General features: G+C 51.9%; 4 protein-coding genes and 2 non-coding genes across 9 annotated transcripts; 3 read left to right on the top strand and 3 right to left on the bottom strand.

Annotated features, from left to right (window-relative positions):
- Nucleotides 1-14,010: 14,010 nt before the first annotated feature.
- On the top strand, nt 14,011-38,759 carry CYB5R3 (cytochrome b5 reductase 3). The gene is made up of 9 exons (XM_065945044.1): nt 14,011-14,141; nt 23,363-23,494; nt 26,897-26,969; nt 27,349-27,455; nt 29,595-29,724; nt 30,175-30,258; nt 30,441-30,526; nt 34,052-34,151; nt 37,638-38,759. Exons 1-9 carry the CDS (start codon nt 14,121-14,123, stop codon nt 37,808-37,810), a joined length of 906 nt encoding a protein of 301 aa, XP_065801116.1. The 5' UTR covers nt 14,011-14,120; the 3' UTR covers nt 37,811-38,759.
- A 2,719-nt stretch (nt 38,760-41,478) lies between these two features.
- LOC136156556 (U12 minor spliceosomal RNA) lies at nt 41,479-41,628 on the bottom strand. Its single transcript, XR_010661072.1, has one exon. It is a non-coding gene; the product is annotated as a U12 minor spliceosomal RNA (small nuclear RNA).
- A 290-nt stretch (nt 41,629-41,918) lies between these two features.
- On the top strand, nt 41,919-62,771 carry POLDIP3 (DNA polymerase delta interacting protein 3). Of its 4 annotated transcripts, XM_065945007.1 has the most exons (9): nt 41,920-42,069; nt 51,931-52,321; nt 53,076-53,162; nt 54,108-54,203; nt 55,986-56,165; nt 56,769-56,846; nt 58,352-58,481; nt 59,556-59,622; nt 60,538-62,771. In XM_065945007.1, the coding sequence occupies exons 1-9, from the start codon at nt 42,011-42,013 to the stop codon at nt 60,713-60,715; spliced, it is 1,266 nt and encodes a 421-aa protein (XP_065801079.1). In that variant the 5' UTR covers nt 41,920-42,010; the 3' UTR covers nt 60,716-62,771. The 4 variants fall into 4 exon arrangements, with proteins under 4 accessions (XP_065801096.1, XP_065801102.1, XP_065801079.1 ...); XM_065945024.1 differs by lacking the exon at nt 55,986-56,165 and having other exon boundaries at nt 41,919-42,069; XM_065945017.1 differs by lacking the exon at nt 53,076-53,162.
- Nucleotides 62,772-65,974: 3,203 nt separating this feature from the next.
- RRP7A (ribosomal RNA processing 7 homolog A) lies at nt 65,975-74,607 on the top strand. Its single transcript, XM_065944988.1, has 7 exons — nt 65,975-66,147; nt 68,070-68,212; nt 70,603-70,728; nt 71,421-71,538; nt 71,812-71,909; nt 72,185-72,383; nt 73,087-74,607. The coding sequence occupies exons 1-7, from the start codon at nt 66,075-66,077 to the stop codon at nt 73,170-73,172; spliced, it is 843 nt and encodes a 280-aa protein (XP_065801060.1). The 5' UTR covers nt 65,975-66,074; the 3' UTR covers nt 73,173-74,607.
- On the bottom strand, nt 73,756-94,743 carry SERHL2 (serine hydrolase like 2). Its single transcript, XM_065944998.1, has 12 exons — nt 94,653-94,743; nt 93,700-93,849; nt 93,468-93,581; nt 93,132-93,173; nt 92,728-92,747; nt 92,238-92,312; nt 90,497-90,606; nt 89,976-90,055; nt 83,913-83,947; nt 76,460-76,542; nt 74,768-74,864; nt 73,756-74,003 (listed from the first exon to the last, which is right to left on the bottom strand). Exons 1-12 carry the CDS (start codon nt 94,654-94,656, stop codon nt 73,884-73,886), a joined length of 930 nt encoding a protein of 309 aa, XP_065801070.1. The 5' UTR covers nt 94,657-94,743; the 3' UTR covers nt 73,756-73,883.
- Nucleotides 94,744-100,721: 5,978 nt separating this feature from the next.
- LOC136156700 (U6 spliceosomal RNA) lies at nt 100,722-100,826 on the bottom strand. Its single transcript, XR_010661187.1, has one exon. It is a non-coding gene; the product is annotated as a U6 spliceosomal RNA (small nuclear RNA).
- Between the last annotated feature and the right edge of the window lie 10,616 nt (nt 100,827-111,442).

The raw sequence follows: 111,442 nt of genomic DNA, 5'->3' as shown, positions 1-111,442 counted from the left end.
ATGCAGAATGAGCCTAGAGCACTTTGTAATGCCAGAAACTACAGAAAGACTCAAACACACACATACAAACACATATACTGTGTTAAAGGGACACGGGCCAACTGAAAGAGCTCCCAACAGGCAAAGGTTGAACTATCTGAAGAAGATAAGAAAGGAAGGGAGGGAGGGAAGAAGTTTCAGATGAGGGGTTGGGTGGGGCTTGCCTTGGTCAGCGGTCCTCAGAGGCTTCTGCTGGTCACCTGTCTTCACCAATCAGCGTGGGGGCTGAAACCGAGCAGCTCTTTGCTTCTTCCCCACCCCCGTGTGCCCAAGAGGCTTCTCTGGGGAGACTGCCTGGGTCCCGGTGGCCCATGTACACCAGGAGGACCCCTGCGCTATAGCGACATAGCCCACCAGGAAGCAGGTGCAGTCAGAACCATCTTGTCTTGTCGTGCGGGAACCCAGCGGAGGTGGGAGTGGAAACCCAGCTCGACACCCAGTGTGGTCACTCACCAGGCCCTGGATCCCAGCATGGGGCCGAGGTAGGGGACTCCCCCAGAGAGACGCCTTTCCCTAACTCACACAAGGCGTCCCTGGACCAGCACCAGTGCTGGACACAGACCCCTCGGCCCCAGGATCTGCATTCTCACTTAGCCTCTCCCCTCTTGGTCCAGCCCTGGGTCCATCTCTCCAGGCAGGGCTGGGAGCCTTCCCTCCTCCACGTGTCCTCAGGGAGCCCTGTCCATGCCGGGAACCCTCCCCCTGGCCCAGACTGCTGGCTTTCCGCTCTCCCGGCCTTTCCCCTGGGGCAGTAAGCACATGGAAAGGGAAGGAGAAAAGTACAGGGGAAACTAGAGAAAGCAGAGCCCCAATCAACGTCTCGGGTCCAATTGCTCCACACAGGCAAAGTGCCTGACACCAGGGGCTGGCCCCCTTCCCCTTTGGATTGCACAAAATCACAGTGTTTTTTGGTTTTTAATTTATTGATCGATTATATTTGACTGTGCTGGGTCTTTGCTGTTGTGTGTGGTCGGTCTCTAGTTGTGGCAAGCAGGGGCTACTCTTCGCTGCAGTCTTCAGGCTTCTCATTCCAATGGTTTCTCTGGTTTCTGATCATGGGCTCTAGGTGCACAGGCTTCAGGAGTTGTGACGTGTGGGCTTAGCATATGGGGTCTTCACGGATCAGAGATCAAACCCATGTCTCCTGCGTTGGGGGTGGATTCTTTACCACTGAGCCACCACGGAAGCCCAACAACAATAGTCTTTTAATTTGCTTACTGTTGTGAAATTTGAGCGGAGCTTGGGGGGGGTATGGCTTCATCTGCTCCACAAGGTGTCAGCTGGGGTGCTTAATGGGGGGGGTAGGGTGGGGGGAGGAGGGGTTGGAGGACCTGCTTCCGGGATGACACACTCACATGGCTGGCAAATTGGCAAATTGGTGTTGACTGTTGGCTGGGGAGCTCAGCTGCGCTGAGGGTCAGAGACCTTGGTTCTTCTCTACACGGACCTCTCTATGGACTGCTTGGGCTTTCTCACAGCATGGAGGCTGGGTTTCAAGAACTAGCTCCCTAGTGGGTGGGGTGGGGGATATATTGGAAGATTGCGATTGACAAAAACACACAATTATATATAAAATTTATAACTAATCAGGACCTACTGTATAGCCCAGGGAACTCTACTCAATACTCTGTAATAGTCTACATGGGCAAAGAATCTAAAAAAGAGTGAGCGTGTGTGTACGCATAATAAATTCAATTTGCTGTACACCTAAAACTAACACAATGTTGTAAATCAACTATACCACGGTAAGAGTCTGAAAAAAGAGCAAGCATCCCAAGAGACAGAAAGTGGAAGCCACCAATCTCTTATGGTCTGGCCCCCACCGCAATGGCAGCAGGTCACTCAGTCAACAGAGCTTCTATTGGTCAAGAAGTCACAGAACCCAGATTCAAGGGGAGGGGACACAGACTCCCATGGATTGAAAGTCAAAGAGTTTACAGGCATTTTTTTTTTCCATTTATTTTTATTAGTTGGAGGCTAATTACTTTACAATATTGTAGTGGTTTTTGCCATACATTGACATGAATCAGCCATGGATTTACATGTGTTCCCCATCCCGATCCCCACTCCCGCCTCCCTCTCCATCCCATCCCTCTGGGTCTTCCCAGCGCACCAGCCCTGAGCACTTGTACAGACATGTTTTAAAACTGCTTTAGGGTTGCTATGAGGATTAAGTCAAATCATGCAATCACAGTCTCAAAAGAGCACCCCATGGATGACATTAAATGCCAAGAGGGTGGGAAAAAGACCTTTATAGGGAGAAGACTGACAGATGAGGCTGGGCCAAGTGGTCAAAGTTGGCTTCACACTCAAGGAACAAACTGACGTCACTGCTGCTTCTTAAAGGAGCCCAACGCCCCCCTGCCTCAGGGCGTTTGCACTTGCTATTCTCACTGTGTGGAACGCTCTTTCCCCGTTATCCACAGGGCTTGCTTATTGACTTCCTGCAGGTCTCTGCTTTAATAGCATCACCTCTGGAAGGCCTCCCTGGCTACTAAATAAAACAGCAACTCCCCCACTACCACCTGTGTTCCTGTGACTCTGGTCTGCTGTTCCTTTTCCCAGTGAAGTCACATGTCTATTTTTAAAAATTATTTTTTATTTACTCTCCACCTACCCCCAATGTCAGCTCTTCCAAGGCACTTTTGTCTGTCTTGCTCACTGCTCCAGCACCTAGAATAGTGCCTGGAACAGAGAAGGGACTCAGTAAAGATACGGGAATGAGGGAATTCCCTGGTGGTCCAGTGGCCCCAAAGCTCCATGCTTTTGCTGCCGAAGGCATGGGTTCAATCTCTGATCGGGAACTAAGATCCTGTAAGCCACACAGCATAGCTTCCCCCACCCAAAAAAAGATACGAGGAATGAATGAATGAATCTGGCAGCAGCAGCTCAATGTCACCTCCTCGATGAGGTCTCCCTTGATTTCACTCATAAGTGAAAGACCCAGACCCGGGGTTCCTCCCCACTGTTCTCAGCTCGGTCCTTCTCTGTGTCTCTGGGGATGAAGCCGCATTCAGGTATGATTCCTCAGCCTAGCATTCAGCATAACATAAACATTCAGGCAATGCTGCTTCTAATTTCCACCTGTCCATAGAACTGGTTTTGTAAAGCAGGTTGACAGCTGACATCTCAGTCCATCCTCCCTATAGACTTTTAAGAGGGGTGTGTCACCCCTGTTCACAGTTGTGACCTGGAGAGGGCTGGTGACTGGCTCAAGATGAGACAGCTGATTGGGTTCTGAGCCATGCCTAGAACCCGTCTCCCGCTTCCCCGGAAGCAAAGACTCTGGAAATTATGTTGTGGGAGCACCTTGGGAGGATCTTAGAATGAGCAGCACCAGAGGCTGAGACCGCAGCACCTGCAAGGCCTGCAGCTGGGAGCTGGTGCGGCAGGAGCCTCAGATTTGTCACAAGAAGCCAGAAATCCTAACTTGGCAATTGACTCAAATGAAGCTCAAACCCAGAACAGACTCTTACGTGGGCAGGATGCCAACCTTCGACCAACAATTTGCCACCTTTGCTCTATCGGATTCTACTAGATTCTAGATAATCCCTCACTTCACAGCCGATAAAACTGAGGCCCAGAAAGGAGAGGAATTTGCCCAAGGTCACCCAGCAAGAGTCAAGATTTGAAAATCTCTGATCTCGAGAAGGCAAGCTTTGGAGGAAGCGACACAGACCCCCTCACCACCTAGTCAGTCTCTGACCTTCTCTGGAAGGTGGCTCAGGCCAGCAGGGAATAGGAAAACAGATGCCTGATTCCAGGGGCAGGAGGATATGGGGTGAACTGAGTTTCAGAAGCCAACAGGCCTGGGTTCAAACTGCATTCCCAGCCCTCGCCAGCTTTGTGACTTTGGGCCAGGCTCTTCCCTCTCTGAGCCACGGCCTCTCCTCTCTAAGATGGAGACAGGATGCCCTGATGACTCACTGTCAGCCTCGCTGGCCCGGGGTGCTGGCCGGACGCCACTGGCTGCATGGGGTTTGGGATCCTGCCGGCCGGGCCTGTGCTGTGAATCCCTCTGGAGAACTTGGCGCGGGTGCCACAGCGCACGCAGGGCATCAGTTCCTGTTGCATCAACACTCCAGCCCCGCTGGCACAGGTTCTGCGCCAGAGCAGACTGTGTGGCTTCCAGAAAGGCCTCCACAGGACAGGCTCGGTGACACCGGAGCCGCCCTCCGCTCCCAGCGCCCACTCCCTGCTGAAGCCCGCTCGCAGCCTGAACAGGTGCTTAATTCTACCAGTAAAGCCTCAGTCACTGGCTAAACAGCGATTCCAGTCCCTGCTGCCCTTCTTTTTTTAAAAACGAACTATCTCCAAGGACAGAGGAAACTGGTGGGCTATAGTCCCTGGGATCGCAAAGAATTGGACACACCTGAGCGACTGAGCATGCACGTTCTCTTCGGATTGCAAATGCACAAGGGGATTAGTACATCCTCTCCCAACATATCATCTCCCCAGTCTCTCCAGACACTCAGCTCTGAGTGCAGGTAGGCGGGTGGTGAGGCTGGTTCTGGTTGCACCCGCTCCCGCCTCCAGGAGCCAGGAGACACAGCCCTCCTCTCCCAGGGCCCTTAGGTCCTGCCAGTTCCTCCTACAGCAGAAATGTGGCGGGGGAATACTTCAGGCAGAAATGCCTCCTTGGCGGTCACTCCACAGTCCCCCACCTGCCCCAGCCTCGTGTCCCTCCTTCCTGGCCGCCGGGCCACTCTCTCCTCCTTCTGAACTTCAGATTCTGGTCTCTACTGCCTCTCAGACTTTCCCCACCCCCTCCCAAAGTCCCCCCGAAACTTGCCCCCCTCCCATGCCAGGCCAGAAACCTCCTGCCTACTCGCTCCAGCTGGGGGGCCTCAGGCCCCATCAGTCCTGCCTCCTGAATGCTCTCTGCATCCCCTGACCACTGGCCTGTGCCTCCTAGCATGTCGCCGGCCACCGTAGTCTCCCCTGACTGGTCCCTGGCCTTTAGTTTGGCTTCCCTCTGCCCATGCTCCATAGCCAGAGAACTTTCTAGAACTGTTTGGCAGCAGACCTCCAAGCTTTCATCCCTTCTTTCAAAGCTGTCAGTTACTATCAGAAGCGCAGCTCAGCCCAGCATTCAAGGCCCCACTGACTTTACCTGCCTCATTTCCTAAACGTGGTAACACAGGCTATGCATTTTTAAAGCTTATTTATTTTACCAAAATTTATGAGATCACCCTCTGCCCCTTTTGAAAGTGCTTTTTTTAAAAAAAGAAAAAGAAAAACATTTATTTGGCTTCCTCGGGTCTTCGTTACAGCAGGTAGGATCTTTCATTGAACAGCCATGACACGCAGGCTTGCTCCTTCACAACATGTGGAATCTTAGTTCCCCGACCAGGGATTGAACCTGCGCCCCCAGCATTTCAAGGCAGATTCCTAACCCCTGGGCCTCTGGGGAAGTTCCTTAAAAAGTGCTTTTGACTCTGATTTCTTCCTGATGATTTTTTTTCTTTCTTTTTAAATTGAGGTATAGCTGCTTTCCAGTGTTGTATTACTTTCTGCTGTGTAACTAGGGGAATCAGCTCTATGTGCCACACATTATTTATTTATTTATTTATGTGGCCATTCGGACCGGCATGTGAAACCTTAGTTACCCAACCAGGGGTCAACCCATGCCCCCTGCAGTGGAAGCCTGGAGTTTTAGCCAATGGACCATCAGGGAAGTCCCATATGGGCCATACATTTTTTTTTTAATTTCCCATACCCAGGTGAAAAAAATCATCCATTGTTTCTCTGAAATTAAATTTGAACAGTGTCCCATATTTTACCTAGCAACCCTAATGTCAGTCCAAACACCCTGGACATCTTGAGGTTTTAGTTTAATTTTTTTTTAATATAGGTATGTTTAAGTGCATAGGTATGTATAGGTATGTTTAAGGCTTCCCAGGTGGTGATAGTGGTAAAGAACCCATCTGCCAATGCAGAAGACATAAGAGACTCAGATTCGATCCCTGGGTTGGGAAGATCCCCTGGAGTAGGAAATGGCAACCCACTCCAGTATTCTTACCTGGAGAATTCCATGGACAGAGGAGCCTGGTGGGCTGCAGTCCATGAGGTGTCAAACAAGTCAGACACGACTGAGCGACTTTCACTTCACGTATAAGTGCAATATCTTGGAATACTTGAACTAAAAAATGACTCTTCCTTTAGCCTAAATTCAAATCTAATTGAGCATCCTGAATTTTTATTTGCCAAACCTGGCAACCTAGGTCCTACACAGGTAACAGAGACCACGGCGCTGGCAGGGGTTGGGTAGTCCCGACCTGGACCCCGATGCTCTGCCCCACAGTTGGCCTGAAAGCCTCCTTCCCAGACTCCTGCCTTGGTCCATGGAAGGGATGGGAACCCAGAGACCCTTGGGAGGAATTATTCCACAGCTTCCCACTTCTCTCCTCTCTCTGGACCTAGGTTCCTCCTATATAAAAGTTTCCTCCTATACAAAAAGAAACTCATGGTTTCTCTGTCCTGTTTCCCCGCCTCTCCTAGGGATCTGAGAGCTGAGTAGAGCAGGGGATGCTCAGCCTACCCCAAAGGCAAACAGGCTTGTGAGTTTCTGTTCTTTGGCTCAATGAAGGGCCTTGAGGAATGACTAAGACAAAGGTCCTTTCTTTTTTTCCCCCCAAAGTACCTTGTAAACCTGGCTTCCCAGGTGGCTCAGTGGTCAAGAATTCATCTGCCAAGCAGGAGTCATGGGTTCTATCCCTAGATAGGGAAGATCCCCTAGAGGAGGAAATGGCAACCCACTCCAGTATTCTTGCCTGGAGAATTCCATGGACAGAGAAGCCTGGTGGGCTACAGTCCATGGGGTTGCAAAGAGTTGGACATGATTTAGCAACTAAACAACAACCTTGTAAACCAATTAAACCACCTTAACGAGAACTGTTTTAGACAAAGATAATCAACGGATGCTAAAACCATTGGATGAAAGTTTTGGGAATTAGGACATTCACATGGTATCAAAGGAAAAGTTACCTTTACAATAGGGAGACCAGGCAGGCGCCAACAGACCCGTCACCTGCCCTGTGATCCAATCTGTCCACTGGTTAAAGGAGACTAAAGACATCTGCTAAGTAAATGCCAAGCCTGACCTGGGATTAGAGCCTGGACCAGAAAAAACAATGGCTAGAAAGGACATTAGGGAGCAACCGGGACAAGTGGAATGTAGACTGGAGATAAGATAATTGTGTTGTTTCAGCGTTACATTCCCTGAATTTGATGCTTGCATAGTGGTATGTAGGAGAATGGCCTCATTCTTGGGAGATGCGTGGTGAACGGTTCAGAGGTGAAGGGCCATTTATCTGCAGCTAACTCTCCAAGGTTGAGCCAAAGCAAACAGATAGATAGGGAAGAAAGAAGGAAGACGTCAAATGATGATGTTGTCATTCACTCGCTAAGCTATGTCCGACTCTTTGTGACCCTGTGGACTGTAGCACCAGGCTCCTCTGTCTGCCGGGGTCTAGCCCCAGCAGGATCCAGGGGAATGGATGAACGGCGTCGGCGAGAGAGAGACACGTAGGACCGGCCTTGACGGGGCCAAGTCTGCGAGGGGGAGAGAGACAGACAGACAGACAGACAGACAGAGACCAGACCAGGAATGCGCAGCAGAGTCTGGCAGTTGCTTTATTTTTCACCGTAGCCTTTATACCCTAAGTTGGTACATTTCTAAGGGGCAGATAAGCATACAGACTTAGTTTAACATTACATCAGCTTGTCCTTCATGAAACCAGGTATGCTGTGTATATTTTTGTTTATGAGAGTCTTTTCCCATAGATTTTTTGTACATTATCTTCTGGCCTTGAGGTTAGCAGAAAACAGAAAAGTGGCAGTCTCATGGTACAGCAGGTTGCAACATAATAGAAATACAATCCTGTTAACATAAAAGTCAGTCTTTTTGCAGAAGTTTTCAGCTAAATTTATCTAAAAAGTTTAACACAAAAAGACTCTGTGGCTCTGGAGAGGCAGCCCCTGTTTAGCACTCCTGGTTAAAATTAACAATTATCTTATTGTTTTTACACTAGGGCTAAACTCTTATTTTACTAGATCTCCAACTATATTAACAATAGTTTCCACTGCACAACCTCAGCACATTAACATCAATCAAACGTTGATCCAATAAACACTTTTTAAACAATATGTTTTGTATTTTCTAATAGGGCTTCCTCACCCCCAAAGGGCTCTGTGCCTTTTAGGGCCTTTCTTAATGGTTAATCTCTATGTATAATATCTTTTGACTTTTAGGCCTGTTGACAATTTATGGTTTGCACCTGGTGCAACTTTAAGCAACTTCAGTAGCCGACCCTGTCTTTTTTTGTGGTTAATCTATTTTCTTTCTATTAGGTGTCATCTCCATGGGAACTAGATTGGATTACAGTTTTTATAGAACAGAAATACAAAGGATTGCAAAAGCAGCAGATATGGCACAAAATAGGCTCTTAGTCTAAAAGTTAATTACCTGCAAGAAGTCACCAACTAATCTGTATCTAAACTATTTTTTATTAGGCACATTTGTGGCTATAATATTTGTGGGGCTTTTCTCACCTCATGGAGGGACCTATGCTTAATAGTTTCTTTTGTTAGCGTACTGTGCTTAGGATGTTTAGAACAATCAAGAGCATTTTTTGCAATGAGAGCACATATTTATCACACAAGCCAGAATGCCAGCAAAAGGGTTTGAATTGAAGCATTTCTTTCATCCCTGGCCCCTTCATAGGGTACCAGCGTCCAGGAGATTTATCAATTAGGGTTTTAAGTTGGTCTTTATTCAGTGAAAGAGGAGCAGGAGAGCTCTCGGCAGGCAACACAAGAATCCGCAGCAGGGTAAACAAGAACAACAGCAGAAAAAGGGGGAGACACAGGGTGGGGTAGAGGCCGAGGCCAACCTGGAGGGTCCCTCATCCTAGACGGCCTTGCCTGCCCGGTATTTTCTTCATGACCTCGTCACGGGCGGGACCTCCCATAACAGCTCCCAGCATCGGTCCACTACTATCTCCTGGGGTTCGCTCAAATTCATATCCATTGAGTCAGTGATGGCATCCAATCATCTTATCTCTCACCCCTTTCTTTTCCTGCCCTCAATCTTTCTCAGAATTAGGGTCTTTTCCACCGAGCCGGATCTTAGAATCAAGTAGCCAAAGTATTGGAGCTTTAGCATCACAACAGTCCTTCCAGTGAATATTCAGGACTGATTTCTTTTAGGATGGAGTGGTTGGATCTCCTTGTAGTCCAAGGGACTCTCAAGAGTCTTCTCCAGCACCACAATTTGAAAGCATCGATTCTTTGGTGATCAGTCTTTACAGACCAGCTCTCACATCCATACATGACTACTGGAAAAACCACATGATAACAGTTGGTGAATCTGTCCACTTTACCGTATTGTTCTTGCAACTTCTCTGTATGTTGAACAATTTTCCAAATACAAAGCCTGAAGGAGGACTTCCCTGGTGGTCCAATGGTTAAAACACAGGGGACACGGGTTTGATCCCTGGTCTGGGAAGATTTTACATGCCCCGGGGCAACTAAGCCAGCGTGCCACAACTACGGAAGCCAGCTTGCCCTTTGCGCTCTGCAGCAAAAGAAGCTGCTGCAATGAAAAGCCTGCACTCGACAACGAAGAGTAGCTCCCATTCGCCTCAACTAGACAAAGTCCATGTGCAGCAATAAAGACCCAGTGCAGCCAAAATAAATAAATAAAACAAAATTCGAAAAAGCCTGAAGGAACGCCCACACAGAATAAAATATCAGACGTAGGCCTTTCCCAGAGAGAGAAAGGTCTTGGCCTGTGGTCATATAGTGAATTGGCTGCTGAACCTGCCCCACTGGGTTTGCGTCCCCAGAGTAGGGATGGGCCACCTAATCAAGGTCACCCCTTGTTCTTCTCATCGCTCCCTCTCACTTGCCAACATTCTGCCACTGAGGCCTCCCTACAGTCAAGCAAGAGGTGAACAGGCCCTTTGGAGTCTGGGGAGAAATTTACCCTGTAACCCTACAAAGAAACTGGGCCACAACTCGCGCCTGTGAGGCCAAGCCTGGCATGTGGGTTACTTTCTAGAGAAGCCTTCAGATATAAGCAGAAGTGAAATCCCCTTTTGCACTTTACACATAGAAGTATGTCAGTGGGGTGAGGTGTAAACACAACAGGTTTTACTGTGGTGAAAGTAAAATGCTTCAGTAATTTATATTGATTGTTATCGTGTAAATTTTATATATCAAAACAATTATGAAAAGGCTCAAAAAGATAAACAGGAAAAGAAATGGGCAGTTAATATGACCTTAAGAGAGGCAACCACAGCAATGATAACTTTAAGAGGGAGGCTATTTCCTTTTTGAGTCTACAAGTGCATATAATAATTTAAATGAGAATATAAGACAGAAGCCAGGCTTCAGCTATACGTGAACTGTGAACTTCCAGATGTTCAAGCTGGTTTTAGAAAAGGCAGAGGAACCAGAGATCAAATTGCCAACATCCGCTGGATCATGGAAAAAGCAAGAGAGTTCTAGAAAAACATCTATTTCTGCTTTATGACTATGCCAAAGCCTTTGACTGTGTGGATCACAATAAACTGTGGAAAATTCTTAAAGAGATGGGAATACCAGACCATCTGACCTGTCTCTTGAGAAACCTGTATGCAGGTCAGGAAGCAACAGTTAGAACTGGACATGGAACAACAGACTGGTTCCAAATAGGAAAAGGAGTATGTCAAGGCTGTATATTGTCACCCTGCTTATTTAACTTATATGCAGAGTATGTCATGAGGAACACTGGGCTGGAGGAAGCACAAGCTGGAATCAAGATTTCCGGGAGAAATATCAATAACCTCAGATATGCAGACGACACCACCCTTATGGCAGAAAGTGAAGAGGAATTTAAAAACCTCTTGATGAAACTGAAAGAGAAGAGTGAAAAAGTTGACTTAAAGCTCAACATTCAGAAAACTAAGATCATGGCATCTGGTCCCATCACTTCATGGCAAATAGATGGGGAAACAGTGTCAGACTTTATTTTTCTGGGCTTTGAAATCACTGTAGATGGTGATTGCAGTCATGAAATTAAAAGACGCTTACTCCTTGGAAGGAAAGTTATGACCAACCTGGATAGCATATTTAAAAGCAGAGACATTACTTTGCCAACAAAGGTCCATCTAGTCAAGGCTATGGTTTTCCCAGTAGTCATGTATGGATGTGAGAGTTGATGGTGAAGAAAGCTGAGTACCAAAGAATTGATGCTTTTGAACTGTGGTGTTGGAGAAGACTCTTGAGAGTCCCTTGGACTGCAAGAAGATCCAACCAGTCCATCCTAAAGGAGGTCAGTCCTGGGTGTTCATTGGAAGGACTGATGTTGAAGCTGAAGCTCCAATACTTTGGCCACCTCATGTGAAGAGCTGACTCATTGGAAAACATCCTAATGTTGGGAAGGACTGGGGGCAGGAGGAGAAGGGGACGACAGAGGATGAGATGGCTGAATGGCATCACTGACTCGATGGACATGGGTTTGGGTAGACTCCGGGAGTTGGTGACGGACAGGGAGGCCTGGCGTGCTGCGATACATGGGGTTGCAGAGTCGGACACGACTGAGCGACTGAACTGAACTGAACTGAACTGATAAGACAGAAAAAGAGACTCAATCTTAATTGTAACTCTGTAGGATTTTTTCGTTGGACTAGTGTCTATAGCTTTGATCCAAATAGGATTTAAGTTTTGTTGATTTAATGCCACTTAGGTGATGAGTCTTTAGAGGAAAAGCCCTGTGGGAATACTTCACGGCTTGTGAGAGAATGATTAAAAGGAGAAAGCCAACTTAGTCACCTCCAAATTACACAAGGAGAAGAAAACCCAGCATCACATATCCACATTCGCCAGAGCCGTCATCGATCCAGGTGTGACAATAAACAGGGAGAAAATTTGAAGTGACTGGGGGAGACACAGAGGTTGGGGGTGACCTGCTGCTCTCCCGGCCTCCGTGGAAGGTGGCTCTGGAGAGGGTACCTGTGCCGTGGATAGCCTAGGAAGCACCTAGCCCTGGGAACTTAGTGGCTGCACACGCTGCTGTCAAGCTTTCCTATTTGTAATATGAAAACCGTGATCCTCAAAACTGAAAGAATACCTAACTGACCTGCGGTGACATTTACCCGTGTGTTCTGTGGTAAGACGTCTCTCTCCCTGTCTCTCTCACCATGCTGTGCCCAGGGTTTTATTCTTGAAAATGATTTACTCATTCATTTATTTATTTTTGACTGTGCTGGGTCTTTGTTGCTGAGTGCTGGCTTTCTCTGTTTGCGGGTGGTGTGGGCTTCTCATTGCAGTGGCTTTTCTTGTTGTGGAGCACGGGCTCTAGGCGCATGGACTTCAGTCGTTGCAGCATGCAGCCTCGGTAGTTGTGGCTCATGGGGTTAATTGCTCCATCGCATTATGGACTCTTCCCAGATCAACCAGGGATTGAACCCATGTAGCCTGCATTGGCAGGCGAACTCCTAACCACTGGACCACCAGGGAAGTCCCAGTTTCCCCTTTCAAAACCAGCTGGTCTCTCTCCCACCTGCCTAAATCCTCCAGGGCTCCCCACAACCCCCTCCATCCCAGTTCCCTCCACCTGGGTCCCCACACTGCCTCACCCTGACCTCACATCACACCAGTGCCTCCAGGTCCCACTGTCTCAGCCCCTCTGGTCTTGCTGACCCTGCATCTGTCCACCTCTTCCCCAGGCTCTGCCCAGTTCCTTCTGCCAGGCGGGCCCAGCTGTCCTCTGCCTGGCCAGCTCCACACTGCAGGAACACACTGCCTGCCGCAGGCTGCTGGTCACAGTACCAGGAGCTCACATTCCGGTCCAAGACTATTCCAGAAGAGCAAGGCTAGAGAGCCCCGTGGGGCCTGCATGGGTTTATCCAGAACAGGTGCCCACTGCCTGTTTTCAAGTCACTCAGTAAACAAGTATTTATTGAGCACCAACTATATGCGACTGGGCTTCCTAGGTGGTTCAGACGGTAAAGAATCTGCCTGCAATGTGGGAGATGTGGGTTCGATCCCTGGGTTAGGCAGATCCCCCTGGAAAAGGGAATGGCTACCCATTCCAGCGTTCTTGCCTGGAGAATCCCTATGGACAGAGGAGCCTGGTGGGCTTCAGTGCATGGGGGGAGGGGTCACAAAGAGTTGGACAGGACTGAGCGAGTAACAGAACTCTTTCCCTTTTTTTCTGCCCCCACCCCGCCCCGCCCCCCTTTGCTACCATATGCTCTGTGCTATGGCAACCCACTCCAGTAATCTTGCCTGGAGAATTCCATGAACAGAGGAGTTTGGCAGGCTACAGTCCATGGGGGTGCAAAGAGTCAGGCATGACTGAGCAACTATCACTCACAACTATCACTCTCTCAGGCTCCAGGCATGCAGGCAGCCCAGAGTTCACCGTGATGGGGTAGGACAAGGGGCAGGCCACCCTTGAGGAAACGCACCGGACGACTTCGGCTCAATGCTGAGTGCTGGGAAGACCACCAGGGGCGGCCTGCAGGGGGCGGGCGGGTCAGGGCAGGTCTCACTGACCTGATGCCCGAGCAGTAAGGCGGGACTGACCCTGAGGCAAGTGGGGATGGTCTTCCAGGCAGAGAAAAAGACCTGGAGGTGGGAGCCAGCCAGTTTGAGGAACGAGAAGGCCCTGGGGAGGCTCAGGAGTGCGACCAGAATCAGGCCAAGCGGGGGCTTCCTCCTGCCAGCCTGGGAAGCCACAGTTTCCGGATTTTATTTTAGAGCCCAACAATGGGGGTGGGGCGCCATCTTCTCCCCTTTGGGGACGGCCAACGAGGCCCAGAGACCGCCCGCGTCCTACTGGAGGCCACACAGCGGGGCGGTGGGTGGGCTTTGGTGGGGGCGGTGGCCGGCAGCGCCGGCCCCTCTCCGGGTGTCTTCTGGCAGCGGACGGAAGCGGGCGGGCCGGGGCGGGGCCTGGAGGCCGGCCTCCCGCCCCCCGAGCGCCGCCACTGGGCCGAGCTCGGCGCGCCCCTCCTCCGGGGTGACGCGGCCGCGGGCGGGCCCCGGGCGCGGCGGTGTCGGCGGCGGAGCGAGCGCAGCGCGGCGCCAACATGGGGGCCCAGCTGAGCACGGTAGGCGCGGAGCGGGGCGCCGGCCGCCGCGGGCCGGGGGGCATCGCTGCGGACTGGAGTCGCGGGCGCCGGGCCTCCATCCCGGGCAGCGACGACTGCGGCTGGCCTCGGGGTCGGGGGCGGGGGGCGCCCGGCTCGGCCGTGGGGCGCAGGACCCCACCCGGCCCCGCCCTGCCCGCCGCGCCCCACCGTCCCCTGGCGGCCGTGACTCAGGCCCCGGGCTCCTGCCCTCCGGCCCGGCCCTCCCGGCCGAGGGGCGTCGCCCGGAGCCGGGGCTGGGGTGGCGGGGGTGGCCGAGCGTTCCGGGGGAGCCCCGCCCCTCTGCCGGGCCCAGGAGTGCGGGTGTGCGCGCCAGGGATGGGAGAGTGCGGGGTGGGGGCGATGAAAGAGACTGATGACCCCGCCTGTGAGTTCATGAGTGTGAACACGTGTAAAGTGTGAACGGTCGCCTCTGTGCGCGTGTGAGATGTGTGTGTGACCGGGGTGCGGTGCGACGTGTGTGCATGTGCAACCGTGTGTTTAGGGGTGTGTTTAGGGGCGCTGAGTGTGCATGTGTGCGGCAGTGTGAACAGGTGCGTACCTGCGCGTGCGTGCGTGTGGAGTGGGTGTGTGTGTGCACACGTGTGATGTTGCTGGATCACGGAGTGTTTTTTTTTTTTTTTAACCACCCACCACCCTCGAGCCCTGTCCTGGGTTGCACCCTGGGCTCTCGTTTTCTCCTAACCCAACAAACTGGCGAGGCCCCATTTTACAGATGAAGAAAATGCCGCCGGGGCCTTGGCCTCCCGCCCAGCTGGCTGAGTCTGAACTCCCGCGGCCGCAAAGTCCACTGTCATGCTGTCACGTTGGCCGGGCCCAGGGCTGCCTCCTTTGGGATTCCTCAAGCCGCAGTGGGGGTGGGCGGCCTGTGTTCCCCCTGGAGGCTGTGGCCAGGTCCGCCCCCCACACCGGTCCCTGGGGCTGGCTGGGGTTCTCTGGGAGCCCGAGGCCCAGAGCCTCTTGTCTGGCCTCCTCCCCCACCTCCGCCCTCCGGCTCTGTGCCGCTCCCCCTTGGGGATGGAGGCAGAAAGCCTCCTGGCCTGGCCACGTTGCTCCTGGGTGAATGGCCTGGGACTCTGGGGGCCATTCAGACGGAGGGGCAGCTTTGCTCAGGGCGAGCCTGGGGGCATCACCCCAGCTCAGTGGAACATCCTGACGGTGTTCCCAGAAATCGTCTTCCTCCCTCACGGCTCAGCCTCCCACCCCCCAGCCCAGACACCTCCCACCTCTGCTGTGTTTCCCACAGGGCTTCTCACCTTCTAGCCATCCACATTGCCTGGATTTGTCTCTGCGTCCCTTCAATGGGCTTTCCTGGTGGCTCAGATAGTAAAGAATCCGCCTGCAATGCAGGAGACCTGGGTTCCATCCCTGGATTAGGAGGATCCCCTGGAGGAGGGCATGGCAACCCACTCCAGTACTCTTGCCTGGAGAATCCCACGGACAGAGGAGCCTGGCGGGCTGCAGTGCACGGGGTCACAGAGTCAGACACGACTGAGTGACTAGGCGCTCACTCTGGGACGTGGCTGCTCAGTATTTTTGCCGAGCTGCCAAGGATCCCTCGTAGCCCCTCCGTGAGGGACAGAGCCCCATGTGAGCGTCAGGAGACCTGCCCCAACTCCTGAGCCTCCTCTGCCCAAGGGGTGGTGGGATGGCCTCTTCCTCGTGGGTCCTTTTGGGGTCCCCGCTTGGCCCAGAATACCCAGAGCAGACTCCAGTCCTGCCTCTGGGCACAGAGGCTCCACGCAGTCTGCAGGAGGCCCGCTCAGGCTCGGGGCACCAGACTTCTTATCTGGGATGTGCAGGCCCTGCAAGAGGCCTCCTCCCACTCGCGGAAGAGGGGTTAGCTCTGGAGTCTGCCAGCCACCTGGGGTACATGCTGGGTGGCTTAGCCGGCCAGCCCCAACCCTGACTCCCCTGCCCCCAGCACAGACGTGAGCGCCCAGTGGACCCGGACAGGACCCAGGTAGAGTCCAAGGCTTTCTCCTGCCCTGGCAGCTCTGTGCCTCCTCTGTGGTCCCAGCCCCCCCGCCCCTGGGCAGCAGGGCTGGGTCTCCCTCGTGGAGGGCGGATCGGCTCTGCACCCGCCCCTCCTCCTGGGTTCCCTTCACCCCAAGCCCTGAGCCAGGAGCCCTTCGCTGCAGCACTTCCTCTGCTCCCTCCTCCTTCCTGAGAAGGGGGCTATGAGGGAGGTGAACGCCCAGATCCCAGCCAGACAGCTGGCGGGCGGGCAGCAGGCAGGTAAGCCTCAGCACAGGGGGCTGGCACCTGGGGAGGAACACGCCTGCCAGGTGGAGGTCCTGGCAGGTCCCTTTGCCCGCTGGGATCTGACCTGGGTAGAGAGGATGGCAGGGTCCCGGGGTGGCATGGGGGGAATTCCAGGGGGGAGCAGTTGGCAGGGTGCCACCTAAGGGTGGCACGGCTCCCCAGCCTCTCTGCTCTGTTGGGCAGGCTGGGGGCTCCCTGGAGACACCCACCCCATTTTCCTCTCCCCGTCCTATGTTATCAGAAGCGGGGAAAGGCAGGTGGGTTCCCTCATGGGCAGAGTGTGACCTTTGGGGCGCCAGGTTAAGGCCTGGGAGGCAGCGGTCCCCTGGTCCCCCGGGTGGGTGGGGGGAGGTGGTGTGCGTGTGCACGTGTGTGTGCAGTGCACTCAGGAGCTGGGATGGGGCCGTAGCCTCATCCCTGTTTACTCTGCCCACTGTTTGCAGGGGCGGCAGGGCGCCTTGTGAGTCTGGTGAAGCCTACGATTTCCCAGACACAAAGCTTTGACCTTTCCACGGCACCCTTTTCTCCACCAGCTGTACCCACTGGGGTTTGGGTCCTGAAGGACCGACTGATGGCGAGAGTCTGCCCACAGCTGCCCTTTAGAAAGGAGTCTGTGCAGAGTCCACCCTGGTCTCTTCAGTGGCCACACTGTCCGCGGGGGCAGAGATGTGGCCGCGGGGCTCAGGGCACAGACCGAGCTGGCTGCCAGTTCTCACCCTGCCTCAGTGTCCTCACTGAAGTAGGGTGGCCGCAGCCCCGCGTGCTGGGCTCAAGGACCCGTGCTCACGCGGGGCGCCCGGCGCGGGGTCTGGAGGAAAGGCCGCTGATGTTTACCCATCCGTCCCTGGTCAGCCCCTTCCAGCAGCGGCTCCAGCCCCTCCTCACCTCTGGGAGGCAGGTGCGGAAAGAGCCAGGAATTCAGGATCCACCCATCTGGCCAGTGCCCCCTGGGGGCATCTGGTCTCCTGTCCTGGTTACTGAAACGTTCAAAGTGAGAGAAGTCAGACTGCAGGGTAGGCTTGTCCCCGCGTGAATTTATCCACAGATGTTTACCAAGTCTCTGCTCTGACTGCTGGAGATGAGACACCAAGGCCCCCGCCTCCCTGTGTCTGCCATTCTGCATTGTGATCGCGCGTGGGGAGCTGGCCCAGCCGTGTGAGCCCCAGGCTGGCATCCAGGGCACACGGAGCTCATGTCTGGAATGTGCAAGTTCTGTGGGAGGGCCAAAGTCAGTGTTGAGGGCTCGCCTTCAGAGCTGTTGACGAATGAGCCTTTTTCATGGCTCAGCACCTGCCCTGGGTTGGCATTTGGGGCAGGTGAGAAATTGGAGGGGAGAGACAGAAATTGGGGAACCAGAGCCCAGACTCTACCCTGGGCCTCGCCGAGCCGGTGAGGAAGGCAGCTGGCCCGTCTCCCACAGCTGAGGGTCAATGAGGAAACAGAGGAAGGTGCTCTGCAGACTGCGCAGCAAACTGCAGGCCAGGGGTGTGTGTGAGTCACTCAGTCGTGTCTGACTCTTTGTGACCCCACGGAAGCCCGCCAGGCTTCTCTGGTCCATGGAATTCTCCAGGCAAGAATACTGGAGTGGGTTGCCATTTCCTTCTCCGGGGATCTTCCCAAACCAGGGATCAAACCAGGGTCTCCTGCATCACGGGCAGATTCCTTACCTCCCAGCCAGAGATCTTCGTTATCCAACCTGGCTCTGCATGCACTTAGATAGCTGTGCTGGGAGGAAGTAAAACTCCAGGGAGCACAGTTCCACTTGGCTCTTAATGTCATTTAAGTTTATTTCCAGGGCTGCCAACAATAGTGATTTCCTGCAAATGTAACTTGGCTCAATTTTTTTCCTAAACAATGTTCCCGGTGGATATGCCTTCCCTGATAGACGTGGAAGGGGCCTGGAGCAGAGGAATCATCAGAGTGCCCCACCCTCATCCCCGGGGAGTTGGCAGAGGGCAGTAGAGGCCCCGGAAGTCTGTTAAGGACTTGATTAGCCAGGGAGGGGCCAGGCAGGTGAGATTTGAGGTTTGAGCCAGACTCTTGGAAGCTAAATAGGAAAGGAATGTGCTGGTTGGATGAGGGAAGAGTGTGCAGAGGCCTGAGGCAAAAAAGGCTGGTGACCGGCTGGTAGGGACCTTGAGTGTAGGCAGTGGGGAGCCGTGGTGGGGGGTGTTTGGGGGTCGGGGGGAGCAGCTGGGGCCTGGCTGCGGGAGGTAGGAGATGGGATTTCAGTGGAGCCCGGGATTTGGGCTGTGAGCTCCAGGGTATCTGTCTTGGGAGGCGCCTCCAGAAGAACCAGACTATACAGGACTGGGTTTCATGGCCTTGGGCAAGTCACTTAACCTCTCTGAATAATGAGGGCAGCAGTCTCACTTGTTTTGAGTGTGGTCCCTTGAGGACAGACTTTGCTTATTCTTAACTGGATGACAGTCACGGTGCTGCAGCCTGCGGTTGAAGTGAGGATTAGCTCAGAGGATTCACAGCCCACTCGTGGAGCAGTGCCAGCTCGGGGCCACGCGTGCTCTGTGCAGGGCCTTTGCCAGCCTCGAGTCCCCCCCAGCCTTAGGTGGGACCTTCCTGAGGAAGGTGGAGCCTGGAGAGGTGAAGATTCTCTACTGAAGTCCTGAGCTGGGTCTCAAACCCGGGTCTCCTGACCCTGGAGTCCTGGGCTGCCAACGGGCCTTTTTTTTGATACTTATCTTATTCATTGATTTATTTGGCTGTGTCTGGTCTTAGTTGTGGCACATGGGATCTAGGACCCCCTGCATTGGGAGCGAGGAGTCTTAGCCACTGGACTGCCAGGGAAGTCCCCCCAGTGGGCCCTAAATGAAATTCAGCATGGGAGAAATAGCACGTGGTGGTCAGGACATGGTAGGTGCTGGGTTAGTGAGCAGGAGGCCAGAGACCCTGTGGTGTGGCCCTGGGCAGGCCAGGGGCTGGGGAGTGCGTGTGCTGGGGCCAGCTCCGTCGGGCCTTCCCTTTACACCCACTGGTACAGACCAGGGGCCCCGTGGGATGAGGCCTTGGCTGCACGCAGCCTGGAGGCCCTGTCTGCCGGAGAGGCACAGTCGATGGAGTTCTGAGCCCAACAAAAGGCCTGTAACCAAAGCTGCAGCTACGCAACTTGAAGCCGCTGGGCCGGTTTGGGGGCAGGGCCAGGCCTGGTTTGGAATCCGGGTACCTGTGTTCTTCCTTGGCTTGTGGTGGGGGCCCCATGAGGGGGGTAGAGAAAGCTCCTGTGTGTGTGTGTGCACGCGCGCACGCACACGTGCCCACATTCTGCAGGTTGTAGACCCCTTGGTGACCTCAGCCCCCTACCTCATCTCATGTCCCAGCTCCCGTGTGGTAGGCCAGTCAGTGGCCCTGACCTCTTTCCATAGATAAGAACACCAAGGTTCAGAGAGGCCTCAGGTGCTGGCAGGGCTTCCAGGAAGGGAGGGAGCAGTGAGGCTCGGCCTAGAGAGGGGAGGATCTTCTCTAGAGGTCTGCAGAGGAAGCAGAGAGGCCTCCCTGCAGGCAAGGAACTTGGCTGTGAGCTTCCTGGCGGCCAAGGAAAAAGGGGAACTCATGTGGGTGTGATGAGAAGAATACGTACAGTACAGTCGTCTACCATGAGAACTAAACTCAGGGAGGTACCTTGGGGAGGACAAGTGAATAAGCTGTGAGGCTGTTTTCTTGAGAACCAGTGTTTTGGGAGAACTTTCGGTTCTTGACCTCGCTGTTTTAACTGCCAGTATGGACTCCCTTCTTCACTTTTTATTTTGAAATAATTTCAAACCTACAGTAAGTTTGGAAGAATGCATAAAAGCCGTTATATACTCTTGACCAAAATATACCAGGTGTTAACATTTGCATGTATTTACTTTATTATTGTATGTGTGTATTTTAACCCGTTTGAGAGTAAATAACATTATGTTAATTCTTTGCCTCTAAATCCTTGCGTCTGTCTCCTAAGAACAAGGACTTTCTTCTGCACAACTGCAGGACGATGATCAAATCATAAACATACGGTGCTATTGTCTAATCCCTGGGCCTTAATGCATATTCCGCCAGTTGTCTCAGGATTGGCCTTCACAGCTGTGTTGTTTTTCTTCCCCCCGGCCCAGAATCAAATTCAGAACCACACATTGCATTCAGTTTTTCTGTCCCTTTGGCCTCTGTACAGTGTCTCCTCCACACGAACCTTGTCCCTGTCCCTTGGGGGAAGTGGAGGTTTTCACAGAAAACACAGGGGTGTAGAGTACGTCCCTTACACACGAACCTTCAAGTTGCAAACTTGCAAAGATACGAACGTGTGTTCCATCAACGTGAGGCGTGCATGAAATCACCTTATCTTGCTCGGCCTCCGTCTCCTCTTGCTGACGATCCTTCAGTTCCGCCGTCTCCCACCTCTTCTCCCACCTCCAGTCCGTAACTCTTCTTGTCTGTTGACTCAATGCCAGACCCTGTGTGCCAGCTGTTGTCCTGGACCACTGTATTTATCAAGGTACTCTACTGTAAGCCTAAAAAACGTTGTCTTTATTTTTTGTTTGTGTATCATTTGTGTGAGAAGTATTATAAGCCTATTAGAATAGAGTACTACGTAGCCGCTTGTGCGAATTGGGTGCCTGTGTCAGACTTAAGAACAAATTGGACTTAACAAAGGCGCTCTCGGGACGGAACTTGTTTGTAGGTATGGGACTTCCCTGTTTTCATTTCCTGTGACTGCATATAAATTGTCACAAACTGGGTGGCGTAAAGCGATGGAAATTCCTTCTCTCACACTCTGGAGGCCCAAAGTCTGAAATGGGGGTATTGCAGGGCGTGCTCTGGAGGCCGAGGGGAGGGTCCTTTCCTCCTTCATGCAGCCCTCTCCCCTCAATCTTCTCTCTCTTAGAAGGAACTTGTCATGGGATTTGGGGCCTACTGGCAAAATCCAGGAGGATCTCACGTCCAGATCCTTAGTTTGTTTTTTTTTCAGTTAATTAATTTCAGGGGCACTGGGTCTTTGTGTCTGTGAGAGCTTTCTCTTGTCGTGGCGAGCGGGGCTCCCCTTCCCTGGGATGCCCAGGCTTCTCATTGCGGCGGCTTCTCTCGTCGTGGACGGGCTCTAGGTGTGCGGTGCAGGGACTCCAGTAGGTGCAGCTTGTGGGCTTTAGGGTGCAGGCTCAGTATTTGTGGCATTTGGGCTTTCGTTACCCTGCGACATGTGGAATCTTAGTTCCCTGACCAGGGATCGAACCCATGTCCCCTGCATCAGCAGGCAGATTCTCATACACTGTATCACCAGGGAAGTCCTCCTTGGTTTAATTACAGCTGCAAAACCATCCCCTGGTTCTGGGTGGACAGGTCTTTTGGGGGCCACCCTGCAACCCACCAGAGCGTCCTTTAATCTGGAACCTGTTCCTCAGCCTTCGTTTCTCGTGGCTTTGATATCTTTGAAGCGTCATGCCAGTGACCCCAGAGGACGGCCCCTCGGTGTTTCCTCGTGTCAGAGGCGGGTCCTGAAGAAGGCACAGGGCGGTGCTGGCCCCTCGCTCTGTGTCAGGAGCTGCCTGGTGTTGACTGGCCCCTTTCCTGTGCTGCTCGCTGGTCAGGGTGGGTCTGCCAGCTTCTCTACTGCAGAGTGGTCTGAGCGGTCTTGAGGCTGTTCTTGTCTTCTCCTTGGGTCTCGCTTGTGGTCCAGTTTGTGGAGGCTGCCGAGGACACGACTTCCGGATGGCCCCGGGTAGCCGCTGCACCCACATACCTGCCCAGTGAGGTCACATGCCTGCTGGCGGACAGCCCGGGTTAGCCGTTTGCCATGGCTGATTTCCATCTTGACAACCAGGCAGTGTGGTTTCCACAGATGGAGAAGCAGAGCAGAGAGGCTCAGGGGGTTTCCTTCCCAGGGACAAACATAGCTAGAAAGAGCAGCAGGCTAGTTGCCTTTCTTTGCAAATCCTTGGATTTGCAAGTCCTCTCCAGGTAAAACCTAAGCAGTTTTATATGGCCATGTGATTTGAGTTTTCTCTGTTTTCAAAGTATCCAGACCACCTCTGAGGGTCTTTGTGAGGCTGAGAGTACGGGGCAGGGGGTGCAGGGGGCTGGCAAGGAAGAGCCTCTTAGAGCCACATAGCAGGGTGAGTGTGATGTTGAGGGTGAGGACTGATGTGTGCCTGTGGGTGAGTTGCTTCACCTCTCTGAGCCGTTCCCTTGTCTGTAAAGCGGCATTGATGTTAGCACCTTCTTCAGGGTCATCGTGAGGTTAACCCCCGTGTGGGGCTCAGCACGGTGCGGAGAGCTTCAGGGACCTTGCCGATCACCTTTGTCCAGTTCAGTTCGGAGTTGGGGAAAGGACTCGCCCAGGGTCACCCAGCCAGCAAGGAGCAGATCTTCCCAGCATCCAGCTCAGTGCCCCGGCTGCCCCTCACACCTGAAGGCAGAACCCCAGGGCTCAGGGGTTTGTCTGTAGAGAACTACCACTTCGCATCACTTAATGGGGTCAGGGAGATTGACTTGAGGAGGGAGGAGGGGAGCTCCTCAGATTGACTTGAGGAGGGAGGAGGGGAGCTCCTCAAGGTTAAGCACTCCTCCTCAGTGCTCAAGGTTAAGCACAGGTACTTGAGAACTTTGTGCTGAGCTTCTTGGCAGCCAAAGTGAAAAGGGCCACATGCTCGGTTACATAACTTTCTTTGTCCCTGTTCCTCAGGGGAAATGGAGCTTTTCCAGTGACTCAGTAACACAGTGATGGGTTTCATGAGTTTGAGTTTTGTATTAATAGCGTCTCCCAGCTGGCACCAAGATGGTGCCAGGGTCCCTGGATGAACTGGGGAGAGGGTGTTCCTGGCAGAGGAGCGGTCCGGAGGTGTGGACCAAGTGGTGTGTTTGGGGGAAGGGCAGGGGGCAGGCCCTCGGCGGGGCCGAGCTGACCTCTTGGGTCTGCCCTGTCGTTTCAGTTGGGCCACGTGGTCCTCTCCCCAGTCTGGTTCGTGTACAGCCTGCTCATGAAACTGTTCCGGCGCTCCACCCCGGCCATCACGCTCGAGAATCCAGACATCAAGTACCCGCTGCGGCTGATCGACAAGGAGGTCAGTGCGGGGCCCGAGGGTCATGGGGCACGGGCACCTCTCTCTCCTTCTCAGCATCACAGCATTTCGTGGGCACCTACTGTGTGCTCAGGGCACGGCCACTCTTGAAGTAGATCCCATTATTTGCCCATTTTACAGATGGGGAAAGTGAGGTGATGTCCATTTCTAAGGTCTTCCCAGGTGGCACTAGTGATAAAGAACCTGCCTGCCAATGCAGGAGACATAAGAGATGTGGTTTCAATTCCCTGGAGGAGGGCCTGGCAACCCACTCCAGTATTCTTGCCTGGAGAACCCCATGGACAGAGGAGCCTGGCAGGCTACAGTCCATAGGGTCACAAAGAGTCGGACACGACTGAAGTGACTTGGCATGCATGCACGCATGTCCATTTCTAAGGCCACCAGTAAATTACTGAGGAATTTGAACCCGGGTCTTTGATCACAGAGCAAGTTCTCTGAGCCACACTTACTATCCCACAGAAAATCAGAGTGGGAGGGATGCTGTAAGGACTTTTGGGTCCAGGTACCCATTTAACAGATGTGAAAACAGGGCAAGAGAGGAGTAACTCGGGTCACATTGTGAGTTAGGGCTGGGTTAGGACTCAGGCCTAGGCCCCGTGGTCATCCGGGGTGCCGCATCCCAGAGCCCCTTCCTTAAAGACAAGGTTTCCTCCCTTCTCCTACCCTCACTCCCAGGCCCACACACTCAGGGCCCCTAGAGTCCTGCTTCCCTGCGTGTTCCCGTGATCTCACATGTGGCTCGGTCTGCACCTCCGGCAGGCTCACTCCTGCTCTTTCCCTCCAATGCTTTTCCGTTTTCAAACCTCCGATCGAGGTTTTGATTTCAAACCATCCCCTCCCCATCTTCGCCCAGCCGCCCACCCTGTAAGGCCGCCTCCCTCCTCGCTGTCCCCCACCAAAGCCCCTCCCCCGTGCTATTTCTGGCCACAGGCAGCTGCCTCAGAAGGGGCGTGGCAGGGAGGACTGAGTCATGGGGCAGAGAAAGCCAGTCACCTGCTGCCAGCCTGAACCCCGGGCTCTGGTCTCTGCGCTGGGCTCCACGTTAGCGCTGGAGCGTCTGTGACCGTGGTCGTACCAGGAGTTCTCGGAAGTCGAAAACCAGAAAGAGGCCAAAAAAAAAAATGACCACTTCCCAGATGAGGCCAGACTTATACACAGTTTTTTCTTACTAAAATAAAACCACAACGTTTTGAATCCTTCTCCTTTCGTAAAGTTCTTTTTCCTTGTTTTTTTCACCACGTGGTTTGTGGGATCTTAGTTTCCCATCCAGGGATTGAACCCTGGCCATGGCAGTGAAAGCCCAGAATTCTAACCACTAGGCCACTAGGGAATGCCCTTGTTACTGTTTTTTAAACCCAGAAGTAGCGTATGATTTACATGTGCTCACTATAAAAACGGTACTTTTATAAAAGAAAAGCGCAGATTTATCCATGCTCTGTTCTCGAGCTGTGACTGTTCCCCTCCCCCACTGTGACCCCTGTGCAGAGGGTCCCATTCCCGGGCCATCGTGAGCCTTTTCAGGTGTCACATTTGTTACGTACATGACGTGTGGACGTTCAGGTGTGTCTATCCTTAGTTTCTCTTCTTAAATAACCTGATGTTTCTACCTGGCTGTGCAACGTGGACTTCCCTGGTGGCTCAGACGGTAAAGAACCCACCTGTAATGCAGGAGATGCGGATTCGATCCCTGGGTCGGGAAGACCCCCTGGAGGAGGAAATGGCAACCCACTCCAGTGTTCTTGCCTGGAGAATCCCCATGGACAGAGGAGCCTGGCGGGATACAGTCCAAGGGGTCGCAAAGAGTCAGACAACTGAGCGACTAACACTTTCACTTTCACACACAGCACAGACACCTTTTCAGGTCTGACCCAAAGCCGATTCGTTCTGTGTGACGACTCTCTGCTCTTCTGTCACGGGGATGTCCGCAGTGGACCCTCCAGGCCCCTTCGATTGAGCAGGTGGCGAATGTCCTAGCCGTTACCCTCCCCCGTTGTAGCCTCCTGGTGGCTTTGCAGGGTCAGCAGGTGGACTTGCTCTTGCTACTTGCTGTGGTGCAGGGAGGGGTCCCAGCTGCCCGCCCTTCCCTTCTCCGAACGGGACTGGACCAACTGATGGGCAGGGTCACCCTGAGCTCTGAGAGTCCACTGCTCAGCTTGTCTTGGCCAGCAGCTTCCTGGAAGCAGCAGCGTGCCAAGCCCTCACAGACGTTAGCCTTGTGACTTTTGCTGTCCTGGGCTAGAGATTGTCGAACACAGTAATCATCAGGGTCTTTGCCTCATTTCTGTTCTTCCTCCAAAAATGTCTGGCATGTGGGTTTCTGACCTCGAACCTCAGGACTGCTTGATAGTCCTGGAATCCACTTGCGGGAGGCCTTGGGCTTCTGTTTGCAGCTGGACTGTGGGGCAGAGAGACCCGCCAGCTGCCAACAAGCCCTGCATCCTGAGTCGGGGCTGGGCGCCATCTTTCCTGAGATCCAGGCCTCCTGCCCCAGCTTGCTCACTCCAGTGATGCTCTGGCCCTTTGGAGAGGTCTCTTGACCCTCCCTGGGTGGTAGCACTGTCCATCACTGGACCTTGCCTCATGTGAGCATGAATACAAGTGCTGGACCACTAGCTGCCTGTCTTTCTAACAGCCCTTCCGCAACCACCGTCCCGCAGCGCCTGGTGCAGGGGAGACCCCCCCAGGGGCCTTATGGAGCCCAGTCAGGGTCTGGGCACTGGGTTCACGTCCTAGCTCTGACACTGTGGGATGCTTGCCTCCCTGGCCTCTGTTAAGACCAGGCCCCGTCCTTGGCCCAGCCTTGGTCCTAAGCCACCTCTGCCCCACCCTGGAGAAGAAATGACCTTTGCCCATTGACATGCCCTGGATGCACATGGCCATGTCCACCTCCCAGGCAGTGAGGCTGCCATGCCTCCTGCCCTCTGTAGCCCCGCCACAGTCACGCCATCCTGCCTTTGGGGGCTTTTAGTTTAGTGGCTTCTGGAGCCCCTCTCTCGGGCCCAAGACTCACATGGAGCCTTGTCTCCGCCCTCCCCCACTCTGCAGCCAACCCCCAAGCTCTTCCCGCCACCCCAGGACAGGACACTTCTCAAGCTGTGGCAGAGGTGGGTCCTTCCCTCCTGCCCCTGGAAGCCCTGGAATTTTCTGGGCCATTTGGCAGCCTCCCTTTGGGTCTGGAGCTCGCGGCTGCGGGTCCCTGCCCGTCTCCGGGCCAGCGAGAACAGAGCACTTGCAGTGCTGTTTACCTCTGTGTTCTCTCACACGAGTGTGCAGGGCGTGTGTCCACCTGTCAGTGTCGTCTCTTAGTGCTGGGGCAGGGTGGGGGCTCTGGGTCCGGTGGCCCCTCTGGCCTGGGTGCCATTCAGCAGCTCGGCCTCCTTGCAGGTCATCAGCCATGACACCCGGCGGTTCCGCTTCGCGCTGCCGTCGCCCGATCACATCCTGGGCCTCCCAGTCGGTGAGTGCAGCCCAGACCCAGCCCACATGGAGCCAGCCAGCCAGCGCCGGGAAAGGGAGGCAGGGCGGGGCTTTGCATTTCAGTGAGAGCCGGGAGGGCTTCAAGGAGGAGGTGTCAGCCATCCGGGCCTTCAGGGGTGAGTGTCAGAAAGAGAGGGCAGAATACCCCAGTGTTCCTGGCAGTGGCCCCAACAGGAGCAAAGGCAGAGAGCTGGGACGTGATGGGAGTCCCTGGGGTGGGAGGCGGTGAAGGGTACAGTGGGAGCCAGGGTCAGTCCAGGCTGTGGATGCTGGGTAGCTTGCAGGGAAGTGGGTTGACAAGACCCAGGGGACGCTGCAGGGATGGTCCCTGGCCTAGACTCACCCCCACCGCCCTGCAGGCCAGCACATCTACCTCTCGGCTCGAATTGATGGGAACCTGGTCATTCGGCCCTACACGCCCGTCTCCAGCGATGACGACAAGGGCTTTGTGGACCTGGTCATCAAGGTGAGGCCCTGGGGCCCACAGCTGGGTGGGACGGGGGTGACCACATGGGCAGCCCAGGTCTCCACGGGGCCCACGCGCCCGAGCCTGGCCTCTGCAGGCCCTGTGCTCACTGAGCCCGATCTCGGAGTGAGGGGCACCCCGTGGTTCTCAGCACAAGCCAAGCATGGGGGTCTCAGCAGAGGGCAGGGGGGCTGGGTTCGGGATCAGTGTCTTCAAACCAGGACAGATGGTCTGTGGAGAGGAAGCAGGCAGGCCCACCAGCTCACACGGGGAAGCCTGGGGAGCTGGGTGCCCGTTCACCCTGGAGAAGCACCCCAGAGGCCCACTGGGGCTGCAGTGTGGGGCTCGTGGGTCCTTGTCTGGGCGCTGGGGTGAGGGGCTCTCTGGGGTCCCCCACCAGTCAGGGGCTGGGTGCACACCACGGGGAAGATACAGCCGTTAGATGCAACAGATCAGAGAGACACAGACCACCCAGAAAGGCTCTTAAAAACCAAGACACGTGGAAGGAGAAGTGATGCCTCTAAGCCAGCACATTTTTGTGAAAGTTAGAAACACAAGCTTTACGGCGGTGAGTCACTTTCTCTGATTACACACCCCAAAAGCGGGAAGCTGCCAGAGCTGCTGATGGGCGTGGGGTATTAGACACCTTCCCTAGTCAAGGCCCAAACCACACCCCTACCCACAGCCACCCTCGTTCAGAACCCCCCCGGGCACCAGGCTTATTGTCCAACACCGCTGTGCAGGCCCCAAGCCCCCTCTCTGGACCTCAGGGTGGAGGGTGCAGAAACAGACCCCTGCTGGGCCGCAGCTTCAGCCCCGGGGGTTTCATGGTCCCGGGCCGGGCGTTGGGTCTGTGAGGGCAGGAAGGGAGTGGCCTGGCAGTCCCGGCTCTGGCCTGGTTCCCTTCTTCACTCGGTGTCACGCAGACCGCACGCCGAGTGCCCAGCCCACCGGGCCTTGGGAGCCTGTCTTTGGCTGGAGAGTGGACACTGAACAGGTGGGCACACAGAGGTCAGTGTTTGTTCAGGGGACGGACCCCGGAGCTGGGTCGGGGTGATGACAGCTGTGCTTCCCACCCCCTGCCCCAAGCAGGCAACCGTGAGGCGAGCAGGTGGAGATAGAGGGAAAGGACCCTCCCGGTGCAGAGGCCCTGGGGTCAAGAGGAAGCCTGAGGACTTGAGGGTCAAGAAGGGGAGAGGTCAGCGGGGCCCGGCAGAACCTTGGAGGCCCTGCAGGAAGGGGGGCTTTGTCCAGAAGGAACGGGAAGGTGGTGAGGGTTCCTGCATCTCTTCTTGCTGAACTCACCCCAGCTGGTTGTGGAGGAGGTGTTGGGGGGGGGATTCAAGTAGAGGATGAAACACGAGGACCAGGTCCTTCCTGGCCTGGAGACCTCGTGGCCCCCTTGGTTCGCCCTCGCTAAAAGTCAGAACGCTGGCCTGGGACACAGTGGGCTTGCCCACTCTCCTCCCCAACCCCAGACACACAGACACACCCGCTGTCCTGCAGCCACACGTTCTCCCCTCCCCACCCCCGAGGCTGCAAGCTGTGTGAGGCCCCCGGCCTTGGCACACCCTGCCCCTGCCCCCTTTCTGCCTGTCGGTCCTGCTTGCCCTTCAAGGCCCAGCACAATGCCCCCAGTGTAGCCCCCTCTGTCCTGGAGCTGCTCCTCCATCTGCCCATATCTTTGTCGAGAGTTGAAGCTGCATCCCTTTTTCCCAAAGCTGAAATCCCAAAGGGCACAGAGAAGGAAGTTGTTCCAAGATTGACATTTTCATGGCAGCACAAAGCGGAAAGAACTGAACACCCACCAGCAGGGCCTGCCCTGGGCTGACAGCCGTGGGAATCTCCTGCCGGGAGGGGTCACAGACACGGGTCTCGGCAGAACATTATACATCAAGCCCTCGGGTCAGCTGCTGTGGACACCGGGCTGATGCTTTTCCCTCCAAGGGGACGTCACGGGGAAGGCAGGCCCCGGGGGGACGGGACACAGACAGGTAAGTTTCGATGGGTGGGAGCAGCACCGAGTGAGCAGGGCACACGCGGCCGCAGAAGACCCCAGAAGAGGGTCTTCCCGCTGTGCCCAGAGCTCTTCCCGGCACCCTGGGGACGGGGGCTGAGGATGGTGCATGTGTCTTGCAGGTTTACTTCAAAGACACGCATCCCAAGTTTCCTGCTGGAGGGAAGATGTCCCAGTACCTGGAAAGCATGAAGATTGGCGACACGATTGAGTTCCGGGGCCCCAACGGGCTGCTGGTCTACCAGGGCAAAGGTGATCTGGGTTGGACTCCCCGAGGACCTGGCGGGTGCGGTGGAATTGGTGCAGGTCCCGCCCCTGCTGCTGCCTGGAGGGGTGACTCCTGTAGGGCAGGCCACCTCCTCTCCGGGGCCTCAGTTTCCCCAGCTGCTAGGGATCAAGGTGGCCAGCGCAGGAGTTGCAGACCAGTCTTGGGAGGCACATCCGGTCGACAGACTAGCTTTGTTAGGGTGGAAACAAACCAGGGGAGGGCTGAGCTGGGATCCCCTGCTTCTCCAGCCTCCTGCTCCTCTTGGCATTTGAGCTGGTCCTAGTCCCCCCTTCCCATCCCCCTCACTGACTGGCTGGAGCGGGTATGGTGGTCGCCACACCCAAACCCTTGAGATAGGGACAGGGTCTCAGCCTGTCTGACCCCCAAGCACAGTGTGTTTGAGAGCTGGACCTCACCCCGTCTGCTCTCCCCAGGAAAGTTTGCCATCCGTCCAGACAAGAAGTCCGACCCTGTCATCAAGACGGTGAAGTCTGTGGGCATGATCGCGGGAGGAACGGGTATGTGGAGCTGGAGCCCCGCCCCAGTCCCGGTGGGCGGAGGGCTCGAGTTGGGGGGCAGGGTGTGGGGCGCCACACAGGTTAGGAGCGCCCGGGGGCTGCCTGAGGTCAGGGTTGTCCTGCCTGGCACCGTGTGTATGCAGCAGGCGCTCACACGGCGTGCGGGGCGGCTTGTTTTGCAGGCATCACCCCGATGCTGCAGGTGATCCGCGCCATCATGAAGGACCCCGACGACCACACCGTGTGCCACCTGCTCTTTGCCAACCAGGTCAGCGGGTGGTCCTGAGGTCTGCAGGCCCGAGGGTGGGGTGCCAGGCGGGCACTGCGGAGACGCTCAGGGTGGCCGGAAGGTGTGCTGAGTGCTCTGTGCACAGCGGCCTTGCAGCAGCTGGTGAGGTTGGGCAGAGCTAGAGCGTCTGACCCGAGCCGGCCGCTTCGGTGGTGGGGGTGAGGCCCCTGGAGCACCCCCACACCAAGACTGGCTCCCCTGGCCGCTTCCTCGGCACCTCAGCGCTCCCTCCACTGCACGTGGAATTTGGGACTCAGCAGGGACGTGGGAAGAGCCTGAGGGTGCGTCTGCATAGATGCGGTGCAGAGAACACACCCGCACGAGGTCCCTGAGCTGGCGGCGTTGGGATTGGGTTCGGACCTGGGCACTCTGGCTCCCGAGCACATGTCCTTCTCCCCATGCCTGCCGCTTGCCTGCCTGCCCTGGCCTGCTGTGTAGCCTTGGACAAGTCATTCTCCCTCTCTGGGCTTCCCTGTCTCCCTGAGGAATGAGCTGATGAAGGCAGGTCATCACGAGGATCTCTCCAGGCTCAGCATTTCATGACTGAATATGTGGATTTTGCAGTGAGGCCCCTTTGTGGGGAGGCTCAGGTGGGACACCCCCTGCCTGCGTGGGGGCGTTCACTAGGCCCCCTGCACCTCTCAGATACGGTTCAGGTCAGCCTGCCTCTGGGTCCGTCTGCCCTAGGCTCTGCCCTGTCCATCTGTGAGGACGCTGAGCCAGGAGGGAAAAGTTCGCCTGCGGTCCCCGGACTCCCACACAGCTGCAGAAAACTGCCCTGAGGTCAACCAGTGCGGCCTTGACCAGGCCCGGGGTGGGTGGAAAGAGCCAGAAATTCCAGGCTGGCTGGTGGGGTGAGAGAGTGGGCTGCACTCAGCTTGGTGGTGCTGGGTGGTCTCCATGGAGGCCCTCCGTCGCTTGAAGCGGCATCTTTTTGCCCATTGGCAGGGGCGGTGGCTTCCGTTATCTATTTCTGCATTTAGTCAGTGCAGTATCACAAGTCATGTAGCCTCTGAAAGTTCCACTCCACACTTTCGAGGGAGCGAGAGTGAAAAAAGTGCAAAAAAAAAGTATCATGTGAAAATCGTTCTGACCTCAGGGTCCCGCTGGAGGGTCTCAGGGACCCCAAGGGTCCGCAGGGAGCCGCACACTGGGAACCCTGGCTTTGTTACAATCGAGTTGTTGCCTCTCCCTCCTTCCCCCTGAGTGACGTGTGTGCTCGGCTGGGATGGGGGCCAGAGCCCCTTCAATTCCCCATCTGCAATGTAGGGTAACGGGGGTCCACCTCTCCGGACCATGTGAGTACTGAGGTGGCCTGGAATCGGAGCACTTAACATTGCAGACGTGTGTGTTCTTCCTGGAGGGACCGGGTGGCCAGGAATGCAGGCCGGTGGGGGCCCAGGGTGAGGAGGGTGTCCTGGGTCAGCCAAAAGCTCAGGCTCTGCTCCCAGTCTCAGCCTAAGGGAAGCCCCACTTTCAGAAGGGCGTCAGGGAGACAATAAACAGCAGGGCAGCCTGGTTCTTGGGCAGGGAGACTGATGTTTGAAGGCGTCTGTTCTGCAGAAAGTAATACTCAGAAGTCCCAGTGGGATCATTTTTTTCCTGTTATAATGTGACAAAATGATGCACTATGGCCTGAAAGACCAAGTATACATGCACAGCCAAGATAGTTTTGGAAAAGAAGAGTGACAAGGAAGGAATACTAAAAAGTGTTGGTGATAAAAATAGCTCTGGAGCCACACGTGAGACCTGGGTTTACTGGACTGGCTGTGTTTCTGGGTAATAGAGCAGGAAGTCTGGACTGTGCTGGAACATGGTAGAATATGTGGCTATTTACACTGAGGTTAGTTAAGACTAAATAAAATTAAAAACTCACTTTCCCAGTCTCTCTAGGCACCTTTTGTTGGTTCCATAGTCTCATATGACCAGTGGTTACCCTGTTGGATAACACAGATCTAGAACATTCCCATCATTGTAGAAGGCTCGGTTGAACAGCCCTGGCCTAGAAGCAGACCTGAATGTAAATGAGACTCTGTATCTGATGCAGGTGACATGTCAAACCTGAGGAGATGAAAAGGAGTGTTGGGTTAGTTGCTGTGCACTTGGGAAAAATGTAGATCCCTACCTTACCTTATAGAAAAATGAAGTGTAGGTTAAGGACGTATGTATAACAAAGTGAAGCTTTAAAAGTTAAGGGTGAGCATTTTTAAATACAAGAAGTTACGTGTAACTATATGGCTGATTCATGTCAATGTATGACAAAACCCACTGAAATGTTGTAAAGTGATTGGCCTCCAACTAATAAAATAATATTAAAAAAAAAAAAAAAAAACTATACATACGAAAAAAAATAAATAAATAAATACAAGAAGTATCATTGAATGAGTGAACAAAGATGGTCAAGCTAAGCAAGACACTGAAGGAAAGCCCGTCAAGAAGGCTGATGGAGCCATCTGCTTGAAAATGAAAAGCTCCTCTGGGGAAAAAACACAAACTGTAAATAAGGTAGAAAGATAAACAACTGAGGGTGAGACACATAATATATCATCAATAAAAATTAATATCCTTCATATAAAAAGAGGTGTTACAAATAGTAGGAAAAAATATGAGCAAACAAGCTTACTAATAATAAAAGATAAAACACAAGCCTTACTTTCCATCAGTCTGATTGGCAAAGCTTAAATGATTATTACCCAGTCCTGGTAGAGGTGTAGAGGGGTGAGTACCCCAGGAGTCCCTGCTGGCCTCTGGGTTGGTTGTAACCTACATGGGGAATAAAGCAGCGGCTTGTATCGAATGCCCTAACCATGTGGAATTTTCTGCCCTGGACTCCACTTCCTCAGGTTGATCCTAAGGAATTGACAGGGCACAGGATGGTCAGAGAGATGTTCACAAAGGGGGATGTTCAGAACAATTTCCATGCCTCTCTCGTTGCCTGCCTGTCCCAGCGGGGGGCTCAGGAGAGGTCGGTGAGCGGGTGACCTTTGCTGGTTGACAGAGCTCTTTGGCCCCAGTTTCACAACAGTCCTGTGAGTCCGTCATACTGCCCACTGACCGGAGGAGCCAGGTCTGTGAGTGACCTTCAAACATTCCAGGCAAAGTCTGTGCTTAGGAATGGAAAGGGGATGTTTCCGGAGTAGATTGCTGACACTCCCTGGGGGTCTAGGAAGGCTTCCCGGAAGAGGTGACACAAGCTGAACTCTACAGGGCCACGTGGGGCTGGCTGAGTGAAATCAGTGGGGGTGAAGGTGGGGAGCTGCAGGCCAAGCAGAGGGATCGATGTGGGCAAGGTTGCAGGTTGTGTGATTTGGGGAGTCGCATCTATATTTCCTAAATTATGAACCTATTGATACAGCCTGAGATGCCAGAACAGAAAAAGACTTGGACTTTCCCTGGAAGCTTTGCCAAGCGTGTGGCCCATGGGTGGGCGGGATGACGAGGGTCTCCAAGGGCAGTCCCTGTCGCTGTCCCTCCTGACCACTGGGCCCTGTCCGCCCCCCGCAGACTGAGAAAGACATCCTACTGCGGCCTGAGCTGGAGGAACTGAGGAATGAGCACTCTGCGCGCTTCAAGCTCTGGTACACAGTGGACAAAGCCCCTGAAGGTGAGCGTGCCCGGGCCGGCGGGCGGGCTGGGGTGGGGGCGCTGGCCCACGCCCGCCTGTGCTCTGAGCCCTCTACCAGGTGGAGCCTTCCGTCTGCGTGGTCTCCCTTGGTCCAGCTCACCGTGGCCCTGGGAGAGGAGGGTGGTAAGGAAAGAGGGATCAGAGGGGGGAGCTAAGTGCCCCACAGCACACAGCGAGAAAACCCCAGAGCTGGGACTCGAACTCGTGTCCACCTCTTACGGAGCCCTAGGCCGCCCCCTGCCTGCACTGCTGGACACAGAAGGCCAGCATTCTCCCCTGGAGCTGGGGCCGGTGCTAGGGGCGGAGGGTGATCGTTTCCACACACAGTGCAGTCATCAGCCCTGGGGGGTGGGCTGCACTAATGTACACTTACCTTCACTCTACCTGTCCAGCAGTTTGGGCTGTTTGCCAAGGACATATCGGAGGCAGGGGGTGAAGGCTGCCCCCAAAACTTGAAACAAGGTTGTCCTCTGGGAGCTAGACCCTGCTCCAGTCTCCTGCCGGCGAAAGGCCCGGCCGCGCTGTTAGTTGGAGAAGGGCATGGCATCCCACTCCAGTATTCTTGCCTGGAGAATCCCATGGACAGAGGAGCCTGGAGGGCTACGGTCCATGGGGTCACAAAGAGTCAGCTGAAAAAGACGACTGAAGCGACTTAGGGTGCATAGGATGCATGCATGCACTGTTCGTAGACGCTGCCCTCTGCTGGTGGCACCTGGCAACGCCGGAACCAAAGTGCCTCCTCCTGGGGACAGTTTGAAGAGGAGCCAAGTAGTCCGGGCCAGGAAGAGATACAGTTGGGTAGTTTTCTGGTATTTTGCACTTATATTTATTATTACCCTGTCCGCGACTCGAGAGTAGTTGGAGGGCTGCTGAACCATCGGGTATAAACTGGAAAAGGTAGATGCTGAAAAAGAAGACGGTACCAGGCCAGCGTGGCGATTGTGGAGCTAGAGGAGTGGGGGCAGGGGCCTGCTGACTGTTTCCCCCACAAAGTCTCCTTCAGTATACATGTAAAGAAAGACTTACCCAAAAACAATCCTTGTCAAACTGAGATGTCTCTTATACACCTGTACATTTCATACACTAGCAAATAGGGTTTAATCCCATGAAGTTTTTTTACAAAGTACTTTGAGATCTGTTGATAACACGTGATCTACCTGCCTACATCCTGCCCCGTTCCAGAGAGATTTTAGGCAGTTTAGGGAGACTCTGTGGAGTGAGTCAGAATGGAACCAATGGAAAGTGGGAGTGAAAGAAAAAACCAAGGGCAGACCCATAAAATGGAACCTAGAGTGAGGTTTGTACAGGAGCATGGGCGGTGGTGCACCCTTACCAGGACTGACCATGCGTATCCCTCTGAGCTTCCCAGCAGCCAGTTACTGAGCACAGTACCTGTGCGGTAGAGAATATACCCCGTTTCTCGGCACAGTGGAGGCTTCCTCATCCAGGACCAGCTGAGACTGACTCGCTCCCCCTCCCCCAAGGGACCTCCCCCTCCCTCGTGGGGCGTGCACAGTGTGACACGGCGCAGTGTCCATCTAGACAAGGCCCCTCAACCTCCGCGTGACCTTGGACTTCGCAGCTGCGTTTCTGTTGGTGTCAAAGGCTTTAGTGAGGCTCTTCCAGATTGTGAAGGACAGAGAGAAGCCAGATAAGTGGGTGTTTGGAGCTGGAGGTACTCAGGGTACAGGGCCCGTCCCCCAGCCTCAGGCGGGCCTGGTGGACCCTGCTGGCCTGATAGACGCAGTGTTGCTCTGTCGGCTGCTTGCACGGCCCTCGGCCTGCTGTCTCGCCGGAGCCAAACCAGAGGGCTGGCCTGGGTAGGCCCCCCACTCATTGGCTGGGGCTCAGAGACTGGCCTGGGGTCAGGCGCCTACTGTGGGATCAGGAGGTGGCTGACGGAGGCTTCTTGGAGGGGAGGGAGCAGGTGGCAAGTATCTGGCGGGTCCCTCTGTCCCTCTGGGGTTGAGATCCTGCTGAGCTGCTCGGCACAGGGGTCACTTGAGGGGCCAGCATGTGCCCTCAGTCCCCAAGCAGTGTTTGTCCCAACTGACCATTGAAGAACTGTGGAGCAAGGTGAGCTTCAGACTGGGTCGCTCCTCACACATCTGCAAAAGGGGGTCACATTGTTGGGCAGGACAGATGATGGGGGCAGGGAACTGCACACCAGGACCGGCTGGTCCCCTGTCCCTGAGCAGCCCCCATCAGTGGGTCAGTCCTGAGGGTCTGTGTGGGACTAGAGTCCTGCTGGCCCCAGGGTGCCGGGTTCTCAACATGGGCACCGGCAGTCACTGGGAGGAATAAAAGGCAGCTCTGGATCTCAGGTGAAATCTGGAGACACAACTGCGCATGTGTGTGTGCAAGACAGGGAAGCAAGCAGGACTTCGAGGAGCTGAGGCTGCTCTTTTGAGGACCCTGCATCTGGAACTTCAGCCTGTGTCCTGGCTTTGCTGTTTTCCGGCTCAGTTCAGTTCAGTTCAATTGCTCAGTCGTGTCCGACTCTGCGACCTCATGGGGAGAAGCACACCAGGCCTCCCTGTCCATCACCAACTCCCAGGGTCCACCCAAACCCATGTCCTTTGAGTTGGTGATGCCATCCAACCATCTCATCCTCTGTCGTCCACTTCTCCTGCCTTCAATCTTTCCCAGCATCAGGGTCTTTTCCAATGAGTCAGTTCTTCACATCAGATGGCCAAAGTATTGGAGTTTCAGCTTCAGGTGAATATATTCCAGTGAATATTCAGGACTGATTTCCTTTAGGATGGACTGGTCGGATCTCCTTGCAGTCCAAGGGACTCTCAGGAGTCTCCTCCAACACCACAGTTCAAAAGCATCTGATGCTTATTTGGGACACATTCCTTTGTTCATTATTTATTGAGCTGCTACTCTGTGCTTGGCTATCTAGGCACTGGGACTGCAGCTGTGCATCAGACACGGCTCCTCGTGGGCTGACGCCCAGCGGAGGGAAGAGTCAGACAGTAGGCATGGGACTCTCAGGTAGCAAGGTGGTGGGGGGGGGTAGGCAGTGTCACCCTGACCAGCCTGGCTCTGAGCACTGGCTGGGGGGACCTCTGGGACCTGAGGTTGATGTTCCAGGCCTGTCCATGCCTTGCTGTGTGACCTGAGACAGTTCTGGGTGCTCTGGGCTCGGATTCCACATCTGTAAAATGGGATCAGTAGGTCCCGCCCTGTCCATCCACAAGGGTCACACAAGAGGCAAGTAGAAATGAAAGGCTTTGCAAACTGTAAAGTGTGGTTAGGGAACCGTGACAGGCTTGCATTTGTGGTCCAGGTGAGCCAGGCACGGGGGCAGGGGATCAGGGCTGAGGTCTGCTCCATTCTAACGTGTTTGTTGAAAGGAGGAATTCATGGGCACAACAGCTTCGGCATGGAGGAGGGGGCGGTGGGCAGTTGGTGGTCGGTCACACGGCCACCCTCGGGCTCACCTGGTTTCCTGCCCCGCAGCCTGGGACTACAGCCAGGGCTTCGTGAACGAGGAGATGATCCGGGACCACCTGCCGCCCCCAGAGGAAGAACCGCTGGTGCTGATGTGCGGACCCCCCCCCATGATCCAGTACGCCTGCCTGCCCAACCTGGACCGCGTGGGCCACCCCAAGGAGCGCTGCTTCGCCTTCTGATGGACGGGCCCTGGCCGCCAGGCCTGCCCGCTCTCACTGTGCCCTGGCCGCGCCCACCCCTCCTGCCACTGTTCGTTAACACCACCCGCCCTGTGTCTCCTGCCGCGGCCGGGTTCAGCCTGGCCTGCCCGTGCCTGGGAGGTCACCCCGCTGGGCTGGCCCCTGAGGGGCCCCTTTGGGAGCAGGTGTCTGTTACAGGTGCGCCGCCGTTGGCCACCTTTAAGGCAGATCCCTGTCTAGGCCTCGCTGGAGATGTTCCTGCCCTTCCTCCCACCCCAACATACACACTACTAGGCAGAGGCTACCAGCACCACGCTCCCCAACCTCCCCAGAGCATCCCACACCCTGGAAATAAGTAGAAATGTACAGGCATCCCTTAGCTACCGGTCCCAGACCCTCGCCTGCTGCCCCTGCCTGCTTCAGGGCCACGGCCAGACTTCCACACCTGATACTACGTGGTAGCTGATACCAGTAAGTCCCTTTGGCAGGGGCTGCTGGGGTGAGAGGTTACCCCCACCCACCCAGGGCCCAGCAGGTCCGGTCAGCCGGGAGGTAGGCTGTCCCTGGGGCTGGTGTGGGAGGAGGGGGCTGGCCAAGGGCCCTTCCAGCTGGCACATGGGCCCTCCCAAAGCCTCAGCAAAAACATCCAAACATTCGGACAGCTTTGGAAGTTCCAAGCAGTCCACCTCCCATCGACTGCCTTAGTGTCCCGGGCAGCCAGCCCTGATGGCAGAGCTGAGATGGTATGCATTTATTCATCCGTCCCAGAGCCCCCATTGCTGCTCCTGGCCCAAGTCAGGGAGATTTCGAACAGAGCCCCTTGTCTGAAGGACATTCACAGTGGCCTCGATGTTGCCTTAGACACAGCGTGTTAGCCTCTTGCATATCGGCTTTTTCAGAATCATTTATGAGCAAACATAACATTGAAGTAAAACTTTGCTAGTTTGAACCCTTTTGGAACTCCTAGAGGCTCTGTGACCTACGTTGTTGGGGGTGGGGGGTGGGGAAGGGACTGTGCAAGACCTGGCATTTATTTCTGAGGTTTGTTTGTGTTTGTAGTAGAACTCTGGGGGACTCCTTGACTGTTTTTCTACTCCATGCTTCCACTGCAGGGGGCACAGGTTCTATCCCTGGTCAGGGAACTAAGATTCCACAGGCTCTGCAGCATGGCCAAAAGAGAGAAAGAAAATTTGTGGAGAGTACAGAAAAATATACACAGGAAAAGAAATATTCACAGGAAAAAATATACATGCAGGAAAAATATAAACTATACCAAGGAAAATAGCGGACGTCCAGAGGTAAACAATTATAACTTAGATGAAACCACACGGTCCACTGTGCGGCCGCTGCTTGCCCTAATGGCAGGTATGCTTTCCCTCTGCGGTCAGAAACTTGCCATAGGCCTGCTGGATCATGGCTTTTTGGTAGCAGATCCCTGCTGTTGGACAGTTGGGCTGTTTCCAGTTTGCAGATTTGTAAATAACAGTGGCTATCTTCAGCCTCCTCTCTGGTGGTTTCTTTTAGGTTAGACTCCTGGAAAACAGAGTGTGGGCACTGGGAGTTCAGCATCTGTCACACCCAGTCTTGCACAGATCATCTCCGCCATGTCAGAAGGTGTCCCCAGTCCTAACTTCAGACAACCCCATGTGACCCGTCTTTTCCATTGTACACTCTCTGGACACCCTGAAAGAAGTAGAAAGAAGTTAGTAGCCCCCCCTCCCACAGAGAGACTGAGGCTGAGGGCAGTGAGTGGCTTTCAGGGTGGGGGGGAGGTGGCCCGAGGTGAGGCAGGTGTCACCGTGTCCTGTGGAGGCTACAGGTAGAGAAGGGAGTTCCTTCATTGAGGGTCCAGGTAAAGAATCTGCCTGCAACGCAGGAGACCTGGGTTTGATCCCTGGGTCAGGAAGATCCCCTGGAGAAGGGCATGGCAACTCACTCCAGTATTCCTGCCTGGAGAATCCCTTGGACAGAGGAGACTGGCAGGCTACAGTCCATGGGGTTGCAAAGAGTCAGACACGATTGAGCAACTTCCACTTTTAACAGCCCCTTTACTCACCTGAGGTGAATTCACAGGGTGATAGATATCACCTACCCATACAGAATTTTTAAGAAATCAACGCAAAGATCCACCTATATTATAAAAGCAGAAAAAAAAAAGCAAAGGAGGCGATCTAGGTTAAGACTTAGTGCTTCCACTACAGTGGGTAACGTTTCATCTCTGCTCGGGGAACGAAGACCTCACATGCCGTTGGGCCATAAGAAAAGAAAGAAAGGAATGTATAAAGCTATGCACATTTCAGCAAGTCAGTGCTGGGCGCAGGCCCGGAGGAAGCACCGCCTGTGCCCAGACACGGGCTCCGCCCAGCGCAGCCTCGCCTCCCGGGCTCTGCCTCCCGATGCAGTTCGCCCAGGCCCAGGCCCAATCCTCGCCTAGTCACCAAGGAAGGCAGGACCCAGGACTTTTGGCTACAGCGCAGCTGCACTGCTGGCAATCCATGTGTGTTCTCACCAGACAAAAAGCCCTGCGTGTTCGTACAAGAAACGGAGCGAAACCCCGGCCCAGAGAATCGTAACCGGCGCCTCCGGCCCCCGGACGTCTGGGGCATGGGAGGGCCAGCGGGACGCCCCACCCTGTGGCCGGATCCCCGCCGCCAAGTGCGACCCCAGAGTTGCGAAATCTCCCTGGTGGAGGGCCATCCCGCTCACTGTCACAGATACGGTATCAGTTAAGGACCCTATTGTAGTAGTTTAGGGGGGCGGTACCCAGTTTCGGCAGTGCAGAGGCGACCTGGATTTTCCCCCTCCGTCTGGAGCCCAATCTCAGACCCCCTCCGGCTTCACCAGCTCGTTTTTCCAGTGACCTTCCAATGCCGGATTTTTTATTGTGTTGTGGTGCTCTGTCAAGAGTAACTAACTCCACTGGCAGGACTTAGAAAAGATTAACAGTAGTGACTCTGGGCACTTAATCCGTGCCTGGCACTGTGCTCAAAGCATTGCCTGTATTTTCCATTGATTGTGTGTGTTAATGTTTCAGTCGTGTCCGACTCTGCGACTCCATGGACTGCGGCCCACCAGGCTCCTCTGTCCTTGAGATTCTCCGGGCAAGAATACTAGAGTGGGTTGCCTTGCCCTCCCTCCTCCACGGGAGCTTCCCAACCCAGACAAAGACTGAACTGAACGCGCGTCTCCGGCATTAAACGCAGATTCTTTACCGTCTGAGCCACACGGGACCCGGGTTTCACTAACTCCTCAGATACGACTGAATACCCATCTCATGCCAGGGTCAGTGCAGGAGGTTCAATGAAAAGGTAATTCCACATGTTGTCCACTTAAGTCACAAAAGCCTGTCTTGCTTGCCCCACTTTCACACTACAGACCAGCAAGACACAAGCACAAACATACACATGAAGGAAAAACGGCTGGCTTCTGAAGATTATACAGCATGGAAGTGTGACACGTGAGACTGGAAACTGTTTGAATCCCATGCGCTGTACTCAAACAGTTAACGTTAAAAACATTAGCCGCCTACGCGATCATCTTTGAAAAACAGGAGCAAGTTGGTCGCCGCAAACTTAATCCGTAACAAACACACCAACAGTGATTACTTTCGGCTTTAATCCCGTATTATACACATCCAAACTGTTCTATTTTTTAAAGCAAAAGGGGGACGGGCAGATCGCGACTCCCAGGCATCCCGCAAAGTAGGCGGGTCACCTTAGGGGCAACCTTTACCCGCTCAAAAATTCGTCTCACATTAGCAGTGAGGATTCGGGCGTCACCCCGAATCGTTATTTTCCTTACTCATAAGTTTAAGGCATAAAGACGTACCTGTCTTACTTCCTAGGTAATGAATCCCATTCTCATTAGCGATACGGTGAGTATAAAAGTGGAACGTTAAAGGTCGCACTTTGTTCGGTGAAGGTTGCCTTATTCATTTCATTGTTTTGTGTCGCTTTTCATTTTACTATTTTTTTGTTGTGAGAGAGGGGGAACGGTAGGGCCACAATATGCAGATGAGCAACCGGTTCGCAAAGGTTCACGGGGAGAGCCCCGCCCCTTCCGGTTCCTTTCCTAGTCTGAACTGTCGCGAGAGTTCATCTGCCGAACGCCGGAAGCCGCTAGTCGCTCCACAGCGGCCGAAGGGGCGGGCTCGAAGGCTGGGGGAACCTAAGCTGCTCTCGGCTCGCTCGGCGGTGCAAGATGGCCGACATCTCTCTGGACGAGCTCATCCGAAAGCGAGGAGCTGCAGCGAAGGGGCGGTGAGTGGCCTTTTTCCCTTCGGGTTTCGGGGTCCTGGTCTTAGCGGGGCTTGGGGCGGAGGAGGGAGCGCCCCGGGAGCTACGCGGAGGGCCGGTCTGCGCCCGCCCCCTACCTCAGCCGCGCTCCTCATTGGCCCGGCCGCCGTCGCCGCCGCGGGCCAGGTCGCCCTACTCCCCTCCTGGCTGCAGGCGCAGTCGCTCCTGCTGGCCGGAGGAGGCTGGTGGGGCCGCCGCTGATGAAGGGGTAGGACTGCTGGGCTTGTGCGAGCGGCTCGAGGGGCGGCCCGCCGAGGGCGGAGCTGCGGCCGCGGACGGGACATGTTGCCCCGCGGCCTGCCTGGGGTCCGGAGGGTCTCCCCGGCCCACCCCCCTCCTCCTCTGAGTAGACGGGCGCGGCGCCAAGGTCTTAGCGCGGCCTTCGAGTTAGGACGACTGGAGTTTCTCGGAGAAGTGACTTGCTCAGACACTCCGGGTCTGTTCCTACCGAAACCGCGACTCAAAGCCAGACCTTTAAAATTTTCCAATTCTTCGCCCGGCTCCCCGCTGTTCACACTCGCGGCATTGTGTGAGGCATTTCAGGTTCTCGGGGGTCGCTTTGCCGCCGGCTCGCAGTCCTGTCAGCCAGCTATTAATGTTTTCCAAATGAGGGGCTTGAGGTGGAATTTGCCCGCGGCCGCGGAGAGCTCAGAGCGGGGCCGAGTGCGCTCTGAGAGTTGGCCTCAGGCTTGGGCAAGACAAACTGGCGGGACGGGGCGGGAGGCCGGCTGTTTCTTGATGACTCTCAGAGAACCCTGTTCAGTGTCGGGGTGAACAGTCGCGGAGCTGGTTTGCAGTTCTGTGACCCAAACTTCCTCTGGACCCTCAAAATAATGGTAGTCATTTCCAGACTCAATAGGGGCTCCAGTTCATTTGTGTGAAAGAGATGGGAAACCTGGGCCAGTGGTTTTCTAGCACGCGTTAGATTAGTTCAGATGTCCTTGTGGAGAAGCCAGGCTGTAAAGAAGGATGTTTTCTCAGACAGTCGTTCACCCGGCAGATGTTTATTAATACCGCCTGTGTGCCCGTGGCTGGAAAATGGTTTCTTTTCATTGTGTAAGGTATCGCCCACCCTCAACCTGCACACACAGATCCACCACAACTGCTCCCGCCCCCGCCTCATTCCCCAGCCAGCCCTTCACGAGGTTTCTGGTTCATAATAGGCACACATCATTAATTTTCTCTCTCCTTGTTGTGGTTGTGTTGTGTGCTCAGTCGTATGCAATTCTTGGCGACCCCATAGACTATAGCCTTCCAGGCTCCTCTGGTCCATGGGATTTTCCAGGCAAGAATATTGGAGTGTGTTGCCACTTCCTTCTCCAGGGGTTCTTCCCCACCCAGGGATCGAACTCGCATCTCTTGTGTGCCCTGCATTGGCCAGCAGATTTTTTTTACGCCACCTGGGAAGCCCTCTTTTAGGTCTTCCCTCTAGTAACTGGCATGTAATTGGTAGTGGGTCCTCTGGTCACTTCTAAGCCCATCCAAGTTTCACAGGTTTGCTGGACAGTTGCTGAGGAAGCCAGCTTCCCAGGACCTGGGCTTCCTGCAGACTCTCCCCATAGTTTCTGACTGCAGGCAGTCTGTACCTGCAGTTGGTGTTGATGTGTGCAGTGTCTTGTGTTAGGCCTTGGATGGGACTGCAGGGAAGGGAGGATGTGTGGATCCATGACAAGAGCGGAGACTCTGCAGCCAGGCAGACCTGGTCCCTTGGTGGGCCCCTGTGGGGTTCTGTGCTTCTTTGGCCTGATGACCTCTGATTTAGGCAGTTTCCTCATTTGTAATAATGGTTCCAGGTAGGTGGTTGAGAAGATTAAATATGAGAATGTAAGAGTGTATGTTTTAAAGTTTGTGTTAGTAAGTTTTCAGCAGATGGCTTTAAAGGAGTAGAAGCCCAAATCCCTCCTCTAGGGGACATAATAAGTAGGCATTGGGGTCCTAGAGTCAGACTGCCAAGTTTCAATCCCACTTGCCACATGAAAGTTGCTTAACCTTGCCATGCTTCTCTTTTCTTATCTGTAAAACATGGATAATGTTTACTGGGTATTGTCAGGACTAAGTGAATTAATGTGTCTGAAGTACTTCAGAAAGCATCTAATGGATACTAAGTGCCCAGTAGATGTTAGCTCTCATCATTATTGTTAATGAAGGCTTTTAGGGAAAGAAGTAATATCCAGTCTTCAGTGTGAGAATATTGCATTGCTATTATGTAAAGATTGAATTGGGGGACATGCAGGCCAAGAGACACTGTGAAAGAAACTGGACCACATGCTGGGTTTGGATTAAACCTACTGGAAACTCCATTTTGCTTGCACAGCCAACAGAGAAAAACTAGATAGGGGGTGAGGAGGTAAGGGTTCTCGTCAAGAACTGTGAAAGGTCTGAACAAATGGCATTTCCTACAGTAAATAAATGCTGTTCTACTTGCTTCTTAGAAGAAATCTCCTTACTGGCACCTTGGTGTAGTGTAGGGATGTCGCAGAGAGAACTTTGTGCATAATAATTTAGGAAGAGCCTGTGACCATCTCAGAAAACTTCTTTCCTCTTCTTAAAGGAAATAGCAAAGGACTGAACCTCTGCAAGTGTAAATAACCCCCTTCTCAAAAGTCGTGGAATGTCCTTGTTCTTCAGAACAGCCATTCTGTTTTGTGTTCATTGTACAGTGTAAGTCAAGAAAGGTGTCATTACCATCATTATTATTTGGCCCTCAGTCAATCATCAGAAAGTTCTTTAATTAATATGAGATTCGAGAAAGTGGGGAATTCTTTTATGATGCTTCACCCAGGCTGTGGTGAGGTGCTGTCCTTCCTCCCACACAGCATGTCTCTAGTGATTTCGGTTGTTCAAGACCCATAGATGAGTCTCCCCAGGTAGCACTGGGCACCAGCTGCAGTGTGGGCCTGCCTCTCTTGTCAGTTTCTTTCTTTGGATGTAATTGGTTAGTCAAGGCACCCTCCTCTTTGGTTTGCTTAGTTCAGCCCTGGGAGGGTAGCTGTCACTGCTTCCATGCAGGTAGATGGTGACCGGCAGTCTTAGCGGGGAAGTTGGGCCTAGAGTGTGCTGGAGGTGAGTGGCTCTAAGCTGTATACATATGTGGAGAATCCTTGAAGCTGTGGGGAGAGGAGGTTAGGGAATTTTCCAGTTCAGACCGGGGCTCTGCTCCTGGTACTCTGCTGGTTTCCTTATTGAAATAAGGTAAAAGAAATTAGACCTAAAATAAAGAGGAGGGAAATGAGTTGTTACATTAGCTTGGAAGGGAAGAATTGTAATTTAAAATGAAACATCTGCACAAAGGTAAGGGGATCCTGCCTTGTTTTTTCTTGTGTTTCTAAAGCACATCGTTCAGAATTGACCCTCAGTAATTGTTAGAACTAAACTCTGTTTTCTAAGATGACCTCAACACACACATTCTAGAGACCCCATGGGTTAAAACCCACTTTGAACAATTCAGGGTCCCTCCAAATCCTTTGGACTGTACATCTGTCCAGAGCCAGGGGCCACTGTGCCCTCCACAGGCAGATCCAAGAGGGTGAGGCATTCCTAGCCCCGGACAGACCTTCCCTGGTCATGTGTCTGCCAGGTTCCAGTGAAGGGGGTTTCTGGGGGAGAGGGCTCAGGCTCCAGTAAGTGTCTGCTCTCTTGCCCACACCACTCTTCCTAGGACCTGGTGAGCGCCTGGAAGCAGTGCACAGTTGCACTGTTACAGGTATCATGAGGCAGGGCAGTAAAGAGACTTGCTCAAAACCTTCCTCTCTCCCCCTCCCAAACATTTACTGAGGCCAAAAACCCAGAATGTGTTCAGGAACATCAGATAGTCTGCAGTGGGAAGGGAGGCTGCAGTCAGTGGGAGACAGACTGGGGGTTCCACTGGGGGGTTGCACTTTTTTTAGGGAGTGCTTATCAGTTAATTGAAGCCAGGAGGGGAACAGAATTGTCTCTGTTTTATTAGATACCTGCTCCTAGCAGGAGTGTTTACTTGAAAAATTCCTGATGACTAATGCCTGCCATATAAGCTGCCTGCTGGGATGAATAGCTGTCTTCTCATGCAGGGAGAGGAGCAGTGATTAGAAAAATCCTGAACACTGAAACGCCCTAAAGCTGCTCATGAAAGGAGTTGAAAGAAGTGATGTAACCAGGGAACCAAATATATGTAATTGAGGGAAAGTAGCTTACTTAGGCTTCTACATCCACAACTGTATCACCTCCCTCCTGAAAGTTTACCTTTTGTGCTGTTCAAGTAGATAAAAATACCAGCATGGACCATCATGGTGGTTATTCTTGCCAGACAAGCAGTATGGTGTGTCTCTGGTGAGTCCACCATCCTTAGTGTGTGTGTTCACCCTCTGGTCACTAGAGGGTGCACTGTGTTCCTGGATGTAACTGGAGTCATCATTTTTTTCTTAGTTTGAAGACAGTATTCACACTTCCTTAACTTTTCTAGTCTTGTTCTTTGTTTTTGACCCATGCTTGATTTATTGCTATTTTAACTAGGTGTGGTGGTGGTTGTGGTTTTGTCGCTAAGTTGTGTCCGACTCTTGGGACCCCATGGACTGTAGCCCACCAGGCTCCTCTGTCCATTGGATTTCCCAGGCAAGAATACTGGAGTGGGTTGCCATTTCCTTTTCCAGGGGACCCAGGGATCCAATTAGCATCTCCTGCATTGTAGGCAGATTCTTTACTGACTGAGCCACCAGAGAAACCCTTAATTAGGTATAGTGAAGTTCCAATCACATAGCTCTATGATTTGAAATAAGTTACTCTACTTGAATCTCAGTTTCCCCATCTATAAAATGTGGATAATAATCTAATTCTCAGAGTTGTGAGGGTTAAAAGAGGTATGTCACAGTTTATAAATCTGCAGTTAAGTGCTCAAAATGATTAGTTGAGAGTGCCTTCATTGTAAAATCTTTTCATAAACCGTGGTAGCCAGTTGCCCCTCATGTGCCCATGGTAGACATTGCTTATCAAGCATAAACTCCTGTGAATTCTCGTTACTAACATTTCAAACAGCCATTACAGCTTATCAGAGAAGGGAAATTGTTGAGGAATATGAATAAATTAAGGTTGCAGAAACCTAATCTTCCTTGCTCCTCCTACTTCGGAGGCGTACTGTTCAGACCCAATTGGAATGAACCAGAAAAGTTTTGAATCTGCCCCTCTCCTCATTTTTTGTCCAGGGATGTGAATTTTGTTTTCAAGAATCTCATTGTTCCTTTAATTATTCAAAATAGTTGCTTTCAATAGGCTTCTCTTTTCCTTTGTTTCTTTTTTTGGCAGTAATGCTTAATTGATTAAATAGTGAAATTGGGTAACTAGATTTTTTGAAAGCATAATTTATGCCATGGTGTCTAGATTTGCCCAGTTTTACCCTATGGTAAGATCATTTGGCCACCTGATGTGAAGAACTGACTCATTGGAAACGACCCTGATGCTGGGAAAGATTGAAGGCAGGAGGAGAAGAAGACAACAGAGGATGAGATGGTTGGATGGCATCACCAACTCGGTGGACATGGGTTTGAGCAAGCTCCAGGAGCTGGTGGTGAACAGGGAGGCCTGGTGTGCTGCAGTCCATGGGGTTGCAAAGAGTGGGACATGACTGAGCAACTGAACTGAACTGACGATTATGGTGTATTATATGATAAGATCAGCTCACTTCCTATAGTTATAAATATCAGGAGCCTTTGGTAAGGGTACCCTGGTGATGGGAGAAGACATATGAAGACAGGAAATTTTCATTCAGGACCTGCTGACATTTGGATGTGGATGCGTCTGACCCCTCCTGTGTGGTGGACCTGGTCATCAGTGATGCCTTCATTGTCCGTGTTTATGTAGCTTGGTTCCCTTTGTAATGTCCACTCAGTCAGAGACTAGCTGCTTTCTCTTCTAGAAGGCCTTTCCTGAAGCTCCTGCAGTTCAGCAGGATCCTTGTGGGTTCACTTTTGGGGTAAGGGCCAGAGGGGCCCCTGTGCCATGGCTCTGTGGGTGCCCTCTCTCAGTTGGGAGAGCAATTGGTGGCCAGGATCCTAGGGCACTGGACCAGTTGTTGAGGGCTGGTGGAGGACTGCCTTTGCAGAGGCAGTCTTCTCTAGGAGAATCCCTTCCAGGGCAGCCATCCTTTCTCCCATCTTAACTCCCCTGAGGCTTGGAGTAAGAAAGAGGGAAGCTTGAAATCTGCTGTTGGAAGGACTGTGCTCTTTGATTTGGTTTCTCCCCTATAAGGTGGAACTGATGGCAGGTAATCTCAGAGATGGCGAGCCTAAAAGGAGAAGGTAAAATAGGAGCCCTGTGGGGTCCGTGACAGAGCTCTTAGAGCCTTTGTCATTCCCGTGGGGCAGTATTGAGGTGGAGGAGGATACCTAGGATCTACCCTCAGAAGCTCTTAGTCCTGTGGGAGTTGCAGGCTTGTAAACAAATCATTGTGATGCTGCATGGTAAGTGCTTTGATAGAAGCTTTGTCCAGTGCTTTGAGGGCTCCAAGAGCAAAGAAACTGCAAGCCCTGGGCTGTTGGGGATGCTTTCCATATTTGGTTTGCCTAGGATGTCCTTTGACACTACTCTTTCCAGAAATCCTGGAAGCCCGCCCACAGACCTTGGCCCTTCCTCTCCTAGAGTGGGAGCATGCTGATTATTTGTTGCTCTGTGTATCCCATCCGCTCCACCCCACCCCACCCCATAGTTTGGCATCCTGTTCCTCACTGTGCTCCTTTTGGTACCCAAGGCCTCTGCCTTCAGAGGGTTCCAGTGCTTGATGAGTGAGGAATTTCATCTGGAATGCTTTCCACTAACTCAGGTTTCATCTGGATGTGCCTGTAAATGTTGATCTAAATCTTTTCCCCCATTTTATGAGTAGACTTTCAGTAGTAGCCCCTGGTCTGAACCGATAGCCTGTTGCTTTTCTTTGATGGGCATCATCAACAGATACAGGGAGTTGAAAGCATTAAAAAACAAAAACAAGCAAACCTTAGTGGAGGCCTTACCTGCCAGTTGGTCCTGGGGACAAGGCTTTGTTACGAAGTTTCTCCATAAATACCAAGGGCCCCTCTGTAGCTACAGGTTTCTGTGGTCACCACAGAGCACAGCCTCACTATTTCCTGTGGCTTCACCGGCTACAAAGCCTAGGGTAGCCCAGTTCAGGGACGAATAGATGCTCCTGCTGCACACAGCTGTTTCCCTCTCCCTGATTGTGTTTACTGGTCTCCCTAAACACCTCATTCCTTTGGGCCTTGCTTTTTCTAGCACCTCAGTCTCCCAGAGACTACATGGGAAAATAGAGCAGGGATGCACAAGCAGTCCCACCCACCTTCAGCCTAATCTAATCGATTCTGTAAATGACCCCTTCCACTGTCCCACCTGTTTTTTGTGTAAACCCACTGGAAAGTACTTAAATCTTAAATTTGTCGATTTTCAAAGAAAAATATTACTGTGCATCACTGACTTAGGTCTGGCTCTGGCCTAGCAGAGGCAGCAGGTGTTTTTCTGCTGTGCTTAGGATAATAAGATGAAGGTCCAGATTTTCTTTTACTGGTGCTGGGAAGACTCACCTTTGGGTGTGCTCCTGCTGTCAGCAGAAGAGCTGAGAAACAGTCTCATTCCAGCTTCCAGCTGAGGAAGAATGAGGCAGTAAGAGAACCCAAAGGCTTGCCGATGATGAAGAATGCCTCCTGGGAGGTGTGGGCTATGATGTGGGACATGACGTAGGAGCTTGTTTATTCAGCAGTTTTACATTAAAACTCCAGGTTAGAGATTCTCAGCACTGCTATACTCCAGGATCACCTGTGGAGTGAAAAATGCATATGCTCAGGCCTTTACACAAATTTTGGACTCAGTAGCTCTGGAGTGGGGTTTGGAGAGCTGTATCTTTTTGTTTCTTTCTTGCTTTTTTTTTTTTTTTTTTAAGAGAGTTGTATTTTAAGAAGCTCTTTAGACATTTCTGATGCTGAGCCAGGTCTTAGCAACACTTAACAAAGCACAGGGCTCTGAAATAGGAGCGATCCCCATCTGCCCCTTCCCTCCCATTCCAGGGTGGGGAGAGAAAAGAACAACACAAACGATCATGATAATAGGTACAAAGGAGGGCTGTCCTGGAAGGATCAGCGGTTTCCCAAAAAAACCACGGATGCTGCCATGGGAGTCTGTCACCAGGCAGGGCACCTGCCACGGGAGGAAGTGTCTATGTGGCTGGAGGCTTTGTGGTGGAGTGGGCAGGTGGGGCGAAGCAGAAGCCCACAGACCCCAGGGAGGGCTTTAAGGGTTGGATTTGAAGGGCTCTTCTGTTTCCTCTCACGTCACTGAAGAGCCAGCAAGGAGCCCCAGAGGAGAATGGGGCTTGTGTAATGGAGTTTTGTTCCTTTTCAGTTTTAAGTTTCTGAACTTGATGTTTTTGTTGTTTCAGAGTGTAATAAAAATATATATTTGGTCTTTGTCCCTGGCATACAGTTTCTAAAACCCTTGGAATTTCCTGAGTGGTAAGGTTGTTAGGAGTATCTTTTGTTCTAATGAGGCAGCTCTCAGTGGGCCCCTTGATCGCTTCAGGACAGGCTGGCCTCCAGAAAGATGGAGACCTGCTTAGCTTGTTGGAACTTGCAACTCCACTTGCAACCGCCACTCTCTGCCCTGGACCTCCAGGGAGAAAAGAGGATCTAGAGATTAAGCGATTATCATCTGTGGCCAGTGTTCTGATCAATTATGCTAGGTAATGGACTCCATAGAAACCCTTATACAGTTGAGTTTGAAGAAATTTTGGGTTGGTGAACAAAAACACATCCATGTACCGGGAGGGTGGTGTTACCATACCCTTTCTCCATACCATGCCTTATACATCTCTTCTATTTGCTTGAGTTGTATTGTTTGTAATAAATTGGTAACAATAATAAATAAAGTGTTTTCCGGAGTCCTATGAGCTACCCTAGCAAATTATCTAACTTGGGGGGAAGGTCCTGTGAACCCTCCATTTTATAACCTGTTGTCAAATGAATAGGAAGCCTAGGACTTGAAATTGTTATCTGAAGTGAGGGCGGTCTTGTGGGACTGAGCCTTTAACCCGTGGAGTCTGTGCTAGCTCTGGTCGGCAGTGTCAGAATCAGGCTGTCAGACACCCATTTCGTGTCTTGAGAGTTGGAGAATTGGTTGGCATGAGGAAAAAACCTACACATTTGAAGTCACAATGTTATGAATAGAAACAGTTCAGACAGAGTGATTATTTTTCTTTTCTTCCGAGTCTTTATGTCTTTATTAGACGTCAGACTCCGAGACAGACCCATGTGTTGACTTTCTTGGCCGCAGCCCATTGGGGGTGTCTACCTGCCCTGGAGGCACGAGACTGTCGTAGGCCAGCTGGGTACCCTTTGTTGATCATTGAACCTCTCTGGGCCTGTGTCTTCCACTGTAAAATGGGCACAATACTGCTCGCTTCGCAGGGTGTTGAGAGGGCTGATGGAGAGCAAGGATATGAAAGAATTTTAGAAACTGAAGTTACTCTTTGACCGTGTGGGGTTACGATATCTGGGAAATATGCTTTTTTTATTTGGTATTGTCTAGAGGTTATTGTCCATGATACTGTCTCAAAACACCTGGTCTGGGGTGTAAAGCAGTCTTGCCTAATGATAGAAACCACCAGGCCCTCCTCCCTTACTTTGTTTACCATGCAGACTTAAAAGGCATAAAACTATGAAGGAAGTCTCTGTATAGACTTAATTGTTTCCTCTAAGAGGAAGCAGCTTTCTGGTTTCTCCAGGATCTCCTTTGTTCCCAGTATTACCACAACTCTACTACTACCACAGGCTACTGTTGATATCCAGATCTTCTTAATATTGCAGTTTTTATTTGCAGGCTCAATGCCAGACCAGGAGTGGGAGGTGTCCGATCTCGTGTTGGGATCCAACAGAGCCTTCTTAGCCAGCCAGCACGCACAGCCACCTTCCAGCAGAGGTTTGATGCCCGGCAGAAAATTGGTCTCTCAGATGCCCGCCTCAAGCTGGGAGTCAAGGATGCCAGGGAAAAGCTTTTGCAGAAAGATGCTCGGTTCCGGATCAAAGGGAAAGTGCAGGATGCCAGAGAGATGCTGAACTCGCGCAAGCAACAGAGCACAGTGCCCCAGAAGCCCCACCAGGTCGCTGATGCCCGTGAGAAAATCAGCTTGAAGCGGAATTCCCCTGCTGCCTTCATGAGCCCACCCATCGGAACAGTGACCCCTGCTCTGAAACTCACTAAAACCATCCAGGTAGGTTGAGACTCCTGCCAGAAACTCCTCGAAACCAGTAACAACTGGAATCAGGCAGAGACCAGGTGTGTTTAAGCAAAATGACAGTCCCCCCAACTGTTTGAAGAGTAACCATATGTGGAGGCAAGATATCATCTCAGTTTTCGTGTAAAAGAAAATGGGCGGGGTGGTGGTGGGGATTTGTCCAGAGAAATTAAGTGACTTTCCAGGTGAAATAATGGTAGAGGGAAGAGAGAAGAGGACAGATATTTGTTGAGCTAGTGCTATGTGCAGGCACTGAATATTTATTCCTCATGCAACCCCAGTTATTACCACAGTTTATAAAAGAAGAATCTCAGTCTCAAAGATGTGAATCATTGTGTGCAGCTATACAGCTGGTCAGTGGAAGCAACAGGATGGAAGCCCGGTCAGACCTGGCTCTTAGTGCAGGGTCCTGGCCACCTGCAGAGCCATTGCCCCAAAGGGAGTGGAAACAGTATCGTTTAATCTTCGCAGCAACTTTGGTCATAGGAACTGCTGGCGCAGTGAACATTGATTAAGCCAGGTTCATTGAGCCCTGCAGGAGCATCGTTACATGATCTCTGGGATGATGAGTCTCCTGTCGCTTTCCTGCTTTGCGGATGAAGCACTCTCTGGGGCCTTTTACCACAGACCAAAACTGAATGCCCACCATATTTGAAGTTCATTTATCCCCTACTTGTAGAGAACGCATGTAGGCCAAGTGGGATGAATTGTGACCACTGGGTGTTTCTAGGTTCCACAGCAGAAGGCCATGGCACCAATTCATGCTCATCCTGCTGGAATGAGGATCAATGTCGTCAATAACCACCAGGCCAAACAGGTGGAGTGTGTGTGTGTGAGAGAGAGAGAGACTGCACACAAGTGTGTGTTTCGATGTGGTCTTCCAAGTGGATTAACTGAGGCCTGGCCCAGGGTTCCAATTTGAAGAGTTGGAGGTTGACACGTTTTTCAGTTTATGAGTTTTAAGAAGAAATTTCTTAAATGCATGGAAGCAGAGAGGCAAATTGAAAATTTTTTTATTTCTTTAAAGTAAAAGTAGTGTGTGCTTACTATAGAAAATTAGCAAAACAGAAAGATTGGGGGGGATGGGGGTAGTTCTTATGCTGTGGCTCTCCATAGCGAGCCCCTGTTGAAATTCTGCCCTGAATTCTTCCTGTGTTTTTCTTCTTTGTGTGTGTGTATATGTGAGAGAGATTATTATTTATTTAATGCATAGCTGTAGTTGTGATTATGTTATTATCCAGTTTGATATTGTTCTATTTTCACTTTATAACTCAAACATTTTTCTGTGATTCACATTTACTGTAAACATTTTAATAACTGCTTGATCCATTGAATAGACATTTAGTTAATTTCAACCATTTTCCTGTAATTTTCACTGTTAGATATCCTTCTCTGAACATCTTGGAGGATAAAGCTCTTTCTACAGTTTCAGTTTATTTCTATAGACCAGATTGCCCAGCACAGACTTGCTAACCAAAGGATATAAACAGGCATTTTAGGGATCCGTAATAGATATTGCCCACTTGTAGAAAGGTACTTCTGATGTACCTGAAATTTCACAGCATTTGCATTCAGCTCTCGTGGGCAGGGAGCCTGCCAGAACTGAGCTACAGTCGCCCAGGCCAGCTTGCCCAGGCACTCCATGTGTACCCACTTCTCCCTCCACCTCGCTTAATTCCAGCTCTCATCTCCCTGCTGTCCTTACTCCAAAGGTCTGCTGAGAGCCTGCATGCTACATTAGCATGTATTTCTTTATTTTCAGAATTTATATGACCTGGATGATGACGACGATGTTGTAGCTCCCATTCCCACTAAACAGATGAAATTTGCAGCCTCAGGCAGCTTTCTCCACCACATGGTATGTTATCTTACATTCTTATTATACACTCTCTATATGTCTGATCAGGTACATGGGAGATGTGGTGGAGAGTAGGATCTTTCAATTCAGAAATATTTCCTCATTTGGGTCCTAAGATTATCAGAACCGGAACTAATCCAACCCCTGGTTTTTATAAATACTGAGGCTTAGCATGTCTGCAGACTTGTTCAAGACCCGACAAGACAGTGAAGTGCAGGCTCTAGTTCCCAATTGCTGTGTTTGGAGACTTCAGGGGAAATGTGAGTGATCCCACAGGACAGAATCACATTTTATTTCCTTTAGGGCAGGACATTCTGCTGGTTCCCTTTCTTCTGTGGTCATCAGCTCTGGCCTCATTCTTGAATCTGGATTCCCTTGGTTGGTGTGTTAGCAAGAATAAACTGAACCTTTCCTGAAAGCTCTACCAGGTGCCTCCTGCGTGGAGGGAAAGTTTGATGGATGTTCTGCCATGCAGAGAAGGAAAGAAAGCAGTATATCAGGGAACTCTGCATTGCTCGGCTCAGTGCATGCGACCAAATCACACATAGGAGGCGAGTGGGTAACCAAGCTAAGTGCCTTTGTTTGGTCTTCAGGCACCCAAAGACTCAGTTTTAGTCACTGCACTGAATATGTGGACCAATTTCCTGGTTACCCTTGAAGCTCTTAACTTTGAAATATGAAGCTGAATGATGCCAGTTTGTTACAAAGGGGCTGAGCCTTTCTAGTCATTAGAGTGCTTGTGTATGTTACCAGGCGGGCTGTCAGCTAACTCAGTCAGTGGCTAACCCTAATTGGAAAAATCTGTTTATATTAACTTATTTAAGAGTTCCCTTTCTCCCCACCCTGTGAGATGGGTACTGTTACTACCCCTATTGTATGGACTAGGAGTTAGACACGGAGAGGTTAAATAAATCTGCTCAGTTTGTAAGTAGTGGATCTAGGATTTAAGCCTCAGCAATCTGGCTCCCAGGCCACGTTTTAACCACTGCACTCTGCTGGCTCTTGAGACTCAGAAAACAGCTTGAGAAGTGTGGGGTCCACACTGAAGTCACCTGGGTTGGTGAATTAACCCTTTTCCATCATCTGTCTCTCTGGCTGCTGCATTCATCCTTTCTCCATGAATCAGTGGCTGGTAGACACTGTCCTCAGTCAACCAGACCACTAACCACTTCTGCCTCATGCATCTTTTTTCTCCAGACACATTAAAACTGGTTTATATTTCTAAGGGGTCACTTGCCCAGTTAAGGGTAGCAGGGGAGGGAGGGAGGGAATGGTTTCTGCTGGTTTGCACGTGCTGACTCTGCTAGCATGCACCTGACCACCTGGGAGTTGCAAAGGTGAGCTACTTGTGGTTCCTCTTTATGACCAGAACAGGGACCAAAAAGCGGGGGTCTGGTCCTTCTTAAGAGTGACTTCCTAGTCCCATCCAGCCCGTGGTGATAGAAGACTATCTGGGAATGAACTTGACTCCAAGCTTTTGGACTCTGACTAACTTCCAGACTGTAAAACCAATTCTAAATGGTATGGCTGAGCTGTGGCTCCTGTTCGGGAACTGCCTGGATGCTCCTTGCCAAGGGCTCCTGACATTGGAACGTGGCTTCTGTGAGCACGTGTACAGTCTGCTTTTCTCTCCTCCTGTCCCTTCCCTGGCAGCTGGTACCTTTCTGGCTTTAGATCAGTAATGGAACTGGGGAGGTAGGAGGCCTTGAGATTGGGGATCGTCAGTCCCCTAGGGTATCTGGGTCCCTGGCTTCTCAGATTCCTATCTGCCTCTTTGTTTAGGCCGGGGTGAGCAGTTCCAAGCTCTCCATGTCCAAGGCCCTTCCTCTCACCAAAGTGGTTCAGAATGATGCGTACACTGCTCCTGCTTTCTCCTCCTCTGTTCGGACAAAAGCCTTGACCAACATGTCCCGGACATTAGTGAACAAGGAGGAGCCCCCCAAAGAGCTGCCGCCTGCAGAGGTGAGGTGAAGGCGAAGGAGAAGTGTTCACACTAGTCTAGAGTTAGCCTGAGCTGGGTGGGCAGCGTGTATCCCGTTGGGTCCTCAACGGGAGGACCTCTGTGCCTCGGTGAGGTAGGTGTTGCCACCCGTGTTTTACAAATGAACAAACCAAGATCCAGTAGCCCCCGCCCTCAGAGAGCCCACAGGCAAGCAAGTAGGGAGAAGAGAGCTGTAGACAGAGCACTGTGTCTGTGGGACAGAAGAGGGCTGCCAGAGCACTGATGAAGGAACATCTCATTCTGCTGGGGAAGTAGAGGAAGGCTTTAAGGAGAAGGTGCCATCTGAGCCAGATGGGTCTTGAAACATGAGTGGCATTCTGTGCAGAGGTTCAGGCCTGAAAGGACCTGGAATATTTGGGAAACATGAGAGGTTCCATTCTGTAGCATAAGATGACGGGGACATGAATAGAGGGGCCCAGCTGTGATAGGAAACCCTCCATAGAGGTTTCCTCTGGGCCTTCCTGGTCATTTGCTGAAGTGAGTTCTGACGTTCGAGCACAGCAGTTCTCTGGTAACGTTCTGTTGTCTGGTAACTTCTGGTAACGTTCTTCTATCTGTGGCAGCCTGTCCTCAGCCCTTTGGAAGGCACCAAGATGACCGTGAATAATCTGCACCCTCGAGTCACCGAGGAGGACATTGTTGTGAGTACTGTGGCCTGCCAGAATTTCAGATCTCAAGCCACTTCTGTTCCAAGGGTCCCCAAGACCACCCCCAGGTTAGCTGATTGTCTAAGAGGACTCACAGGACTTAGCATAGAGTTGTGTCAGGGCTGAGATGCATTACAGAATGCAAAGCAAAATCAGCAGAGGGAGACAACTTGTGGACGAAAAGCTAGAGGAAAGCAGACTCTCTCCTAGGGGAGTCACACAGAATGTACTTAGTCCCCCAGCAACCAGTTGTAAAGACATGTGTAAAACCAGGGAAGCTCATTAGAGACTCAGTCCCCAGAGCTTTTCTCAGGGACTAATCACATATGCACCCTCTGCCACGTACCAAAATTCCAGACACAGAAGGAAATCAGGTGTTTGGCATGAACCACATTGTTGGCACAGTTTAGGCGCAGGGTGCCACTCTTACCGGTTACAGTGATGAGAGCCCTCCCAGAATCCAAGATCCCAGACGCGAGCTAAGGGTCAACCTTGGAAGCAGGCCTTCCAAGGGAGAGCAGACAGGCCAGATACGTTAACCCCTTTTCCTCATAGCCTGTAAACTAGAGCCAGGGGAATTCCCTGGTGGCCAGTGGTTAGGACTTGGAATTTTCACTGCTGGGGTCTGGGTTCAATCCCTGCTTGGAAAACTAAGATCCCACATGCTGCACAGCATGGCCTAAAGTAGATCTTTAAAGACAATAATAAAATTAGGATCACACTTAGTATTCAGTTTTATGTCTTGGTTTTGATATGTACCATTTTCCCTTTTATCGTTGGAAATCATTTCAACGACCTTTTCACAAATCTTCTCTTTGTCCTCATTACAACCTTGTGAAGGCAGTTGCAGGTGAAGAAATGGTATGGTTGTTAGTTAGCCTTTGCAGTCTGTATCCATACTGTGTTCCCTCTCTGACTTCAGTCTCTTCATCTGAGAAATGAGGGATTGGAGTAAAGGATGATGACGACACGTGTACAGAGCACTGCCTTGAAAATAGTTTCAGTTGAAACCCCTCAATCTAGCCAACCAGGATGATTGGTCACCCTGCATTGAACTGCGGAATTTGTGTTTCTGACTGATTCCCGGGTGATATGTTAGCCACTGTTTGTCCATCCATGTGGACATCCAGTGGAGCCTACATGTCCATCCATTTTCATGACACAGCAGTCTTGACAGAAATTCCATATTCCATTATCCTTGTTGAGGAAGTGGGCACTGAGGCAGGAGGACTTTGGGGTTGACTTGGAGTCATAGGGATCCTAGGCTTATGAGCCCAGCACAACTCGTTCCCTCATCTGGCCCCAGGTTGAGGCCTCTGGATGTCCCAGAAATACTACCTGACATGGAGCCTTCCTGAAATCTTGGCTGCTTGGCATGTTCAATCAGAGTGAAGCTACCACCTGTCAACCCAGAGCCCTGTCTGAAGTATGTGAATTGCAGGCAGGGAGGACGACCGCGTGAAATTCTTCCCCGACTCAAGCCCTCTTGCTCTTCATAGGAGCTTTTTTGTGTTTGTGGAGCCCTGAAGCGAGCTCGGCTGGTCCATCCTGGGGTAGCAGAGGTGGTGTTTGTGAAGAAGGACGATGCCATCACCGCGTATAAGAAGTATAATAACCGGTGTCTGGATGGTAAGTCAGAGAAAGCAGCCTCCTCACCTCGATGCTCTTCGCCACACACAGCAGGCCTTCTGGGGAAGCCCTTCTCTGGGAGGAATGGGTGGACATCCTAGTGCTTTAAACTCTCCAGGGCCTCCTGTGTACTAAGAACAAGCAGTGATGTTTTGTTTTTAATTGAAGTGTGGTTGATTTACAATGCTGTGTTAGTTTCAGATGTACAGCACAGTGATTCAGTTATATATATCTTTTTTTTCAGATTCTTATCCCTTAAAGGTCATTACAAAATACTGAGAAGTTCCCTGTGCTATGCTATGCAGTAAATCCTTGTTGGTTATCACAGCCTTTGCCTTCTGATTGTATTATTTAATCCATTTACATTTTATGTGGCCTTTTTTGCATTATATAAGTTTTTTTTATATATAAGTATTTTTTTAGTGTAGCATTTTAGTTCCTTTAATGATTTTTTCCACTATTTTTTGAGTCACTTTTCTTAACAGTTGCTCAAGGACTTATAGTATGTACTGTAGGTTATCAGAGTCTATTTCAGATTAATATTAATGTAGCTACAGTGACATTTAGAAATGTTACTCTAATAAGGCTCTATTCCCATTTTCCCCTTTTTTTGTGCTGTTATTATACTTACTACATAAAATGCAAAGTGGGAGTCTGGTACTTGTGAGGTTAATCTTTCATGGACAAAGTAGAAATCTGAACATACACTTTCGAGTTTTTTTTCACTTAATTTTGTACCATAAACATTTCCTCTTTCTACTTGTTTCACAATCAGTTTGGGTTGTTTCATGCTGTGTGTACTTTCTTCCTTACTTTGATTCTGATCTCCTCCTGCATGAAGCAGGGTCTGTTGCCAGTTTGCTTCTTGACACTGTCATTACCAGAGTTTCATGGACCTCATAACCCTCGTAGTCTCTGGGCTTTGCTGAAACCTGACAGCCCCAGCACTAGCTGTGAAACCAGAGCTGCCAGTGGTGGGTGCTTGGACTCCTGGTAATGAAAGTGGCAGCCCCTTTCCTTCCATGTGAGGAGCTGAGGGCTCATGGCAGAGCTTTTTCTCTTTTGGTTTTTCAGGGCAACCAATGAAGTGCAACCTCCACATGAATGGGAACGTTATCACCTCAGACCAGCCCATCCTGCTGTGAGTTCCAGAGGCAGAGGTGCTGGGGACCATGAGGGGCTTTGCTGCTTGCTTACTGGGCATGACCGTCTCTGTGTTCAGAGGGGTGAAATGCCTGCATCACAGCTCCATTCCATTTCCTCTGCTCTGAGAGCAGGCAGCCGACTAGGAAACTTAAATTTGTACAGAGTGGGTTGTTACATCATTTCTTCAGGAGATTGACCCCACAGGGGCTAACTTAACCTCATTCCCTGACTTACAATTTAGAAAGTAGAGAGCAGGCTGGTTGTGTCCCTGTTTGCATGATTGGGTGTGCATCGTCAGATGAGCAGAAAACCCACCTCCTCATGATTGACTCTGATGGGGACTGTGCTGGGTGCTCCCCCTTGTTTTGTTACACACCCAGTGTACATGCCTGGCCCAGGACTGAGGACTTTTTGAAGCCTGAGATGCAGAAAATGTCTAGATTGATATGTAAAAGAAGTTCCTTTTGAGGAGGAGACAGAGACCCAGGGAGAATAAAGACTGCAGTTTGAACCCTGGATATTGAATTGTATGGTTTAGATAAGTTTCTTAAACTGTGTTCCAGGATTAAGTTGTATTCTGAAAAATGAGGGTTTTATGACCTTAGTGGATTTGGGAACCACTGGGCTAGACCCAGTAAAATCTACTGGACTTCTCAGAATGTGTGATATGCTGATGTGTGTTTGGCTATCTTTGAGGCTTAAACTTAAAACCCCAGATCTTAGCAGGCTGCATCTTAACTTTCTTAGCAAATTTAAAGAATGGTAAGTTTGCTATAAGAAATGGGGTAAAAGCGTAGGGAAAGCATTATGTTTGGTGCCTAGCTTATAACAGATCTCCAGCTAATGGTGGGACCCTTCTCCACTGAAGCGGGACCCGACGAGGATCTTAACTCTTCTCTGGTCTCTACAGACGGCTGAGTGATAGCCCCTCAGTGAAAAAGGAGAGTGAGCTGCCTCGCAGAGTGAATTCTGTTGCCTCATCCAACCCTCCAGCCGAAGTGGATCCTGACACCATCCTGAAGGCGCTTTTCAAGTCATCGGGGGCCTCTGTGACCACACAGCCCACAGAATTCAAAATCAAACTTTGAGCGGGGGAGCAAGACAGCCAGATGCGGGGGCAGAGGAGGGTGGCTGTGTTTCCCTAAACAAAGGTTGTGACCAATGGGCCGCTGGCTGGGGGCGCCCGAGTGCAGGAAGGGTCCCTGGGGGTAGAAGCCTCCTCACGGGACGGCACCCGCCCTTCTGTGTTGTGTTCTGCCTTGTGCTCTTCTGTATGTTAGCATTTCCTGTAGTACGTTTCTTCTCTCTCCACCTCATCACCAAGGTAGACTTGTGTTGTTCAGAGTGTTTCCCCCTAAACTCAGCCCCAGATAGACTTTTTAAAATCTGGAAATGGTGCCCTAAATTCTCTGGGTGGCCTTCTTGTGTCCCCACAGAATGCAGGGCAGGGGCTGTTTGAAGGATACTGCTTTCTTCAGGGTGAGAGTTTGACTCCCCTTTCTCTTTTTAAAACTTTTCAAACAAAGTAGGGAATGGAAGCCCCTGCCATCCTAATAGGAACCACATCAGCTCAAAAGCTCTGCCACTCACTCTACTGGTCAGTGGAGATGGCCTAGGTGAGGATCAGGTCACGGGCTTCTTGTCCAGTGCTTTCTGGAGAGAGCCTTGTGGCGAGGGCAGGGTGAGGCTACTGCTCTGCTAGGAAGAGTGTACCCTAGCTCTTGGTTTGGGGCACCCTACTGTCTCACTTGGCCCAGAGTAAATTCTCGAGCTCACATTTCCCCTTCCCCTGAGTTGTGCCGAGTGGCCCAGCCCAGCTTTCTTGACCTTCTGAGTGTCACTGCTGGGCGGGGCTGCCTTGTTAGTCCCATTTCTCACCCAGCCTAGCACTTGTCACACTTGGTTTTGGTGCAAATGCCAGCTCTCTGCTAGTTGAGTTTTCGAAGGGTCTGCCTCCTGTTCTGTGACACTGAGGACCTTGGGGGTTGTTTGAAGAGGAGATGGCTTGCTCCAAGATGTTTTTTTCCTGGCCTCAGGTTCATGTGATAGTCAGGGATGCTGAGAGGTGGCAAATGCCCAGCAGCCACCAGGGGGCACTGTCTCCACTATTGTGAGCGACCCATCCATCCTGACCAGTGGGGCATTTTCCTGCCTTGACAGGTGGGAGAGGAGCAGGGGGCAGTAGGGAGGAGTTGAGAGAGCAGAGCAGCCTTTCCAGGCAAGTGGACAGGTTGTCCCCTCAGCGTGGTTCCAGGCATTGGGGGCACAACTCTAGAACCAAGGGGGCAGCCCTGAATACACCAGGACAGCATTACTCCAGGGGCGTTCATCCTCCGTTTCTTGCTGGTTAGTTGGGACTGTAGAGGGGATCCAGCCTAACAGAGCTGGCACGTCTTGGGGAGCAAGAATCTGTAAGTAAATAGTGTGAAAGGCACAAACCTAGAAAGTGTAAGGGGGGCCTGACACAGAGTGTCTCATGGCCTACTAGGGGCCAGTCTAGCGAAGAAAACCTGGAAACTCACATTTCCACAGAGTTAGATCAAGTAGCAAGGACCTAGGGTTTGAACTCAGCTCAGTCCTCCAGCTCTGAGGTTGCCCAGGCCTGGGAAGTCCAGGGAACGTGCCTGATGGTGGTCCACTTTCCAGTACTTCAAAGAAGGCTGCTTTTATTCCCTTCTCCCTCTTTGAATGGGTGCAAACTAAGTTCTCTTCATCAGCTAAAAGACATTCCTCCTACACTTTCCCCTTCTTGACCCCAGAGAGTGTCCATAAGACACTAGGAGCTGACTTCTCAGGTCTGGAGACAGTCAGATCACTGTTTGGACTCTGTGTTCAGTAGGGAAGGTAACTACGTTGCCTGTATGCCTTTATCCTCCCACTGGCCCTCTGGACCTTGTCCTCTGGGTAGCCATGTGGTCCATTGCTGGGTAGAGTGTTTGCCCCCCTGTTCTACAGGTGTCATTATGGGAAACTGAAGAGAAGGTGGTAGGCCAGTCCTTGTGTCCCTCTTCACCTCCCACTCCCCTACATTCCCCGTCTGTCTCTTTTTTTTTTTTTTTCCCCAAAAGGAGAGGAAGAGGCATTAAGGGATGGAGGAGATTATGTGTTACTTACCCATTTCTGAATAAACATTTGTTATTCCTACTTTGAGCTATCATTTCTTAAAAGATTATGTTTTTAAAAAAAAGATTATGTTAAGGGGCCTCTTGGAATTTGGCACCAGAAAACAGAGATTTGCCTCTGTTTTGCTGCTCACCATCTATGACCTTCAGACAGTTCCTCACAGGACTCTTTGAACTTCGGTCTCCACAGTTGAGAGAATATGAGCATGAATGTCTGGGAAGGACCTAGCATAAGAACTTAGTACCGCCTGGCCCTACAGTGCCTCACTGAGTATAAGCATGGTCAATTCAAACATAGTTAAGTCTATTCATAGGGAACAGGGGAGTCTATGTGTTGAAGTTACACTTATGGGTAAAATTTACCTCTTAGATCAACTATGCACTAGAAAAAAATTAGTTGGTAGGTTTTTTGATTTTGTGTTAAAATATACATAAAGTTTATCATGTTAACTACTTTTAAGTTTACAGTTCAGTGGTGTTAAATACATTCACAGAGTTGCACAACCACCACCATCCATCCATCTTCAGAGCTTTTTCATCTTGTGGAGCTGAAACTGTTTCCTTCAAACCCCAGCCCCTGGCAACTACTAGTCTACATCCTGGCCTCATGATTATAACTACTCACGAAAGTGGAATTATACAATATTTGTCTTTCTGTGACTTTATTTTCTTGGGCTCCAAAATCACTGCAGATGGTGACTGCAGCTATGAAATTAAAAGACGCTTGCTCCTTGGAAGAAAAGCTATGACAAACCTAGACAGCATATTAAAAAGCAGAATCATTACTTTGCCAACGAAGGTCCCTATAGTCAAAGCAATGGTTTTTCTAGTAGTCATGTATGGATGTGGGAGTTGGACCATAAAGCTGAGCGCCGAAGAACTGATGCTTTTGAACTGTGGTGTTGGAGAAGACTCTTGAGAGAGTCCCTTGGACTGCAAGGAGATCAAACCAGTCCATCCTAAAGGAAATCAGTCCTTAGTATTCATTGGAAGGACTGATGTTGAAGCTGAAACTCCAATACTTTGGCCATCTGATGTGAAGAAACTGATTCATTTGAAAAGACCCTGGTGCTGGGAAAGATTGAAGTTGGGAGGAGAAGGGGACAACAGAGGATGAGATGATTGGATGGCATCATTGACTAGATGGACATGAGTTTGAGTAAGCTCCGGGAGTTGGTGATGGACAGGGAAGCCTGGCATGCTCCAGGCTTCCCTGTCCATCAGGTTGTAAAGAGTTGGGACATGACTGAGCAACTGAACTGAACTTTGACTTAGCATAATGTCCTCAAGGTTCATCCATGTTGTAGCATGTGTCATTTCTTTTTAAGGCTGAAAAATATTCCACTGTGTGCATATACCATATTTTGCTTATCCATCTGGTGGACACTTGGGTTGCTTCCATGTTTTAGCGACTGTGAATAATGCTATGAACATGAATGTACAAATATCTCTTCAAGACTCTGTTTTCAACTCTGGGTATATACCCAGAAGAGGAATTGCTGGATCATGTGGCAGTTCTATTTTTAATTTTTTGAAGACTCAACCATTTTGATTTCCACAGTGGCTGCACTATTTTACATTCTTTTATGGAAAGATGGAATGGAAGTATTTTATCCCTATCCTTTCCACTAAATACAACTTTGGATATTTTATATAAAACGTAAGACTGAAAGGTGGAGAGAAAAAAGACTGGCTGGGGCCCCAGTGCATGACCAGCATTGAGTTCCCTGGGTTTCCTTTTTGCTTCATATGTGCCAAGCTGGGTGCTGAATAAGCAGACCAACAACCAACCAAAAAACCCAAGTGAGGACCCGAAAAGGGATAGCTTAACAAGACAAAGAAAACTAGTAGTGAAACACCACAGGAAAAACTGTAGCCTCACCTTCATTGGTAAATGACAAGTTGAGTCCTAGACATGCATCCTCGCTCAGTAGGCTGTATTGGGGGCACCCCCAAATGTGCAGGAGTGGAGTCAGAGAAGGCCAAACAGGGGGCTGGGACTTTTAAGTTGGTGTCAGTGGAGGCCACAGGAGGAGAAATGGGCACCCCACCACCACCACCACAGGTCCTTCCAACCAGGGTATTAGCAGAGGGTGGTGGGATGATGGAGCTCACTGCCACCCATAACCTGGTAGTAATGAAGCAGTTCCTTTCTGTGCCCATTAGAGGAGGTGTGCTGTAACATTTAAATAAGATCCAGAGCTTTCATAATGCCCATGTTTCAGTCAAGAGTCTGATCAAGATCAGGAAAATTTCACCCTGAAGGAGAAAAGACAATGGATGTTAGCTCCATGGTAACAGAGATGTTAGTTACTGATAAGGAAACAATTGAAGAAATATTTGAACTTCAAACAATTGAAGTAAAGAAATGGAAAGCCGTTTCAAGTTGGTTTCAAAGGTAGAGAAGAACCATTTCAAGTTGAAAAATACACCAAATTACCTGGAGGTCCAGTGGTTAGGACTTTGCCCTCACTGCTGGAGCCATGGACTTGATTTCTGCTTAGGGAGCTAAGATCCTACAAACCGCACAGTGCAGACAAAGTTGAGAAGTACAAGTACCATTCTCCCCCTCCCGACCCCCCCCCCCCCCCAAAAGCAATGGAGAAGAGTCTGTGAACTTAAAGCCAAACCAACAGAAACTACCCAATCAACAATAAGGAAAAACAGACTTAAAAATAATGAAGGACTTTGGGGGCCTATGGTACTGTAACAGTCTAAAAATCTGTATCATGAGTCCCAGAAAGAGAAAAGTAAAAGTCGAAGAAATAACGACTGTTGGGAGTTCTCTGGTGGCCTAGTGGTTAGCAAAAATAATAACATGTTCTCAATGAATGTAAAGGAAATATTTAAAACAATTATAAATGGGAGAGGGCTAAGGGATATCTAGAGAAGGAATGTTTCTGCAGTTAGAAATAACACTGATAAAATAACAACAGTATACTGTGGTAACTTTTAAATATATTTATATATTTACATGGTATTTACATAAAATAGTTTACATATTTATGTATTGTTTTACATATATATACTGTATGTACTTTAATTCTTTATTCCAAGCACATGAAGGTTGGTGATGGACAGAGAGGCCTGGCGTGCTGCAGTCCACGGAGTCGCAAAGAGTCGGACACGACTGAGCGACTGAATTGGACTGAACTGAAGGTTGGGCCCTGGGAGGACCACGGGAGTGGACAGGCTGGGAGTAGGGGCTGCAAGAGGCGGGCCTGGAATCGAGAGGGCGGGGCCCCAGGCGGCGCCGTCGTCACGGAAACGGCTACCAGCGATCAACTACAACTCCCAGCATCCCCTGCAGCTTCCGGTCGGCAAGATGGTGGCGCGCAGAAGAAAGCGTGCGGCGCAGGAGTCTGATTCGGGGGTTCCAATCCTGCCCGGCTACTCAGGTGAGGGGCTGCGGGGCGCGAGGCCGGGGAGCGGCCAGGCTTCTCCAGGAAGAGGCTGAGGGGTCAGCAGTGGCTCAGGACCTTGAGGAGCAGTCACACGCTTGGACGTGAGCCCCAGAAGGTTCTGAAGCCCCGGCCCCCTCAGCTCACGCGGCGCTTCTTCCCGTCTGGCTTCACTTGGCTCGGGACGACCCTAGTTTGGCCAATGCTTTCCTTGAGTGAATCCGCCGCTACACTTTCCAGGGCGAACCTGTGTCCGTCTACATTCCTCCTCCTCCCCCCGAGATACACCCATCCACTTATTAGCCCCTCATTGCAATTCCTGGTCCAGCCCCCTCAGCGCTCACCTCGCCTGTTATGTGCCCTCCTCACTGGTTCTCCTGCCTTCTGTTTTTCACCCAGGTGCCAGAATGTTCTTTCTAAAGTCAGAGTGAACTCAGATCTTGCCTCACACGCCCATCCCCGCAGAACTCTGTTCAGTGACTAAAGTTAGCACGTAAAACAAAATCCAGACTTCACATCCGTCCTGTCCTGGCTCTAGCTAACCTACAGCTGTCTTTCTGTTTCTCCGAGACAACAAGCTCTTTACTCCCACAGAGTTTTTGTACTTACTGTGTCTTTCCTCTGAGTTCCTCAGACAGCTCTGTCCTGTTACAGGGCTTCGTGTCATTCTGGTCGAAGCTTTTCTGTTAGTTCCTCAAAGAGGTGGTCCTGATAGATGCCTGTCTAAAGGCCTGTGTCACCCATTACCCTGCACTGCTTCACTCTGCGTGTTTCCTTCCTGTTTGGAATTTTTTTTATTTATTTACTTTTGGCTGTGCAGGGTCTTGGTTGCTGCTCAGGCTTTTCTCTAGTTGCCAGGAGTAGGGCTGCTCTCTGGTTGCAATGCGCTTCTCATTGCAGTGGTTTCTTTTGTGGAGCATGGGCTCTATCGAGGTAGGGCATGCAGGCTTGGGCAGTTGCCACTCCCGGACTCTAGAGCACAGACCCAATAGTTGTGGTGAACAGGCTTCGTTGCGCTGTGGCATGTGGCATCTTCCCAGATCCGGGATCCAACCTGTGTCTCCTGCGTTGGCAGGTGTATTCTTCACCACTGAGCCAAGAGGGAAGCCCCTGGTGGAAGCTTTAATGTTACTTCCTCAAAGAGGTGGTCCCGAAAGGCCTCTGCCTCCCATCAGCCAGCTCTACTTCACTCTGTGTTCCCTTCCCATTTGATACCACCTTGTTACATGCTGACTTGTTCTGTCTTCTCACTTTACCACATGAGCTTCCTGAGTGCAGGGCTTGCAACTGGATCCTCTGGATCCTCTCTGTGCCCTAAAGAAGGTGGTGAGAAAGACAGAACAGTCCTTAGCTTTTCTGAGGATTAACGTTTATGGGAATGCTAGCGATTATCCAAATCATTACACACCAAAGGACTTAGAGACCGAGAGAGATGTTAAGAAGGCACAAGCAGGTAGATCTAACCTGGCATGTAAGGCTCTCCTGAGGAAGTGAAAACCTGAAGAATGGATGGAAGGAGGCAGGTTGATGTTTCAGCATAGCATGGGTGAGGCCCTGGCTGATTGGAGCAACAGAGAGGATGCGTGTGGTGTGGAGAGGGGAAGATGGGATGAAGAGAGGCTACACGGGGGACCGTGGTAAGGATTTGGGGTTTACCCCCAGAGCAGCAGAGTTTGAACCTCTCTTCTTTCGCATCCCATTTACATTCTCTCTTTTGCCGGCTTTGGAGCCCCTCCCATGCAGATGATGTTCCTTCCGCCACGTAGCCTGCGCAAGCATCTTGCACAGGCCTTGCCTGGGAGAAGAGCTCGGTGAAGGATGGGTGGGTGGATGGACGGACAGACAGGCGCACGGGACTAGAGAGGGACAGCCTGACCCTGACTCACGTGTCACCCCTCCCCGTCCCCGTGTCCTTCCAGCCATTCCGATAAAATTCTCTGAAAAGCAGCAGTCCTCTCATTACCTCTATGTGAGAGAGCACAAGGTTCGAGAAGGCACCAGGTCTTCCTGGCCGCAGAAGCGGACCCTTTTTGTCCTCAACGTGCCCCCATACTGCACAGAGGTAACTGGGTGTCTGGGAGGGAACCTGGGCCTGGGGCAGGGGCTCCTGTGGGCCCCCCATCCCTCAGTCCTCAGTAATGAGAGGGAAGCAGCTACCTGAAACCCCAAGGGGCGGTGTCGCGAAGTCTGCGTCTCTTGTGACAGGAAGTTGGCTTTTTAAAGGTGTGCTTTTCAGGAAAAAAAAAAAAAAGTGTGCTTTTTAAAATATAATTCTCTAGGGAGCCCGTAGCTTTTTATACGTGACCCAGAATTGCTGGAGTTACATGTTTTTTCCCCTGATTATAAAATTGATACATGTCCATTGCAGGTAGTGTTACAGTACAGCTGAAGTGTTCTGTTGCCTAAAGCAGTTGTTGCATAACTATGTCTGCCAAGCATAATTCCACCCAAAGACAGAGACACTTGAAAGTGAAAGTGTTAGTTGTTCAGTCCTGTCCTACTCTTTGCAACCCCATGGACAGTAGCCTGCCAGGCTTCTCTGTCCTTGGAATTCTCCAGGCAAGAATACTGGAGTGGGTTGTCAGGCCCTCCTCCAGGCAGACACTTGTTCTCAAACATTTTTTCTTGAGTATTGTGAAGGTTGTGCTAACTACTTGTGTGAAGTCTGACAACATAAACATTCTTTTGTTTTTCAATTGATAACGTGTCCATAGTAACAAAATAAGAAAAACAGGAGAAAATAAAATTACCTCTGAGTCTATTGTGCAGAGATTTCCCAGGAGGCGCTAGTGTTAAAGAACCCGTCTGCCAATGCAGGAGACATAAGAGACGCGGGTTCAATCCCTCCAGGAAGATCCCCTGGAGGAGGACATGGCACCGACTCCAGTATCCTAGCCTGGAGAATTCCATGGACAGAGCAGCCTGGTGGGCAACAGTCCATAGGGTTGCAAAAAGTTGAATATGACTAAAGTGACTTAGCAAGCATGCACTACTGTGCAGACATGTCTGTTACTTTTTTTTTTTTCTTCACAAAAGTATTAATTTACAGAAGAGAAACTAAAGGAATTGCTGGATTTTCAATGAATTTTTTTTTCAGAAAAGAAATATTAATTTCTAAAAGATTCCTCTGCAGTTAAAGAGAGAAACAGTGAGAGGGGAGGATGTCATTTTTAACGTTTCCTGAAGACTAGTGTATGAACAGAGAAGCATCTGAGCCCAAGTGTAGCACTCGCTGCACTTCACAGATTTAACAAATCTGTGTCATCAGCGCCCAGACTGAAAAACAGAGCATCACCCACACCCCAGAAATCCCCTCGTGCCCCTGCCTCCTGCCAAGGATAACCACCATCCTGATTCCAACAGGGTAGATTTAGTTATTTCTAAATGGCTGATTCAGGTAGTAAAACTTAATTGGTTGTCTTATAAAATCAGAATACGACTAAAAACATCCCCACTTATTCTTTTAGAGACTCAGGTTCGATCCCTGGGTTGGGAAGGTCCCCTGGAGGAGGGCATGGCAACCCACTCCAGTATTCTTACCTGGAGAATCCCATGGACAGAGGAGCCTAGCAGGCTACAGTCCATGAGGTTGCAAAGAGTCAGACACGACTGAAGTGACTTAGCACGCATGCATTCTTTTAATAGTGGGAAAAAGAAAAGTTGAGAACCCACTCCTTCTTTGGAGATCCTTCAGAGAAATTGACAGGGGAAGAGAGAACTTTCAGCCAGATGGCCTTTCAAAGGGAGCAATCCCTTTCCGGAACAGACAGAGCATACCCTAGGCACATGCTCCAGCAGGGTCTGGTGGTAAAGCCAAAAAATTATACCTGAATTCCCTCTCCCCTCTGTCTCCTCCCTCACGAGTCCCTTTTTACCCACAGCTTTGAACACAAAGTCAAAAAAGGTAGTCCCATACTAACGCATATATATGGAATTTAGAAAGATGGTAATGATAACCCTATATGCAAAACAGAAAAAGAGACACAGATGTGCAGAACAGAGTTTTGGACTCTGCGGGAGAAGGCAAGGGTGGGATGTTTCGAGAGAATAGCATCAAAACATGTTTATTATCAAGGGTGAAACAGATCACCAGCCCAGGTTGGATGCATGAGACAAGTGCTCGTGGCTGGTGCACTGGGAAGACCCAGAGGGATGGGATGGAGAGGGAGGTGGGAGGGAGGATCGGGATGGGGAACACATGTAAATCCATGGCTGATTCATGTCAATGTATGGCGAAAACCACTACAATATTGTAAAGTAATTAGCCTCCAACTAAAAAAAAAAAAGGTAGTCCCCTCCGGCCGTGCGGGTCTGGAGTTGTGACCTCGGTGTTGAGGAGGGGGTGGCGTGCCTAGGCCCTCTGTGCGCGCCCCCCCCCCCCCCCCCCCCAGGCTGGACTCCGAGGCTGCGGTGTGGCGGGAGGCTCACCCTGCGCTTCTCTCCACCCGGCAGGAGTGCCTGTCCCGCCTCCTGTCCCCCTGCGGGCCCGTCCAGTCGGTGGAGTTACAGGAGAAGCCAGAGCTTGCTGAGAGCCCAAAGGAGCCCCCATCGAAGTTCTTTCACCCCAAACCAGTTCCTGTAAGCCTGCCGGACCCGGCCGCGCCAGTGCGGGTGTGGGCGGGGCCCGAGCGGCGTCCCCGGCGTGTGGGGGAACGTGGCATCCCGGGTGGCCGCGGCACTTCAGGCCCGTGCGGACCTGGGTGGTCTAGGAGGCCTGTCAGCTGAGCGGCCTCCACCCGGGTTTGCCACGGCCTGGAGCTTCCCGACCTGGAGCTTCCCGTCCGGCTCTTTCCATTTGTCCTGGGGGGAAGCTCAGAGACGTCTCTGCTTCCCGCCCAAGGGACCTCCCCAAGGACCCCCACCACTGGCTTCACCCCGCGGAAGTCGATTCTTCCTTAGGCTCGGTCGCCCTGGTCTCCCTTCTCTGCGTCCGAGAGCCCACACCTCCTCCCGTTGAGGGGGCTTTGCACTAGCGGGCGCCCCCCGCCCCGTCTGTCCGCCCACTCCTGGCCCCGGGGGGCACGCCCTCCCCTGAGTCCCTCCCACAAGTGGAGCAGGGGCCCCGGGGTCCACCACTCCCTGGTGAAGACGTGGCATCGGGCCACTCTTAGCAGAAGTTGCGTAGCTACGAGTGTGGGCGCCCCACCCCCGGGTAAGAACAGCCGCTCTCCCCCGGTCCTGCGACAAAGTCAGGCTGACGGCGGGTGGGGGGCCCTGGGGTGAGATGCCCCTGGGGAGGGCTCCCGCCGCTGACACCTCTCCTCCTGCAGGGCTTCCAGGTGGCCTACGTGCTGTTCCAGAAGCCCGGCAGCGTGTCGGCCGCCTTGGCCCTGAAGGGCCCCCTGCTGGTCTCCACTGAGAGTCACCCTGTGAGGAGCGGCGTCCTCAGTCAGTACCGCGGCCCCGGGGCGGGGAGGGCAGCTTAGGGGCTGCGCCTGCCCGTGTGGTCTGGCCCAGAGGGCGGGGGTGGGAGGCCCTCAGGGTGGGCAGGGGCGAGGACACCCGCTCGCCGCCCCGGACTCTTCCTCCGCCGTGAACCCGGGCCCACCCATCAGCATCCCGGCAGCCTGGGCGAGGAGATCCCGCCCGGCTGCCAGGTCCTGGGGGCCCCTGAGGGGCGGGCCTAGGAATCCCCATCTTCCTCGCCCCCTTCTCCCTCAGAGTGGATCCGAGACTACACGGACTCAGTGCCGGACCCCGAGGCCCTGAGGGTGGAGGTGGACGCCTTCATGGAGACTTACGACCGGAAGATAGCGGAGGTGGGGCTTGGCATGGGCGGGCTGGCTGGGCCTCCCCGCTGGTAACATCCAGTCTGAAACGGTCCTCTCAGGGGAAATGGTCTCTGGGGGGGCGGGCGGTCAGAGCCGGAGGGGAGCGGCCTGAGGGCACATGGTGCTGGGCGCAGAGGGAGCAGCCGGGCCGAGGTGCCAGGGTGGTGCCAGGCGTGGGAGAGCCGAGAGGAGGCAGCGAGGGGCTCCTGGGGCCGCAGGGTGGCTCCTAGGCGCCCGCCCGTCACCGGGCCCTGTTCCTGCAGGAGGAGGCCAAGGCCAAGGAGGAGGAAGGCATCCCGGACGACGAGGGCTGGGTGAAGGTGACCCGCCGGGGCCGCCGGCCAGTGCTCCCGAGGACGGAGGCGGCCAGCCTGCGGGTGCTGGAGCGGGAAAGGCGGAAGCGCGCCCGCAAGGAGCTGCTCAACTTCTACGCCTGGCAGCATCGCGAGACCAAGATGGAGCGTAAGGGCGCCCCAGGGCCCTGCCCTTCACCCCCCTGCCTGGGTGCCTGGCTGTGGTCTTGTGGCCACTCTGCCAGCCCCAGCCATGCAGAGCTCCCTAGTCTGTTAGGCTGGGAGACGGGTCCCGGGGGTCTCCCAGCACCCCCAAAGCCTTGTCATCTTGGGGTGCGTGTTGGGGGTAGGGGGGATAGCAGGTGTTTTTTCTTTTAATTATTTGGCTTTGTTGGGTCTTAATTGCAGTGAGCAGGCTTTTAATTGTGGTGCATGGATCTCTAGTTGAGGTGCCTAGACTCGGGTAGTTGTGGCATGAGGGCTTAGTGGCCCTGCTGCGTTTGGGATCTGAGTCCCCAGACCAGGGATTGAACCCGAGTCCCCAGCATTACAAGGAGGATTCTTAATCCTTGGGCCACTAGGGAAGCCCCGTTGACCTGGTAAAGTTTCTGTCTGAAACCTCAGGCATGCCATCTTCTCCACTTCAGCCTGTGCCCTCTGACTGTGTTACAGCCCAGTTCCATTTCCTGGTAGCATCTGTACCGTTTCCCAGCACAGGGGCGATGGGGGAGGCCGTGCTGAACGCCCACCCAGTGGGGAGTGGGGGCTGAGGGGAAGAGCCGCTGTCCTCTCGAGTGGGGGCCGTGGGGCATAGCTCCCACCCGGCCTGCCGTCTGACCCCGGCCCTGTATCCCCTCCTGCCCTCTCCCCAGATCTCGCGCAGCTGCGCAAAAAGTTCGAGGAGGACAAGCAGAGAATCGAGCTGATGCGGGCCCAGCGCAAGTTCCGACCCTACTGAGCCTTGCCCGCCCCCACGGGCCCCGAGGAGCCGGGTGGTGCCCGGCTCGCAGTGTGTGGCCCGGCTGGACCCAGGGTCCTGGAATATCCGTCTCAATGGCTGTGCCCAGGCCGAGGGGCCCCTGTGTGAAACCTCAGAGACCTGAGCCCATGGGGTGGGGTGAAGGACAGAGTCACCCATTGGTTCCTGTGTGCTTCGGCTATCCTGGGGCCTGGAGAGAGGTCTTGGCCTCCAGGAGCCCCTGGCCTAGAGCTGGCCCCTTCCTTGTTCTGGGTCCTGTCCCTGGCCTGGCTCCAGACTCTAGTGTCAGGGCTGACTGTCCGCTGTGTTCGCCCCTTCCTCCTGATGGAGAAGCCCCTGTGGGCAGTGAGACGGCCTCACAAGCAGTGAGAATACAAGAACGTTTTTATTTTTCATCCAGCTGGGTGACAAGAAAGGACTACAAAAGCCAGCTGGGCCTATCCCAGGCCACATACACACCCGCTGCCCAGTCACAAAAGAGACACCGTCCCCTCTCCCCGCCTCCGGAAGTCACAGATACTGAAGTCAGAATCTTACACCCCTCCACACCCCCACCCCCAGCTCTGCCATAGCACTCGCTCTGGCCGTGCTGGTCTTTGGGACCAGGCCCCCGATCCCCAGCACTGTGGCCTGGGCTCGGGAGCTGGGAGTCCGGTGCTGAAGCAGGTGGCTGTGGGCCCAGGCCCCGGGCTACAGGGGGGCTGGGCTGCTCTCCTTGCTCTGTAAAAAGGAGCTGATGACATCAGCCACAAGCTGGGGTTGGTTCATGTGGACGTAGTGATTGCCCAGGACTTCCACGTACTGGAACCTCTGGGGAGGGGAGGGGACATGGGACGAGGTGACCCAGTGGAGGGCCGCCTCCCAGCGGTTCTGCATGTCCACAGCTCTGCCGGCCCTCATCAGTCAGGGGAGGGGGTGTTCGGGCCTGGCTCGGAGCCGGTGGGAAAGGCCTTCCTGGGAGGGAAGCGCCCAGCCCTAGGGTTCTAGGCCGCTCCGAGCTGAGGTTGTAGAGCTCGGGGCGGGGGGTGGTGCGGGGGGCCAGCAGTCCAGGGGCTGCTCCTGGGTCTGGTCATCGGCTAACATTCACTTGAAGAAAGAACAAGCAGCCTTTCCAGCCTGCCCGGGAGAAAGGCCCACAGGGCAGGAAGAAAGACGCTGGATGCTGCCTGACCGTCTGCTCGGACCCCAGGGTCAGCTGTCCGTGGTGGGTGATGCTCCTAAAGTGCCAGGTGCTCCCAGGAGCCCAGGCAAACGTTGGAGTCACAGCGCCCATCCCAGCCCTCCAACTTAGGCTGGCCCCACTGGTCGTCTGTTCCCCTGAGACCCTAGGAAATTGTAGCAGCACTCGGGCGTGGCCCAGGAATACAGGAGGACAATAAAACCAGGAGCTTCTGCCAATGAAAAGCCTGCTTTCTGTGCTGATTTATATGTGATTCCAGGGACCGCAGCGGAACATGAGGCCTGGGAGCTCCTGGGGTTACCTGTTAGACCTGGGCCCAGAGCAGGGGTCCCAGTGCGAGAAAAGAGATGGCAGCCCCTCCCGACCCCAGCTGCCCTGAGCCCTGGACACCCACCTCTTTTAGGACAGACTTAAGTAAGCTGTTCCCGAACATTATGGACTCCTTGTCAGCGTCATTCTCTCTCCTCACGGCATAATATCCTTCGGTTGCTCTGGAAGATGAGAAGGAAGGTTCACCTGGGACCAGTCCCTGCGTGCCCTGCCTCCGCCCTGGGCTCTAGGCTCTGAGACTGGCCCAAGCCCAGGCATCCCTCTGACCTTCCCACCGCCGGGCCCTTCGAACCCAGGTTTAGTTCAGGGCTGAGTCACTTAGTCCTCACTGGCCCTCAGCTCAGCAAGCCCTGCACAAGGTTCATCTCGGGACCTTCCCAGGGTCACAGCCACTGAAGCATGGAGCCAGGATCTGAACGGGCTTCTGAGTGCATGCTTTCTCTTTTTTTTTAACAGCGTTATTGAGTTAATTTCACCCATTTTAAATGTACAGTTCCATGGATTTTGGTACATTCATAGGTGAGCAACCATCACTACAGTCAATTTTAGATCCAATTTATCACCTCAACTGAGCCACAGGGGATCCTGCAATGCAGGAGGTCCAGTTCCTGGGTCAGGAAGATCCCCTGGAGGAGGAAATGGCAGCCCACTCCAGTATCCTTGCCTGGGAAATCCCATGGACAGAGGAGCCTGGCGGGCTACAGTCCACGGGGTCGCAAAGAGTTGGACACGACTGAGCACATGCTGGATGTGGACTTGCAAGTGAATGGGATCACACAGTACGTGGATTTTCCTGACCGGCTTCTTTCAATGAGTAATGTTTTCAAGGTTCCTCCCTGTTGCAGTGTCACTGCGTCACTCCATCTTAATTGCTTATTAAGCAATTAATAAGCAATTAAAAAGCTTATTGCTGAAAACAGTCCATCGTGTGGATGGAGCCTATTTGCTTGTTGGTGAGGTGACGGGCATCGGAGTTGCCGCCGACACGGTTCATTCTGTTACGAAGGACACCGCTGTGAGCCACCAGCACTCACTGTGGTGTGGACAGACGCTGGGGTCACACTGAGGAGTGGAACCGCTGGGTCACATGGTGATTCCAGGGCTTGAAGAACTGCCAGACCTTGCCGAAGTGCCTGCACCGTTTTACAATCGCGCAGCAGCCTGGCAGGGTTCTAGTTCAGCTCCTCCACAGCCTCAGCAGCGCTTGTTATCTCACTTGTGAAGTCTAGATGTCCCAGAGGGTGTGAGCGTCCCTCCCTGGGGCTGGGATTTGCCCCCCGTGAGTCCCTGCCTTCTGAACCCCTGTGCTCAGCAGACGTGTCCCTGGAAGTTACGGTTCCTGCCAGGCCCCAGGTCCAGGATGAATGCAGTGGAGCGGGGGTGGCACCTGAGCCCCCACCCCCGAAAGGATGTTCAACGGGCTGTGGGGCCCGGAGGCAGCAGATGGCCTCTGACTGAGGATGGGGGAGGGGAGGACAGCAGATGGAGGCGCGGGGCTGGCCTGGGGATGCGCGGGGCCTGGCGGCTGGAGGGTTTGGGAGGACGGGGCCAGGCAGTACAGACACCTGTGGAAAGGTGTGGTGCCGTCCCTGCCCACCCCTAGGGCCCTCCTCCCGTCCCCCCTCCCCTCGCCTGCCTTCCACACACCAGCGACCCACGGTGCGGCTCCCAGGAAAGATGGCAGTGTGGTCTTATACCAGGAGACCTGGGCATTCCTGAAACTCAGGTCTGTCGGGGGCACTTGGTTCCGACTTACTTGACAAACAGGATGCGGGCCTGCAGGTTTTTGATATACTGCACAAACAGCTCCCTGCCAACGATGTCGAAGCAGTGCTCTGGCTGCAGAGACAAAAAACCCCAGTGAATTTTCACCACGAGGCCCCAGGCGCTGCTGTGGGTGGAAACCCAGCTCTCTTGGGAGCAGCGGACACCCCCCTCGGGCACCCAACCAGGACCAAGCCCCCTGCCTAGCCACATCACCACCTCAACAGAGGCTTCACCTCCCTCAGACTGCAGACTCTTGTCCCCATCATCATATTCCGTCCTCCTGGGCTCATGACTGCCCAGGCAGACGACATGTCCAGGCCCCCCTCAGCCAGGTGTGGCCATGCAACTACATGCAGAGAAGTGACCTGGGCCACTTCGGGCTGAGGTTTTAGGACTGAGGCGTGACACGGTAACCACACGTGGCTACTGAGGACTCGGCATGGGGCTCGTCCAGCCTGAGACGTGCTGTCTCACTGGATTTTAAAGACTTAGTCTGAAAGTGAAGTGAAGCCGTTCAGTCGTGTCCGACTCTTTGTGACCCCATGGACTGTAGCTTACCATGCTCCTCTGTCCGTGGGATTTTCCAGGCAAGAGTACTGGAGTGGGTTGCCATTTCCTTCTCTAGGAGATCTTCCTGAGCCAGGTATTGAACCCTGGTCTCCCGCATTGTAGGCAGATGCTTTATCATCTGAGCCACCAGGGATTTTAAAGACTTAATATGAAAAAATAATGTCAACTATCTTGACTATTTTTTTATGTTGACTCCATGCTGAAGTGACAACACCTTGGATACACTGAGTTAGAAGGTATTATGAAAGTCGACTTCACCTGCTTCTTCTCACTCTTTTTGTAGGGCCACTAGAAGGTGTGACTTTAACATGAGCTCACATCATACTTCTACTGGACTGCGCTGCTCTGGGCCGAGAGAGAGCCCTCTGAGGGCGGGCGCTCTCAGGATTTGCTGTGTCCACAGCTCTCGGCCCACGTGTGACAGGCACGGGGTTCAGTGAGTGTGTGCCGAGTGGGTTAATTCAAGAGCGCCCCCAAATGGACTGTTAATGTCTAGTTCCCCTACAGCATCTCGAGGAAGCTGCACGCACACACACAACTATCTGGTCAGCCAAGAAAACTCATCCTTGTTCTGCCCTGACCCCTCCCAGCTATCGCCTTCTCCTCAGGCTGCGATGTCTAGAAACAGAGGTCCCCCTGTCAACTACAAGGCCTGATGGATGAAGATTTACTGAGGACCCAGACATGCCACACGTTATCTCCTCCCTGGAGGATCAGAAAGGCAGAGCAACTGTGTCACAGTCAGCAGCTGACTGGCTTCCCAAGTGGCTCAGCGGTGAGGAATTCATCTGCCAAGGCAGGAGATGTGGGTCCCATCCCTAGGTTGGAAAGATCCCCTGGAGAGGGAAATGGCAGCCCACTCCAGTATTCTTGCCTGGAGAATTCCATGGGCAGAGGGGCCTAGTGGGCTATATATAGTCCATGGGGTCACAAAAGAGTTGGACTCGACTTAGGGACTAAACAACAAAAGGTGACAGAAGATGGCAGCAGAATCCTGCCGCCTGCCCCGCCCCCTGCCCCCAGTCGCTCAGTTCAGTTCAGTCGCTCAGTCGTGTCCGACACTTTGCGACCCCAGGGACTGCAGCACACCAGGCCTCCCTGTCCATCACCAACTCTCGGATTTTACCCAAACTCATGTCCATCGAGTCGGTGATGCCATCCAACCATCTCATCCTCTGTCATCCCCTTCTCCTCCTGCTTTCAATCTTTCCCAGCATCAGGGTCTTTTCTAGTCAGTCATTTCTTCGTATCAGGTGGCCAAAGTATTGGAGTTTCAGCTTCAGCATCAGTCCTTCCAATGAATATTCAGGACTGATCTCCTTTAGGATGGACTGGTTGGGTCTCCTTGCAGTCCAAGGGGCTCTCACGAGTCTTCTCCAACACCACAGCTCAAAAGCATCATTCTTTGGTGCTCAGTCTCTCAGCCTCATTTTAATCCTGCTTCTCCCACCAGGACTGGGACCCTCTGGCTTGATGGCCCAGGCAGGCACTCAACAGAATTACAGGCAGGTCCCAAGGCAGAGGTTGAGGATATCACCTCCATGCACGTCTCCAGACGTGAAAACAACACAGATCTGGGTTTGTGCAGTGTTTTCCTCAAAGGCAACAATATGAAGGCTCCAAAAAGCCTTTGAGGATAGCTGCTGGGTACATCTTATCTCCTTCTGGCTTCTTTTTTCTTTTCTTCTCCATCCCTCCTTTGACCTTCTTTTCCTAGTCTTCGTCCATTCCCTGATCTACATTTTTCTTTCATAATTCAAGTGTGGTCTTCCCGTGTGGCTCAGCAGTAAGGAATCCACCTGCCAATGTAGGAGATTCAGTGGGTTTGATCCCTGGGATGGGAAGATCACCTGGAGAAGGAAATGGCAACCCACTCCAGTATTCTTGCCTGAAAAATCCCATGGACAGAGGAGCCTGATGGGCTATAGTCCATGGGGCTGCAAAAGAGTCAGACAACTTAGCAACTCAACAATAACAATAAATTCAAGTGTAACTTAAAGTGAAGTCCACAGACCTAAGTGTTACCTCATCTTGGCCTCTGACGCCTGGATACATGTGTCACATAAGGATGTAACCATGACCCAGATGGAGGTTGGAACCACTCAGCAACCAGCTGAATCCCTCTGGGGGTCTTCTCCAAGGACACCACCTGTTCTGACCTCTAGCTCCCTACATCAATTTTGCCGCTGTTCGAACTTCATATACATGGAGTCACAGTGTTCTTTTTGGGTTCGGGCTTCTTTTGGTCTGTATGTGTGTTTTTCACATATGAATGTGTGACAGTTTATGCATTCTATTGTTGATAGACATTTGGGTGATCTCCACTTTGGGGCTATTAAGAATCAAGTTGCCGTGTCTTTTGGAGCACACAACACGCAGCATTGCCAGATGTATATCTAGGATTGAGATTGCTGGGCACAGAATTTGCATATATTTTCCTTTAGTGGTTAACTGCCGGTTTTCCTAAATGGCTACATCACCTTATCCTTCCTCCTGCAGTGTGGGACAGTTCTGCATTCTCCACATCCCCATTGAGACTTCGTATTTACTGTCAGGACTTCGGTTTTAGCTGCTCTGGAGCGGGTGTGGAGGTCTCTCCCTGGGGCTTTGATTGGCGTTGCCCTAATAACTGACGGCGTCCAGCGCCATTCGTGTGCTCATCGGCCATCTGGATGGCCTCTTTCAGAAAGGATCTGTTCAAATCTTTCGCCAGTTTTTAAAACTGAGGTTGTCAGCCTCTAATCTTAATTAATTTGTAGGAGTTCCTTACATATTTCAGATATGAGTCCTTCAGCAAACCAGTGTATTTAAATATTTATTTATTTGGCTCTGTCGTGTCTTAGTTGTGGCACGTGGGCTCTAGTTCCCTGACCAGGGATCGAACCTGGGCCCTCTGCATTGGGGGCGCAGAGTCTTAGCCACTGGACCACAAGGGAAGTCCCCTTTTTCATTAATATTCTGTTTTTTAAAAAAATATTTATTCGTGTTTACTTATTTGACCACACTGGGTCTTAGTTGCAGCATGTGGGATCCAGTTCCCTGGCCAGGCATCAAACCCAGTGCCCCTGGATTGGGAGAATGAAGTCTTAGCCACCAGGGAAGTCCCTCTTTTTTTTTTAATATATTCTATTTTGATGAATAGAAATTCTAAATTTTAATAAAGCTGTATTTATCAACATTTTCATTGATTCATGGTCTATGTATGTGTATTGTTCAACTTAAAACATATTTGTCTACCTCAAGGTCATGAAGCCATTCCCTAATTTTTCTTCTAGAACATTACTGTTTCACTCTTCATATTTGATCTATGATCCATGGTGAATTAATTTTTTGTATATTGTGTGAGGCAGGGACCTAGGGTCATACTTTTCCATCTAGATAACCCACTGCCCGCCCCCCACTGAACTGAGATGGTGCCTTTATTACAAGTTGGGAGATCCTCATTCATAACTTTCATAATTAAATTCCCGAAGTATTCCACAAACTCTTCCCAATATAATTTTTAACAGAAGTTGATGGCTCTAAACTTCATTCAGAAGGGAGACTATGCAAGAAAAAGCAAGAAAATGTGTGAAAGAACAAGGAGAGTGGACTAGTTCTACTATCAAAACGTATTAGAAAGAAACGGGAATTAGAACGTGTGACTTGATGTGGACAAAGAGATTGATGGGACATAAAGGGCAGGGACAGGCCCATCCTGGAATTTGTCTCTTTGGTGATTTAGTTTCTGCCCCAAGGGGAGTTTTCCCATCCGTGGGTGGCCCTCACTCACCCTTGGGCCCTGTGATCACCAGGCTCCCCCTGCAGAACAGCTGTGGGACGGTGGGCACAATCCCCGAGGCTGGAAGGGCATTTCCAAACGCCCTCAAAAACAAACAAACCGACTTCCCTGTGGTCCAGCGGTTAAGAACCCGCCTTGCAACGCAGGTGATGCAGGTTCGACCCTGGGTGGGGAAACGATGACTCTACATGCAGCAGAGCAACGCAGCCCTTGCACCCCAACGACTGAGCCCACAGGACACAGTGAGGACTCCTTGTGCCGCAGCTAAGAACCGATGCAGCCAAATAAATAAAAAAGTGAATCAATATTCTAAAAAATAATAAACTGGCAAGGGTAGTACTACTACAGAAACTTAAGGAAAAAAACCCAACTGCGCTCTGGGAGATGGACAGCTGGGGCAGTGGCCTGACTTGGGCCCAGGGGGGCCAGCCAGGAGACTCTCCCTGGAGGAAGACTTCTCCATCAGGGCCTCCAGGACCCTGATGATTAGGATCAAGCCATAAGCTCTACCTGCCCCGCCAAGGATGGGCACTCAGAAGACAAGCCACAGAGAGGGAACCCGGGTGGGGTCAGCCCAGATTAACTGGCGGTGGACCCACTGGTGTTCCTCTGGGAAAAAAATGAAAATGGATCCCTACCCCTCCATGGACTTCCCCAGTGTCTCAGCAGTAAAGAACCTGCCTGCCAATGTAGGAGACCTGGGTTTGATCCCTGGGTTGGTAAGATCTGCTGGAGGAGGAAACAGCAACCCACTCCAATATTCTTGCCTGGGAAACCCCATGGACAGAGGAGCGTGGCGGGCCACAGTCCATGAGTTGGACTCAACTGAGCGACTAAACAACAAGCAACAACCCCTCCATGCTTGAGAACAAATTCCAGCTGGGTCAAAACCAAAACTCGAACACTGCCATCCCCTTGGCTGATGCCCTGGTTCAGGCCTCATGTCCACGCCTGGGCCTGGGCGACAGCTCTCAGAGGGCTCCCTGGGGCCAGAATGTCCCTCCTCTAGTGCGAGCGTCTCGCAGTGTAGAGCATTTTACTCTCTTACACAGTTGCAGAAGAAGCATGTCTGCAAGCGCCGAAAGTGACAGCACAGCGCCTGGTCACTCAGCGCGTGACCTTAGCTACTCTTCCCACCAGCAAAGCCCAGGAAGGCATGCACAGGGGCTGACACCACCTGGCAGCTCACCAACTGGCTGCATGAGTGAATAAACCAATGAATGCATTTTCTTTCTGCACACAAGACAACTTAGGCTCAGAGAGGGTAAGTGCCTTGCCCAAGGTCACACAGCTGTCTGTGGTGGAGATGACTGAGTTTCTAGAGTACGCCTGTCACATACCCGCAGGCCTCCAGACCGCCTGCCGGATTCTGAGGCCTTTGGGTTGCTTGTTTTTTGGCCACACCCTGCTGCATGCAGAACTTCCCCAGTGAGGCATCAAACCTGAGCCCTCAAGTGCAGAGCCATAACCACTGGACCACCAGGGAAGTCCTCTAAGGACTCTTGTTAACCAGTCCCTCTCTCTCTCCTCTTCCCTCCAGCAGGAACCCCTCTCAGATGCCCAGAACCGACTCCAAGGCCTCACCTGTGTGGTCACAAGTGCCTGAGCATCCTTCCCTTCTCCACCCCCCTCCTGGGGCCCACCTGTCCTAAGGGATTTCTGACCATGCCCTCCCCCAGCTGCCGGCTCACTTGCCCCAGAGCTCCTTCTGCCCTTCCAGTCATTCCAAACCCATCTAAGCATTTGTCACCATTTGGCAACCCACTCCAGTATTCTTGCCTGGAATATCCCATGCACAGAGGAGCCTGGTGGGCTACAGTCCATGGGGTCCCAAAGCAGCAGACACGACTTCGCGACTAAACAACATGTAAACACCTGAACAATATAAAAAAAAAGCCCTAGAACAAGAGTTTGTCTGTGTAGTGTCTGTGTTTGTCTGTGTAGAGTGTCTTTCTAACAGCAGGCCTTGCCTTCATGGATGAATGGTATATCCATATTTTTTATTGTTGTTTAGCTGCTAAGTGGTGGTGACTTTTTTTGATCCCATAGACTATAGCCCACCAAGCTCCTCTGTCCACTGGCATTTCCCAAGCAAAAATGCCATTCCCTTCTCCAGGGAATCTTCCCGACCCAGGGATCGAATCCGTGTCTCCTGCATTGGCAGGGGGATTCTTTACTGCTGAGTCACCAAGGGAGGCCCATGTCCATGTTCCGTTCAGTTCAGTTCAGTTCAGTTGCTCAGTCATGTCCGACTCTTTGCGACCCCATGAATCGATATTACTCAGACACAAAAGGAATGAAATTACGACACATGCTATAATGTGAGAGAACCTTGAAAACATTTGTCTAAGTGAAAGAAGCTGGACACAAAAAGTCACACATTGTGTGATCTCACTTCTATGAGGCACCTAGAGGAGTCAACTGAGAGAGACAGAAAACAGTCTGGTGTTTTCCAGGGGCTGGGGGAGGAGGATGGGGGAGTTGGTGTTTAGTGGGTACAGAGGTTTTATTGGGGATGATGACTGATGCTTTTGAACTGTGGTGTTGGAGAAGACTCTTAAGAGTCCCTTGGACTGCAAGGAGATCCAATCAGTCGATCCTAAAGGAGATCAGTCCTGGGTGTTCATTGGAAGGACTGATGTTGAAGCTGAAACTCCAATACTTTGGCCACCTGATGCAAAGAGCTGACTCATTGGAAAAGCCCCTGATGCTGGGAAAGATTGAAGGCAGGAGGAGAAGGGGACGACAGAGGATGAGATGGTTGGATGGCATCACCAACTCGATGGACATGGGTTTGAGTAAACTCCGGGAGTTGATGATGGACAGGGAGGCCGGCGTGCTGCGGTTCATGGGGTCGCAAAGAGTCGGACACAACTGAGCGACTGAACTGAACAATTTTGAGGTGGTGACAACTGCACGACATCATGAATGCATTTAATGCCACTGAGTAGTACACTTATGAATGGTTTGAAAACGGTTATTTATCATGCTATATATATACAAATATATATATATATATATCTCTTACCACCATAAAAAAGGAAAGAGGTTGACAGGTACTGTGAAGGGCTGGGAAGACAGTAGCACTCACCAAAGTGATCCTTCGATCTCTGTTCAGCCACACACCTGAAAGGAAGCACAGACACGTGGACTCAGCGTCGCTGGTCCCAAGTGGAGGGGGGTGGAGACACAGCTTGGTTCCCCAGGGACCCTGGGTCCTTCCAGCCAGGGCTCATCTCCTCTTCAGTCTGGGCCCGCAGGGACCATCCTGAGCACCCTCTCGGGCTTCCTCAGAGCAGAGCCTGCCCATAGATACCCTGCCATGGACTGGAGTGGCCCATGCAGGTGCCTCCAGGCCTTCCTGGAGGGAGTACAGAGTGACGGTGGTAGTGGTGGGAACAACTACCCACCTGGCGTCACAGTCTCATCTCTGGGAACCCCGAAACGTTCAGGGGGATCTTTATGTCCCAGGAAGTACCAAAGAGCTAAGAAGAACATCATCACTTGTTGGAGAGAAATCGAGCCAAAAAAGAAAGGTTGTGTGTCGGGGGGAGGCCTGGGTGGTCCCAGCTCCATCCGGGTTCTCTGCCCCAGTCCCTATGGGGGCCACCTATCCCCTGTGTGGCTCAGACGGTAAAGAATCTGTCTGCAATGCGGAAGGCCTGGGTTCGATCCCTGGGTGGGGAAGATCCCCTGGAGGAGGAAATGGCAACTCACTCCAGTGTTCTTGCCTGGAGACTCTCATGGACAGAGGAGCCTGGTGGGCTGCAGTCCATGGGGTCGCTAAGAGTGTGTCAGGACTGAGCGACTGAGAACAGCACAGAACAGCGACAAGTGACCCAGTATTCCTGCCTGGGCAATGTCCCCTCAAGGAAGGGCTGCAGGGGTCAGGACGGCAGCGCCATCAGCTCACTCCCAGCTATTCTGTCACACGTGTCCATGTCCCCAGCATGAGGCGCAGCCACCTCATGCCTGCCTAGGAGACTCTCCAAGACCAATAGGAATTAAATCAACAGTTGGAGAAAAAAAGAAAGAAGTGGAAGAACATAAAAAGAGAAAGATAACTGCTGAAGAAAAGCACAAAGAATGGGCTCAGAAAAAGAATGAACAGGTTTTTACAGTGGGAATTCTTATCCAGAACCAGCCTTTTATAACCCAATTCCATGAAAACTGAATCCCATGCCCCGCCCCCCCAAAGAAGTGAAGGATCTCTCAGGATAGAAGGATAAGAGGCCGTGATAAGCCAGCCACATGGGTCATCCTCTCTGGTAGGGCATAAAGCTAGAAGCAATCTTTGCCTTGGACCTCTGTGCAGAATACAAAGATAATAGATGTAGGAAATTACATGCTTTTACCTGGAGCTATTTAAATTTAAAATCAGAATTTTTTTTTTTACTGCTCAGTTATTAGTAGTGCAACATTTTGATGGATAATTGATAAGCTCAAGTTTTTGCATTTGTATACGGAGTCCTTAGAGTTAATTGAGGACACTCTAAAAAATGAAAACATTTTCATTTGTATAAATGCTTCAAGGTTGATCTTGGCATATTATTCAGCAAGATAAGTGACTGAATATCTAACAATCATTTGTATTTAGCTTATATTAAAACTACCCTTTAATACCAATAAAAGAAACACTTTTTCATGTGATCTTTCATACTAAAAAAAAAAAAAAAGAAAGGGCTGTCGGGTGTCAGGGAGGGTACAGAATCTCAGAGCCTGGAGGCAGCCTGATCTAAGTAGTGCAGGGCCTGAGTAGGGGAGAGAATGCAGTGACATGGGCCACCCCACAGACGCGCTGCCTGAGAGAAGCAAGGCCGTCTCCTCCTTCACACACGCCTTTGCGCAAACACCACGCTCCCAGCCAGGCCTCCGGGACCTTTCTTCACACCCGACCTCCCTGCACAGATGACCGCAGATGATTTCTTTCTCTCCCTTCTTCCCAGAAATTTCTAATGCGTTCTGTCATCTACCCTCTGTGCTTCTTTCCTCCGCTAGGTCACAGCTTCCATGAGGACAAGGGGATTTGGTCTCTTTGTTTGTCCACAGCTGATTTTTCAAATGGATTTTTGCCTGCCCTGGGTCTGCGTCGTGCACTTGACTTTGGTTGTGGGGGCTGCCCTTCGCGGTGGTGTGGGCTTCTCACTGCCGTGGCTTCTCTTGATGAGGAGCGCGGGCTCACGGGCTCCGTTGCCCCTCGCCGAGCGGAGGCTACCAGGATCAGGGATGGAACCTGTGTCCCCTGCTTGGCAGGTGGATTCTTAACCACTGGCCCACCAGGGCAGTCCCACAGCTAATTGTTGGTAGGGGTTCTTGGGCATTTGTGACTCAAAATACTTAGAAGGAGCATGTAATTGGAAGACTCTCTGGTCACTGTGCTACTAAATCACCACTGTCTGATGTAACCACGGCCAAGGCCTCTGGGCTGCCTTCAGCTCTGGCCACGACCTCCCTGCACAGATGACCGGCTCTGCTGCGTGTGCAGGACTGGAGCTGACCCCCGGGCCCCCTGGCCTCCAGGCTCTCTGCCCTCCTCCCTCCTCCAAGCCTGAGCTTCTACTGCTCAGAGGATGTGAAAAGACTTAAAAGGCGGGGGGGGGGGGGGCGTTTATCTTGGAGGTGGGGTAACCTCCAAGGTACTGGGGACCCCACAGTGCTGTTTTCTCTGCCCTGAGGCCCTGCTCCTCCTTGAGGTCGTTTCCGTCTCTTCCAACCCTCGCCGCCAGCTGACACCCGCCCCGCCTGGGCACTCCCGCACCTGTCTGCTTTTCTGCCTGCCTCTCCTCTGACAGTGACCTTTGTGAGGGCAGGAACAGTGTTTCTCAGACCAGTGGGCCACAGCAGCTGTCACTTAAATAAGGAGTCCAAGTACCAGGTCCAAGAGCAAGTGGCCCCGGCATCCCTGGTCATGAAAGAGACTGGTGCGTGGTGCTCTCTCAGTGAGAGTCCGATCCCACAGTCCGCATGTGCCAGCAGCCCTGAGCAGGGCTTTGTGCCAATTCACCTCATTTAATTCCCTCAACAACCACACAGAGGTAGACGCCAGCATCTGTTTTACTGAGAAGGAACCAGGGAGGGTTGAGGTTGAGCTCGGCCTGGCGGCTGGAACCCCTCAGGCTGGCCCAGTCCCTGACTTGTGAGGGACGCCCCCCCGCCCCCAAGGGTTTAGAAATCCCTGGAAAGTTGCATGAAATGTACATTTCATAAGAAAATAATTTTGAAGGCAGGAGACGCTATGAGAACCCTAGACTCCCCCCCTTCCTGCAACAGCCGACAGTTTGAGACTGCGCCACGGTGATATAATACAACACATTTTTTAGTCCTGCTCTTTGGCTCCTGGCCAGAGCTCCTAGAAACTGTCACTTCCTGAAGCGGGAGAAATGCTAGGGGCATCTTTTGTCCTAACACTTGGTCTCTGACACAGAACTCCTAAATCTCTTGGGATTTCCTGGGCAATAGCTGGGTCTTTTGTTCAAATGGGGTGATCCTGGGTGGTTCTTGGAAGGCTTTAGGATAGGGGCTGGTCACCAGGAAGATCAAGCCATGATTAGGAGTTGGAACTTTCAGCCCCACCCCAGTCCTTCCGGGAAAAGAGAGGGACTAGAGGCTGAATTGGAGAAAGCAATGGCACCCCACTCCAGTACTCTTGCCTGGAAAATCCCATGCATGGAGGAGCCTGGTGGGCTGCAGTCCATGGGGTTGCTAAGAGTCTGACACAACTGAGTGACTTCACTTTCACTTTTCACTTTCATGCATTAGAGAAGGAAATGGTAACCCACTCCAGTGTTCTGGCCTGGAGAATCCCAGGGACGGCGGAGCCTGGTGGGCTGCCGTCTATGGGGTCGCACAGAGTCGGACACGACTGAAGCGACTTAGCAGCAGCAGCAGCAGTAGCAGCAAAGGCTGAATTAACAATCAATGATGCATGCCTATGGGGTAAAGCCCCATAGAAATCTCTGAGTTTAGAGAGCTTTCAGGAGGTGTTGGGAAGGTGGCGCACCCCTCCCTCTCTCTGCTGGGACCTGCCAAGGTTATGGACTCAAACACCCACAGGAGCTGGGCAGAGTGGGTGCTGCACCCACCAGCACATAGCGGAGCCTCTGTCCAGCTGCTGTTGCCTATATGGAAGGTGTCGCCAGGTCTTTCCGTTTTTCAAAAGAAAACCTCCCTGATGGTCCAGTGGCTAAGACTCTGCTCCCAACGCCAGGGAGCCCGGGTTTGATCCTCGGTTGGGGAACTAGATCCCACACTCCACAGCTAAGAGTTCTCATGCCACAACTAAATATCCCACGTGCCGCAACTAAAACCTGGCATAGCCAAATAAATGAACAAAAAGAAACTGGAACTCTCCATTTTCACACACAATCTTTCTATTCTAAATACGAGCGACCTATTCAAAATGCCCCTCATGTCAAATTTTTGTGCTTCAAGTGCACAAGTCAAAGCAAATCACGCTTGCAGCCCCAGGGCAGCCCAGCTAGTGACCGAGTCAGAGCTGCAGCGGCCGAGTCCTGACACGGGGCTGTCCGTGGTCACGAAAACCACCCAGAGCAGGACTCTCCCCACCTCCCGCCAACTGAGCTTGTTTCTAGACGGCCTGGGCCAGGGCGTGACAGGAACGCAGATAAGAGGCAGATAAAATCGGAGCTGGCCTCCCTCCTCACCCTGCTTGCTGCCTCCTGCTTTTCCCAGAAGCCCAATCAAGCTCCTGCCTCAAGCCTTTCCTGGAGGTTTCCCTGTATCACTGGGTTCAGAGATCACCTTCTCCACGAGGTCAACCCAGGCCCTTCTATTGAAGACAGCAAAGGACAAGCTCGGCCCCAACTCTGGCCTTCTTCCTCGCAGTTTGTTTTTTTTTTCCTAGAGTGCTCTCATCTCAGGCTCTGGGAAGACTTGGGGAGAGAGACAGGGCCACACACGGGCCAAGGAATGCCTGAGGCCACCAGAAGCCAGGAGAGAGGCTCGGACAGCGTGTCACAGCCCTGCCAACACTCTGATCTTGGCTTCTGGCCTCAAACTGTAAGAATAAATGTCTGCTGTGTAGGCCGTCCCGTCTGTGGGGCTTTGTATCGGCAGCCCTAGGAAAGAAACACACATCCTGGGGGTTGGGTTGGATGATGGGGGTGTGACCTGCTCCAGAATGCAGTGGGGGGCTGTCAGGGGGTCAGGACTCAGGAGGAGCCTGGGACACCAGCTCCCCGGGGTCACCCTGTCTGGTTGGGTCTGGGAGGCTGCTTGGTCTGCTTTTAGGTTAACGCCGGGCCTCAAAGGGGCACACTTCTGTGGAGGGGCTTGTCCCAACACAGCCATCCAGCCACCTGCCCACTGCCCAGGATGCCTCTCTCCTCTGCTCCCACCCCCTTGATATCTGGCTCAGCATCTGCTCACCATCTCACGTGACCCCGGGCTGCCCTAATCGGCTTCTCCAGCCTCGCCAGGTGCCCTATTTTATTCCAGATTAGCCCACTTCTGCCATCAGGGGAGCTGGAGCCCATAGGCCTCTGCCTTCCACCTCCCTTCTCCATGATGGATTTGCAGGGAGGGACAGAGATGGTGACTAAGACAAGACCAGGTTGCAAACCCCTCAGGTATATTCCCCTTGACCTAAGTTCGGTTGGCAACGTCTGAGAAAAACTACAGCACAGCAGGCTCTTCCCTGGTGGTTCGGGGGTTAAGGCACCACGCTCCCACCGCAGGGGGCACAGGTTCTATTCCTGGTGGGCAGGACAGCGTTGTGCCTCGACAGTGAGCCCCCAGACCCCTGACCAAGTTCCCCACAGGATGTGGCTTTCCGGGATGTGCGGCAGCCATCTGACCTAGCACAAGCTGCTTGGCCCTTCCGAGTCTCCGTTCCTCCTGCTTTAAATGGGATGAGTATAGGGCAGTGGGCATGGCAACCCATTCCAGTATTCTTGCCTGGAGAACCCCATAGACAAAGGAGCCTGGTGGGCTATAGTGCACGGGGTTGCAAAGAGTCAGACACAACTGAAGCAACTTAGCACGCATAAGTCAGTAGGAGAATTAAAGGAGGTACTTTTGCAAAGCACTTAGGATCACGCCTGGTCCAGAGCAAGCAGCAGTAAAGCTTAGCCACTGTCATTCCTCAGAAAGGACAGTGTCCATAAGCAACAGCCTTGAACAGCGAGTCCCTTACCCGTGGCCACCTGTGTCGTTCCTCTCTGCAGGAGATGCTTCCCACATGCCTCGCCCACGTCGCTGTTGTTTTTCAGGAACCTGAGGAAGAGGGGACACTGGATGCCTGGGGTGGGGGTGGGGGGCCAGGCGAAAGGAGAGGAAGGTGGGGAAAGGCCACTCGCCAAGGACACGCGCCTGTACCAACAGGGATGTCTGCGTCAGTGTTGTGTGAGTGTCTCTGTCTCTGTGTGTGTGGGTACCAGGCGTGGCAAAGAGCTTGTGGAGGGGTGGGGTGAAGGGCACGGCCGCTGTAACATGAGCTCTAGGCTCTCTCTAGCAAAGAGCTTGTGTCGGGTGAATGAGGGCAGATAAAGGCCCAGCTGGGGTGGTGAAGGAATGCCAGGTGAGCACACAGAGACTGGCTTGCTGCAGATTTGGGACTAGGAGATGGAGCTTCCTCCGGGCCCCAGAGACTTGCCCCCTCAGTGGTCCATAGCTCCCCCAGGTCTCTGACCCCCACTGGTCCTACCCGCCACTCACCACTGCAGCATCTCTTCCAGGCTGACCACCTGCGTAGGCTTCCTGGAGGCCTCCACCTGCAGCACGTGCTCTATGGCCCTCCGCTTGTAGGTCAGCAAGTTGTCCATCTCCTAAATGCCCATGGGTTCTGCTGGGTGGGTGGGGACCCAGGACCTCTCCCAGCCCCACCCTCCACTCAGCGGCACACCCTCTTAGCCTGAGAGGACTCTGAACCCGAGAGAGGCAGGGTCAGCCCTGTGACCCGGAGCAAGTGGTCCGCCTCGGTCACAGCCACCCAGCCGAGCCTGCAGCCCGGGAGAGCTGGAGGGGTCGGGCCGAAGACGGAGGGGAAGGGAGAGCTCTGGTAACTGCCTAGTGCTTTGGAAGGTGCACTATTAGGGTCCAATCGAATGGCAGTTTCATCTGCTCTAATTGACACTCTCATGCTACCTGGTGGAGAGGAACTGGCCGAGCGGGTACAGCCCGGGGAGGACAGCTGGGTATAGCTGGGCATTTCCAGCCCAGCTCACGCTCAGCACAGCCTGGCCTCGTCCAAGGTCCACTGCCTGGAGTAGCAATGGGAAGTGACATCCCCATCCACCCCCGGAAGAGGCAGGAGACGGGGAGGAGCAAGGAGTCACCAGAAACTCCTGAGGAAGCCCCTCCTCCCCCCACCCCGGGCACGGTGCTTGTCAGCTCAGTGGGTGAAACCAATACGGATGCCAGAGTGGTGGTGACCACGGTCTCGGAGATCCTCACTGTAACCCACGACTCTCCACTCACGCAATGCACACTTATTGAGCACTTACTGTGTGCCGGGACTGGGCGTGTGGTGGTAAAGAGACAGCTGTGATTCTTGCCCTTAAGGAATCTGTGGGCATCTTATGGACAAGAAAACTGAAACTGATGACGGAGCTGTGTGAGGCTAAGCCCTCAGGAACAGAAAGACTCCTGTCAGAGCTGGAGGGTGCCTCCTCATCGTCTACTCCAGGGAACCTCAATCTTCCTGGTACCAGGGACCAGTTTTCATGGAAGACAATTTTTCCTCGGACCAGGGCGGGGGAGGGAGCCGGTGTCGGGATGAGTCAAGTGCTTTACAATTGCTGTGCACTTCATGTCTATTATTACTACCGCAGCTCCACCTCAGATCATCTGGCATTAGGTCCCAGAGGCTGCGGACCCCTGCCCTAGTCCAGCCTCCTCATTTTACAGGTGAGGAAACTGAGGCCCAGAGAAGCAGAGTGACCTGCCCGGAGTCACAAAGCAGGAAAATAGCAGAGCCAGGACTCAGACATAGAGACAGCCCTGGTGGTCGTCACTGGTGGTGCTGGCGAGAGGGGCAACGCTTTGCCCATCAGGCCACACTCAGGCCTCCTGTGTGCAGTTGTGCGACGCGTGCACACCTCGAGGGCACTTGAGTGCAGGTGGGCCCATTCAACTAGGGTTTCCTCAGCCCACTGCTCCTGCCCTCTCCCACCCCTGCCGTTGTGATCAACCTGGCCTTCTGCAGACTCCAGGCCACAAGCAGGGCCTCCGAGGATGACACGGGCCCATGACCCTGTTTGCTGCCTGCTCCGAGGGAATAGGTAGCACAACCCTGCCCTTGGTGGCGGGGGGGGGGGGGGGGGGGACCCTGAACCCTCCTGTCCACCGTCTGCCACCTCCTCCTGCCTCCCTGGTATCCGCCAAAGGGGGCAGGGCTGAGGACACTACCTGGGACCCAGGTCCCCAGCGACACGGTGCGTGCAAGCCCTGTCCTTACATTCATGTCCAGGACAACTGGTAAGGCGTCCAGCAAGATGAGCTTGTCCACCATCTCGGGGAAGATACAGGAAAACTGTGACGTGGCACAGAAGAAAGGAAGCATGAGGAGGAGAGGAAGGAGGAGAAGGACTCAGACTGTCCCCTGGGGACACTGGCGCTTGGGTGGGGACAGGGTACTGACCACTAGGCCACCGGGAATCTCCTACCCTTTCAGGGCACCTTTCTCTCCCCTCCCGGACAGTCCACACCCAGCATCAACCCCGGTGACCGCGGGATTCTCCAGGGTTCTCTGCGACAGAGGGGATGGGCAGTGTGGAAACACTTACCTCCATCAGGAATGTCCTCACAATAGTGATTATCATGGGTCCTTCCAAAGGGAGCTGGCACAAACCACTAATGGGCGGCCTGAAACTCACTACCCCTTCCTCCTCTCCCCATCCCACCGGGAGGAGAGGCCAGAGGTGGTCATTGCAAAGCCATCTACTCACCATTCCACCCACAGTGGCACCTGGGGGACAAAAGAGTAGTTGGCGGATATTCCCCAGCTCTCCCCAAGTCCTACCAAGACTCCTTCCCAGAGGTGGACCTCCCCCTAGCCAGGGCCCCCAGCTCCTGTCTCCCACCAGCAGGCAGGGCTCTGCATTCACCATCAAACGTGAGGCTCCCTCTCTGGGGCCACGTGGCCCCTGCATCAGACCTGACTCTCTTTCCCTTCTCAAATCAGGAGACAACAGCCATCCATGCAGTTGCCTGAGGCCACTGGGCATGGCACCAACTCCTTTATGTCTCCTTGCAGTTCCCAGGGGTGCAGGAGAAAGGTACCTGTATACTAGTCCTCTCCCTCTCAGCCCCACAGCTTGAGACCAGTCACATCCTGGCAAAGTGTACTCACCAAAACTATGGCCCAGGAGGGAAAACCGGTTCCATTTCTGGGCTGAAAACACATGGAGCCAGGTCGGGGTGGGCCCAGCCTCCCCCACCTGCCCTCAGCCTCGCAGTCCCTGTGCCCTGGGATGCTCCACTCAGGAAACACCCTGAAAGGGCCCCCAGGGCCACTGAGGGGTTGGAACTCATGGGAAAAAGCGCGCTTTCTCCAGCTTGCGCAAGTCACCCATGAGTTGCTGGCAGAATTGGGGCCAGGCCCTAAAGCATTCTCAGGCCAGCGTTCCCTACTCCATCCCACCCTCAACCCCTACAGACAAACACACAGGCTCTGTCTCTTGCTTACCTGCTGCAACTCTCCGGACCTCACTCACAAAGTTTTGATGGTAATATGGGAAACCTCGGCTGTAGTGGGATGAGAGCCCATGACCCCCGAAGTCCATGGCAATATAATGAAAGTCTGAGACAGAGGGAGAGGGTGAGGGGGTGCATCCAGGTTAGCCATCTCCCCCCACTCCTGATTCTCCTGCAGACTTGCTGCCTCACCCCGTTGGCTTCTCTTCAGCCCCCAGGCCTACCCTTCGGGAGAAGAGGGATGAGTCTGTCAAAGGAGTTGGCATTGTCCAGCCAGCCGTGAAGGCAGAGAACCGGGGCGGCTTGATGGGAGCCCCAGGCTTTGGCCGCAATGTGGCCCCAGGGAACAGCAAGCTTCAGCTCTGAGATGAGACCTGAAATAAAGAGAGCCGGATGTGGGTGTGGGGCTACACGGAGGAGGGAGAGGCAAGATGGGTCTTCTGGGTGAAGTAAAACCTTGGGACATTCTAAAACAGTAGAATTTTCTAGAATAAGTTGGGGGTGGGGGTTAGCTAGGCCTGGGCTCTGTAACTTATGGCTGTGCGACCTGGAGCAAGTTACTAAAACCTCTTGACCCAGTTTTCTTTCCTGTAAAACTGGAGTAAACAGAGTAATACGCAATGGCCAAGGTTTTCTAAGTCCTCGCGGAAGGCCCGATGGGGTGGCCCATCTCCCCACATCTTCACAGTAAGTTCGAGCACTCTCGCCCTCCCTTCTCAAACCCAGAAACTGAGGCACAGGGAGGTGCAGCCCACGCCCTAGGTCACACAAAGGCAATCAGGTGGAGCGCGGATTCAGTGCGGGCAGCGCGACCCCAGGCCCCTTGCCCTGACCCCCGGGGCACGGGCCCGCTCAGGTCCTGCTGCATCCTCCATCGCCAGGGCTGACCTTTTCACCCGCAGGCGCTCCTGGCCAGGCCTGAGACCCGCGTGCCCCCAGAGCCCCCGCGAGCTTGCTTCTCTAGCTTGGGGCTCCCGGAATCCTGAGCGACCACGTGCGACCCGTTCCCGGGGCCCCACCCTCGCGCAGGTGGGACTGGGCCTGCTCCGCAGGCTGCAGACGAGGACGCGCCACCGCCGGGAGGGCGGCATGCCCACCCCGCTTCCGCGGTCCCAAGCAGGTCGGTGCCTCGCCCATCCCACTCCGGTCTAGGGAGCCCGGGATTGCGGAGGCTCACCCATCGTCCGCGTCCCAAGGTCTCACGGAGGCCGTCACTCCAGCTAAGTCCCGCACCCGGCGACAGGTGTCTGTCTCCTCCTGGCTCTGGCTCCTCGGGGGCCGGCCCCGCCCCGCCCCGCCCACCAGCCGTCGTCCTCGCCCCAAACCTGCCCTCGGCCCCGCCCATAAATGGCCTGTCCGTCCCGCTCCGCCCCCGCCCACCAGCGTCTGTTCCCCCGCCTCGCCCTCGGTCCCGCCCACCAGTGACAGGTCCCACCGCCCGCCCACCAGTGGCCCCCGCGCCCACCAATGACCTGGCCCGGCCCCGCCCACCAGCCGTTTCCCTCCGCCCCGGCCCCGCCCACCAACGGTCGGCCCCGCCCCCGCCCCACGTGCAGGACTTCCGGCGGTCTGGCTGGATTCCTGCCGAGACCTGGTCACCGATCGTCCTTGCCGTGGGAAGCCCCCAAGCGCCCACCGGGGGCTGAGCGCTCAGCTGTGAGCAGAGCGGCTGGGGAGCCCGCGGGCTCTAGCCAAACGACCTCCAAAATCTTGGGCTGCACCCAGGGCCGTGTCACAGGTAACAGATCCAGCTCTGCCTGACACGGGGGTGATGGGACCAGATCCTTGCGCTATCCCCATGCCTTACCACCCTTACCCCTGCGCGGGAGCAGGAGCCGGAGAAGGCCCAGGAAGCTGCCCCAGCGATCGGGGCACCCCTGGGTCCTCACGGAACCCCACTGGAGGGCTAAAGGTGGGGAGGCTCTTTATTTAGTGATTTATCGTTCTCCTGGAAGGCGGGACTGCCTCCATTGTGTTCTCATGGTGTTCTGGGGTCTTCAAAGTGTCTGGCAGGAGCCAGCCTTAGTATTGGTTGTACCAGTGAACCAATGAATGTGTAAATTGGGAACATGGAGGAACCCCCCAGGTGAGGAAGGATTATAGACAATGACATTGAGCTTGGAGAGGATCAAGAACTCCAAGTCATGAAGGGGATATTTGGGGTACCAAATCCTATAATAAAGGCACAAAACTGCATCCTTTGAACCTCTGAAAGTGACAGGTCTAGGACAAATAAGGGGAAATACTTCCTCTTTGTTTAGCACCATTTGCTAGTTGGAAAGCCTAGGACCCTGAGGGGTCATGGCCCAGCAGAGCCCCTAACTGGAGCCCAGAATCCAGCTGGCTGAGGGCTAGAGAGAGACCTGTACAGTGAATTCTCCCTGGGTCTGGGGGTGTGTGTGTGTGTGTGTGTGTGTAGATCAGAGACCTGTACAGTGAATTCTACCTGGGGTGTGTGTGTGTGTATGTGTGTGTGTGTGTGTATGCGAGGAGATCAGAGACCCAGGCCGAGTGTGGAGCTAAGGAGGTTGGACCTTACTAAGTGGTGGGGGTCAGCTGGGAGCTAGGGTTGACAAAACCATCTCTCAGTGGGTACATGCACGGTGGTGTCCATGTGTTACAGAAATGCTGTGGCCTCCTGGACGAGTTAAGCAGGGGTCACAGACCCTGAAGTATAGAAGCCATGGAGAGGGACATGGCCCCTGTGATGAGGCCCCTTCCTCCACTGCCCTGGGTGCCACCTCTTTGTCATGGATGATGCCACATTTATACCTGGCACCAGGTTCCAGCCTGACCTCTGAGTGGGGACTTCTCTAGCTAGCACGTTGACCTCAAATTCTCTTAGTCCAGGTGGCTCAGTGGGTAAAGAATCGGCCCACAATGCAGGAGACGCAGGCAGACACAAGTTCGATCCCCAGGTCAGGAAGATCCTCTGGAGGAGGGCATGGCAACCCACTCCAGTATTCTTGCCTGGAGAATCCCATGGACAGAGGAGCCTGGTGGTCTGCAGTCCATGGGGTCCCAAAGATTCAGATGTGACTGAAGCAACGGAGCATGCACGCACCCCTCTGCACCCCTCAGTCCAGTCGGCCCTTCCTGCACAGACCTCATCCACTGCCTCAACTCTGTCAGTTCCCTTCAGTCACCCCACCCCATCCTCTTCCTCATCCTCACATTCACATGTTGACCCGGATCCACAGCACCCTTTCACTGCCTGCCTGTGACCCCTCCCATTCCAGTGACCCCCTGGGCTGGGTGCCCATCACCCCAAGAAGACAAGGACTTCCTTTGTCCGGGCCCCGTGTTCCAACTCACACGTCCTGCCGCCACCAGCTCCCCCTGCTGCATGGCCGCAGCTCTGACCTTTGGCATCACTAACCGCTGGAGGGAGGTAGATTTCCTGCCTAGCACTGGAAACTGTCCCTGAGGCCCGCCTTCCCTTCTTTTTATTGTTTACTTATTTGACTGTGCTGGATCTTAATTGTGGCATGCAGGGTCTTTTTCTTTTTGACTGTGCTGGGTCTTCGTTGCTGGGCACGGGCTTGCTCTAGTTGCAGAGAGTGGGGACTCACTCTAGTTGTGATGTGGAGGCTTCTTACTGCATTGTTTGTCTTACTGGGGAGCACAGGCTCCAGCTTCATGGGCTTTAGTAGCTGCAGCAGTTGCAGTTCCTGGGTACCAGAGCACAGGCTCACCAGCTGTGGCACACGGCCTCAGTTGCTGCCCAGAGACACGTGGGATCTTCCCAGACCAGGGATCAAGCTGGTGTCCCCTGCATTGTAGGGCAGATTCTTAACCACTGGAACACCAGGGAAGTGCTGGCATGCAGGATCTTTCTGTTGCAGCGTGCAGACTCTTGGTTGCGGCACTTGGGATCTAATTCCCTGACCAGGGATTGAACTCAGTCCCCTTGAGTTCATTGAGAGTCCAGAGTCTTAGCCACTGGACCACCAGGGAAGTCCCCTGTCTCCCTGCCTTTTGGGGCACACATCCAGCTCCAGGAACCCCGGGCTATGGGTTCTCTGTTTGTGCCCACATTTTCTCACTGCTGCGCCTTTGCTTACCCCATTTCTTCGGTCCAGCATACTCTTCCCTTTTGCCTTGCCATTGAAACCCTACCCTTCTTTCAAAGCATGGTTCGAAAGTCACCTGCTCCAGGAAGCCCTCTTCAGTCCTTGCAGGTGAGACGCATATCTCCCCATCTCTTGTTTTTGCTGTGGGTATACCACCTCTCACCCCCTGTATGGTGTTGTGTTCAACTGGGTCCACTCCCTAGATGTCAGCTTCTACAATTAGGAAAAGGTCTTACTCAACTCTGTTTTCCTCTTTAGCATCTACCAGAGCACCTTGCACACAGTAGAAGCTCAATCAACTTTTTTGCCAATTGAATTGGCTGAGAATTACAAAGAACATTTCCTCCGAGCCTGTCCCCTTGGACTCACAAAAGCAACAGCCCAGAGTGGGGGAAGTCAGGGAGTAATTCTTAAGGTTTTGTGTCTTTACTACCTTGGTTACATTCCTCAGCTTAGAATGCTGTCCACATCCAGAGAGGTGGGAAGGTATTAAAAGAGGCAGAAATGTTCCCAGGAATTCCTAGTCCATCAGCAAGGGGAAATTTCCCCTGGTTAAGTTTATGAAATAAAGGCAATCTCTGACAGTAAATGTAGTGTGGTATCCTGGATCGGATCCTGCAACAGGAAAGGGACATTCTTGGAAAAACTAGAAAAATCTGAAATCTAGAGTTTAGTTCATAGTAACATCCTAATGTTAATTTCTGCCTTTGTATCATGGTTATTCAAGGTATTTACATCACAGGGAGCTAGATGAAGGACAGAAGAAATTCTGTACTATCTCTGCAGCTTTTTCTGTGAATTAAAATTATACCCAAACTTAAGAGTTCCACTAAAAAAAACCAAAAACCTGACAAGAACGCTTGATTTATAATTTAGATTTGATTAAATGCATAAGGGAATAGCAAGTATGTTGCACTGTGAAATGTTGTCAGCCATTATTAACAAGTCTGTTTTGCTCTGTTCCAACTTGCTTTAACTTAAAAAAATTTTTTTCCCTTGTATCCTATTCACCAAATTTAAAGCTTTAAGCATTTTTTGTTTTTTGGGGTGGGGGGAGTTGCATCTCAAGGCATACAGAATCTTAGTTCCCTGACCAGGGATCAAACCCATGCCCCTAAAAGTGGAAGCATGGCATCTTAACCACTGGACCACCAGGGAAATCCCCTAGAGCTTTACACTTCTAAAGATGATTTTAGCTATGTCCTATACGATTTGACATTGTGCATTTTCCATCTCATTAAGTTATGCGTATTTAAGTTTTTTGAAGCGATAAGGCACTCCTGTTGTTCAAAGAAGGAACACACAAGAAGGTATGCAGTGGGGTATCTTGTTTTTACCCCATCCTTGGCCAACCCGCTCTTACCACTCAATTCAGGAAACTTCTATTAATTTCTTAGTATTCCTCAGTGTGTGTTTGTTTTTTTTTAATGTACATGTGGGCAAATCTTTCCCACTTTTCCCATGATGTTGCTAGATGTTTCCACATTGCCAGACTGTCCCATGCTGCACTGCACCTGTGCTGGACTGCCGGGAGTGGGCACACGAGATCCCACCCATGACAAGGTCATGAGGGAGAAAACCTGACGGGCAAGGCGGATCAGGTTTTCAGGGATTTCGAAAAGGCCAGCTCACGAGATCCCACTCATGACAAGGTCATTAGGAGAAAACCTGACAGGCAAGGCAGATCAGGTTTTCAGGGATTTCGAAAAGCTGCCCCCCGGCGCTCACCTTAAAGATAATATATGTCTTTCTGATGCCTGCCTCAGTAGACTACTCCCTAATTTCTGTGACACAGGCAGAAGGCCTTCCCAGCTCTCTTCCCAAATAAGAATCAATTTAGAACTTTAATCAATAAGTTTCCCAGGTGGTGGTATTTTATGAGATTATTCAGGGTGAAAGGAGTGTTTTAATTTAAACTCCTTTGCTGGTATATTAGTTTGTTTGGCAAATGCACATTTATGCCCTTGGTACTAATATGCATGATTGCTTATATTAATACCCTAATCATAAAATAGCATAAAGAACCTGATCATATAAAGGCCCTAGTAGACATAGAGCCCTTCGGGGAGTGAGGAAGTCCTATTAGAAAACATAAGAAAAATTATTCTAAAGGTGGTTATTGGATTGACGTTTGCTTGCTGTATTTTGTTTGCTGTGTTTTTGCTTTTAATGTGCTAAGGTTGTGTTATAGAAACCATTGTTAATATAGTTAAAGATCTAGAGAAATAAGAACTTAGCCCTAGTGTGGTAACAATGAGATGGTTGTTAATTGTCAGCCAGGAGTGCTAGGCAGAAGCTGCCTCACCAAAGTTGCAGAGTCAGTGTGGGGTAAACTTCTTAGATAAACACAACTGACAACTTCTGCAGAAGGATTAATTACGTTAACAAGGTTATACTTCTACTCTGTACTGTTGCCCTATGAGACTGCTACCTTTCAGTTAAGGTCACCACAGAAACAGAAAATAGGTTTACATTCACCTGACCTGCATAAAATGTTAATAGGCCCCAAGGCCAGAAGATAATGTACAAGACCCTCATAAACAAAGAAGTATGCAGAAAACACCCTGGTTTTGTGAAGGACAAGCTGACATAATGTTAAACTATCTTCCCCTTAGAAATGTACTAACTTAGGGTATAAAAGCTATGGTAAAAAGTAAAGCATTGCCAGACTCTGCCAGACCCTGCAAACACCCCCGTCTGGTCATTCTCTCTCTCTCTCTCTCTCCCTCTCTCTTGGCCCTATCAAGGCTGGTCTCACGTGTCTCCTCTCTCTCTCGCCGACGCCGTTCATCCTGAGGATGCCCCCTGGATCCTGCCGAGGCTGGACCCCGGCACTGGGCAAGCCTGCCTGCTCCCCTGTGTCCTTGACAGAGGAGGCCAGTTGCCAGCTTTTGAATTTGTGTCAATCTGCTAGAAGAGAAATGGTATCGCAGGGTGCTTATAATTAGAATTTCTCTCTTGGTTTAAGTGGGCTTGATTTTTTTTTTTATGAACCTCAGGGCCATTTGTGTTTTTTTTTTTTTTCATTTATTTTTCTTAGTTGGAGGCTAATTACTTTACAATATTGAAGTGGGTTTTGTCATACATTGACATGAATCAGCCATGGAGTTACATGTATTCCCCATCCCGATCTCCCCTCCCACCTCTCTCTCCACCCGATTCCTCTCGGTCTTAAAAATATGGAACGCTTCACAAATTTGCGTGTCATCTTTGCGCAGGGGCCATGCTAATCTTCTCTGTATCGTTCCAATTTTAGTATTGGAACAAAGCGAGCACCCATTTGTGTTTTTAAATGTCCTTTCTCTACTTTTTCCCTGATTTCTTAGAGCTCAACTATTAGAGAGATTAGTTCTTTTTCTGTGACATGAGTTGCATATGTTTTCCCCAGATGTCTTTCATTTGACTTATGAGTGTATTCATCGCCACACGGAAGTTTTTGTTTTGTTTTGTTTTAATGTAGTTGAATCGGTCAGTCTTCTTTCACTTCTAGTTTTGAGTCATCCCCAGCAAAGCCTTTGTCACTGTCTTGGTGCTGATGCTTACACGGCAGTAGGTTACTAGAACAGCTGTGACACATGAAAAGAGCTTGAGGATTTGTTTGTTGAACGAATTAACACAGGAAAGAATGAGGAATGGTGCATAACCTCAGGAAGCAAGGGCCCCTGAAGAATTGTACTTTTCTTTTTAGCTTCTCAGATGCAGTGCCCATGGGAAGCTCCAGGATGTTCGGGGCCTCTGGTGTCCAGTTTGATGGGTCAGGCTCTGGGGGATGTTGCTTGTATCTTATTTGCAGTCCACTGTGGGTCACTTTAGTTTCACACCGTTAGAGATGTCCCTGCTGTACACAAATGCATGCCCAGTTGCGAGGGCCCTGACCGAGGGTGACCCGCTTGGGCTCAGCCTCAAGACAGACCCCTGCCCTCTCCCCCACCACCCCACCAACCCCTGCAGACAGGGCGGGCAGGAGTGAGTGGACACGCACTCCGGAGGCTTCGAGAGAGCAGATCCTCTTTGGTTGGGGCCTGGATTCAGGACTTAGATGGTGACTTAGGGGACGGGGGGTATACCAGAGCCAACTGAAACAGTGACAGGCAGTGGCCCAGGCTGGTCGGCCTGGGAGCTGGTGTGCTGGGGTCTCAGCGAGGGGGGCTTGATGGACGGGAGTGCCGGGTCCCGGTGGGGTGCCCAGCCCTGGGCAAGCAGCCTCAGGGTGAGCGAGGTGGCCGAGGGCAGCTGACCCAGCCCCGAGGCTGGCCATGCACTCTGGCACTCCACCCCACGCAGTCACAAGAGCTGTCTGTGCCCTCCCGTCCTCAGCCTGAGCTGGCTGCGGGCTGGCCCCGTCCTCCCGGCCTGAAGCAAGTGACCTCAGCACTCTGCCAGGCCAGCTGTTCCGCCTCCCCTCCCACTTCTGCCCCGAGGCCAGGCCTGACCTGTTTCCTTAGAGCCCGAAGGTGACTGATGAGGTGGAGGGAGATGGCCCTGCCCTCTGCTTCTCCTCCACAAACGAAACCCCTTCTTTGAGGACTAAACAGCCAGTTCCTCCTGCGAAAGACCCGCAGCTCCCCTTTTAGGTCTTTTGGCCCACGGGCTTTGGGTTTTCACTTCATTTCATTTAGACCTTGAAAGTCACAAAAATAGACATTGCTGTATTTCTTTATTGTTATTGGGGATCTTCATTTCATTTCATTTAGACCTTAAACATTACAAATAGACATGTTGCTGTATTTATTTCTTATTATTTTGTTTTTTTTTTTTACTTCATTTCACTTAGACTTGAAAAGTCACAAAATAGATACATTGCTATATTTATTATTATTATTATTATTGGGAATCTTCATTTCATTTAGACCTTAAAAATTAAAAATAGTCATGTTGCTCTATTTATTTATTATTATTATTATTTTTTTACTTAATGCCATTTAGACCTTAAAAGTCACAAAATAGTCATGTTGCTCTATTTATTTATTTATTATTATTATGTTGGACGGGTTCCACTTCATTTCATTTAGACCTTAAAGTCACAAAACAGACATGTTGCTACATTTATTAATTATTGTTATTATTTTGAGTCTTGTGGGCTTTCTCTAGTTGCAGCATTCAGGGGGTTCTCTCCAATTTGTGACACATGGGCTTAGTTGCCCTGTGGAATCTTAGTTCCCCATCCAAGGTTTGAACCCATGTACCCTGCATGGGAAGGTAGATTCTCAGCCACGGATCCACCAGGGAGGTCCCTGCTTATTTAAAATAACCAACAAGGACCTACTGTAAAAATTAATTAATTAAGAAGTCATAAAATAGAGCTCACCCAAACCAACAGTTGTTTTTTTTTTCCAGACCAATAGACCTTGATTCAGTGAAACTAACTCTCCTTCCACACTCACCCTTCTGGAGTGATAGTCAAAGTGTGCAACCACTTGCCAGGCTGGAGTCCACCTTAACCCTTTGTTTGCTGGGGAGGTCTGCAAACCATCCCTGGAGGGTCTTGTGGAGGCTCCTGACCCTTAGGTGTAAGAAGATCTCGGTAGCTCAGAGAGTGGTCCAACTGCACTGCCTTGTGACCACCAGGGTCTTCCTGTTGCCTCAGGTGAGAAAGGGAAGCCGCTTTCTTTATCCCAGAATGTCTAACTGGAGGGGGTCTTAAGGTTCATCTGCCCCCAACACTTCTGTTTTCAGATTCATCAAAGAAACATTTTGTGGGCAGGCGATTTTCCCCAGACCCTGTACTGGGAGCCAGAGCAGAGAGATGTGTCAGGAGGCCCTCAGTCGGTGATGACAGGCGGAATTAGAGAAATAGGGAGGCAGTACAGGCAGGCGGGGGGTGGTTGAGAGTGGGGAGGAGACGGAAGAGGTGGAATCAGGATAACTCTAAGGATTCTGACCATCAAGATGCATGTGTACAAATCGTATTGCTTATGAAATTCAAAAGCCGAACGATCTAAATGGCCATCAGTGAATATGAATAAATAAATTGTGGAGTTGAATTTGAGGAACTACAATATAGCAATGACAAATGCCATACATTACCATGGATGAATGTTACAAATGTAATGGTGAGCGAAAGAAGCAAGACACAAAAGCGAATGACAGTGTGATACACTTTACAAGGAGTTCAAAAAAAGAAAATCTATAAAGTACATTGTAGTAGGAAGAAAAACCTCCTAAAGATGTTTGCGTCCTAATATCTGGAGCCTGTGGTTGTGTTACTTTACATGGCAAAAGAGATCTTGCAGATGCGATTAACTTAAGGAGCTTGAGGGACTTCCCCGGTGGTCCAGTGGTTAAGAATCTGCCTGCCCTGATCCCTGGAAGATTCCGCATACCGTGTGGCAGCTAAGCCCACAAGCACGACTACTGAGCCCTCATGCCCTAGAGACCGTGCTCTGCAACAAGAGAAGCCCGCGAAGCACAACTAGGGAGTAGCCACAGCTAGAGAAAGCCCACATGCAACAGCCAAGGCCCAGCGCAGCCAATAAATAAATAAAAAGTTTTGATAAGGAATGGTGGGATGAGAATTACAGAAGTTTTAAAAGTAAATTAATAACCAAAAATTATACACAACATAAGACACAGGCGTCTCTTGTTTTGGAGCCCGGTCACATATTTTGGGATAGGATGATAGCCCATGTGGGCCTCTGCAGTGAAGTCCATGTGGTGTGAGTCTCCAGAAGGCTTCCCATTACCCACCCTTACAGTGAACAAGTGTAAAATGGGCGAGGGGCTGATCCAGAGTCCTTCCACAGGGAAGAGGGGGTGTAGCCAAATGCACCAGAAACACATTCTGGGTGTTTAAATGAAGCCATGCCAGGGCATTTGTGTCATCACAGTATCAGCGACAGACTGCATTACCTATAGACACTTGCTGTTACCCAGAAACACTTGCCACAGAGACCCTTGCATTTTCCAGGACTAAATGACCCAGAGACCCTTGCTGCCACCCAGGCATTACCCAGAGATCCTTGCTGCCACCCAGGCATTACCCAGAGATCCTTGCTGCCACCCAGGCATTACCCAGCGACCCTTGCTGCCACCCAGGCATTATCCAGAGACCCTTGCTATCAGCCAGGCATTACCCAGAGACGCTTGAGTTGCCTAGGACATCATTACCTACAGATCTTTGCTGTTGCCCAGGAAATAAAATCCTGACAGTCAGTCAGAGATCCTCTCACTTTGGACTTCTCTTTTTTCCCAAAGGTTACAGTTAAGAAAACTGCATTCTAGGTTGTCCTTGCTTCTTTAAAATGTCGTTACAGCTTAGGCTCATATATGGTCTTGCATGTGAATAACTGCTTTGCCTTTTTAATCACAAGAAGAATAAGTTCTTGTTATACAAATTCAGATAGTATGGGTTATCTTTTATTAAATCGATTGTCTTATCAAGAGGTAGGGGAAAAGAAGATAAGCAAGCCAGCAAATCTCTAACACCTGATTCCTAGGGTAGACTAGATAAGACAGAGAAGGCTCCTAGCCCAATGTATGGCACGGGGTCAGCATTCAATAATATTGCTATCCTCAAGCCGCAGGGCAGAGCTTGGGGAGAGGAATGGGAGGGAGGAGGGCTGACAGATCGTCCATTGTCAGCTGCCATTGTCAATTGTCAGAGTCAGACAGGTGAGCCCAGGAGCAAGAAATCTTCCCTGGGGCATGGAAGGAGCACAGAACAGGGAGTCCAATTGCATTTAGTTCCTCTAAGTCAGGTGTGGGACACATTTTCTTGCTGTAAAATGAAGCAGTGGTCTCAGAGTTCTAACGTTTTGGCATCCCCCAGCCAGGTTCAGGGCACACCTGTGCCCCCAGTCCTGCATCCTGCCCACCACGATCTCCACAGTCAAATGAGGTAGGCTCTTCATGGTTTATTAAGCAACCAGAGCAACACAAGCTAGAATGCTTCAACTGCTACCATATAACAGAAGAAGTGGGATTTTCCTTCTTTTTGCTCAATGACCGTGATAAAGGTCAGTTCGGCCTCTGCTACTTTATACATCAACGTCTCACTTAAACATCTCGGGGAATTACTCTAGTAGGTTCTGCATTCAGCACTGCTGGGAAGTGCTCTGGCGAAGGCTGCTGAACGTCTCTGTCGTCAGTTTCCCAGTTTCTTCGCAGTTGTGTTTCTAGCCTGTAATTACATCTGGTACATAGCAGGTGCTCAGTAAATGTTTGTCAAATGAATAAATGCATGAACTCTCGGAAATGGCATACTCTCCACTCTCCCATGCCTTGGCATATGTTGTTACTTCAGTCTAGAAGCTCCTACTCATTGCTGTGGTTACCTCTGGATGGATGCCTGATTCTTGTGAATTCTCCGTTGGGGAGATCTGTCCGCCTCCCATGCACACAGTCACCAGGGTGGGTCCTGGGCAGCCTTGTTGGTATCTTGGACTCTAACCTGAGACCATAGCTAGTTACTGGGTGGGCAGCCTGACCCAAGTTGAGCCAAGGTCTCTGCCCCGCAAATCTGGAATTGGGTTTGATATTCCAGCCTCAGTCTAGGCTTGTCTTCAGAATGGAACACATTTTTAAAAAATTAGGAGCTATGGTGTGACCATCATTTATCCTTGAAACCTCAGGAGCAGGAAAAGAAAACTCCGACATGTAGAGAACAGAGAAGGAAGCAGGCTGCCCTTAAGAAGTGGACGGGGTGCTGGGTGCCCCGCCTGGCATTCTCTGAGGCCTGAGGCCTCCGGGGTTCCTCCAGCCGTCAGCTGTGAGAGGTCACAGCTGAGCTGTCCCCTCAGACGCGCCCTTCACTGAAGGGACCTGCCATGCCCAAGGATATGACCTCCCTGGAGTAGTCCTCTGCTAACGCCCAGTCCATGCTGGGGTACAAAAGCTTGGCCCCCTACCTCAACTCAGGACCACTCTGAAAGTCCATCCCAGCTCTTGAGCTCCCTGTGGAATTAGGTGAGGCTCCCAGCAGGGCTTCCCAGGTAGCTCAAATGGTAAAGAATCTGCCTGCAATGCAGGAGACCTAGGTTCGATCCCTGGGTTGGGAAGATCCCCTGGAGAAGGGCATGGCGACCCACTCCAGTATTCTTGCCTGGAGAATTCCATGGACAGAGGAGCCTGGCGGGCTAACATAACGACTCCCAGCTGCATTAGAGTTCAACTTCTGCCCAGCCTGCCTGATTTGCTCAAAGGCCAGTTCCTGAGAGGCTGCTCAATTAGCTTTCTGAATGCACCAGTAAGAGACTCCGGCCCTGTTTCCCAGGGCACCCAACCTAAGACAAGAGGCTTTAGGGACTGGTGGCGAACCCGTGGTTGCTATGACGATGCAGTGGTTCCTCCCAATAAGCGTAGGCTGCTTTCTCTCTGCAAGTGCTGGGCTTCCCTAAATTAATGTTTACTAAATGGAACATAGTTTGTGGGAGGTCAGGGTGGTAATTATTTTGGCCTCCAGCATAGCAGGGCAGGCCCGGGACAGCGTCTCAAGGGAGGCCAAGTTTGGCCTCGGCGCCTCCTCCTGTCTCTGAGTCTCCCTCACTCTGCCCATCTGGTTGCCCCCTCCCTAGCGCCCCAGGGTGGAGATGGGTGCTCCACCCAGCCCTTCTGTTCTCTCTTTCAACAGGGACTGAGGGTCTGTGAGATGCTGGGCTCCTCCTCTTATTCATCTCGCCATCACAGTGCTCTGGAGCACTCAGAGGCTGGATCCTGTCTCTGATCCCTGTGGTGGGCGACACCCATGTGCATTGATGAGCACCCGCTGATTTTACCACAGTGCTTCCCCTTGGCTTCTGTTCTGGTCTCTGGGTATTCCCACCTCTGGTGAGGCCGCAGTTCAGTCTCTGTTTAGATTGTGGAAAAGTCTCAGGTTGAAGGTGGCCCTTTAGTAGATGCTCAGAGGCTCTCAGATGGGCTCCAGAAAAATTTTCATCCAAGCCCCTCGTGTTGCAACTGAGGAAACATAAGTATTTTAACCAATCCCGCAGGCCAGGACGGGCGGGTGGGAAAACTGCTTTCCACTGAGTGAGGTTCGACTCAATTTGATTCTCTTGCCACCCAGCACCGGCCGCCTCCTGCCCTTTGGATGGTTTCCAGGAGCGAACTTGCTTCTGAGAGAGACAGAGAGACACCCCCACACATAAGAACAGTGTCTCATCCTCACCGTGCCCTCCAAACCCCGTTCTCCCTCCTTCTAGAACCCCTTCTCGGGCAGGACATGTTTCCATCCTGGCCTGGAGACTTGTGTGACACTTTCTTTTGGCGCAAGAGAACGTCCTGAATGGAGGGCATGTACATATTCCCTGAACCTCAAGCCGATCCCACTGACTTGCCACTAGCTTCGTATGTTGTTTTCTATTAGAAAATTTACTTAAAAAAAAAAAAGAATTTACTTTAGTTGTCCACGTATTACAGTTTTGGGGTTCTTGTAATCTCAGCTACTCCTCTTTTGATCCCCCCAACTCAAAAAACCTTCAAGCATTTGCTAAGAGTCTTGACCCATGCAGGATACACAAACACAGTGACATGAAGTTTTCTGTCACAGAGAATATACAGTATATTATATATAATATAATACAGTGTACATAATACTATATACAATATATGTAATTCCATTGTGGCCCCTAATTTTCCAGACTTTATTAGGTGCCAAGAGTTCTAGGACAAGTAACTGTTTTGTTTACTTTTTATTTTGTCTTGAGGTATAGCCAATTAGCAAACTGTGATAGCTTGTGATAGTTTCAAGTGAACAGCAAAGGGACTCAGCCACACACACACATGTATCCATTCTCCCCCAAACTCCCCTCCCATCCAGGCTGCCACATAACATTGAGCAGAGTTCCATGTGCTATACAGTAGGTTCTTGTTGGTAATCCATTTTAAATGTAGCAATGTGTACACGTCCATCCCAAATTCTCCAACTATCTCTGCCCCCGATCCTTCTCCCCAACATCCATAAAATTGTTCTCTAAGTTTGTGAGTCTCTCTCTGTTACAAAGTTCATTTGTATCATTTCCTTTTATATTTCACTTTTAAGGGATATCCTTCAATATTTCTCCTTCTCTGTCTCACTTACTTCACTCATGTGACATTCTCCGGGTCCATTCATGTTGCTGCAAATGGCATTATTTCATTCTCTTTAATGGCTGAACAGTATTTCATTCTGTACACACACACACACACACACACAAATCTTCTTTATCCATTCCTCTGTCGATGGACATTAAGGTAGCTTCCATGTCTTGGCTGTTGTAAACAGTGCTGCAATGAACATTGAGGTGCATGTATCCTTTCAAAATATGTTTTTCTCTGGATGTATGTCCAGGAGTGGGATTGCAAGGTTGTATGATAGCTCTGTGTTTAGAACCTCTATACTGTTCTCCATAGGGGCTGTACCAATTTACATTCCCACCAACAGTGTAGGAGATTTCCCTTCTCTCCACACCCTCTCCAGCATTTATTGTTTGTGGATACTTTGATGTTAACCAGGTAATTGCTTTGTTTTTAATACATGTCCTGGAAACCTAGAGGAGTCAGAATCTTCCAGAAAGGAGGAGTGGGCTTGAGGTAGGTCTTCAAGGATGCTTAGAGTTCAATAGGTGGCCTTGGCAGGAGACGGGTGTTTGGGGAGAACAGAGCCCAATTTGCTTGTGGGGAGAAAATTCCTATTTGGGGTTGGATGGGTTGGGGTAGGACCAAACTATGGGGAACTTTGGAAACTAATCAGCTTTTTGGATGTGACGAGAGAGGAAATGGAGAGGCCCTGTGTATCTGAAGCAGAGTCTTAGATAATTACAGTCCCTACTAAAAGAGCCTGCGTTAGGATAATAAGATCAGTGTAATGAACAGAGCCTGGGAGTTTTTCTTGAAAAGCAACTTTGCTTTTGTTGTTTTGTGTCTTTGTTTTTGTCCTTAATCTGTAGAAATTTTGAATGGAATCAAGATGGTGACATGTTTTATTTTCTCTCCACTTCATGAAAATAATATTAACCACTGATCCCATTGACACCTGGCATTGATCTTTGTTTTATGGTAACATTTCCTCCATGGATCTGGAGCCTGGTATATTCTCCCTTTCGAGAGCACAGCTAGGCGTTTGCTCACTAAATACTGAAATTCTGCTACATGCTGGATATAGTATTAAGGGCTATCTTTTGATAGATAAGAAAGTACAACATATTCTTGTTTTTAATGAGTTTAATGTCTTGTTGAAAACTGACATATAAATACATAAACAGAGCAGTCCAGGGGTTGGCAGATTTTTCTATAAAAAGCCAGGTAGGGACTCCCTTGGTGGTCCAGTGGTTTAGACTCCATGCTTCCACTGTTGGGGCAGGTGGTTTCAATCCTTGGTTGGGGAACTTAAGATCCCACATGCCATGGTGAGAGCACAAAAAGTAGCCAGCTAGTAAATATTTTAGGCCTTGCAGTCATACAGTCTATTCAATTCTGTCATTTTAGCTTGGAAAGCAACCATGGACATGGATTAAGTAAGTAGAGAAGTGTGGCTTTGTTCCAATCAAATTTACTTACGGACTGAAATTTAAATTTCATATAATTTTCATATGTCATGAAATGTTCTCCTTCTGATTTTTGTTCAAAATGTAAAAGACACACTTGGTTTGCAGGCCATACAAAAATCAGTGGCAGGCCAGATTTGACCGACAGGCTATTTTTTGGGGGGGAATTCCTGAGCTATGACTAACCTTATAATGTACAAAATGCTACAGAATACAGAGCACGCAGATAGTAACTATTCCTGCAGGACTAAGGTAAGATTGAGAATGCTTCCAGGAGGAGGGGAATTTTACACAGGGTTTGACAGTTATGTATTTGTTTGCCTGGGATCTGTGGGGGGGGGGGGGGGGTGGAGGATAAGGACCAGCGCAGAGCTGATCCCAGGCTCCTTGAGCAAAGGTATGAGGGCCACAGGGCCTACAGGGTGCGGCATGTTTGGAACCCTGAGCAGTTTGCTGTGACTTGAGCTTGGGTGATGGCAGTCAGGAGAATGGCCCCAAGTGGGCAGGGACATTGCGCCAAGTTTTGCAAAGGGCCTTTATTGCCCTGCCAGAGTGCTTGGATTTTATTTCACAGGCAATGGAAACCTTGGAAGTTTTCCAGCAGAGAAGCGCTTCAAAGCGTATCAGTGTCTTAGACCTTCCGGTACATGGGCATGGGGGCCAGGTTAGAGAGGGGGGCCCAGGAGCAGTGGGTGGTCAGGTTGGCCTGGTGGGATAGGATTGGGGGTGAGGGCCATCCCCAGATGGCAGACTGTGGGCACTGCCAGATGGAAAAGAGGCTTTAATGGAGTCCAGGGCGTGAAGCCAAAAGCCGGGAGCCAGAAGCAGCCTGGCAGGGCATTGCTTGGCAGGGCATTGACTGGCAGGACTAGGGGAGCAAGGCGTTGGGAAAGATAACAAGAGGTGGAGGGTGTGGGGAGGGGCAGAGATGTTTCTCCAGCTCCTGCAAGAGCTGGACAGGACCTATGAGGGGGAAAGATCTCATTTTTTACTATAAAAAGAACACAGTAATTGTTTAAAAAAAAAAAAAGCAACCAACACAGAGTATATATGGTCCTTTTCACCCTCTGCCCTCCTACACCTGGAGGAGTTACCAATCACAGTGGTATGCATCCTCCCAGCTCTCTGCACATGCTTTTTATTTTATTTTTATTTATTTTTATTTTTTTAGTTCTACCAATTTATTACTACCAACCCATCTCCTTCCACCCTCATGCACGCATTCTCAGTCATGTAATCCCATGGACTGCAGCCTGCCAGGCTTCTCTGTCCATGAACTTTTCCAGGCAAGAATACTGGAGTGGGTTGCCATTTCCTTCTCCTAGATCATGCTTTTTAAATAAAAATAGAAAGCATACGTATTTTCATGCACTTTATTCATTTACTGACAATGTCTATGTGGCAGACATTTTCCCCATCAGCCTGTATATTTC

The sequence above is a fragment of the Muntiacus reevesi genome, chromosome 1, assembly GCF_963930625.1.
Source record: "Muntiacus reevesi chromosome 1, mMunRee1.1, whole genome shotgun sequence".
Lineage (NCBI taxonomy): Eukaryota > Metazoa > Chordata > Mammalia > Artiodactyla > Cervidae > Muntiacus > Muntiacus reevesi.
The sequence above is the reverse complement of the archived record's forward strand: the minus strand, read 5'-3'. Positions and strand labels throughout refer to the sequence as shown.

Coding starts and splice junctions, on each gene's coding strand:
- POLDIP3 (XM_065945007.1), top strand. CDS start 42,011: ATGGCCGACATCTCTCTGGACGAGCTCATCCGAAAGCGAGGAGCTGCA. Junction 42,070..51,930: donor GGAGCTGCAGCGAAGGGGCG/GTGAGTGGCCTT, acceptor TTTTATTTGCAG/GCTCAATGCCAGACCAGGAG. Junction 54,204..55,985: donor GCAGCTTTCTCCACCACATG/GTATGTTATCTT, acceptor CTCTTTGTTTAG/GCCGGGGTGAGCAGTTCCAA.
- RRP7A (XM_065944988.1), top strand. CDS start 66,075: ATGGTGGCGCGCAGAAGAAAGCGTGCGGCGCAGGAGTCTGATTCGGGG. Junction 71,539..71,811: donor TGTGAGGAGCGGCGTCCTCA/GTCAGTACCGCG, acceptor CTTCTCCCTCAG/AGTGGATCCGAGACTACACG. Junction 72,384..73,086: donor TCGCGAGACCAAGATGGAGC/GTAAGGGCGCCC, acceptor CCCTCTCCCCAG/ATCTCGCGCAGCTGCGCAAA.
- CYB5R3 (XM_065945044.1), top strand. CDS start 14,121: ATGGGGGCCCAGCTGAGCACG. Junction 14,142..23,362: donor TGGGGGCCCAGCTGAGCACG/GTAGGCGCGGAG, acceptor CTGTCGTTTCAG/TTGGGCCACGTGGTCCTCTC. Junction 27,456..29,594: donor TTGTGGACCTGGTCATCAAG/GTGAGGCCCTGG, acceptor TGTGTCTTGCAG/GTTTACTTCAAAGACACGCA.
- SERHL2 (XM_065944998.1), bottom strand. Junction 93,174..93,467: donor GGTCCGGAGAGTTGCAGCAG/GTAAGCAAGAGA, acceptor ATGTGTTTTCAG/CCCAGAAATGGAACCGGTTT. Junction 90,056..90,496: donor CTGGAAGAGATGCTGCAGTG/GTGAGTGGCGGG, acceptor CCTCTTCCTCAG/GTTCCTGAAAAACAACAGCG.